Source organism: Notamacropus eugenii, chromosome 1 (assembly GCF_028372415.1).
Source record: "Notamacropus eugenii isolate mMacEug1 chromosome 1, mMacEug1.pri_v2, whole genome shotgun sequence".
Lineage (NCBI taxonomy): Eukaryota > Metazoa > Chordata > Mammalia > Diprotodontia > Macropodidae > Notamacropus > Notamacropus eugenii.
This window is the reverse complement of record NC_092872.1, coordinates 569,694,989-569,839,167: the sequence shown is the minus strand read 5'-3', so window position 1 is coordinate 569,839,167 and position 144,179 is coordinate 569,694,989.

The window sequence follows — 144,179 nt, the reverse complement described above, 5'->3', positions numbered from 1 at the left end:
GAAAAAAAAGAAAAGAAAAAAGAAGATATGTATTGGGAGTTATTTGGAAAGTGCAGAACTGAGGTGAAATGTAGAATGCCTAATTAGCAGTCCTACAAATAGTTTTCTGTTCTGAGAAAGTATCAGTCTCCTAGAAAAATTTAGAATAATTATATGTTATTACAGAATCCTGTGTAAGTCATTTGATATATGCTAGTTATGGGTCATTTATGTTTAATATTTCTTGTGTGCCTGGTACAGCACCCCTTTGAGGATATGTGTTGAGAGCCATCTCCTCTCCATTACACCCATCCCCCACAAAATACACTTCAGAACAAGCACAGATATCCTTATAACACATTTTGATTGGCTGTTGAACTGTAATTCTGTGGATATCTACTAAATGGGTAATTCTTAATCCTCTCCTTCCTACCCTTCCCCTCACTGAATTGAAAGCAATAAGAACATAGCCTTCTAGGCAAGCTTGGACCAGGGACGAAGTTGACTCTTCTCTATGTCTTCTTTACTTTTGCTTAGTTCCTTATGAGAACTCAAAAAGCAACTACTGTCTTCCATACTTACTGGGTAGTATCCCTGGTTAAGGAATATGCAAATTAGCCAAGAGAAAAAGTCACTTAAGGAGAGAGAAATGATCAAGGAGAATCTTTTGGTATTAATTGGGTTGTACTCAGTGGAAGGAAAATGTAAAACAGCTAATGAAAGCCCTGTTGTGACTATCCCAGTGAGAATGGAATATTAGCCTTTCAACTAATCGCAATCATTCTAGGCAGCTAGGTAGCACAGTGGAGATCGGAACTTGGAGATCGGAAGACCTGAGTTTGCATCCTGCCTTAGACAGTTTCTGCAACATTAGGCAATACACAATCTCTGTCTGCTTTGGTTTCCTCATGTGTAGGCTAGAGATAATAGTAGCCTTTACTTCTAGAATTTTTGTAGGGATAAAATAAGATAATGTATGTAAAGCATGTTGCAAACCTTAGATGTGAGTCATAATGTAAGATATAAGTAAAATCATCTCTGGGAAGCCAGACGAGTGTTTTAATGAGACAGAAGTTGATGAAAGGGAGATTTACTCCTATTAGTGGATAGGCTCCCTAGGACCAAATGTGGTTAAAATTGCATATTGGCCCAGTAGTAGTTCTTTGATGTTAGACTCTTGACCAATTCATCAAGAAGCTTATTTATCAAGTGAACTGAGTGAAGCAACTTCCAAAAGGTAGAGCACACTTTTCAGAATATTGGGAATGACATCATCATACTCCCTTTCCTGAAGACAATTCCTCCAACTTTTGGTCATTCCTTCCAAGGAAATTTGATAAATCCCAGCATGAATGATAAATGGTTAAGAAGCTAGACTTTTCATTTGCAATAGGAAAGTCATGACTCCATGGACTCACCATGTGGAATGAAATATAAATTATGTCTATTCTATGCATTTAGTAATTTCTTTGGAGTCCATTTCCTTATCTGGAAGAATGCAGCCTGGCACAGTGGCTGGAGTGTGGGACTTGGGAGTCAGTGACACCTAGGTTCAAATACTTAATAGCTGTGACATCCTGAGAGGCTACTCAGTCTCTATGTGCTTCAGATTATCTCCCTAGGTGTTATTTACAAAATCATAGCCATGTGGAGGGAATTACTATTGAGGTTAGATAGAGTGAAAAGTGCAGGGAACTTTCTGTCAGGGTTTAATTGTTCAAATCTCATCTCCATTATGTGACTGTGGACAGGTCACTTAGCCTCTCTGGGACTCATTTTCCTCATCTGTAAAATGGAAGGTTTGGAATAAATGGTCTCTAAGGTCCTATCTAGCACTGAAGTGGTGATCTTGTGAAATAGTAAACAAGTTACCAGACTGTGAAGCAAGGTCTTCGAAATCAATGAATATATGATTAGAGAAACAAAGTGGTAGCTTTGGCCCCATTAATGCCGCAGAAAAAGTGGGTAGGCATCATTTAGAGCAGAAGCTGCATTTTAAGCAGCTGATCATAGCGACTAATTTGGTTTAATATCTTCTATTAAATTCTAGCTCAAACTTAGAGGGCTTTGGAAATCTCTGTTTCTAGAGAAACCTTGTTTTCTCTCTAGTGATTACACTGGGTCCCTCTTACCCCCAAGGGGCCAGGTAGACAGAACCAGCAAGAAAGACTGATAGCCACAGACATCAAAGAAATTCTACCAACTTTTGTCTGAAATTTAATAATTGATATATTCAAAGGTGTCTACTGTCTGCTCTCCCTAGATCATCTTTTTTGTAAATGATTCCCTTTACTTAACTCATTATAAAATTTCATATGCTGTATCTGCTTGGGTCTAGAGTCTGGATAGAGTCAGTTCCTTTGGTTGTCATTTTTCATGTGGCTTCATTTCACAGTACTGAGCCTTTGATCTCTTTTGTGTGGGAAGGAGTGTTATAACTTGTGCTTTGTAAACCAGTAACATTTCCTACCACCAAGTCAAGTCAAAAAGCATTTATTAAGTACTTCCTATGTACTAGGTACTATGGCAATGTACTATGAAAAAATTCACCCTTGCAACATCTTTTGAATACACCCCCTTCTCTCCTCTGACAAACTCTGATACCAGCCCTTATCACCTCACATTTGGACTACTGCAACAACCTGCTGGTGGATCTGCCTGACTCAAGTCTCTCCTCATTTCAATTATCCTCCATTCAGCTGCCAGAATGATTTTCCTAAAGTAAAGGTCTGACCATGTCACTTTCTACTAAATAAATTGCAGTGGCTTCCTAATACCTCCAGGATCAAATATAAAATCCTCTATTTGGTGTTCAAAGCCCTTCGTAAATCAGCCTCCTCCTTTCTATTCTTCTTACACCTTATTCCAGGACATGTACTCTTTGATACAGTGACATTAGCCTTCTGCTTGTTCCACAAATAAGACGCTCCATCACTAGGCTCCTGGAATTTATCTGGTGTCCTCAATTCTTAGAATGTCTCTTTCCTTATCTCGGCCTACTGACTTCTCTGTCTTTCTTAAGACCCAGCTAAAATCCCACTTTCTACAGGAAGTCTTTCCCAAATGCTCTTAGTTCTTATGAATTCTCTGTTTTTATTACTTCTTATTTTTCTACTATATAGTTTTTTTGTACATTTTTGTTTTTTTAGTAGATTGTGAGCTCCTTAAGGTCAAGGACAGTCTTTTGCCCCTTTATACTGAACACTTAGCACATTGCCTGATACATAAATGCATCTTAATCAATGTTTATGGCTTGACTGACAAATACAAGCAAAAAGATCTATAGTCCCTGCTCTCAAAGAGTTTACATTCTGATGGGGGAAGATAATGCATGAAAGGAAGCAAGAGGAAGGATTGGGATGTATGTGAAAGTACCCAGTATAGGGATATGGTAGAGGCAGAGAAAGGTGGAGGAAAAAGTTGGAGGAATCAGGAGTGTAGCCTGAAGAAGAATGAAGATATGACTGGGCTGGGTAAGATTCTTAAAATGGAGATTCCAGGAGGAATCAATGAGATGGAGAAGTAAGGGGAGGTGGTGAGGGGAGGTGGTAAGGGAGGTGTTAGGGTACTTTCAGTGTAAGAAATCAGTGGGTGAAATTAACTTCCAAGGTATAAATATTCCTGTAGTATTATAGAGAAAGTAGAGAGAACCATGACAACAGCCTGGAGAGAAATGAAAATGTTAGGATAAGTTTGAATTTGTTGTGACCGTATTTCTATTCATTAAAATCAAGAATCAGATCAATTCATTATATTTCTTAATTAGTGAATTGAAATATACCTCAGAGCCCTTAAAAAGTGATTGATCATTCATCTGGACTGCTTTAACACAAGTTAGATGTTGCCTTAGAAGTACCCACTACATATATGGTTGCGAAGAAAGAAATCAATGATTAATGACATCTTCCAAAAAAGCCATCACTAGGATATTTTATGAAAAAGAGGTGGCATGATATAGTGAAAGAATTCTTGTCTAGAACTCGAGACATGCATGCAAATTCTGTGTCTGACACTACAAAGAAAAATGATCTAGACCAAGTTATAAATTCTCTAAGCTTCAATTTTTTATTTATAAAATAAAGGAGTTAGACTGGAAATTTGAGCTAACAAGTGGAATCCCTTTCACAGGAAGTCTGACTGGAATTTCACTTGCCAGATGTGTTGTGCAGTAAAGTTTTGACAGGATGTGGGTGTGCACACACACACACACAAAATAAACAACTTCACAAATATAAAATAGACACAGGCAGCAGGTGTCCTGGAAAGGATATAGAGGTGAGAAAATTAAAATTGTATTTTATCATTTAACAATTGATTCTGCTCTGTATTTCACCTAATTCCCCATTTAGTCTAACTCCATTTCTTAGGAAAGCTTAAAAATGTGGTCTTTCCAAGTAGTTGTTGAATATCCTTGTCATTGGCTTTCAGCTAGCCCCTGGGACATCTATTCTGTTTATATGTAAGCAGAAACCAATTTAGGCTAAGCTCCTCCCCGAAGGATAGTTCTTTTGCCCTTGTCTCTCCTTGTAAAAAAGGGGTGGTTTGATCTCCCAAAAGGGACAACTAACCAGGTGGTCCTGATTAGCCTGCTTTTGATTTTCTAGCCAAGATGACTACAGGCAGGTGGACCCTGTAAAGCAATTAACATCCTTACTTGTCAGAAGGGCTGATGATCCACATCCACCTTCCTTCCCCAGCTGTAGCCAACTGTGCCATTCCCTAAATACCTCCATCTTAATAAAGAAAGTTTTACCTGTCCTTTCCTGGTCACTGACCTGAGGAGGCCAGTCTGATGTATCACTGTTAATAAACTGCTATCTTAATCAGAGAAAATATGCTTCAGTTTGCCTCAGTTTCATTTTAATAGCCACAGAGGATTAATGTCCGTAAATTCAATATGAATGGTCAATGGATTCCATGGCAGTAACAGTCTTGGGCTACATAAACAGGAGCTTAATTTTGAAAAATATGGAGGTGATAATCTCATTATATTTTTCAGATTGCCTTTTCTAGATTTCAACAGGAATACTTTTGAGTTCTGATTATAATGGGTTTAAGAGGGACACTGATAAGCTGGGCAGTGTCCAGAATAGGGCAACCAGGATGGTGAAGAACTCAAGTTTATAATGTATTATCTGAAGGAAGGTGGCATCTTTAGCTGGGAGAATAGAAAACTGAGAGTGGACCTGATAGTTGTCTTTAAATATTCGAAAAGTCACGTGGAGGAAAGATTCCGATAGTCTGTTTGGAACCAGTAGGCAGAACCAAGAGGAAAGGGGGAAATTTGCAAAGAGGTCAACATAGGTATGTCAGTAAATCTGCCTATTAGAACTTTCCAGAAGTGCAGTAGCTTAACTCAAGAGGTAGTAGATTCCCCCTCCTTGGAGGCAGGGCCTCACTTACTGGGAATTTTACAGTGGAGATTTCTTCTGTATAGATTAATCTCCTTCCAGTGTTCAAAGTCTGTGATTCTGTGACTTTGTCTCTGTGGTATTTTCTAATTGTCAAATGATATGATTTTGTGTTCTCAACGGTCCAGAGCAACAATTTATAAATTGCCATAATTTAAAGGATTCCTTTCCTATTGAATTTTTCTCAGATAATTTTTTATGTGCTAAAATTTAATATGTTTCCCCTTTATCCAATGCCTAATACTATTATTGTGAACTTCAGGGTAGAAGTGAGAGTGATAGATTTGGATTTATTATCTATGTGACTCTGGATAAGTCACTTCTGTGATTCTCAGTTTCTGCACCTATAAACCTCAATTATTGTGAGTATTGAATGAAAGAAAATCCCTACAAAGTACTTTGCAAACCTCAAAGGGCTCTATAAATGTTAGCTATTATTATTTATTTTGAGAAGATTAGCACTGCCAAGTGGGTAAAAGGACAGGCAAAGTGTGGTTTTGATCAGGAGCCTACTGTTGATTTCCATCTCCTGCCAACTGTCTGAGATCAGGCAGAAAACACAAATAAAGATGACTGATGCCCTCTTTACTAAACATAATTGAAATATGCCTCGTTAAACATGGGACACTCTTTCTGGGGACAGCTAGCTCATTTTTTCTTTAACTTGCCATAAAGGACCTAGAGGCAGAACATCTAAATTGTTACGTTCATTATGAAATACTACCATCCTTAGTGAAAGATAAGACAACAGTTAGGTCAATAAGACCTTCTACATGGAGATTATAGTTGCCTCTCTGTTTTTTCTTCTTGAAATCGTGTAAATGATTTTGGGGAAAACTAGAAAGAGAGAAAGAGTGGCTGGAAGAGGGAAAGACATTTAAATGGCCCAATTCTTGGAGATGCTATAAAGCATCAGCATAAGGAGAAGCAGTAGGAGGAATTGGACAAGGACAATAGATAATCATCCAGACTAACTGCCTTCCCATTCCTACCACCTTTTCAAAAGGATATTACAACTTAAGGTTTTAAAAAAAGAAAACAAAGCCAAAATCCTTGAATGTGAACACTCTAGAATCACTCACAAACCTTGAGGGTAGATCATTGCTTTATTATCCCTGGACCTCACAGGCATGGATTCAAATTTTAGGAACATTTAGAATTAGTGGAAATTTATCCCTTTTGACTTACATTTTCATATCTTGACTGTAAACTGGGAATTTGTGGTGATAGTTGAATTGAATATGCCCCAGCTACACTGTTAAAACTTTTCTCAGTATTCAATAGCTCTTCATATTAATCAATCCAAGCAAAGAATAGCCTAGAGGCAGTAAATCTTTAATTGGAACAGAAACAAATCGCAAGGCAATGAAAATGCCAGATATACTCTAAGAGTACAGTGTTCTTCAACTTTTCCCAGCACAGTACAGGATACAAGTTTCTCCAAAAGGATAGGTTAAGGCAAGGTCTCTAACACCAAGGTGGGTGTAGGGAACTTCCACGTGGAGAACCTTTACATTGCTGCATGAAAATTCTGACTGCCTGTAGCGGCTGTCTGATGATGGTAGTGTCTAATGCAAGTCCTGCCTTGACTTAATTCAGGTCACACTTTTCCCTCATAGTGCAGTCATCTCTATACCTTTGATCCAGCTACTATATAGTCCCCAAATCCATCAGAGAACTCCATTAACACTCTATCTTCTTCATGGGGGTTAGGCAAGGGGAGTTACAAAAACAATCAAAAAAATTTTCCCCAGTGGTTTTAATGAATAATTAGAGAGGCTCTTTCTAGTTCTTGACATAGGAAAACACTCCACACACCAGCCCCTATAACCCTGATTCTCTTTGGAAAAGAGTATGGGAGGGAAGCTGCATATAAACCAATCCAGCTCCTTGAATCCAGATTAATATGCTCTTTTTTCAACTACTGTATCACCATGGATTTTAGCATGTATTTGTTCTTTTAACATTTTACATTACTCTTTTCTTGTCAATTACTTTATAGACACCTGGGGATCATGGACTATGTGGTAGATTTCTTTTGTTTTTCTTACATTGTCTAGCCCAAATTCTAGTACATAATAGACATTCCACTGAGACTTGTTGATTGATTGCAAATTTAAATTCAGTTTGTTGGACCCAGTATGACTACAACTGACCAAAGAAAATCAGATTGAGTGCACCACAAAAAACTCAAAAGTTTAGAAGGCAGAATTAATGGATCAAAAATTCAATTAACTGATAAAGGATATCTTGTCCATTCAGTATAATGCAGTTCCTTAATTAATATTTCAGGTAATTTTTTTTCTTACAAGTTATTCATCCAATTGCAATAATGTCCAGGCAGGAATACAATTTGCTGTTGAAATCAACCATTTTTCTTCTTAAAGATGATAGATCATAAATTTGAACAGTGAAGAAAACTTTTGCAAATAGATTTTAATCATTTACACCTTATATGTTGACTTTTACTAATCGACCTGTGGATACATTAGGTTCATGACAAGGATGTTTAATTAAATAGAAATATAATGAAAAGAAATCATTTCCCCCTAAACTTTGTGTTCACTCTCCCATGGATACTGGCATGCCTTTTGAGAAGAGACTACTTGTAAAGATAAAATGCATTAGGCATACACTCTTGGGGAGCATGTGTACCCAGGACACACATATAGAGGCTCATTCCTACATGAAAAACTGCATAGCTGTCAATGTGTTCTACTGATGTCATCATACTTCTCTATCCTAGACCTTCTCTCCAATAAGAATTTCTCTCCTCTCATGCCTACCAGGAATTGCCTTACATCTCCATAGCTCCCTGATAAGCATCATATTTCTATTACAGTTGGCCTACTTTCCCTACCCAGTTGTATTTAGGGTCATTAAATATCCTATAATGATAGCAGGAATATCGTAACCCCTCTTCCTTTCCCATGTATGTTAGGATACTTTCCCTTTAAAGATAATGAGACCAATTAGATGCTTGGTTGGCTCAAAGGACAAAAGTTTCAGGCTGTTGACATTACTTCCTTATTTCATAATACATGATACCATAAGAAATTTCAATACCATAAGATACTTGGTTAATAGATTGTGATGATCAAATCAGGCAAAGGGTCTTTCCATAGCTGAATCAACTCAAGGTGTTTTCAGTATCAATATTATTGAATACTCTTCTCCTCCTTTGGCTAAGTAAATTGTTCATTAATTATTGATTGACTGATGAGAGTCTGATTTTGTTCTGAAATCAAACCTAAACTACCATAGAAATGGCCTCAAAAAGGCCCAACACAGAAGAATTGCTATTATTTAGCAGGATGGCACATAATGTACTCATGAAAATGATAGATGGTGGGTAATACAGGGGAAAGAGATTCAAAGACTGGTCTTCAGGCTTCTGCTGGTGCTCATGGACTCTAGAGATGGTGGTTGCTTAAGGGTGACCAGCTTCTGAAAATTAGAGTAAACTATTTCGGGTCATTCAACAATTTGCTGTAAACTACCTTTTAGGCCCTCTGTTGCCCTTGGGCCTATCAGGGAGTCCAGTAAGAGTAATACCTCTTAGTTTCTGATTTTAGACTATGACAAAACGGAACTGCTATAAATATTATTGTAATATAGGTCCTTTTCCTCTTTGATTTCTTTGACTAGAAGTCTAGCAGTAGTATAAGTAGTCCAACATATTAATAATTTTTGGAGTGTAGTTTCAAAAGGCTTCTAGAATAGCTGGACCACTTCACAGATCCACCAGCAATATAATAGCAAAGCATGCTATGCTATGGGTATGCTGCATATATAATATGCAATTTCCCTACTTAGCTATTTTTATCTTGTCTTGACTGAATGGAGGATGGGTTGGAGAGGGAAAAGACTCATGGCAGGCAGACTCACCAGCAGGCTATTGAAGTAATCCAGGAATGAGATGACAAGGATCTACAGTCATGGTGCAATGTCAGAAGAGAGAAGGGAGCATATATGAGAGATATGGCAAAGGTGAAATCGACCGACCTTGGCAACAAATTGTATATGGGGAATGAAAGATGGTGAGTGATCTAGGAGGACTCTTAGGTTATATGCCTATATCTTGAAGGATGCAGTTGCTTTTTTTGGTAAAAGGGAAAGGAGGAGAAGAGAGAAGGATTTAATGGGAAAGATAATGAATTCAGTTTTGGATGTGCTGAATTTTAAGATATCTACAATACATCCTGCCCAAGATATCTGAAAGTCAGTTAGAGCTATGAGATTGGAGGTCAGCAGAAAATTTGTGGGAGAATAGGTAGATATGATAATTATCATCATAGGGAGGATAATTAAAATCTTAGGAGAGCACCCAATGAAGTAGTATAGAGGGAAAAGAGAAGAGAGCCCACAACAAAACCCTGAGGGATGCCTAAGGATAGGTATATGTTGGCTACAGAAGGCTGAAAAGGCTAATGACTTTTGTTCCATTTCATCCCAAAAATTCATCATAGCCTCACCTTTCATGACACTATAGTTCCTTGACACTGCCACTACATGGATCAAATAATTTCAGAGCTAAAAGGGATCCTAATAGGCATATAGAATGACATGTACCTAAACGGGAATTTCTTCTGCAAAATCTCTGACAAGTTTCCCATTTGACGAATTTAATTGATAGGGAAATTTCCATCTCCTAAAGCAGCCCATTTTATTTTGAGGCAATGCTTTTATCAAGCTAAAATTTGTCTCTCTGCAATTAAACTTTATCAAAATGCTTTTTATTATATTCCTCCCTCTGCTTTGTGTATTTCCTTACACCAGTATGGCATCATCATTTTCTTCTTCCTTCTTCTTACTTCCTCTTCTCCTATCTTTTCTCTGTTTTATAGACACCTTTTCTCTTTACTGAATAACAATTCAATTTAAAAAAATTGGAAAAAACCCTGAAAAACAAATAAACAAACCTTTCTTCTCATGGAGTAGTATAAGTCACTGCTCATGCTAATCAGAGAAACAAGCAATAAACCATCATAAAAATAACTGAGCTTTATTTTGGATGAGTGAAGGACATAAAAAGGGGTGGTGGTGGCTAAAGAATCTCTTCTTGTAGCCAGACTTTAAAATTAATCTTTACATCATTAGCTTTGTAGATAACTTGATTTTAACTGATGTAAATTTCACATCTTTTAAACTATCATATTCAGTAACCAGGGAGAATGCATCATCAGTTACTGTGTGCCATGCTAAATATCAAACAGCCAAAGTGAGCCACCTTAGGAGGAGACACTGTAAAGTCCTCTGCGGAGAGAAGATGATAGAGAATAAGGGGGGGAGGTAGGGAGGGAATGGTAAAATGCCTTTATAGACTACTGAGGTCAGCCCTAGAATGAAGGAATCTTTGAAACCTAAACATAACTCCTTGTAAACAATATGTGAAAGTGAGTTTTGTTCAGGGCAATATTCAAATCATTATCAAAACATCATGTAATAAATGATGACTGTGTCCTCTCAGTATGAAATTCGCTGTAGCTCAAAATCTCATCTTTGGAAAAAGATATTGGAGGAAAACCAGACCTATTTGGTACAAGTTAGTCTCATTTAGTAAATCACTCTCCCCAAGTTACCACAAATAACCCCAAACAGATAAAGCTAATAAATTCAAACCCCATCATTCCAGTTCCAACTGCTTGATGCCTAGAAATATATTCATTGACATGCCTTGATATGATACTGGCTTCTTCTGGCATTTACTACTTCAAACTCTATCTTGGTTTTATAGCAAAATAATCACAGCCCCAACTGTAACAGCAACAGCAACACAATTCTGAATTACTACAGAAGTTATTTGGGAAATTATATACAGCTGTGTTGTAGTGGAAGGAACAGTGGATTCAAATTCTAGATCTATTATTACCTGTGAGACATCAGATAGTAACTTCCCTTTTCTATCTCTCAGTTTTCTCCAGTAAAATAAGCACATACTCTAAACTTCCTTCCAATTCTAAAATCACATGCTCAGAAGGTCTTTATTTCCTCCTCTTGAATTCAAGATGTGGCTAAATTGCCACTTCCAGCAAGATACTATTTCTTACTATCATTGCCTTCCTCCATACCCCAGGATAACTTTATATTCCTTTCACAAATATTTTGCATTTATCTATGTAAGGGTGGAAGTTAATAGAGTCAGTTAATCATTTACTTCAACCCTATCAAAATTAAAAACTCTGATACTTTTGCCAGGTGAAAATGATCAGATACTTGGTTTGAACAAGTGATAACGATCAATAAATTATAGGTTTTAGACTAGCTGTGAAATGTCCTTTGTTAATTTAAAAAATCTCAAAAAAGTCAGAGATGTAGTTAAATGACCACTAAGGAAGTATTTTTGATTCGGTTGAGGGACTTGGTCATGTTGGACATGTGAAAAAACAAGTGAGCTAGTTTGAAATCCAGAATCTGAGCCTCTGGTAGTTTAGGTAGTAAAAGGTTTTTTTTTTTCTTTTTTCAAGGGGGAAGGCAATACAGTTGGAGTTAAGTGACTTGCCCAAGGTCACACAGCTAGTAAATTTCAAGTCTCTGAGGTCATATTTGAACTCAGGTCCTCCTGACCCAGGGTCAGTGCTCTATTCACTGCGCCACCTAGTCACCCCCATTGTTTTGTTTCGTTTTGAAGGGCTATGTGTCCTTTATTTGCATCCTCTGGAAAATGGTTGCAACCTTGTGGAGACAGGATGCCTCCAGAAAACTGGGGTCCTGAGCCATGTGCTGAGAATTCTTCTCTCTCTCTCTCTCTCTCTCTCTCTCTCTCTCTCTCTCTCTCTCTCTCTCTCTCTCTCCTCCCCATAGGCTGACCTGCTTCCTTCTTGGTGGCTACACACCAGGCATGGGACAATAGCCACTGATCCCTCTCCTCGTGGGACCTGGCCACCCAACTCAGTATGGGCAGAACTTGCCCTGGGGCCACATCAAAGTGATTCTCTGTTTATCCTGCAAGTTTCTTGTGAAATAATAGCTTGGGATGTGCAGAGACAAGGGTGGTAAGGAGAAGATCTCTAGTCTCATACTAGGTCTTTGTCTCCTCTCCTCTCACTTTGGCTGGAGTGGAGGAACACCTTTTGAGCTTTGAAGAGCCCAAAGGATTTTGGTTTTCCATAAACTTCCTAGCAGCTGATACAAGTGTCTGCATCAGATTTGAGGACAGACTGGACATGATGAGGAAAAGTAGATTCAAGACTCTACAAAGGGCCTGGCATTTTGAAGACGATCAATGACATCATGGAGTGATGTATTGATTTGTGTGTGAATTGAATTGAAGTGAGACAGATTTGCACAAAATGATCAGCCTTGCTCTTTTAGAGCCATTGAAGTCTAGTGGCAAGAAAAAAGCCAGAATGATTGGTGATGGCCTGGGGCACAATGTATGACCTTAGCATCTTTGATGTCTGACCAAACTCTAAGTGCCCCACAGTGCTTCATTTTCTTTCCAAATGGCCATTGATACATTTTTTTCTCATCTGTCCATTCCACTAGGGAAATCTTCATATGCTTGGGGTACACATTCCCCTTAACTCATTCATGGGTTTGAGACCCATCAGCTAACCTCAACCTGTTTTTATCCTGTCTGCTGAGATGGTTTTACTACATGTTCTAACTTCTTGGAGACACAGGTGCCATTTGGGTGGCAGGTAGATACCAAAGGTGATTGAGTAGCCCTGAATTGTCAAGAAAGATATACTATACTTATAGGGAATATGTTGGAGACTTCAGACAAAGGACTTCTAGAAGCTGTTTCACTCTTTTCATCATATACACTTTAACCTTAAGCCTACTTTCTACCGAACTCTGTATGTAGTTGTGGAACAATATGTCACATCCTCTTGTTGGGTTATTTTGTACCAACTATGCCACTGTGGTAAACTTTCATTTCTAAAAACTATGTCTGACTAAAGATTTGATATCAACTGATAATCACTGGGGAAAATAAGGCAGCAGAATTTATAAAGTGCAGTGTTCATCCTAGAGCCCTAAGGGGACATAGTTCCTGCTCACTGTAAAATCAGCCTGCCCATGCAAGTAGGGGTTGGGAGAACAGCTCCAGACTATGCTGTATATACTTATCTTGTACATACTTATTTTTGTAAAACATTTTTTTTTCTCTTTTCAATATGATATAAATTCTCTGAGGGAACTATGTTGCTTCCATCTCTGTATACCCAGTATACAATAGAGTTCTGGGTAGAGAGTGGGGACTGAATAAATGATATTTAATTAAAATGAATTAATCTTAAAACTTTTTTTCAAGATAGAGAGCAATAATAGCCCAATGTCACATCCTGCTTTCTCATGTGGCAAGTGAACTGAGATCAGTCTTGTTTGTTTCAAACCAACTTACCATGCCATTTTTTTGAATGTCTTTATAACCCAGATCAATGGTGCACCAGGAATAAACGAAAACTATCCATAGACAATAAAGTAGTTATATGATATAATAGAGAGATAGCTAGATTTGAACTTAGGTGACTCAGAGTTGAAATATAGAACTGACACTTACTATCTATATGATTTTTATTAAGCTACTACACTGCATATATTTTGTGCATACATAATTATTTTCATACTGTCTCCCCCAACAGAATGTGAGATATTGAGGTCAGGGAATAGCGTTTTTGCCTTGTTTAGCACAGTGGCTGGCACCTATTAAGTTCTTCTCTGAAGCAACTCTCTAAGACAATAAATTGAAAAATAATTACATATTTACATTGGTATAAGGAGTTAACTCATGGAGATTCCTATATACATTTGTAAAAGCAAGGTCCCTGACACATCCAGGAGGGCCTGCTATCACAGGTTCTTAGATCTGCATTTCTAAAAGGAAAGGTAACTTTTGAGGGGTCAGCAATCTCTTTAATCATATATATCATTCACTTAGTTTAGGAGAAAAAGTCAGCATGCTGAACTTCAGAGAAAACACAGAGAAATCAAGATCAACAGACAGATCCAACTGTCAGATATAAGCAATACATATGTAGTTACCTGAGAGATAGCACCAACATCTGGGTTTTCAAACCCTGCGACTCCTTAGCAGCTGTCCAGTCTCCTCTGGCCAAACAAATACTTGCAAAGAATAAGCCTCGAAATAAGACCTCAGCCGCCAGGCCTAGAGGCCTGTATTGGGCTACCCGAGTCTTTCTTACCTGTCCCAGGTCTTCAGTTGGCCAAACCGGATAAACGTATGAGAGAAAGGTCGTTCCAGAGTCGAACAAGGGTTGAGCTTTATTACAGGGTCTAGTTACAAGTGCAGGAGGGTCTTCCTTAGGAGGAAGAGGGGGAGATTTCCTAAGGAGGCTAAGCTTAAGGGATTGGAAGTAGAAGTACAAGCGGGGAGAGAGGGGGAGGGGAGAGAGGAAAGAAGAGGAGCGGAGCCTACTGTCCTCTTGGCTCCACACGTGCTAAGAGAGAGCTTTCAGGCTTCCTCAATCCTACTTAACCTTCAGCCGCACAGTTTGCATCTCAATACCGTGCTGTTAGGTAACTAGGTGTGCTCCAATCCGGGACAATCTCCAGGGCAGGGAGACTCCACCCATCACGTATCTCCAGGGGAGAGGCGGAAATACCCGAGCTAGCCGAGCTAGCTCAGTCTGACCTTCTCGAACCCCCGCTGTTCATGGAGGGCCTCGTAAGACTCTAAGATTTAGAAGTCCCACTTTTACCTGCCTGAGACCGTCCACACGGAATTGAGCTTCCAATCCCAACACTCAGCTCAGAGTAAATATACATTTTTCAGAGCCAGAGGGCATCATAACCCTTGAGAACCAGTGCCTCATTAACAAAAGGTGTGGGCCTTCTTACAAATCTTCCCAGGTCCATTTATGGGTGGGGAAGATCTTTAATCACGTTATTCAATAGACGTACTTGACTATATACTAAAACAAAATCATTATCAATAAAATAGCTCATGTCATACGTCCAGAAAAAAAAATTGTAGTAGCTACTGTGACGAAGAAGACAAAAACAAACTAATAAAAGTATGGTTTCCTTCAATGATCTTTCATTTTGAGGTGTTATGGACGACTTTAAATACCAATGAAGGCCTTTATATTTTATCATGGAAGTAAGAGAGAATGATTGTAATTTATTAAGTAGAGTAGAATGATATGCTCACACTTGAGTTTCAGGAACATGTGCAAATGCAAAGAAGAGCATTTTATTTTGAAGAGAGGGAAAACATGGAGAATTAGGGGAATCAGAAAAGACTTCTGATAGCAGGAAACTCTTGAACACAGTCCTAAAGGAAATAAACAAGAAACAGTGAGGAAGGAGTACATGGTTGATACAGGGGACTGGTGTGCCAGTTTCTGTCAGTTTGGCTGGAATGTAAAATGAAGAAAGGTAAATAATGTGAAATTAGTCTTGAAAGGTAGACTGAAGCCAACTTGTGAAGTATTTTACATGACAAGCTGAAAAGCTTGCATTTTATTCAATGGGCAGCAGGGAGCCACTGAAGATTTGTGAGAACGGCAGTGACAAGATCTAACCAGCACTTAGGAAGTTTATTTTGTCAGTTGTGTGGAAGACAAACTGAAGAAGGCAGAAGCTAGAAGCACAGTGAGCTATTAAAGGGCTATTGTAATAATGCAGTGAGAGAAGATGAAGGTCTCTAAAGAGAGGCAGTGGAGTGGAGTCGACAGAGAGTTGGCCTTAAAGCCAGGAAGACATGAATCTAATTCCCACTTCTTGTGCATATTTGATGTATGACCTAGACGAAGTCACTTAACCTTTTGGTGTTCTAGATCAGTGGTGTTAAAGTTACATAAAACAGAAGACACTATTCTGTACATAAGGATCCTTATAGAAGTTTCTTGACTTAGTTTTAAAATGTAACATTATCTATGTATTTAAAAAAATATTTGGCATTTACATTTTGGCTCACTCCAGAGGGCTGTGTATTTGACACGTCTGCTCTAGGAATTTTGCAAAATGACAATTTGAAAATAAGGTGTCAACTGGCATTGGTAGAAGTTGCATCACCTGGGAGTTCCCTATATCAACGAAATCACAGATTCATCTCTCCACCATATTCTGAAAGTAGATCTTTGCACTATACCACCTGCCACTTCAAGTAAGCAGTTTTGGCCTCTTCAACTGATTTCATCAAATTTTTAAAATAAAAAAACGATTCTATTGGGCAATCAAAGTGGTAAATTTGGAAAGGGAGACAGGGTTAGGCACAAAACACAAGAATGTGAGGAAGATTAATATCTAGAGAAGAAAACAATTTTGCTATTCAAATTAGAAGAGATGAATCATTGAGTGCATGAATATGAAAAAAATATATGTATGTATGTATATCCATACATCTATATATACACACATACATATATATACATACGAAAATACACTCTGATTTGGAGTATCTCCTCCCTTTTATACATAGATGCAGTTTCTGAAATAGAAAAATTTATTTGGGGTCTTTTTGCTTTGTTTATATTTCCTCTTTAAAATCATATTTAAATAAATATAGATAAATTGCTAATAAAATTATAAAAGCCATAATGACTGAAATGTTATTGTGATAGAATACTACTGTGCTGTGAGAAAAGATGAGCAGGTTGATTTTAGAAAAACATAGGAAGACTTTCATGAAATAACGCTGAGTGAAATGAGCAGTACCAAGAGAATGTTGTATGTCAGACCTGCACAACCTGTGGCCCACCAAAGAATTTCAGGCAGCCCACAAAAAGTGCAGAGTGTGTGTCTCAGAATTCTTTGACAGGTTGCAGGTTGTTCAAGTCTTCTGTAAACAGGAACAGCAATATTATTAGAGGAGTAACTGTGAATTATTGGGCTATTTTAAGTAATTTGAATATTCAAATCAACTACAAAGGATTTAAGAAAAATGCTATTCACTTCCACGGAAAGAACTGATATAGTAAAGTATGCATCGTATGATTCCATATACTAGTTACATCAAATGTTGGCCTTCTTTCAAATGAGGTTTGGAAGGGAGAGAGGAAGACAATTCTAAACTCAAAATGTAACAAAAACAATTTAAAAAATGAACAAAATTATAATTCTTATGCTTATAGTCCTCTGTAATATTTACATCTAAAGATGGTACAAATTCATTACATTGAATGGTATGATCTTTACTTTTATGATAATTATTATTTTTTTCTTTGTTCCAAATTGATTCATCATAAGATATACTCTTTTCCTTTAGGATTTTTTTTTTTTACAGGGGTGGAACATGTCAAAAAAGGAAGGTATTGACTTCATTTTATTTAATCTACCACTGAAAGTAATCATTTTTTTCTAACTGCAAATAAATACCTAAGAAATAGGTATTCCTATCCCCACCCTGCATGTTTAATGCAATTAGATACCTAGGAAAATTTGGCACTATTATCATGCAACTGATTAGATGCATCAAATAAATGAAAAGTACTATACTTTCTAAGAGGAAAAATATTCTCTTTATGGTAACCAAAATAATTACATTGAATCTTCAGACTTCTCTGATTGACTTTTCCACCATGCTCCAGGAAACTTATTATTGGGATGATCTCACCATCCTACAAAATCAGCCTACCCTCCGACTTTTTGGTTGGAAGGTGGTACCATGAAATCCAAACTTCCAGTTAAGGAGAGAGCTCAGTTATGACATTCCATTTCTCTCCTAGCTTTTCTACTTTGAGACTTCTTTAACTGACTTTCCCACCATGTGTCTGTAGATACATTATTTTGCCCCCTTCTTTCAGTTGCCCTGGGCCTCCTTTCACTTTTCTTTTCTGTTAGATCATAAGCTCTTTGCGGTCTAGAACGTTCCTTTTTCATATTTGTAACCTCAGAACTTAGCACAATATCTGGCACATAGTAGACACTTAATAGATGTTTACTGGCTATAGGAAACAAAAATCACAATCTGCTAAACTTTCAGACATGCGTAATGATTATTTCCACATCAACTGTAATGCAATGTGAGTTCACTTTGCCTTATAAAGGTTGGGGGAAAATATCCAAAAGGTTACTCATTTTTCAGGAATGTTTTGTTATTTAGTTCTTTCCCAGTTAATTAGCTGCATTATTTTCACAGAAAGAATACAAAAATACCTTACAAATATGTAGCTACTTCAATATTTAAAAGCTCTATGACTTCATTCCTGTAGATTCTCCCTCCCATCAGAGCAAATTAAAGTCAGTAACTACCTGAGGCAACGGTCTCCTAAAACTGTAGCAGATGAAAAAGCCATCACTGTGTGGCCAATCTAGTAAAAGGTTCACCCCAATAACTATGCTGACTCTGGGGTGGCTAGTACAGAATCTATCACTGAGTGTGCATTGGAGGCCTTCCCCGCTTCATGCAAGAGTTTATGATAACCTTTGGGTTATCCATACCATAATGAGGCACGAGAGGATGAATTTACTGGAGGCATCAAAACAAATAACAAGAACACACCCAAATTAAAGCACATTAGCCACTAAGCATATCATCATTTTCAAAGGCCTTTAGGACCTGCTTTGTTCTACACTGGTTCATTCCTCTTCCCCCCTCATTGGGTGCCAATAAGTGAATGTCCTATTTGTTAGAAGAGGAGGTTGAAGCTCCTCTAGAAGTGGGACTTAGATCCAGGATTTGTGATGTCTTTATGTAATTTATCTCTCTTTCTATGAGAATGATGGTTTCCACCCCCACCCCAATTAATGTAATCACAGAAAGGCCAGGCATAATCATAGTGACAATAACGAATATTTATATGGTACTTTAAGGACTGCAAAGCACTTTACATGTATTATCTCACTTATCTTCACAACCACCCTGGGAAGCAGGTATTAGCATCATCTCCATTTTGAGATGAGGAAGCAGGTTAAGAAAGTTTACATGATTTGCCCAAGGTCACACAGCTAGTAAATTTTTGCAGTAATATTTGAACTCAGGTCTTGCTTACTTAAAGTCCATTGCTCGATCCCATTCTAGCACCAGTTGCCTCAGTTAAGATATGACTGAGTGTTTAATCATTTTAAAACAGAGGAGCTTGAGTCATTGGATGAAAGCACATTGTGAAGCATAGGAAATACCGTGTTATTGGTTTAAGAGAATCAGTCTGACCCTAGTGATGGATAAAACAGCAAAATAATCAGAGAGCTTAATATTCCAGCAATAGATAGGTGGCAGAGTGCACCTAAAAGTGACTCCATAAAGTCATTTTCTCTACAAAGAGAAATGGGACTTCTTGGGAGAAGCCCTCTGAAGAAAGTCAGATAACTGTGGTTCAAATGCAGGAAGCCATAGCAAAGAAATGTATCAGCATGCTAGGGAAACTGCTGCTAGCAGCTTAACCTTCCTTGGGTACAGATTTAGTTTTTAAATATTTCATTATTAATTTAATAATTAAGAATTAATTTAATTAATTAATATTTCATTATTATTTAATGTTTCTCTTAGAGTACACAATCAGCAGCATTTGAGGGCAACTTTGGATAGATAATTATAACATTTCATAGGAGAGAGAGTTGAGAAATGGGAGATCAGCAAAAGAAAAAAGGTATTTTTGGGGTAATGCTTCCATGCAGCTGAGTAGGGTTTGTTATCAAAATGAGAAGACATTTCCTGTTCAAGGACAGGAGACCGGAGGAAGTAACCAAACACTTTTATAACTGTCCAATTAGGCAAAACTGCAGATGTCTTTTACCCAAAGACAACCAATAGTTGTTATAACAGAGAATAACATCATTTATTTTACCATGTCCTTGCATAGTTTGTTATACTTTATTTCTCTTCAATAGTACTGGGGGAATTTCTGCATTTAGGATACCAGGTGGTAGAGGGATTATTTCATTAAAATATCAGAAAATGATTGTACTTTTTATTCTCCCCTCCCAATTTATTCCCCTCCTACATTCTCTACCCTGGTCCAGATATTTGTCACCTCTTATCTAGATTATTGAAATAACCTTTATTTTTATTCTCTGTTTCCTAACTCTTCCCTCTCCTATTCATCTTCCATATGAATGACAATTTTTTTTAAATTTTAAACTTATATACAACATAAGAAGAGAAAAATAAACAAACTTACGTACTAAAACTTAAATATAAAATAAGAAAAGAGTGTATATATATATATATATATAGCTATGTGCACAGCAGAACATGAGAGGATTCAAAATATAAAATAATAACTGTCCATTTCAAGAAAGCTGATATAATAAATACTGCACATTAATTTCAGAGCTGTCCATCTTTTCTTTACTTCCTTGTGGATTTCATTTTGTTCTCTGCTGTGTGCTTTTTATTTTATTCTTTTTTCCCCTTTTCCTCCCCTACCCCCTCAAGAAGGCTCCAATTAAGCACAGATACACACACACATTCATATTGTATACAAATATACATAATCATGTATACACACATATAAATATACATATACTTACAAATATATAGACATCTATAATCATACACATATATACACACATACATACAATATACATTTATGTAAAACCATACTGTGTTTATGCTCTGCTTCTCTGAAGGTGGTTAACATCTTCTTTCATAAGTCCAAATTTTTACATATTTTCTAAATCCACCAACTCAACATTTCCTACACAATAGCAATGTTCCAACCTTATACCATCTAGTTATTTTAAATAGTCTGAAACAATATTGATTGATATGGCTGACATATGGCATAATTTCTCTATTTTTCTCTTTTGATTAAATCTGTATTAGCTTTAACTTTGCCTGAGATTATGTTTACTTCTCCTTCTTCTTTTCTCCTAATAAATTCTACTCTTAATCTTTATTTTATTTGTGTATATCTCTTATTTCCTATCTCTCCTGACTTCTCTATTTTACTTCTACCCACTATCTTGTCCTCTTACCACTTAACTACCCCCCCACCCCAGGATTCTTTCTTTATCTTCTCCCCCCATTTCCTCTTCACCTCTTGTTTCTGTCTGAATACAGATGACTTTTATAGCTTTCCACACACACATACACACGCACACACACACACACACACACACACACTCCCATTAATCTAGATACCCTTCTATACCACCCACTTATCTTATTCCCTCACTCTTATTTCTTTATAAATTTAGAAGACTTTTATTCCCTTCTAAATGTATATATTCTCTTTTTAACTGAGATCTGATGTGAGTAGCATTCCCTTTAAAAATTGCTTGTCCCTCCCTATCACCTTAGCCTTTTATTTCTTTCTGAATTTAAAAGACTTTTACCCTTCTAGATATATATGTATTGTTCCCTCTTAAACCTGTTCCTGATGAAAGTAAATTTTCAGAACTACCAGCCCTTCTCCTCCATTTAATTTCTTTGTGTCAGTTCTTCCTCCCATACCTCATTTGTATAAAATAATTACTCTTTTTTACCTTTTCCTAGATGGTATTACTTTTTAGAATCATTTCATACTCAGCTCTACATGAATCTTTCTTTAGAACTACCCAATTACTAATTACAATCTTAGACATATGCTTTACATTTCCTTGTATAAAAAATAAGCAGTCTGTCCTTTTTTGAGTCCCTTATAATTTGTCTTTGATGTTTACCTTATATTTCTCTTGAATCTTGTATGTCAAATTTTCTATTAAGTTCAGATCTTTTTGCAATAAAATCCTGAAAGTCTAGCAATTCCTTGAACGTCTTTTGTTGTTATTCTTGTTCAGGATTATGTATAACTTTGCTGGCATGATAATTTTGGCTGCAACCCAAAGTTCTTTTGCTCTTCAATATATAGTGTTCTAAGACCTGTGGTCTTTTAGTGTCACCACTGTTAAGTCTTGTGTGATTCTAATTGTGGTTTTTACATTTTTTAAATTGTTTTTCATGATATGTTCTCCTTGACTTTGGAGTTTCAGGATTTAGCTGCGATAGTCCTGTAGACTTTCCTCATAGGATCTCTTTCAAGTGGTGATTGGTGTATTTTTTTCTCTTTGTACTTTGCCCTCTTGTTCGAACACTTCAGGAGAATTTTCTTTAGTTCTTGTACTAGTGTATCAAGATTCTTTTTTATTTATTGTAGCTTTCAGGTAATTTGATTATTCTTATGTTTTCTCTTCTTGATATGTTCTCTGGAATTACTTTTCTTATGAGATATTTAACATTCTCTTCTATTTTTTTCATTCTTTATATTTTGTTTTATTATTGCTTAGTGTCTTATAATTTCTCTGGCTTCTCCTTGAACAATTCTAATTTTCAAGGAGTCATTTTCTTCCTTAAGATTCTGGGTCAGGAAAAGCCAGAAAAAGAATCAGACTACAGAATCTTACTTTGTTGACAAGGAAGACCAAAACATGCAAACAGAAGACAGCAAAGTCAAAGGTCCTACATCCAAGCACTCCAAGAAAAGTTAATTGGTCTCAGGCAATGGAAGAGCTCAAAAAGGATTTGAAAATCAAGTAAGAGAAGTAGAGCAAAGATTGGGAAGAAAAAGGAGACTGATGCAAGAAAATTATGAAAAGCGAGTCAATTGCTTGCTAAGGGAGACCCAGAAAGATGCTAAAGAAAATAACACTTTAAAAAATAAAATAAAAAAACCCAAATGACAAAAGAGATCCAAAAAGTCAACGAGAAGAAGAATACCCTAAAAAGCCAGTTAGAAAAGAAGGTCTAAAAGCTCACTGAAGAAAATGATTCCTTAAAAATTAGAATGGAGCAGACAGAAGCTAACAACTTTATGAAAAATCAAGAAATTATAAAACAAAGCCAAAGGAATGAAAAAAATAGCAGACAATGTGAACTATCTAATTGGAAAAACAACTGACCTGGAAAATAGATCCAGGAGAGACAATTAAAAAAAAATATTGGACTATTTGAAAGCCATGATCATAAAAAGAGCCTAGACATCATCTTTCAAGAAATTATCAAGGAAAACTGTCCTGATATTGTCAAACCAGAGGGTAAAATAGATATTGAAAGAATCCACTGATCTCCCCCTGAAAGAGATCACAAAAGGTTCACATGCCTAGGAATATTGTAGCCAAATTCCAGAACTCTCAGGTCAAGGAGAAAATATTGCAGGTAGCTAGAAAGAAACAATTTGAGTATTGTAGAAATACAATCAGGATAACACAAGATCTAGCAGCTTCTGCATTAAGAGATTGCAGAGCTTGGAATATGATATTCTAGATGTCAAAGGAGCTAGGATTAAAACCAAGAATCACCTACCCAGCAAAACTGAGTATAATACTTCAGGGGAAAAAATTGCCATTTAGTGAAATAGAGGACTTTCAAGTATTCTTGATGAAAAGACCAGAGCTGAATAGAAAACTTGATTTTCAAACACAAGAATCAAGAGAAGCATGGAAAAGAAAACAGGAAAGAGAAATCATAAGGGACTTACTAAAGTTGAACTGCTTACATTCCTACATGGAAATACCATATTTGTAGCTCTTGAGACTTTTCTCAGTATTAGGGTAGTTGGAGAGATTATATACAACTAGCCTGAGGGCACAGGGTGGGTCGAATACGTAGGGATGATATAAATAAATAATGATAAAAATAAAATTAAGGGGTAAGAGAAGAATATATTTGGAGGAGAAAGGGAAAAATAGATGAATCACATTATCTCAAATATAAGAAGCAAGAAAAAGCTTTTTCAATGAGAGGGAAAGAGTGGAACTTACTATCATAATAATATGCACACTCAATTAGGTATGAAAATCTGTCTTATACTAGATGAAAGATGGGGGAGGATGATAGAAAGGAGGGTAAATGGGAGGAGGGGGTAATTAGAAGTAAACACTTTTGAGGAGGGATAGGGTCAAAAGACAGAATAGAATAAATGGGGGGGCAGAATAGGATGGAGGGAAAGATAGTTATCTTTCACAATATGACTGTTATGCAAGTGTTTTGCATGACTACACATATATAACTTATACTGAATTGCTTGCCTTCTCAATGGAGATGGATAGGGAGGGAGGAAGGGAGAGCAGTTGGAACTCAAAGTTTTAAAAATGAATGCTAAAATTTGTTTTTTACAAGCAATTGGGAAATATGACATACATGCAATGGGGCATAGACATCTATCGTGCCCAACAAGAAAATAGAGGGAGTGGGGAGAAGAGAAGGCAGGGATGTGATAGAAGGGAAGGCAGATTGGGGAAAGTGGTAATCAGAATGCATGTTGTCTCAGAATGGGCAGAGGGGAGACATGGGGAGAAAATTTGGAACTCAAAATCTTGGGGAAGTATCTGTTGAAAAGTAAAAATTAATAAATAAATTTTAGAAAATAAAATAAAATACTTAAGATTACAAACAAAAAAAAATTCTGGTTCTTTTCTAGTTGGTTAACTTTCTTTTCAAAATCTTATTTTTCTTGGGTTGTTCTTATTTTAAAAAATATTCCCTCAATCTCTCTCATTTGATTTTTAAAGTCTTTTTTTAAGTTTTAACAATTCCTTTGGGGCAGACTCTTTGCAGTCAGAAAGTCTTTTTGTTTTTTGCTTCAGTATTCTCCTCTGAAGATGAACCCTATTTCTTAGTAACTTTCTATGTAACTTTCTTTCTCCTTTATGTGCTTATTTTTAAAAAATTTATAGAAACTTATTGCTTATCTATTCAAGGACATTTGTTGCTTGGTTGTTTCAAATATGTTTGACTCTTCATGACCCCATTTAGGGTTTTCTTGGCAAAGATACTAGAGTGGTTTGCCATTTTTTTCTTCAACTCAAATAAGTGAGGAACTGAGGGAAAAAAGGTTAAGTGACTTGCCCAGTGTCACACAGATTTGAATTCAGGAAGAGGAGTCTTCCTAGCTTGAGGCCCAGGGCTCTACCCACTCAGGAAAGTGAATCTTCCTACCCACTTTGCCACCTAGCCACTCCCACCTTAAACATTGCCTCTGCCTTTAAGACAAAATATACAATCCTCAGCCTGAAATTTAAATCTTTCTACAATCTGGTTTGCACAAACTTTTCCAGATTTATTTCAGGTTACTCTCCCTCACACTCTCTTCCTTCAAGCCAAATTGTACAACAATATAGGGATGTTTGCCCACAAAATTATTAGCATCAACCATCCCCCTCCCCCAAACAACTTCAAATGTTTGTTGATTGTTTGAGATCCTTCAGTTCACTTTGGAGTACTTGACTAAAATAGGTTAAATGACCTTCTTCTCTGAGAGTGGCTAAACTTAAGTTCAACAGATCCTCAGCAATGGAAGATATAATAACATTTCCAAACTGAAGAACAAAACAAGTTTACCTGTTAGGGGGAAGGAAAAAAACAAACAAACAAACCAGACTTCTGTCGGTCATTGGGCTTTGAAAACTTTTCTTTCACTATGCAGGGTAAGGTCAATACAGTGACCTTCAGTACCTTTCTTTCCAAGTTGAAAAGGAAGATTTGTCTCAGAAAAGTAGTATAAAATACTTTTGAGGAAAAATAAATCAAATTTTCATTTTAAGAGTTTGGCTTGAAAGATTGCAATAAGCTTCTGGTGGATTCAGTAGAATTTAATTGTCCATGAAACTGATGTCAAAGTCACTTAAATTAGAATAACAAGTCTTCTCAAGTTCCTAAGTAACGTACCACTTGGAATTGGAAATGTTTGTAAGTCAAAAAGGTAGAAATTACTTATAAACCTGTAAATTTCAGTTCTGATCATGAAAAACAAAGGTATAGATTTTATCTGAGAAGAATAAGAATAATTGAGCTAATTTCCAAAGGAGAGATTCAAGGGAAATAAAAAGAAACTAGATTTGAAAACAAAACTAAACGATTTGAAAATTATTTGACTTGAAAGCAAAGCTATCAGGTTAGGAAGCTAACAGTTTTGTAAAGAAAATGAAATACTAAATCATTCTAAAGAGAACTACAACACAGTGATTAGTAAGGATCAGTTTGAGTTTGTCAGAGTCAGTAACTTAAAAAAGAATTAAAGGAAATTAAATATAGCTTATACTTATAGTGCAGAAATGGAGTACAATTAAAAGACAATGAAGAATTATAAACAAACTCTTGAAAGTAGAAAATGTGTAAAATGAATCTCTACATAGAGTGAAATTAATTCATCTTGAGAGAGCACAGATAAGTGGCTTCAATTTTTATTTCCTCACAGTAAAAAATAAATAAATAAATAAATAAAAAGAGAGAGAAAACCCTAAATTTCCAGAAAAAAATTATTCATTTTCCTCTTAGAGAGTTTGGGTTAGATTTGAGATTTCTCATGATTCCTAAGCTTAAGTTTAAGGTATTAAGAGATAAATATTCCTCTGGATTTGGAAAGCTAACCTTTCAAATTAAGCAATTCAAAAATTTGAATTTATATTAGGTTAAAGAAATTTAAAATTTTGGGTTTGATAAATTAATTGGAAAAAAAAATCATCCATGACATTTTTTATCTGTTCTCTGAATGGTAACTGCTCATTTTACATCTTTGAAACTTGGGGAAAAAAAGTTATAACTACTATATTTTATACATTTCATATGTCAATATTGGTAGGTGAATGGGTTAATTTTCCCAGGTAGCTGATTTAGAGATAAATCCAACTAGATTGTTATTATACTGGCAATATTTCTTTTAATTTAAATTTTAAATCCACAAGATTGTTTTATGTTAGAATTAAGTTTATATATTTTCTCTTTTTCTTTTTTGGAGACAATCGGGATTGTGACTTGCCTAGAGTCACACAGCTAAAAAGTGTCTGATGTCCAATTTGAATGCAGATCCTCCTGACTCTTGGACACATAGTCTATGCACTGCACCACTTAGCTGCCTCCATGTTCATAAATTTCTTGCTTGCAGCATTAGAAAATATTTTGTGAAAGTGCAATTGATTTTGGAATGATATCTAGTGGAACTAATTTGGAACACTGGGAGGTAAGATCCTCTTTTCTTGGAATGTTATGATTGATTTATGAATTAGGACTATTATGTAGTAAAGACTTTTGTCCTAAGGATAGAATCCCTGGTTAATGACTGTCTTTAGGATTTCAATATGTCTATTTTTTATCAAAGGATTAATTGGCATTTGGTAAACAAAATTCAAAAGGACATATATTTGCAAATAAACTAATCAGAAATAGGTTGCTTATATTGTATTGAAAGGATAAAATTTATAACTATTTCTTAGAAATCTAAACCCCACTGCTGTATGTAGCCTATTCAAATGACCTGGTCTTTAGAATTGTTAAATTTATTGAATATATCTTGGTGACTGGGCCTCATTAAGCTCGGGAAATTGACTACAGAACCCATCCTTGGTACTTACATCTCAGAGTGGAAGTGAACTTAGATGATGAGAAGACCATTTGGGAAAATGAAAAAAGTTGAATATAACATTCAGATTATGACAAACTTTGACATTTTGGAGTTTTTTTGTAAGCTGTATTGTGAGAAATGATTAATTTGACCACTATTCTATTCCAATCAGTATTAATTAGTTTGATATGATTCCTTAAGTATATTGAGCCCCAGAACTGTGAATTGCAGTTTATAAATTCACTTGCTTGATCACAGGAGGCCTTGTTTTTCCTTGTTATGGCCTAGCATAGCAGAGGTGACTCAATTACATGGAAAGTCTCCACAACTTATTTTTATACCTTTGGACCATTATGTCTTGTCCAACAAGAGCAGGTGACCATCCTATAGCTATCTTATGACCACTTAGTGGAGATGCCCCATGCTTTGCCCAACCTGAGGCCCCCCCTGCTGACATATATTTAGCTGATGTATCATGTTTTTGACTCTCAAAGCAAAGTCTACTAACAAATGGTATTCTGTATTTGGTGTAGCCCCTCTTTATCAAATACGGTATCAAGCCTTATAAAAATAAAGTCCTAGAAGTAGGGGGCATCTCAAATCATGAAGATCTGAGGTCCACTTCATTAGAAGGGATCATGGACCCTTTAATAAAGTGCTATTGACTCAGAACTCTGCCTCAGTACTTTTCTTGAAGATGATAATTGCAATTTTCTTGAAATTATAATCACTACAATATGATGATTAGGAAGAGAGGTTCTTCAAACTTATAATTTAAGGTCAACCTAGGAATGACCAAGCAAATTAGCAAAAAAGATCAAGATTTAGACTGACTCCACAGACAAGATATGTAGCCTTTTTTCACCTCTTGGAATAATTGCTATTTTATATTGTTCCTTTTTCAACTTCAGACAAGTTCAATTGTGCCTAAGGTAATTCTCCCTTATTCTGCTTCAGTTCTTGGCATAATGCACTTGAACAAAGGGGCAATTTGGTGTCAATTCATTTTGCTTCAGTACAGAAAAGTTTGGTTGAAATTTTTTCTTTAATAACCCAACAATATATTGTACCAGTCTAACCTGTCAGGCATATATACTTTGGGAAAATAAATTAAGACAGATGCAGTAAGAAGGTATAGTGTATAGAGTAATGGACTTGATGTCTGATAGAACTGCGTTCAAAAGTCTTTGAAGAAAGTTACTAGTCTTGTGACACTAGTTAGGTACTTGACCTCTCTCAAATTCGATGTCCTTGTTTGTGAAAATTTTGTATTAATACTGTGGAAGAGGAGATTAAACTTATGTACTTGTGATTCCTTGTGTGTTTGTTAACTTGTGAGTTGGGGAGAACATCCGCCCAGATAAATTTTTCTAGCCAAAACTGATATATGGTATTATGTCAATAGAGACCTTGAACCTTTACTTTATTCGCATCCTCGTTAGTTATTACTGGAGGAATAAAACTCATTCTATCTTTAAGGAGACCTCCTCTGTTTTAGAGATTACTAATCACAAAATCATTTGTCCCTTGGGTCAAGCTCTTTAGCAACTTCTATTATTCAAAGACTTTCATGTTCCTTCCTACCCCACCCCACCCCACCCCCACTTTCTTTTCTGCCTAGAAATGATACCAATTGGTTGTTTACTCTAAGACAACTTGTTGTTTTTCCTTCATTTTGAAGAATACCAATGACATCACAGGGTGATACCTTGACTTGCTCATGAATTAGATTTAGGTGATGCAGAGTTACACAAAGTTATTAGCCTCACTCCTCTACCAGAGTCAACAAAATCCAGTGTCAAGGCAAAGGTCAAGATGGCCAGTGAAGTCTGGGGACGCTGTGAATGATCTTGGCATCTTGGAGTTCTAAGTACTCCACAATGCCTGCTTCAGCTGCCTTCATGGCTATTGGAACAAATTGTTCTCATCTGGCTAAAATCCAGATAAGTTTTCCTTGGGGCACTAATATATTCTTTTTTCTTACACTTTGGTTACTTTATTTGACCCTTATTCTTGAAACCTGCTCTAACCTCTCCCCTAATTTTAATTTTACATCTTCAACTACCTTTCAGACACCTTGAACTGGCTGGCCACTAGGCATCTTAAATTCAACATGGCTTGATTAGCAAATGTTCAAAGGATATGAACAGGCAGTTTCCAGTCTAAGAAACTAAAACTATCTATACTCATATGAAGAAAAAAATGCTCTAAATCACTATTGATTAAAGATATGTGAATTAAAAGACTTTTGAAGAAAGTCCTTTCTATCAGATTGGCTAACATGGTATAAAAGAAAAATGACAAATGCTAGAGAAGATGTGGGAAAAATCGGGATACTAATGTACCCTTGGTAGAGTTATGAACTAATCCATCATTCTGGAAAGCACTTTGGAACTATACCCAAAAGGCTATAAAACTGCATATTCTTTGACCTAGCAATAGCACTACTAGGTCTGTATCCCAAAGAGATCCAAAAGAAAAAAAAAGGAAAAGGATCTATATGTACTAAAATATTTATAGTAGTTCTTTTTGTAATGACAAAGAATTGGAAATTGAGGAAAGGGGAATAGCTGAGAAGTTGTGGTATATGATTATGATGGAATACTATTGTGTTATAAGAAATGACAAGCAGAATGCTTTAAAAAAAAAACCTGGATATACATTAAATGATGCAAAGTGAAGTGGGCAGAACCAAGAGAATATTGTACATACTAACAGCAATGTCGCATGATGATCAACTATGAAAGACTTAGCTATTCCCAGTAATACTATTGATCTAAGATAATTCAAAAAGACTCATAATGAAAAAAATGATATCATTTTCAGAAAAAGAATTGATGGATTCTGAATGAAGATCAAAGCATCTTTTTTTAACATTGTTTTTCTTGTTTTTATTTTTAGGTTTTAGTCTGTTTTCTTTCACATGACAAATGTGGATGTGACTAGGCATTTAAAACCTATGTCATAATTGCTTGCCTTCTCAATGAGAAAGTAAGCCAGGGAGAGAATTTGGAACTCATTTTTTTTTTAAATTAATGTTAAAAATGTTGACATGTAATTGAAAAAAAATTTTTAAATAGTATAAACGTGTCAAATGGAGTCCATTTCTCCCCTAAAATATCTCCTTCCCTCCAACATTCTTTCACAATAGCCTTGGAATAATCTTGGATTTCTCACTTTATATCATGATCCCACATCCAATTCATCACCAAGGCCTCTCAATTTCACTTTTGTAGCATCTCTCAAATAAGCTCCCCCCTCTTCTCTGATACTACCCCTACTTTGATGCCAATTAAAATCCCATCCTTTACAGGAAGCCTTTCCCAGCCTCATTAAATTCTAGTGCTTTCCATCTTTAATTATTTCTTTTTTTGTTGTTGCTGTCATGTATATAACTTAAAGCAAGTATCAGAGCTGGATTTTAACCCAAGTCTTTACTTCAAATCCTATGTTTTTTCCATTTCACAAAATGGCATGATGATCTCAAGGTTTTTAGCCTGGGAAAGAGAAGAATTAAAGGGAACATTAAATGTCTTTAAATATTTGAATGGCTTTTGTACAGTAGAGGGTATAATCTCATTTCTACTTTGTTCCAGAGGGCAAAATTTGGGTGAAGTTGAAAGGAGGAAAATTGAAGCTTTGTATAAGGAAAAACAACAAACAATAAATCCTTTTCTATCCAAGAGTGTAACATCCTTCCTAGGGGCTAATGGGTCATCTCTCAGTAATTATCAAGGAAAGACTGAATCAGCATTCAAGGATATTTCAAAGGAATTTTTATTTTTAGGTATAGGTTGGATAGGTTGACTTACTGAAATGGCCAAATCTGCAGTTTCATGATTCTGTCATTTCTGAAATCTTTTAAGAGAAAATACCACTATTTTTTATTTGGATAAAAATTGTAATCCTTTCTGACACAACGATATGGAAACTCTTCAAAAGCAAAGGGAAAGGTGAATTTATCAAGTGAAAAACAAACATCATACTTATCATGGTAAGTATATTATATATTGTATGTGTGTGTGTATGTCCTTCATTTCAGAAGAAGACCATGCCATCAGATAAATGATGACATGACTTGCACTTGACTTTGTTTTTTGAGTGAGGGAGGGCTGTGCAGGTCACCAACCTCACTTCTCCTCCAGAGCCATCTGAATCCAGTGACCAAATATTCCTCAGAATGACTGGAGATGACCCAGGATGAGGCAATTGGGGTTAAGTGACTTGCCCAAGTTCACACAGCTAGTGAGTGTCAAGAGTCTGAGGTGGGATTTGAACTCAGGTCCTCTTGACTTCTGCACTGGTACTCTACCCACTGCACCACCTAGTTGCCCCAATATATTGTATATTATATATGTATGTATATATATACATGTATATATATACACATATATATGTACATATACACACATATATATAAGTATTTTAAAAAGCCAAGGTAGAAAAATAATTCAAATGTCATCAAGCTATTGAATTGATGTTAGAAAGAAGTACTCACTTAAAAACAAGGGTCTTCCTTGTTCTACATTAAAGAACACTTGGAAAATTTAAAAATTAAAACAAAGACTGCTGCCTTGTATTATGACTAGGATTTTTAAAAAATAATATTTAGTATTTTATTTTTCCCCAATTGAATGGAAAAACAATTTTTAACATTCATTTTAAAAACTTTGAGTTAAAAATCCACTCTCTTCTTCCCCTCTCCTTCCCTGAAAAGGCAAGCAATTTGATATAGGCTATGCCTGTTTGTTTACACAAAACATTTTCTTATTAGTCAGTTAAAGAAAATAGAACAACCACAAAAAAGAAGGCAAGAAAAATAAAGGAAGTAAAAAAAAGTATGCTTCCATCTTCAATACTTCAAAAAGTATTCAGATACCATAAGTACTTACTCTGGAGATGTATAGCATTTTTCATCATGTCTTTCAGCATTTTTGTGGATCATTGTACTGTTGAGAATAGCTAGGTCATTCACGGTTGGTCATCTTACAATATTGTTTTTACTTTACGCACAGTACATTTCATTTTGCATCAACTCTTGTAGGTCTTTCCAGGTTTTTTTTTTTGAGAGCATCCTGCTCATCATTTCTTATAGCACAATCATAATCACATACCACAATTTGTTCAGTCATTCCCCAATTGATGGGCATTCCCTCAGTTTCTAATTCTTTGCCCACAGAAAAGAGCTGCTATAAATATTTTTGTACATATAGGTCCTTTTTCTTTTTTGCTTTTTATCTTTTTTTTGGATGTAGTCCTGGTAGTGCTGTTGCTAAGTCAAAGAGTATGCATAGCTTTATAGACTTTTGGGTGTAGTTCCAAATTGCTGTATAGGATGGTTTTATCAGTTCACAACTCTACTAACTGCGTGTTAATGTCTCCTTTTTTCCCACCTCAACATCTCATTTAACTTTTCTGTCCTATTAGCCAATCTAATAGGTATGAAGTAGTTCCTCAGAATTGTTTTAATTTGCATTTCTCCAATCAATAATGAACATTCCTGGCAGTTTTCATTTTAGAATCTCAGGAGATGATTGGTGGATACTTTCAATTTCTATTTTACCCTCTTCTAGAGGTTCTAGAATATCAAAGCAACTGTCTTTGATAATTTCTTAAAAAATGATGTTGAGATTTTTTTTTGACCATGTCTTTCAGGAAGTCCAGTAATCTTTAAATCATCTCTCCTAAATCTATTTTCTAGATCAGTTGCTTCTCCAATGAGACATTTCACATTGTCTTCTATTTGTCATTCTTTTGGTTCTATTTTACTGTTTCTTGATTTCTCTTAAAGTCATTGACTTCTATTTGCTCAATTCTAGACATTATAGTATTCAGTGGGCTTTTCCATTTGGTCAATTCTACTTTTTAAGATTTTTTTCTTCAGTGAATTTTTGTGCCTCTTTTTCCATTTGGTCAATTATGCTTTTTAAGGCATTCTTCTCTTCATTAGCTTTTTGTACCTCTTTTACCATTTGGTCTAGTCTAGAAGTTGGGGAATCTGTGGCCCCTAGGCTACATGTGGTCTTCTAAGTCCTCAGGTGTTGTACTTTGACTAAATCCAGACTTCATGGAACAAATGCCCTTAATAAAAGAATTAGTTCTGTAAAACTTGGACTCAGTCCCCAAGGACCCAGAGGGTCACATGTGACCTCAAGGTCACAGGTTCCCCACCCCTGGCATCTGTTTTTTAAGCTGTTATTTTCTTCACTATTTTTTTGTCTCCTTTAGCAAACTGTTGAAATAATTTTTAAAATGATTTTCTTGTATCACTCTCATTTTTCTTCTCAATTTTCCCTCTACTTCTCTTATTTGATTTTCAAAATCCTTTTTGAGCTCTTCCAAGGCCTGAGACCAATTCATATTTTTCTTGGAGACTTTGGATGTAAGAGTTTTGACTTTGTTATCTTCTTCTGAGTATGTGTTTTGATTTTCCATGTAACCATAGTAACATTCTATGGTTATAATTTTTTTTTCCTGTTGTTTTCTCATTTTTCTAGCCCATTACTTGACTTTTAATTCTTTGTTAAAGTAGGTCTCTGCTTCCAAGATGGAGGACACACTGTTTCAAGTTTCAGGGGTTTTGTGCAGCTCTTTTCAGAGATACTTCTAGGAACCTACAAGTTTTGATTTTTTCCACAGTGGCATGATATAAGAAGAGATGTGTTTACTACTCTCCTGACCTGTTTTCTGGTCTGTGAGGGACCACAAACACTTCCTTCTGCCCTGGATTATGATGAGGGTCCCTGCTCCACTGTGACTGCAAACTCTGGTGTGCTCATATTCCTCTTCACCCTGGGACTGCCACTCATGACTGTGACCCAGATCTAAGTATGGGCAAGACACCAGATTCCTGTGTCAGTGCTAGCAAAGAGACCTCTGTAATCCACTTCTGACTAGTTGTTTGAGCCCCTTATGGTCTGTGGATTGAGAGCTCAGGAAGCAGCTGCTAGTTGCTGCTGCTGATTCAATGACTCCCAAGACTTCCTCCCAGTTTCCTGGGTCCGAGTCTGCCCTGGTGCAGCCTGTGCTGGACTGTGCTCCAGACCTTTTCCTTCAACCTTCTAAGTTATCCTTAGCTGGAAAATTATTTCACCTGTCCTTTTTTGGGTTTTGCTGCTCCAGGAATTGTTTTATGGCATTACTTAAAGATGTTCAAAAGGGTTTTAGCCTGCGTTCTGAATTTTCTCCATCATCTAGGCTCCACTCCACCAGGATTCTTTTTTATAGCACACTGTTTCCTTGGCAATGTCACCTGTTGGCCTGAAAATAAGATTGCAAAATAAAAATAGTACAGTCATGAGAACATTTGCAAGTTCAATAACCTGCAGAATAACTAGCATATCAGCCTGAACAAGAGTTTTATGATAGCCAGTAAGACTAGAAAAGTGAATATCTCTTTTCCTATAGAACAACCATATTAGAATTGGTTTCATTTTGGAAGCTTTATGAGATATAAAAAAATAAAAACCTCTTCCAAGAAAGAGTATGAGAAATGTAATCTTAGGGTAGCATTATCACAATGAAGAACTGATTGATTGCTGTAGTACTGAACATGATTTCTGGTCTAATGAGGAGTTGTGGTCTACTTATCAATACCTAACAAATATAAAGTATCTCTACATCAGCACTACTTTCTTGATAATGTCCTTCCTGATCGACCCATGTAGACCACTGATTTATTCAACAACCTCCTTCCAAAATAAATGTCAGTATCCTTGACTGTCCAAGCTATGAAAGCAAAAGCTCAAGTTGGCATTGGATTTACTATTCTATGTTAGGAGCTGTAGAAGCCATAGAAATAAAGAAGGAATAGGTTGCATCATTGCATCATTACATCATAGCAAAATTCCATTAAATAAGCCCGTTAAATGTAGACAGAATGGTACCAATATCTTACAAACAAATGGATTAGAAAAAAGAAATACCTGCCTTAGAGAATCTTATCGGGAGAATTGGATAAGGCTCATGGAAGAGAATATTTTAACAATTCATTTTTAATCTTATATCATCTCCTTTGTTCATAAATATCATGACTGATAACTCACATGTATATAAAATTTCTAATATTTAATAGCATACTTTCCTTACAAGAGTCCTTTAAGGTAGTAAGAGAAATTCATCTTATTTGTAAAGATAGATTATTATAAAAAAGAACATTTAAATTCTTTATAATATGTATCCCAAGATTATAGAATTAAAGAATATCTGATTTGGAAGTTGCCTTAGTAGTAAACTACTTCAATCTCTCTCTCCCCCACAACATTACTCCCAATACTTGATGATCTAATCTTTGTTTTAACAAGTTGGAGAACTCACTAGCTCATACAATTATCCATTTGATTTAAAAAAAAAAAAACAACTTACTAACAAAAAATTCTTCATTTTGAGCCAAGATCATCTTCCTTATAATTTATGCCAACTAATCCTAGTTTTCTCTTTGGAAAATCAACAGAATAGTCATTTCCTATTCCATATAGAAATACTTTAAGTATTCAAAGACAGCTATCATGTCCTTTATGCCTTTTCAAGAGTAAACATCCCAGGCAGATTCCTAAAGAGTCTGGCAAATGTAGTGGATCTTTGATAAACTTTGTTTTTTTTTTGTTTTTGTTTTTGACTAAAAGAAAGCTTGAGTTGAATTTCTTGTTGAATTCCTTCAGGTGGGATCTGGTGTGTGGGTATTTTGGGGTTCTGAGCACCCCTAACCTCAACACTACCACTCTCCATTGCACAGGCAGTTTAGGTTCTATGGCTGAAAAGTTCTCCCTCTTTACCTCTGCCTTTCTTCAAGGCTCTACTGAGGTATTGATGGGGGTGGGATCTGACAAACAAAAAGAAAAAATACCCTGGACTTTCCAAGGTGGTCCAGTTCTCCGAAGTTTACCTGGGGCAATCAGTCCTCCCCAGTTAATTAACTGCCCTTTTGTTGTCTGCACTTGGCCCCACCCTAGTCAGTCATTCCCACAATTCCATCTAGATCCATTCTCTGTTCCTACAATGTTTCTGTATATAAGATTCATTTTCCCTTCATTAAGTTGTTTGCATTCATTTGAATTGTCCATATTAGCATCACAAAAGCTCCGATTCCTTAAGAGTTTAGCTAAGGCTCAGATTGCTTAAGTCTGGACCATATGGTGAAGTTTTAGAATTGAGCCAACCCTTTATCTGTGTTTTAATAAACATTATTTTTGTCTGAAAGAAAGCTTGGATCAAATTCATTTGGGCAGGACCTACATGTCCCTATTTTGAGGTTCCAGGACCCTTAAATCTCAACAGTATCACCTCCTTCATGAAGCCTTCCCTGATCTCCTTGCTCATTCATGCTCTTTCTTGCTTCAGTGTTACTTGTTGTTCTTGCTGCTGCATTAAGGATTATTGATACTTTAAAAACAAACAAATATAGCTGTCATTCCTCAATACCACACCCAGAGCACTTTGTTGTTGTTGTCCGGCTCTATTCTATTTGGGGTTTTCTTAACCAAGATGATAGGAATGTTTGTCATTTCCTTCTCTAGCTCATTCTACAGACAAGGACACTGAGGCAAAAAGCATTAAGTGACCTTCTCAGCTAGTGTGTATCTGAGGCCAGATTTGAATTTATGAAGATGAGCCTTCCTGATTTCAGCCCAGTGCTCTATACACGTCACCACCTACAAGACAAAATAGGGCAAGGCACTCATTGACTGAGTCTGACCATACATGGCTCCTGCACTTGTAGTCCACCCCCAATCCAATCACTCAATGCCTATTATGTGCCAGGCACTGTGAAAGAAACTCCCTGACCTCAAAGAGTTTATAATCCAGTGGGAAAAGACAAAACACAAAAGGAGAAAAAAAAGAATAAATATCCCTCATTTCTTTTTCAGTTATCCTTCATGTGATATATGTCAGTAGGAGTTTATGGCAGCCAAAGAAACTATTCAATCATCTATTGCATTGGGAGAGGTGTACCTTCCAGGAAAGAGAGGTGATAGATAACATGCATGTCCTCTGATCTTGTCAGAACTCTTCTGGAATATTGTGTTCAGTTCTAGGCATCACAGTTTAAGAAGGACATTGATAAAATGAAGATTGTTCAGAAGGTAGTAATTAAGATGTCCAAGGGCCTTAATTTTAGGTCATATAAGGATTGTTTGGAGGGACTGAGAAAAGAGAATAATCCAAGGCATATGATAGCTATTTTCAATTATTTGAAGGGTTGTTAAATGGAGAGGGTGTGGTGGCACAGGAAATAGATTTCTAGACTTAGATTCATGAAGAGGTGAGTGTGAATCCTATCTCATATACTAGATGTGTAAACTAAGACAAAATTCTTTAATCTCTGCCAGCCTCAATTTTTATCAACTCTAAAATGCGACAGTAATAGCACCTACCTCACTTTGTCTGACACTGTTGTAAAGCTCTTTGCAAACTTCAAAGCGCTGTATAAATGCCAACAATTACTACACTTGTTCTGTTTGGTCCAGTGGGCAGAACCAAGAGCAATGGGTGGAAGCCACAAAAAACAAATTTAGGATTGATATCAGTTAAAACGTCTTAACTAGTAAGGATTATTCAAACTTCAAAGTTGATAGATTTCTCTTCCTTGCAGGGCTTCACGAAAAGACTGGATGACTACTCATTGAGTATGTGAAGGTGGTAATTCCTTTCGGGTATGCATAAAACTAGCTGGCCCCTGAGAGCCCTTGTCACTCTCAAATTCTATAATAATAATATTGATATCCACCCATCCTATTTTTATAGATCAGGAAATCAAGGCTGGGAGAAGTTAAATGACTTGACCATTCATGGAAATTATAAGAGGCAGAGCTTCAATTTGAATCCAGGTTCTTTGGGTCAAAATAGAATGCTTTCTATTATACAACACAGAGAATTAAGTATCCCATTATAAATCCTATATCTTTTTACTTCAAAACGTTTCAGGTTTGTTTTTGGTTTTTTTTTTTTTTTTTGAGAGGGAGGTTATACTTATTCTATCCAGTAGTGCAAGATATTATTCCCAAGACCCTGGGAATAAGGGTGACTCCAGATTGCCTAAGGAGGAATGAACTAGGGCAAGTTGGAAATGGAGAAGAACAAAGGTCTTACGCCAATCAGTAATGGCACAGAGCCTGTGAGTAGTTCATGCATTTCCATCCCAGATGAAGTATGGAGATGCAATCTTTTTTAAAAAAACAAACAAGTATGTGTATGCACACATAAATATACATCTTATGATATATTTCATATCAATATGTGTGTGTTGGGCACCTAGGCGGTACAGTGGGCAGAGTGCTGGCCCTAGAGTCAAAAAGACTCATTTTCTCGAGTTCAGATCTGGCCTCTGACACTTTCTAGCTGTGTGACCCTGGGCAAGTCATTTAACTCTATTTGTCTCAATTTTCTCATCATTAAAATGAGCTAGAGAAGGAAAAAGGCAAAGTATTACAGTATCTTTACCAAGAAAATTCCAAATGGTGTCACAAAGACTCTGAACTCAATTGAAAATGACTGAATAACAACAAATAGCTAGTTAGCTAAGAATATACATACCTATGTGAGTGTATAAACATGTATACATGTGTATGTGAACCCTAAATATACATATACACACATATATCTACATCTGTACATTTCAAACAGCTGCCTGGAGGATAGTTATCTGGCAGAGAGATGTTTTGTACCAGCTATTCTGACTTTATAATTTTAGTAAATTTCTTCACTTGAACCTAATACATTCTATTGGCTAACTGTTGATGCAAAATTCAGCAACAGGGCAACAGCATTAGAAATTCAGCCCCTCAGAACCCTGAGATTAAGAATAATCAGCCACTCTTTAGGGAGCCCAACCTCTGAGTCAGAATGCAAATTGAAGGATTAACCCAGATAGGTGTGATGTATGTCTCTATGTCCAGTTTCCCTCTACTCCATTATAAGCTCCTTGAAGACAGGAATCATCCCATAATTATTTCAAGCTCTTCTAGTTCCAAGCACATTTCTTTACATAGAATAAATGTTTGAGAAATGTTTATTGAATGAAATAACAAACCTTCTCTAAGGTTTAATGTATGAGAGTTTGTAGCAGTGAAAGCAGATAAATATTGTATATTCCTCTTTTCCTAATATGATTTTATGTCACGTAGGAAGTTGTTTACTTTGAGACTGTAATATGCTTCTTATTAATCTTTTTTTCTGGATTGGCACACTTTGGCAATTAGATTGCACACTTCTTGAGATCAGGATAGTGCTAGATCTCCTCTGTGTCTCCAGTGATTAGCACTGTGCCCTATAAATAAATAACAGGCATTCAATAGACATGTACTGAGTACTGGATAGCCACATATTTGTTGTGGTCCTTTAGTATATTCAGTCATTAGATTTTTAGCATTTTCTTGATCAAAATTTGTCTATAGTCATCTTTCCTTTTGTTCACAGCACAGTTCATAATTAAAATCCTCCAAAAAGAATCATTCTTAGGAGAACCTATGTGTATCAGCTATTTGGTAATTCTCATATGCTAATTTTAATTTTAAAAAAAAAAAATATACATATTATATACATATATAATATTATCACACACATTTATATATATATGTATTCTATTTTTGTCTACTTAATTATATAATTTTGGAGGGCACACTTTTTACATTTCTCTACATTATATAGGATCTAGTACACAGCCCTGTATAAACCTGATGTAGGTCTCTATTGATTGTGCTACTAATATCTACCAACTTCTTTTTCAAGTATATCTTTTATAACATGGATTGTAGGGAAATGAATTTGGATTCAAGGAGACCAAGGCTAAAATTCTTCCCTGAACTAGTCGTGTGATCCTGCCAAATAATTCAGATTTTCTATTTTCTCTTCTGTAAAATGGGGATGACGTCACCCTGCTTCATAGTGTTGCTGTGAGAACTAAATGAGATAATATATGTGAAGGGATTTGCAAATTTTACAAGGTTCCGCAAATGTCATCTATTACCCTTATTGCTTCTTTCCTCCACACATACCAGTGTAAGTAGGAGACAATTCATCTTGAATTCTTAGTGGCGGAAAAAAAGAATTTAACAAATACTGAAAAGAATTCTTCATACCTTATGTCAGATTTTTTTTTCAATAGACCCTGAATTTGTGATGACACCAGCATAAGTCATGCCCTCAAAATAAGCTAGGATTTAGTGGAATAAGTCAACTGCTCTTGACACAAAAGGATATATGTATCTTTTGGAAATAAGACCAAGAAACTACTGTAATGACCCCTATTTATTTTTGTCAGAGAGGAAACCTGAGTGGATGGTCAATGAGAGTTCATACTTCAATACTGTGAAAAGTAATGTGTACAGGAAGAATGATTCCTTGCCTTTCTCATCTAACACAACCTAAATATGAGACACTGCTCATGAAGGCAAATGAATTAACCTCCTTTTTCCAGATCATAAATCTCTACCAGTGTCACAGAGTGGCCACAAAAGCCTTTATAATACCATGGTGGAATCCGTCTGTCTGCACTGTGCCTTATCATGAAATGAAAAGCTAGATGACTGTAATGGCCATCCCTAGCAAAACATGACAAAGTGACTTCATTATCTGGGTTGCTTAGCAAATGGTCCGTATCAAGTTGCGCAAATATGTCTCTTACTACAAAAAAAGTCCTTACTACACAAGCAAGGGGAAAAAATAATATCCCTATACATCACTGTTGTTGGCCTTTAAAACTGCCACCACTGATGGTATTATTTTATTTGCTCTAAAAGGTGTCTGGAAAGACTGCAATGTGGCTTGGAAGATTTTTCTGCATGGGCTATCTTAGTCAATGGCATCGAAAGGGATACTTTGTTTTTTCTGACAGCAATTCACAGACCAATGAATACCAAGATTACTGGAGAAGAAACCTATGATCTTTCTGTCATCTGATTTTGAAGGGTATTTGAAATCAGAACTTAGACAAGGCACAAGTATCCCTATTTAGGTATGAAAATAGGGGATACAGAAGACATCAATCCCCAATATCCAAAAAATGACTCAAGAATGTCTTCTTGAAGTTTTGTTTATGTCATTAGTTTATATAGGAATATCAATACCAGTGAACTAATTTCTATAAAATCAGAAACATTTGCATTGATTCTTTACAAAATTTTCATTCAATTGTTTTCAATTGTGTCTGACTCTTCATGACTCTATTTGAGGTTTTCTTGGTAAAGATACTGGAATGGCGTCCATGTCCTATTCCAGCTCATTTTACACATGAGAAAATTGAGGCGAACAGAGTTAAGTGACTTTCCACACAGCCAGTACGTGTCTGAAGTCAGATTTAAACTAAAGAAAATGAGTCTTCTTGACTCCAGGAAAAACACTCAATCCACTGTGCCACTTAACTGTCCTTAAAATTAGTGTATTAACCACTTACACATCACATTCATATCAGCAAAATTCTTGTATAGTAAACTGTGTTATCTAAAAATAAGCATTCTAGTTCACTAAGGTGTATTAGACTATAAGTTCTTAGAGGACAGGGTTTAAGTCGTGTTTCACAGGGCAAGTAGGTGGTGAAACATGGGTGCTACACCTCAGGTAAAGAAGTTTTGAGTTCAAATTGAATTCCAGACACTTATTAGCTTTGTGATCCTGAGCAAGTAATTCTACTATTATTTGCTTCCTTTTCCTTATCAGCAAAATGGGAATAGGACCTACCTTCCTTCTTCCCAGGTTGTTGTAAGGGTAAAATGAGATATTTGCAAAGTGCTTCACAAACCTTGAAGTGCTACAGAAATATTATTATTGTTGTTACCTTTGTATTCTCTGCGTTTAGCAGAGGGGTAATAGATAGTTAATAGATATTTAGTAAATGTGTATCAAATAGACATGTGCTATTGGGTTGAAGAAAACCATTTATAAATGCAACCACTTTCTCAAAGCCTTTGGTATGAGACCCTCTTCATTGGTGGAGATGAATGCCCTGCCTTGTGTAAGGGGGATGGCTGAGTTGGTGAAAAAAGTGGAGTTCCAGCTTTCTACCATGTTTTCAGAGCTCCTCAAGCTTCAGGTCTTCTCTGATCTTTGAGTTACTTCCAGCTTCAAGAGAGAAAGTGGAAGATGCCAACACCACTTCGAGTTGCTGAAGGAAAATACTCTGGGAAGAAATGAGAGGAGCTGGAAGTCTCTGTCATGGCCCTATCTCTAGTTTGCTATTCGAGAAACTCTGAGGAGTTTCCCCTTGGTTGAGCTTAGGACTTTCTCTTGATTGAGCTGAGTTATCTTGCTCCCAATGGAAGATCTCCTTCACTATTGTCTGGTAGCTATTCTATCTTCTCTGATTACTCTTTTACCATAATTTGGATAAATGAGTCCCTTTGATATTTGCAATGTGTGTTTGTTTTGGAACCAGAATTTGATGAGAAGGGTAGTTAAGCCTTGGATATAGAGTTTGGAGTCCTTCTTTTCTCCAATAATAATGGCACAGTGGTAAAAAAAATTAGATTGAACCTAATCATATCCCCTAGACTAACAATTTTCAAGGGAGTAGACAGATATAATTCTAGTCTAGTATCTCCTCTCTTTGAGGTGACCAGAGTAGCCTCCAGCCCAACTTCTTGCTTCTTCTGGCAAGAATAAAAGTCTCCCTTGTTAGAAAATGATAGGGAAGAAGAGTCTAGAAAAGTCTATTCTGCCTCTCTTCCAGCCATACAACAACAACCCTTGCCACTTGGAATCTTCCCCACGTAGACATGACATTTAGAACTAGAAGGGTCATTAAAAACCATCTACTCTAGCACTCTCATTTTATAGTTAATAATAACCCTTCCTGACACCCCCAACCCAAAATATATAGTGCATTGAGCCTTACAAAGTTCTTTGCCTACATTTATTTTCCCATTTATTTACTACAATAAACTAGTGTGGTCAAACACTGCAGGTACTGTTATCCTCATTTAGAAATAACAGCAATAAGAAAGCATAGAGTAGTTAAATGACTTGCCCAAGGTCTCTTAGGTAGTAAGTAGTAGACCAAGATTCAAACCCTGATAATGGGACCCCAAATCCAGTGTTTATTGTAATATGTCATGTTGTCTACTATCCATAGTTTACCATTTTTCAATAATAAAATTGCTTGAAAGAACAAAACCTCTTATAGCAAAGTTAAAAAAACAAAACAAAAATCAGTACTTAGCACAACAAAACTTTTCCTTGATACTTTATTATTAGGAATACACATGTTAATCACTACAGGTCAGTTTGAGAATTAGAGTATTTTGGTTGATTATGCAGCTAAGCACCACAGTGGTTAGAGAATAGCCCTTGGAATTAGGAAGACTTGAGTTCAAATCCTGCCTTAGACACTGACTAGCTCTGTGACCTAGGACAAGCCCTTAAAATTTCTGTGCCTTAGTTTCATCATATGTAAAAGGAGGAGAGCACCTATCTCACAAGGTTATTGTAACTTGTAAAAAGTACTTTGAAAATCTTAAAGTGCTATATAAGTACTAGCTATTACTCAATGCTAAATTAGCTAGGTGAGAAGTGTTATGGCATAATGGATAGTCCTGGGTATTATTTAGATAGTCTGGAAGACCTGGATTCAAATCTCAGTGTAGACAGTTATTAGAAATATTACATTAGGCAAATCATATAATCTTCATGAGCTTCAACTTCCTTATATGTAAAGTGGGGATAATAATAAATGCTTCATTTACTTTGTAGGTTATTATAAGATCCAAATGAGATAATGTGTATTATGTCTGGCAAAATATAAAATGATATATAAATGTTGTCTGTTATTATTATTACTATGAGTATCCATAAAACGAGAAATTCTTACACAACATTTGGCACATAGTAGGCATTTTAAAATGTCTATTGACTAACCTAAGTAGCAGACTAACTCCTGTTACCCTCAGACATCCTGGCCCCTGTTTTTTTTTTTTTTAAATGGCCATAGCAAGGAAACCTGACCAACACTTGGACTAGTTTAAGGGGAAAAAAAAGCTAATGGAACCACAATAAAAGCACTTTAAAATAATTTAAAGATATTTTAATTAAAATGTTGTTTTATAATTCAACCAACATTTATTAAGCACCTTTTTCAGTCAGTATATCAGGCACTGGATGAGTTTCAAAATACATATTGCATCAGCTCAAATTTTGATGGGACTCTTCCTCCCTCTAAATCTGGATTGATAAAACCTGAGGACAGCTTCTATCAGTACCATGTACCCTACACAAAAGCTTCACTCTCCTAAGTAGCAGGACCAAGAACAGCAGCCTCCCTAGGACTCAACCTACATATCTGACACCCTTGTTTCTGTGAGGGTGAAGAAGGCAGATCCCTCCCACCAACTGTATCCTTGTCATAGGCCTTAGAGGCAGGAATCTATCATGTCAGGGAAGCCAATTTAACTTGTGAGGTTCAAATGGTGGACAGAGAGTACTAGGATTCATTTCTTCAAAGTGTTTTCACTGTCTTCTAGGCCTGAAGTTGACATCCACCTTGTTAAATGACCCTATAGCTTTTGCTAAAGGCTTGAGAGAGACTCTCAAACTTGAGGTTACGGAACAGAAAATCTAAGGTGGTACCAAATGAAGTGATGCAGATGTATAGATAAGTTGATATCTATTTCTCATGTATCCATAGATATGTATTATTGATGATGATGATGATGACGACAGTTGTCATTTATGTAGTGTTTGTGATGTGCCAGACAATGTACCAAGTGCTTTACAAATACGATTTCATTTGATCCTTACAACATCCCTGTGAGTTATTTCTGTTCTCATTTTACAGTGGAAGAAACTGAAGCAAATAGCAGTTCAATAGATCTCTTCAAGGATATATAGGAAGTAAATGTCTGAGGACCAATATGAACTTGAGCTAAACCTTCAAGTCCAGTCAAGTCCCTTGAATCTGAACTCAGTGCTCTATCCACTCTATCACCTTGTTCCCTAATACATATATGTGTATATATACATCTATATGCATCTACAAATATATACATATATATACAAAAATACATGTATGTTATGCATATACACAAACGTATATATACATATATGTGAGTATTCATGTATACATGTAGATATAGGTTATTTAGGCATATCATGTTGAATAAAAACATCCCATATTCAGGAAAATCTTTGTTCAAGAGGTAATAGCTATTTGTCTTTGAACAAATCACTTACACTCTCAGTACCTCATGGCAATTCTCCAACACTATAAATTGAATGCCAAGGAAATCAAAAATCTCGTCCAAAAAACAAAACAAAAAAGTCTGAATATAGTCTACAATGGATCTGAATACAGGTAATTAATAGCATGTGTGACTTGTGGCAAATCATTAACCTCTTTTGGACTACATCTTTTTCAGCTATAAAACTTAGGCAATTTGGAACCGTTAATGTCTAAGATCCCTTCCAGCTCTGGCATTTTCTGAATTTCTGAAATCATAAAAGCATGGAATATGAGAGCTTGAAAGGAACTTAGAGGAGATTTAAGAGTTGGAGTTCCTACTTTGGAAAATCTATCTTGGGAACATGTTTTGGAACCAGTTATGTAACCATGAATTCCATGTACAATATAGTCAGTACATATTTTTTTGAATTCTCTCTCCCTCTCTCTGTCCCCACCTTTCAGAAGCTACTATTACCTTTCATGAAGACCCAGCTAATTAACAAGAAACTGAGTTGTTTAGATCCCAAACAGAAATCTAACCCATCACCTTACTTGCTCTTCTAAGATGATGCTCAAGCAGAAGATTTTAAAGAGACTTTTTAGTATTCATAGAGTGTTTTCAGATAATTTACCACTTGACCTTTTTATATCGTGTCTTAATTGGGTATATAATTTAATTATGCATTACATTCTAATTAATGGCATGAAGGCGATTCAAACTACTTTGAATGGAGCTACCATTTGTGATCATTATGTGGCTTGCGGTATATCCCAGAAATATATCCCACAGACACAACATGAACACTTTGTTCGTAAAGATAATTAGACACTCAGTAGTAATATGACAGTTGCTGGCTTGGATAACATATTTTCCATTGTGCTTGAATTTGGGTGGATTCCTCAACCTTTAATATCCCAATCAATTAACAAAACATATGATTTCAAGAAGATGCACCTTAACATAGACTAGATTTCAGATAGTCAGATAACCACAGTAAAGGAAAGCAAAAAATCCTTCTTTATTCTTGAATTGATACATTATTCTATATCAATATGGCCCTGTTCTTTTTACCATACATTTGCTCTTTTCATTCATTCATCATCATCAACATCATTATCAATTATCTCCAGCATTCATATAACACTTTAAGGTTTGCAAAATGCTTTACAAATATCTCTTTTTATCCTTACAACAACTGTGGGAGGCAGATAGTTGCTACTACCTCTAGTTTACAGATAAGAAAATAGAGACACAGAGAGGTGAAGTGACTTACCTAGGGTCACATAGCAGTAAGTGTCTGAGACTAGAATTGAACTTAAGTCTTCTTGAATCCAAGACCAAAGCTTTAACAAAGATGCTACTTAATTGTATGTTTTGTTCATTTATTTACTTAATAAAGACCATCCCCTACCAAATGTTAGTATCTACTCTTCAATTTATCTTGGCATATATTTTATATATAATTATATGTGTTTTTGGTAGTGTGGTCTGGTAAAAAAGAACACTGGTTATAGATTTAGAGAACCTGGTTCAAATTCTGCCTGTTCTGCTTACTACATGTATGACCTTAGGCAAATGTTTTACCTTCCCTGGGACTTTGTTTTCCTTATCTATAATATGAGGTGCTTGAAATAGTTGATCTCTTAGGTCCTCACCCCAAACAGAATGCAAGCTCCTTGAAGGCAGAGACTTTCCTGTTTTATATTTATATCTTTAGCACTTAACACTGTGCCTGACACATAGTGGGTGTTTAATAGATATTGATTGATAGTGTTGAGATCACTAAACTGGAAACAAGACTTAGTCCTTCTATAATGATGAGCATGTATGTGGGGTGAAGTGGGGGGGTTGTGTGAGCCCCGAAACAAATAGCTATAATGTGTCATATTACTATAAATATGCCCATTGAGAGGCTTAAAAAACACAATATTATATGGAGTTTGAGGAAGAGGTCATAGTCAAAAAGAGAACTGGACAAGATTTTCTGGGGAAACATTAAGTGAGAGCCTGTGTTCATCCTTCATTTTCAAAGAAGACCATGACATCAGAGAAATGATGACATGACTTGAACTTGACTTTGTTTTGAGTGAGGGAGAGTTGTGCAAGATCACCAGCTTCACTTTCCCCTCCTGAACCATCTGGATCCAGTGACCAGATATTCATTAGGGTGATTGGAGAAGGCCCAGGATGCAATGGGAGACCTTGACATTTTTTGGCTAAACCCTATTCAGATACTCAGTTAGGACGAGGTAACAGTCATTCAGTGAATAGGCCTGTTTAAGAAGTAATCAGGGAATGCCCTCTTTAGTGAGAAAAAGAAAAAAAAAAAAGAAGTAAAACAAGGTGGGAGCAAAGAGCAACAGGTACTATTGATAATCACTGTGAAGCCAGGAGGGTCCTGAAAAGAGCCATTAATTGGAGTTTGGACAGGGGCCTTTTATTGTGCAATGAATGGGCTTCAGAGTGCACTGGGTGTAAGGTTTTGAGAAAGAAGGAAAGAAAGAAAGAAAGAAAGAAAGAAAGAAAGAAAGAAAGAAAGAAAGAAAGAAAGAAAGAAAGAAAGAAAGAAAGAAAGAAAGAAAGAAAGAAAGAAAGAAAGAAAGAAAGAAAGAAAGAAAGAAAGAAAGAAAGAAAGAAAGAAAGAAAGAAAGAAGGAAAGAAGGAAAGAAGGAAAGAAAGAAGGAAAGAAGGAAAGAAAGAAGGAAGGAAAGAAGGAAGGAAAGAAGGAAGGAAAGAAAGAAGGAAAGAAAGAAGGAAAAAAGAGAAAGAAAGAAAGAAAGAAAGAAAGAAAGAAAGAAAGAAAGAAAAAGAAAGAAGAGAAAGGAAGGAAGGAAGGAAGGAAGGAAGGAAGGAAGGAAGGAAGGAAGGAAGGAAGGAAGGAAGGAAGGAAAGAAGGAAGGAAGGAAGGAAGGAAGGAAGAAAAGAAATCTTATCTGTAAACCCCCAAGTTACTGAATGTCCTCTGGTCATCCAAATTTACCTTCCTTGGGAGAGATGAAGGAAGTGGGGGCCAGGGGTTGGGGGAGGAAGACAGAAGGGAATGGATGAGCTGAGTTACTCAGCTATTCAGGCAGCTCAGTCTAGGTACACTTTAAAGTGAGAATAGATATTCCACTAGCAATAATGGGAAGGAGGTCATTGAAAACAGAGCACAGCATGTGTAATAATATGGATGAGTGCTGTATGTGAATGTCCTAAAAAAGCAGGGTGTTGGAGAAAAAAATGACCATGTCACCTAATGTTGCAATCCTTTAAAAATATACTTAAATATTTTTTGAAAGAATAGATAAGGAATCAAGTATTAGGGTAATAATAAATTTTCTTATGAGGAACTTTGAGTTGCATTTTGCTTTAGTGCTCCTATTAAGAACACTGGGTCCATGAGTTGAATTCCTAAGTGATCAAGGGCATACTCCTCCATTACCTTGAGAAATTAGGAGTTCCGATTTGGTCAGCAGAAAAGAAAAGCCCAATTTTGGAGCATGAGTCACTTCTTTGGATGGCAGGCCTACGTGTAGCTCTTAGAATTGCAGAGGAATTTGTTTTAAACTTAAAAATTTTTTTAATGCTTTTTCTCCTCCCTTACCATTGCATTTAGCATTATGCCTCAAGTAAACTGCAACACCCTTATCTGACATAACACCATTGTCCAGCCCATGCATCAAGACTTCTAAATCAGAAGGAAGGCGCAAAAATTTGAGGTTTATAAAGCTCTTCACAGACGTTATCTCATTTTAGCCTCACAAAAATCCTATGAGTTAGATTACTATTATCCCTGTTTTACAGATGTATCAAATGAGGTTTAGAGAGGTTATAACCATTACATGTCTGAGGTGAATTTTGAACTCAGGTCTTCTTGATTCCAAATCAATTACTTTATCCATTATTAAAAAGAAATCCCATACTCTGTATATATTTATTTCTGTGTGTGGTTAGGTAAACATAGTCCACAGCAGTACTCTTTAGAACATCCATTTTGCTTGTCCCTAAAAGTATCCCCTTGACTCTCATAGGTGTCCCTTCGGAGTTGAAAAGAAAGCTTCTGTTTTCATGTTCTAAATATTAATAATAATTTCTTTTTACATGAGGAAGAGGAGAAAAAAAGTAGTGATGCACAATGCATGTATCACACAGCTGTAGGGGAAAGTAATATAAAATAGGAGAAACCAAAACCCCAAAGACATTCTTGACCTGTCTGCAGTTTTTACGCTGTGGATATTCTTAGATATCAGGTACTCTTAGATATTAGATATTCCCTTCTCTTTGGCTTCTGGCACTACTCTCTCAGTTCTCTTACTGATTACTTAGCCTTCTGAGTTTACTTTTTATCCAGATTGTACCCACTAATTGTGGATATCCTCCAAGGTTCTATCCTGGCCCTTTTTTCCCCTCCTTTTATACTATTTCAGTTTATGATTACATCACTTCCCACAGGTTCACCTACCATCTCTGTGCAAATGATTCTCAGATCTATTTATCTAGCCTAACCTCTTCCCTGACCTCCAGACTTAAACCTCCAATTTCCTTTTGAACATTTAAACTGGATGTCCCATACACATTAAACCCATCTCTCTAATGGTGAGCTATTTTTTTTCTCTCTCCCAAATCCTCCCTTCTTTCTAACTTCCTTACTAATATTGAGGTTGCCACTATCCCCTCAATAACCTAGCTGTCATCTTTTATTCATCACTCTCCTTCCCCATGTCCAGTTTATTGCCAGGTCCTGTCAAATGTACCTTCACAACATTTCTGGTGTACTTGTCCATCTTTACTTTGACTACCCTCTTGCAAGTCCTCATCAACTCATGCCTGAACTACTGTAATAGTTTTCTGTTTGGTTTCCCTAATTCAAGTTTCTCATCACTCAGACCCCCTTTCCCTCAGCTGTCAAAGAGATCTTCCAAAAGTACAGAGGTGATCATGTCATTTCCCTGTTCAGTAAACTCCAGGCTTGCTATTACCTACAAGATAAAAGCAAACAAACAAACAAAATACACTGGTGAGAGGCTCTTAAATGTACTGGTTTCCTCCTATCTTTTCAGTCTTCTTCCATATTACTCCACTCCACATACTAAGATACCATGATAGTTGTCTTCTAACCATTACTTGCACAAAACACTTCTGACTTCATGTATTTTCACTAGCTATTCTCACCCCTGAAATTTTCTTCTTCCTTATCTCTGTCTCCTATTTTCTCTGCATTCCCTCAAGTTCTGGCTAGAATCCAAAAGCCTTTTCCAGTCCTCCTTAATTTTAATTCTTTCCCTCTGAGATTATCTCCAATTAATACTGTATATATTTTGTTGGCACATAGCTGTATACATGTCTTTTCCATTAAATTGTGAGTTCCTTGAGAGAACGTCCTTTCCTTTCCTTGTATCCCCTATTGTTAGTAGAGAATCTGACACACAGCAGACAATTAATGCTTGTTAACTTGAGGGCCATTTTACCATGTTGCTCTGACTCTGATTCTTAAACTGGTAAAAATGAATGCAGATATTAAAATGGGCACAAGAATGCTATAGATAAAGATATTCAGGCTTTGGATTTTGTCACAGAAAATTATATCATAGCTCACTCCGTAAAAGTTATTTAGGATAAATATCTAGAAGAAAAGCATTTCTGCCTTAGTAATTTCTCTAGCTTTGCTCTTCATTCATTTTTATTCTTTGATCACTTACTCTTCTCCATTTCCAAGCTGGCATTTGGATATACATTTTGATTTCACTTGGCTTGTCTCTTGGCTCTACTTTTAAATGCATGTGTGAATAGTTTTTACATGTTCATATATCATTTCTCCCTTACTGGAAGGATTCCTGCTAATGCATGGATATATCTTGTTAAGAAAGCAAAAATGAAATACTTTTACGGAACCTGAATCTAATGTTTCAGAACTCCTAAAAAGACAAATATACTTTTTTTCTCAGCATAAATCCTTAAGAGTTGAACACATCTAGGAGTCAATTGGGAAAACAGTGACAAACTCAGTTCTCTTGAAGGAAACTGGAATCAAGTGTAACTTAGCAGGATAAAATTATATTTCCATGAATCCAAGAGAGGGGGACAATTTGCTAGAAATAAAGACTGGTGAACCACTTACAAAAATGGAACATACTTGAAATGATTGAGATCCTGGATAAGACCCATTTGATAGATGTCGATCCATTTATTGATTGCCTGCTGCTTCAAAGTGTCTTTAAAACTCCCGTAATCTGTTTGTTTTCAAACTAATGGTAGCTCTGCGTGCTGGGGTGAAACTAGAGACATTGTCAGCAATTCTGTAGGTGAATATAATGTAAAATCGTTAGAAAGGTCTCTATGTTCTACCTTTATTTATGTGTAGCTCATTTATTTATTAACAGAGAACTCTGTACTACAGTACGCTGACTAGATAGATCACTGTACAAATTTTGTAGTCATTCTTTCATTGTATATAAATGCTTGTTCCTCATAGTGAGAGTGACATTTATTAGACATTAAAGACCTTTTGTCCCTCAAGTATTTGAGGTTTTGAGAGATCCATAAATTCCAAGGGCTTTAGTTATTATTATTTTATAAATTTCTTCACTATTTTGTGGCAAATATAGATAGGAAAGCATGCTAGAGGAATACAACTAAAAATGCTCTGGAGTAGAATTTTGAGGCATTTTTTTGGCCTTGAAATACCAAAGTCTATCTGCGAAAAATCCATTTCATTTATTGGTATATGTGTGTGTGTGTGTGTGTGTGTGTGTGTGTGTGTGTGTGTGTGTGTGTAAATATGTTTAAACACTAAAAGTCTGCAAGACTTCCTGGTCCTCTCAGAAATTCTGATCAATAATAAAATGTTTGAACCTGGGCATTTCATTTTTATTTGACCACAGGAAACATGGTTAAGAAAGAGCATAGAATCCTTTGACATTCTAAGCTGGTTGGATACCTCGTTGACTTAGAAATTACAGATAACAGCTACAATGTTCCACTTGTCTTAGCCATCTAAGAAATAAGTATGTCTACCTCCACCCTCTGAAAGAGGGTGAGGAAAGTAGGATTTTTCTTTTTTTTATAAGTTTACTGATGCTTTTGGTTTTATGTTGCATTAATTTCCTGATGTATCCCCCTCACCACATATTAAGCATACTTTTGCAGTAATGAAAAACTGTTAGGAAAAGTATGTGATACAACGACTATATCTGATGATTTATGAAACCTCCTATTCCCATGCTCCCTTGCTTTTTAATGAAGATAAGGGATATACATACATACATACATACATACATACATACATACATACATACATATATATATTTCATTATCTGGTCTCTAAATGAGTCAGTGATAAAGCATTTTCCAATAACTTATAATTAAACATGGACAGGTAGATAGCGCAGCAGATAGCCAGGTCTGAAGTCAGGAAGGCACATGTTCCTGAGTTCAAATTTGGCCTCAGATACTCACTAGATATGTGACATTGGACAAGTCATTTAACCCTGTTTGCCTCAGTTTTCTCATTTGTAAAATTACCTGGGGAAGGAAATGGCAAACCACTCCAATATCTTTACCAAGAAAATTTCAGATGGGATCACTAAGAGTCAGACCTGATGGAAACAAATGAACTGCTACTACAACAACAAAAAAATAACCAGGCAACATGTTAAGTGCTTAGGAGAGGGAGAAAGGCAAAACTAGTTCCTATATTCAAGGAATTCACACTACAATTAGGGAAACATCTTTTAAATATCTGGAGAGATAGATGGATGGATGGATGAATGGATGGATGGATGGATGGATGGATGGATGGATAGATAAATAGGTAGATAGATAGATAGATAGATAGATGATAGATAGAGAGAGAGAGAGATTGTTACATTCTAGATATATCTATCTGTCTGTCTTTCTGTCTATCATGTATAAGTAATCTCAGAAGGGAAACTAGGAGAAGGTTAAAAGTCCTACAGGAAAAGGTGAGATTTGAACTGAAAACTGAAGAAATAGAGAGGGAAAGTATGAGGTGGGAATCATTGTAAAGAGTGGAGGACAGCCAGTGAAAAGTCATGATAAGAAGGGCTTTGGTTTTGAAGATCTTTAAGCACCAAATAGGATCATGTAGTTAATCCTGGTGGTAATAAGGACATACTGGAGTTTGTTGGTCTGAGATTGGTGAAGATATGAGAAGTTTATATACTTTAAGGAAATCACATTGTTATCTGGGTGGGAGATGGTTAGGAACTGGGAGATACTTAAGCCAGGGAGAACAGTAAAAAATTACTCACTCATCCAGATGTGGGGTTATAGGGGTCTAAAAGGAGAGGAGAGGAAGTGGCTATATGAGTACAGGAAAGGATCTGTACATCTGATATCATGAAGGTAGAAATGATAAGATTTGGCAAAAGACTGGATATGTGGGGTGAATGAGAGTGAGGCATTAAAGATGATGCTGACATTATGAGTTTAGGTGCATTTGAGTTTGGTATTCGCTTTGAGATATCAAGAGGGAAGTTTGGAATAGAGTAGCCTTTGGGAGAGAGAAGATAATGAGTTCTCTTTTGACATATAGAGGTGGGGGTGCCTCTATCATATCCAGTTTGGAATAACTGAAAGGTTGTTGGTAATGCTGTACTGGAGCTCAGAAAATATTACATATGTACACACATGTACACACACATATGCACATATCGTATATATCTCTCTATATCTCATTTATTTCTGACACTACTCTTTCATCTTTCTTGATCCTTCTACTGGCTACTCAATCTTCTGTGCTGAATTTTTGTGCACACACACTAATTGCGGTGTATATGCATGTGTGTGTGTGTGTGTGTGTACATAAGCATATGTGTTTGAGAATCATCTGTGTTGAGTCATAATTGACCTTTGGGAGTGCAACGACTAAGATCACATAGATAGAAAATAAAAGAATGTCCAAGATAAAGTCTTTGGGGAAACCTGTAGTTAGTAAAACCATTATAGGAGAAAAGCAAGAAAATGAGACTAAGGAGTGTATGAACAAGTGAAAGAACCACCAGAAGAGAATAGTTTCATGGAATCTTAGAGGAGAGAATATAGTGTCAAATTCTAGATTGAAGTCAAGACAGATAAGAACCGAGAAAATGTCATTATATTTGACAAGAAATATAAGGACATTTCATTTGATGAGCACAGAAGTCGGATGGCCTAGGGTTCAGAAGGGAGAGGAAAGGAACTGAAAGTACCTATTGGATACATCTTCCTCAAGTTTATCTAGGTAGTTGAGCAAAGGGATAGGACAATAGCTGGAGGAGATGGTAGGATCAGTGAAAGCTTCTAAAGGTAGAGAGAGACAGAGGAGTATTTGTAGTCAGCATGGAAGCAGCCAGTACATAGAAGGAGATTAAAATGAGAGATAGTGAGGATGGTAGTGCAGGAAATTCACTTGAGAAGATGGGAGGGAAGGGGAAGGGATCAAGGGTACATGAAGAGATGTTTGCACTGCCAAGCACAAGGATCACCTTTTCATAGGAGGCAGGGCTGAAGAAGATCATGGAGAAACTGACTGAATGAAGTAAATGATAGAAGAGAGGATAAAGGGGAAGTTTTGTTGAATGTCTCCATTTCTTGGGAGAAGTGTAACTAGAAATCCTTAGGGGTGTGCATGTGTGTGTATGTGTGTGTGTGCGTGCGTGTGTGTGTGTGTGTGTATGTGTGTGTGTGTGTAGTGGTGTGTGTGACATAGGTATCTTAGGATAGATGAAAAGGAGAGAGTATGGAGAGTGAGACAGCATATTGATTAGGAAGGAGTAGAATGTTTGTCTTACTGCTGTTATGACCTAGTAGGGAATAGACAAGATAAATTTGTAATGTACCAGTCAGCATGTTTTTGTGATTTCCTCAGAGCATGCTCAGCAGCATGTATACAGGATTGAAGTAGATAGGTGGTTGGAATAAAACAAGGCTGCACTTTGGAAAGGCAAGATTGGTGATTGGATTAAGGGGTGAGGGATTCTAACAGGTTGGAACTGAAAGACGAATTGTTTCACCAAGGGGTCAAGATGTGAGAGTTGGCCTGGTCACAGCCAGAATTAAGAATGAAGCCCTAAATGGGAAAGGGATTTTGTATATATTTTTAATGTGATGAGGATAAATTGATCTTTGGAATTAATTAGAGCAAAGGTTCCTTCCTCCTAACTCAGTCCCACTGTGGTTATTTCTCCTCTCCATGAAAAATGAAATTAATTAAAAATCCATTGGTGGGATGGGATATAGCAGCGTTAACTACTATAGTACATGCTTACATATTCATAAGAGCACAATAACTATGATCTTTGATCAATCAATGATCCCGCTTAATCAAGGATTCATTTCTACATATCAAGGAATAATTTGTGGGAGAGAATAGTGCTATTAATTGCTCTCCCTCTTAAACTTTTTTTTAATTAGCTTTTTTGAATTTACTTGTACTTATTCTCTTTTCACACATTTACTTTATATGTATCATAAATGTCCTTGAAGTCTTCCTCAAAATATAGGCACCTCAATAAAAAGGATTGATTCCATTTGTCATATTTGTATCCTCACTGCCTAGCAAAGCGCCTGCCTGGCACATAATGTGTTATTCAATCATTTCAGGCACATTTAACTCTTTGTGACTTCATTTGGGGTTTTCTTGTCAAAAACACTGGAATGGCTTCCCATTTCCTTCTCCAGCTCAGTTTAAAGATGAGAAAACTGAATCACACACACACACATACATGTATATGTGTATGTGTGTATATGTGTGTGCATATTTACGCATAGATGTGTGTATGTATATGTATATAGTACTAATCAAAAAAATGAGCTTATCAGGTTTATCATGTGCCCCCATCAATGAACAGGTACATATGCTAAATACTTCCATTACTTCTTTAACTAAGCAGCAGCAGCAACATCAATAAAAAACATTTAGAATAATAGCTAGCATTTGTGTAATTCTTTTATGTTTATAAAGCATTTTACAGAGGTTAACTCATTTGATAATTTATGTGATCACTTTAATACATGTCAGGCACTGTGCTAAGTGCTGAGGATACAAAAACAAAGCAGAATAATGAAGAGAAGTGTGCTCCTTGTCATGACCCATATTGTTATTATCAGGGGGCTTCACTGGGTTAAATCCTAAACAACATAGCATTTCAACATCATAACTATACACACACATACACACACACACACACACATATATATGCATACATATACACAGGTGTTTATACACACACACATACATGCACATGCATATGCCTATGTGTACATACATACATACCACATAATGTTTTAGGACAGATTGCCTTAGGTTTTGGCAGCATATGTAGCTTGGTGCTCAGTTACTAATGGTAATGGAGAAACTTTGGTAAGGGAAAAATTAAAATCTGCAGATAATTAGGACACCAAACACCATATTTTAGCTAATAGTACTTCCTGCCTCTGCTGTTCATCATTTTTCAAATTAAAAAATAATTTAATTTTAAAATCTGGTTTAAAAATATATTTTAATTTTTCAATCAGCAAAAATTTGCCTTCCCTCCCTCCCACTTCTTTCCTTCCCCCAATTGAGACCAAAAGAAAATTAAACTTCTGCTACAAATACGTATAATCAGACTACACAAATTTCTACATTGGCCTTATGCAAAAGGGAATAGGAAAATAAGAAGTACTTATCAAGTGTCCACAATGTGCCAGGCACTGTGCTAAGTGCTTTATAAATATTATCTCATTATACACACACAATACATACATACACACACACATATATATTCATATTTGTGTGCATATATGTACATACATATACATATATGCATGCACATATATATGTATATAAATACATATAATCTCATTGTACTCAAGAACTGTGGTTGGTTGAGGAGAATTCCAAATCCTCCCCCACTCAAGTTGTTTGTCTGCATAATAATAATCATTGCATAATTTGTTCTCTTGGTTGTGTTCACTTCCTTCTGCATCAATTCACGTAAGTCTTTGTGGGTTTCTCTAAAACTATTCCTCAATAACATTTATATACCATAACTTGTTCATTCTCCAGTTCATTCTCTAGTTCATAGGCATTATCTCAGATTCCTTTTCTTTGCAACCTCCCTTCCCACAACAAAACTATAAAGATTTTTATACATCTCTAGTTGTTTTGCTGAAGGAAAGATAATTGCCTCCCTTAATCTTCTCTTCCGCTAATTCTCATTTCCCCTTTCCCTCAAGTATTCTCATTGAATGAAATATATTTCTGTAGCCAACTCTGTGTGTATATGTGTATTCTTCTCAGACTTTGAGCTGCTCACATAATAAGTATGAGGTTCCTGTGTCATTTGACCCCCTTCATCTTTGTTTGGATCTGGGATATGGGATGGGGTAGTAATTAAGAAAGTTGTCAATTGACACCTATTTCTGCATCCTGTCAGAGGTTATGATGCCCCAGTATGACTTTGGTACCTGTTCTTGCCCTGGTGGCAAACCTCTACCTGGATGATGGAGTGAGACCACTTTTTCTGGGCAGAATCTGTCCAAAGTCCTCAAGCTTCTCTATCTTCATGCTGATTGGGGCTAGAAAATTATCTCATTAGTTTTCCCCACCTTGGATTTCCCTTGCAGTATTTGTTTGGATACATATTCTAGGTCTTTTGGGAAGAATTTGTGGGGATAAACTTATTGTAGTGCTTCCTTCTAATTCCACCATCTTGGTTCTGTCTTTGCTGCTCAGCTTTTAATAGAATTTGCTAACAAGTCATAGAACTGATAGTGATGGATTTTGTCAAGCAACCAATTCATGTCCCTCATCAATTAGATGCCGAAAAGAATCTCTTTGCAACCAAAACTGTCCACAATTGAATTGGGATGCTTTGAGAAGTAGTGGACTTCCCCTCACTGATAGTCTTAAAATAAAGACTGAATGGCTGCTGAACCAGCATGATTTTGAAGGGATTCTTATTCAAATATGCATTAGATGTGAAAAGTAGTGAGAACTTTAGCTATTTGTGTTAGGGTAGAGAAGGGGATATATTCCAGAAATATTATGGAAGTAGAAATGACAAGATTAATTAGTCCCTAAAGTCTCTTCCACCTATAAGATTGTGTTTTTTGTGAAGGGTTCATTAATTTTTTATGTAGATTATAAACATATTTGAAATCAGGATTCCTAACATTTGCTTAGAATCAAGGAGCTAGTTTGATAGAAAAGCCACATTAAAAAGTGCTTAAATTTAAAAAAAAAAAGAATTTCTTTTTTTGCACAAAAAAGAGTTTGTATGAAGTCCAACCTTAAAGAACACTGAGCATTTTCACCTCAAAGGGGAAGATTTCCTTTCCTCCAAACACCTACACAAAGGAGATTGAAAGAAAAGTGGGGACTTGTCCAAATGCCTTTTCTGAGTAAACAGATTGGGAAGGATTTGGGAAAAGAGGAACAGGATCTCTCGTCCAATCTGTCACTTTATTTTATATTTTGTTTGTTCATGTAACCCCTAGCTATGACAAGCTGCATGTGTTCCCTGCCACTTTTGTTAAGTTGCCACAGGAACAGAAGTGGGGAGTAAAATGGCTCATCTGTCATAAAGGGCCATGTTGGACTATAGCTACAAGTCATTCATTTATGAGTTAAGCAGGTCAGTTGAGAACAAGTTACTCACTGCTTTTGGAGACAGGCCAGGAAACCACACTGGAATAAACAGATGAGGGTACCACACTAGGCATTTGGGATATAAGATTATACAAGAGGCTAAGGCTACCAAGAAACACAAAATCCTGCCTAGGAAGGAGTGTGGATGAAGAATTACCTGCATGAGTTTTGTGAGATCACAAGATATTGGGGAAGCACAGAGTAATGTTCAAGACATATTGAGGGACCTCTAGTGATATTCTGGCTCCAGAATTAATTTGGTGATTAGCCAAGAAGCAGCTGCTGTATCAATGGGAATCAAAGTGAAGTCAGGCAGTAAGAATATATTATTTCCCCTCTTCATGACTCTGATATCAGAGGGAAATTCCCAGTACTTCGTCTGTGGAGTGCTTCCAAGTGTGTTTCTTCCTTTGATGAAGGTAAAGTTGTGGAATGAATTGAGAGTTAAGACTCTTATGGAAATGATGAGTCACTAGACACAGAGAAGTCTTAATACAGCAACTTTTAAATTCTGATTTCACTCAGTAAATTTGTTCTAGATTAGAGAAATAGATTGATATATTACATAGACCACTAGATGGAGTCAGGGGGACATGAATTCAAATCACACCTCATGACCCTGTGCATGTCACATGACCTTACTTGACCTCAATTTCCTCAGCTATAAAATGGAAATAAATAACATCTCCCTCACTGAATTATTGTTAGAATAAAATGAGATGATGCATGTAAAACTTTTCATAAAATTTAAGCTTTAAGAATAATGTGTTGGCTATTATTATTATTATTATACTAAAATGGTACTATATTTTCCTTCAGATTATTTTCAGATCTAATTGAAACTTTTCACTGCAAAGTTAGCAATGATCTAATTGTTAATAACAGTCAATACACGTTAAGTACCTTTTATATATCAGGCACCATGGTAAGCATAGTTTATATAAACATATGAAAAAAGAAGCGACAGTCTCTGTCCTCATGAAATTTATAATTTAATGGTTTAAGACAAAACAAAAAAAGAAGCTAGAAATGGTGGGGGTGGAGAAGAGGAGAGGTACTTGATGTGAGGTTATGGTAAAACAGTCAGTTGGAGAAAAACAAGGTGGTCTAGTCAGGTGAGAAATTACAATTCATATCCTTCCAACGCATTTGACCTTATGTACCATTCTTTCATCCTTGATATTATCTTCTCTCTAGGTTTCCATTATACTTCTCTATCCTGGTACTCTTACTTATCTGACCCCTCATTATCAAGTTCCCTTGTGGGAGCATTTGCCTGCGTCTCCTCTGTTAAGGGTAGATGGCCCACAGGTATCTGTCCAGGGCTCTTTTCTGTTCTTTCTCCATATTTCACTTGGTGATTTCATCAGCACCCATGGACTCGTAACGCCTCTTGCTAATGGTTCTCAAATCTAGTTATATAGCCCTAAACCATCTGATGACCTCAAGTTTCACATCTCCAGCTGACTACTGGACATCTCAGACTGGATGTTTTGCAGACGTGTTAAACTCAACACATATAGCGCTGAGCTCATTATGTTTTCCCCAAACCTCTCTTATTCCTACTTCACCATTACTGTGAAGGGCACTACTATCTCACTAGTAACCCAGTTTCACCACCTTTGTGTTATTTTTAATTCCTCACTCTTTTTCACTTTCCTTTGTCTCATCTGCTGACAACTCTTGTCAATTTTACCCCCACAACCTCTCTGGTATATTCCTCCTTCCCTCCTTCAAAACTATCATCAGCCTGGTACAGATCCTCATCATGTCACACCTGGGCTACTGCAATGGCCTTCTTGATGGTTTTCCTCCTTCAAGTATCTCCTCTTTCCAGGACATTCTCCACTCAGATGTCAAAGTGATATTCCTAAAGTGCCAGTCTTCTATTCCATAAACTCCAGTGGTTCCTTATTACCTCTAGGACTGAATATAAAATCCTGTTAGGCATTCAAAACTTTTCATAATCTATCTCCATCCTCCTTTACACTTTTCTTATGTTCACTATGCAAAATATATCCTGCAGTCCAGTGACACTGGTTTCCTTGCTTTTCTTTACTTGGAACACTAATCTCCTGACACCATGCATTTTCATTGACTGGCCCCTGTCCCTGAAATTCTCTCTCTTCTCATCTCTCGTAGCATCCCCCACAGCAATGACATCTCAGCTAAAATCCCACCTTTTACATAAAGTCTTTCCTAATCCCTTTTAATAATTTTATCTTCACTCTGTTGACTCCAATTTATCCTGTGTACAATCTTTTTGTATGAAATTGTTTGTATATTTTTCTGCCTCATTAGATTATGAGCTCCTTGTGATCAAAGACTTTTTGTGTTTTGGGGGGAATCCTCAATACTTAGCAGGGTGCCTGTGACACAGTTGACACTTAATAAATGCTTATTGACTATTAGATCAATTGAAATTAGAAATGACATAAGAAACTACAGTGCCGATGCAATATTCACAGTACCCATGGTGGCCATGAATAAATATCCTGGTGCAAAATACAACAGACTCTTCACATGGAAGACAGACCCAAAACATTTATTCAGAAAACAGAAAGTCAAATCCATCATAGTAGCAAATATCTATACACAATAACAAAGCTGAGGACAATACCATTCCCAAGCCTTCCCCATGCTAGGGTCTTCCCATAAACAAATACCCATGAGTCTAGCTGTCTGCCTCCTTTCTCTCTCTCTCAGTTTTGTATGTGTGTATGTATGTATATGTATATGTATGTGTGTGTGTATATGTATATACACACACACATATATATACTTTTATGAATTTTAAAATAATACTGTGAGAAGGACCTCATAGGCTTCACTAGGCTGCTAAAGGGGTCCATCTCTCTCTCTCTCTCACTCTCATGCACACAGATATACAAAAACACATACACACACAGAGAGACAGGCATACAGAGAAAGACAGAAAGAGAAAGAGAGAGAGAGAGAGATTAACAGTCCTTGATGTTGAAGAAAATTTCTAGTAATCTGACAGCACCACCTCTACCCCCAAACGTTACACATTGGGTACCTTGTCATCTAGAAGCTAGGTGGTGTAGTGGGTAGAGTGCTAGACTTGGAGTCAGGAAGAACCTTTTCCTGACATCAAATCTAGCCTCAGACACTTGTTAGCTGTGTTACCCTTGGCAATTCATTTAAGCCTGTTTGCCTCTGTTTCTTCATCTATAAAGAAGCTGGAGAAAGAAATGGCAAACCACTACAATATCTTTACCAAGAAAACCCCAAATAAGATCTCAAATATTTGAATGTGACTAAAACTACAGAATAACAACACCTATGTTTGTTTGGTGACCTGGATCAAACCTTAACTAGAACTGTCAGTTCTAACCTAAAACAATTTGTTAACTACCCAGAAATCAAAGTTGCAATACTGGTACTGATGGCTCCAGCTTCTGGTATTTTTTGACTAAGATTTTGGTGACGTGCTTCTTTTAATTTAATTGGGTTGCTCTGATAATAACAGATACATAGTCTACCATCAGATTCTTAAAGCTAAGACAGATCTTTCAGAGCTTATTCTCCACTGATACTACCTTCAAGAGTACAGAATCCCATGTGAAATCATTGGAGAAAGACTACCCTGGAGAATAAAGAAAAGAAATTAATTTGCATTTTTTAATATGCAAAATACAAAATTGCAATTCACTTTAATACACTCATTTATTACACTAAAATTTTTATTTAATCCAAATAGCATAGGGATTAAATCTCTCCCTCCATATTCTCATTCAATAGATATCAAATTTCTCTTTTTTCATACCAGCTGGAATTGTTCTGACAGAATTCTGATGGTCTCCATAATATTAGCTTATCGTGTTAATATTTTTTTAATAAGGTTAACGCACCTACATTAGAACCAATCTCCTTCTGAGAAAAGTCGATGCATTCATGAAAATAATCTTTCTCTACTCAGTAACTGAAATGACATCTCAGTTTATCATAAAGTGATAGTTCTCCCATTCTTTTAAGTAATACTCTGTCTCACATAACCATTAAGATTAAAAGGCTATGTACATGTTTTGTCACATGTGTATCACACACATTCATAAGTTTGTATCCATAATATGATTTTTCATTTTAATTTAATTTTAATGTACAACAGAATCCAATAAGTTCTGCTTAATCACATTGTCATGCTGTACTTTAATCATATCTGTGAAGAAAATGACTTCTTGGAAATCAAGAAGTTTAATACATGAAATCAATGTTTTATTCTACCTTTTGTCAAAACAAATGCAAGTTTCATGGCTAAGCTTTTATAACTTCCATATATAACCATTCACTTCATGAACTAGGGGAATAAATCTAAGTTTAAAATATCATTTTCCTCTCAAGACAGCAGTAAAAGTAAAAGAAAAGTCACCTGTAGACACCAAGGATCTACTGGGAATATGACTACAGATAGCTTTTATGCAAAGAAAATTTTTTTTAGCATCCTATCAAAGCCATCTGAGTTTGAAGACCACTGATACCACACAGGAGAGAAAAAGAAATTTAAAAAAGATGATAAGTTTTAAATCTTAGTCTTTTTGCAACAGGTTGACTAAAGTAATAATCTCAGATTTCAAGAGAAACTCTACAAAAGAAGACCATGAATATACAAAGGAAATGTGGGTTGCTTTTATGATTCAGTTATTGAATCATCTTTTTCCTTATTCAATTAATAGACAAGGAAAAAAAATCAATGTCATGATTATATGTTTAATGTTATGGATCATGTGTTTTCTGTTCCATGTCCTTCAGAAAATAACAAGAGAATAAATAGGAGAACAGTTCAAAAATCAAAGAAGAGTATTGCAGACAAATTAACCAAATGCAAATGAATAGTTTAGGAAATGTCTAATTAGGCAAACATCTAAAATATGAACCAGTTAATAGTCCAGAACATGTTTAATTGTCTATTTCAGATCAAGGCCAATTAGCTATGGACAATTTAACAGTCGCTATTACCATATGTAAAATTGGAAATTAGAGAAAGAAGTTATACTTCTATTGCATTTTTCTCAATGTCTCCCCTCCTATTAGATGCTCCGCTCCCTACCCAACCCCCTCCTTCAAACTCCCCTCCCCTTTTCCTTCTCCTTCTCCTCCTCCTTCTTAACTGGCTAAGAACATGATAGCTTAGTTTTCCAGTTTTCTTAGTACTCCTTACAAATTCTCAGTTTAATCAAATGCTTCCTATTCTACTTGCTATACAGGTCAAATCCCCTTACAGTGAAAATCCTTATGGAGTAAATGATATGTTCTCTAGTGCTTCACCAGCTAGAAATATTTACAAACATAGGAGATGTATTCCTGCTATATCTCCCCTTTTAAATCTTCAGTATATCAACCTGAAACTCATGCATCAAAATAATCGCATAGTTGTTAGAAATTGCATGTATACAACTTCATGTATATATACAAACATATACAACAATGAACATGCACAGAAACAACATATATATGTTTGTGTATATTTCACATACATATTTATAGTTTTCTTTGTGTGCATATACACCTAAGTGTATATATGTGCATGCATTATATATGTCTAAATTATATACATCTATATACATATTATAGTTTTCTCTCTGCATCTCTCTCTATACATATATAAAGACGCAGTGTATATAGATACATATTTATTTTACATATATCTTGTTTATATGTGTACACACACATATTTTTTTTTGTTTTGCTTTCTCTCTTCAATGTATTTATATTGTTTCTCCCCAAAAGAACACAAGCTCCTCGGGAAGAGTGATTATTTCATTTTTATTTCATTGTATTACTTCATTTTTGTATTAGTTCCAAAGGAAAGACCTTGGACACCAGATTTTAAAACTTTAGGATAGAGTCTGGCTCATGAAATGCACTTAAATGTTTGCTGAATCAACATATAGACACATTTATATTGATGTATCCAGACAAACCACTCTTTGAGCTCCTTCTAGTGACTTGTACATCTCAAAGTATTATATAAAATATATTTCTATACCGTACATTTGTTGTTTTTTCTTTGAGTTCAAATTTCCTCAGCTATAAAATAAGAAAATAAGACTTGTGGTATCTGTCTTACAATATTACTATAAGACTCCAATCACATTGGTGGATAACTTGGCAAAGTGTAAAAAGCTATATTTGCCAATTATTATAATTAATGATAATTATCATCATTTATCTCATTCTTCTTGTCTTTTTTTTGATAGAGTACAGAGAGAAACAATCTGAAAAAGAACTAGCTTGCTGTAATATTAATAATAGTAAAGCAACATTTTTCTCACATTCAGTCCTATGATAATAACAATGAAAGTAATAGCTAGTATTAATATTACAATTGTCCACAGCGCAGACCTGAGTGCAAGGAAAGCAAAACAGATATTTCCCTAGCTTCCTTCAAGTTTCCATTAAGATCTTATCTGCTACAGGAAGATTTTCCAATTTCTTTTCATTTTAATACATTCCCTCTTTTAATTATTTCCTATTTATCCTATGCAAAGCTTATTTTATATATTGGCTTATCGTATCTTGAAGGCAGGGACTTGTCTTTTCCATCTTTTTGTATCTCTCCAGTGTTTAGCACAGTGCCTGATCTAGCACATACTAGGTGTTTAACAAATGTTTGTTGACTGACTTACTATGCCACACTACTTTTAAAGAGATGAAAATTAACTGTAATAAAATTAATTTATTCAGGCAACTGAAATGATAAACTAATTGATATCCCACAGTGTTCCCAGTCTGTGATAACACAAAGCTTTTATTCTGCAGGAAAAGATTTCCATATGCCAATTAATATAAATTCACTTTGCACAGTATTTGTTGCAAAATTATCATGTACCACATATACTACTTCCATATTTCTCCCTCCCACACACTTTTGAAACTTTTTTAATCCCATTAGATTTTAGGCTTCTTGAGGGGAGAAACTCTCTTCCCGTTTCTTATTTCCATTTTATAGTGACTGACACATAGTAGTCACTTAATAAACATTTATTCTATTGAATACCATATAGGTATCAATATAATCAGGTATGGTTCTTTAGAAATACACAGCCCCTTCTAATTCTAAATTATGGAAGGAAATCTCTCTTCACTGATTGGTTAATTGAGATGGAACAATTCCATACAAACCAGTGTAAAGAAGGAGATAAAGCCTTTTAAACTGATGACTTCCTCTAGTGGAAGATGCTGTTACTACAAACCTGGATATGTCCCATTGGGGAATTAAAGAACCTAAAAAGCCTCACTCAGTGATTACATACATGCACATACACACATGTGGATATATGCATATTATATATATATAAATTATATCCTTATTATATTCTTACATGTGTCTTTTGTTGTGACTAATAAGCAAATTAAGTAGCTTTTTATTCCTACATTTCTTTGTTTCTTCAGTCTCATCTGCTTTATTGAATCAGTCTCATCAAATCCTGACCCTGAATTTTGGGTTACTATATACTTCCTCTAGGATATCCCACCCCTTGCACATATACACACATATAATACATACTTTCAACCACCTCAAAGTTATCAAATTATCAGGGGAAAGATCATTCCAAAGTGAATACAGCACTAGACCTGGAGTAAAGAAAACCTGAGTTCACATCCAGCCTTAGATACGTACTCATTGTATGACTCTGCATGAGTCATATCTTTTTCTGCCTCAGTTTTCTCATCTGTAAAATTAGAAGAAGAAGAAGAAGAAGAAGAATATCACCTACTTCATATGTAGTTGATGGCATAAATTTTGCTTTGTGAAAGTTTTTGTAAATTTTAAAGCACTATATAAGATTTTGTTACATTTATATCCCAACCTACCACTAAGAAAGAATAAAAACAAAAACATATCAGTCCTGTGAAGATTCCAGATGGCTTGAGAACTAATAGAATATATTGAAATGTTTACCAGCACCAATGAATCTGCATCACAAATCCTAGCACTGATACAAAGAAGGAAAACCCTCAGCCTGTTATATGATGTTACACGTTCATTCTCACCATCTTGAATACTAGAGTAATGTTGGAGCATGTTTCTTCCTTAATTACTAAACTATGTCTCATTAATTAATTGAGGTTAGAACTCCACCCATCTCTTTAAATATATCAGATTAACACTTTAATAATTAATTTATAATTAACTGTACAATGAATGGTATTTAAGAGACTAAAGAAATTTTCTTTCCCTTAAGCAGTTGCTCATATCTTCTTATCAATATTCTTAATCTATTAGGATCAAATAAATATTAAATTAAATATAAGACAAGTAAAACCATAAATATACAAATCTGTTGTTCAGTTATTTCAGTTATGTCTGACTCTTCAGGACTCCTTGTGGGAGTTTTCTTCGCAAAGATATTGGAGTGCTTTGACATTTTCTTCCCCAACTCTGAGGAAACTTAGGCAAACAGGATTAAGAGTTGCACAGCTAGTCAGTGTCTGAGGCCAGATTTGAACTCAGGAAGATGAGCTTTCTTGACTCCCAGTTCAACACTCTATCTGCTGTGGCATCTAGCATCCCTTAATGGCCCCTAGCATCCCAAAAAGGAAGACTCACTTTTTTAAAAATACTGACACTCTCTAGCAATTGCTATATGGCAGCAAGACATTTTATGAAACTGATTCTGAAGAAATAAGAATTAGCAATACACAAAGCAAAATAAAGAGACACATAGTAGGTGTGAATAGAGTGAAGCATACAACCAATGAAGATCTCCAGGAAAGAAAAGTAGGAAAGGGAATAATCACATAATTGTGTTATGAGAAGAGAAGATGGACTGGTCCTATGGCAAGAGTGAGGTATGACAGGTGGACAATCAGAGTGACCTACTGGAATAATCTCAATGCCAAGAGAATAAGGAACATTTCCAGGAGATTGAGTGGATCTCCTGGGATGAACATTTGGGAAGATATCAGCAAGAAGATCACATGAGCAGGCATGGGAAGGATTATAATCTGCAACAATTGAACCTCCTGAACCTATGAAGTATGCTATCCATTTGAGTATCTCAAGCACCTAGGGCAGGTCTTTGTATGTATGGAAACCTTAATAAATGTTTGCTGAATCAAATTGGAATAAAAGACATTTTTCCCTCTTCCCACCCTTTCTTGAACTTTTGATTTTACATTGGTGACATTCCTAGGTTGTGTCATTAAAAAATGCATTAGGGAAAATAACACAAGCCAAACATTTTAGTAATAGTATGTGCTTTTATAACCTAGTGATGATAAGTATTGCACAGCTGAACACCTATTTTATGTGAATCACAATACAAGGAAGCATCTAAATGCCCTCTGTGAAAATCTTGTTTAATTAGTTACAAGGAGACTCTCAAGTATTTTATAGCCTTTGGCCATTGTAATTGAATTTTTGAGAGAATCGGTTACATCTTATTAGTAAAATCTGACCTGTCCAAAAACCAGGGTAACATACCAATAAAGCAGATACATGGACATTTTTTATATCTATCAAAGAGGATCAAAGTATTATACCTCTGCCTTGTCTGGAGCAACATACGGTAGTTTTCATTCATTTCTGTTTTTCTGTAAGCACCTTTTATGACTAAGCAATCAAAATTGGTGAACAGCATGGGTTCTTTTATTGCTGATGTACAATTTATTTGGACATCAGTGATTCCAAATCAGGCTTCCTAAAGGGATAGGAAGTGGAAAAACTTACATTACAGTTAAGGTCATTTTTCAGAAAGTTCAAATATAAACTTTTTTACTGACAAAATTTCGCCATAGGGCACATTTCTGGATTTAGGATACTGGAGTGGTTTGCCATTTTTTTCTCCAGACCATTTTAAAGATTAGGAACTGAAACAAACAGTGTTAAGTGATTTGCCCAGGGTTATACAACTAATGAGTTCCTGAGGCTGAATTTGAACTCATGATATCTTGCTGATTCCAAGCCCCAGGCTCTATCCACTTCATCATTATCTAAGTTAAAAAATTTTGTTTCCAATCTCACAAATTTGCATCTTATCTTCAGTTATATAATCAATAGTTACCACCCCCAAAAAGGTATATTACCAAATATTTCATTGTGTCTTTAAGTCAGTGATATGACATAGACATCCCCAACTCAATATAGTCTTAAACATTATTAAGAGAGACAGTATTCCTAATGAAGAAGCAATATCCCAACTCCTCCCTGAACAGAATGAATTAGGATTATATGTTTAATTTCAGATGCCATATTTTAGGAAGGATACTGATGATGTGGAGGATGTTCCTAACCAAAACTCCTCTCTCTGGCTTACTACTCCCTTATATTTTGTTCCTATATTTAAATGTAGCCTCCTTGTTGCCTGGAATTGTCTTTCTTTTGAATTTGTTTTTCTAGCACTTGGCACAGTGACTATATAAGTAATTAATAAACTTTTATTTCCTTGCCTTGCCTTTCCTTGCCTAACTTTCCTTAACTTTCTTTTCCTTTCCCGTCCCTTCACTTCCTTCCTCCCTTTCTCCCTATTCAGGGGAGAGTGATCAAGATATAATAGAACTGAAAATCATATCATATAAGAATAAATCAAAGTAAGTGGGGATATTTAGCCTGATGAGGCCTGAGTAAGAGATGGGGATTGTAGGAAAAGAGAAAAAAAAGGTTGAATCAATAATTTATAGGAACGATTCAAATTATTGTGAATTTTATCAGTGTTGTAAAACCCAAGTGCACTAACTAGGCACTTAAATATTTTTTAGTTGATAAGTTGATAGCTAAAGAAAATAAGCATTGCTTGCATTTTTATATGATATTCATTCATAGTATATTTTTTAAAAATAAAATATGAAAATTTAATTTCATGAAGAAAAATTTGATCAAAATTGGTATAAAGTATCAGAAAATGTACTTTTGCAACTAATTAATCAGGAGACATTCTTTATCTCATTTTATTTTTGAGTGGAAACAAAAATTTCACACAGCATGATTAAAATCAATACTTTTGTCTCCCAGAGATTTAAAGAATTATCACAGCATTTCTTTTTGACTTTCCACACTTTAGTTTGGAAGTTAAAGTGATAAGTACAATTTGTAAAGAAGAAGGACTTTGTCTACCCTAAGATAAGGAAATGATATTGGTGAAAGGAAAACTGTCTTTCATCAGATTAAATAGAAATATTAATTTTAGAGGGAAAAGAAGTTCTCAAAGAAAGATTTGTAAATAAGAAGCAGAAATTTTGCATTTTCCAGTAGTATAAGGATATAACTTCTTTTGCTAAAAAGAAACAAAATGGTATAGGTTCAATGTCTGCCATTATACCAAAATATCTATTTAATAAAGTCAACCTTCAACTACATGTGTCAATTTCACATTATATAATAATAAAAACATAGACATAGAAACTATAATAATCAGACCATTAATTAAAATATCTTAGGGGGGTCTATTCTTCATGGTTACTTTAATGGTTGTTCTCCTCAGCTGTGAGGAGAGTGTTTTGGGGTAATAGCTTGCCTTTGAGGGATTGGAAGTTATAATGCTGAAAGTCTATTCACACCTAGAGCAGGTGTGTCATTATTCAGTAGCATCACCTGCAGTGCATCAGTGAGATTATAAAATGTGATTTTCACCATACAGAAAATATAAAACTACCACATTTCATTTAACCCTGTGAGATTCAGGTATAGGTCTTCTAGAAAATGGGATTCTTCTTGGCTAATTACAAAGGAAATTTGAACTTGGAAATATGACATTTCAAGTACATTTGCATAGTAACATAATAACAACACAAAATGTCAAATTCAATTCCATTCATAAAATAAATATTTTTCTTCTGTTTTATACTTTGCAACACACACACACACACACACACACACACACACACACACACCAATTTATACCAATACATCATAAATCTCTGATCTCATCGATGTGGACACCCAAAGAAATTTTCCGTTGAAAGTGAAGGAACAACTGTCAAAGTGATTGGCAGGATTCATTGTACAACATATGAAAGACCTTGAGAAGTCAGCACACTTATTGGTACTTTAGTGGTTTGATGGATATGATGGTTTATCAATTTAGGCTCTTACTTCATGAGGGCAAATCATAGCACTTATTACTTTTGTGTGTGTGTCCCTTGTTCATATTTTCTGCTAAGCCAAGGGTTCTTAACTTGGTTTCCAAAAACTTGTTTACTTTTTACACATTTTGATATCTGCATTTCAATCTGTTTATTTACAATCTGATGTATTTTATGAATTATAAAACATTACTCTGAAAATAATAAGCAGGGATGCAAAGGCATTACTGAATTGCCAAAGTGTTTCATGATAACAAACACATTTCAGAATCCCTGCCCTAATTACCCTATGACTGTCACCCAATGTGTTATGGGCGTTCTTATCCTTTTCATTTCTAAAATAGCAGTCTAGCACTTGGACTGTCCATCTGTTTTCTCTTTTTCTTGCTGCATTCCTGCTAATTTTTCTTTCAATAAAGCATTTTATTGAAAATATCTTCTGAACATTTTTTTCTTCTATAGAAAAAGTATAGTGAAGGAATCCTGGGAAAGTTCATATTTTAGTGACTGGGGTGTTTCTGAAACATTCTTTTGGTCATAATTTACAAAGATCAGATATGACGTTTTCCAAATTAGGAACAAGGTATGAGTCCTAATCTCTGACTCAGAGGCTGGATTTGGAAAATCTGATCTAGTGTTGTGACAAAATATCTTTGCAAAGTGAAGTTCTTTTCTTCTATAACCTCACTTATAGAGAGGGTAATCAACACAGTCTGGAGGTTGTGGCAGTATCTAACACGATGTTCTTAATACAAATTTATCCACAAACATTATTTTGTAAATTGACTTAGCAAGGGGTTCCAGGGAAGTAAAGAAGAAGGAAAATGTTATCTTTTGTAGTCTTAGTTTTCATGCTATTTTCCCTTTCTCTTATCCTTTGCTTTGTCTTGACTGTGAAAATTTCCAAGTCCAAAGCATAGCTGATTGGACATCTAATTTGAATTATTATAAAACTTCTGGCATGTTAAGATGTTGGCTCCTTACAATAAGGCATTCTTCATTCATTATATTTGTATTCTCCAACCTAGTAGGTACTTACGAAAATAGTAGTTTCTTAATCCTTAATTATTGATTGACTGATGATGAGGTACTCATGGTTCTGAAGCTCTGCTTAATTAATTTGTTGCTGCTTAGTCATTTAGTCATGTCTAACTCTTCATGACCCATAGACTATACCATAGCATGTCTTCTATTCTCCACTATCTCCTGAAGTCTGTCCAAGCTCATGTTTGTTCACGACACCATCTATCCATCTCATCCTCTGCTGTTCCTTTTCCTTTAGTCTTCAATCTTTCCTAACATCAGGTTTTTTTTTCTTCCAATGAGATCTGTCTTCTTATTATGTATCCAAAGTATTTAAGCTTCATCTTTAGTATTGGACCTTCCAATAAAGAGTCTGAGTTAATTTTTAAAAAATATTGACTGATTTTATTTTCTTGCTGTTCAAGGGCCTCTCATTTGGAGTTTTCTTGGCAAAAATCCTGGAGTTTGCCATTTCTTTCTTCAACTCATATTATGGATGATGAAACCAAGGCAAACAAGGTAAAGGGACTTGCTCAGGTTCACAGTAAGTGTCTGAGGCTAGAGTTGAGCTTAGGGCTTTCTGACGTCAGGCCTGGTGCTCTTTCCACTGTGCCACCTTCCTGCCTTTGCTTAATGAGTAGAAAATGTAGAATATTTCCAAATAATGCATTTTCCAAAAATGGAATACAGTGAGACAGCCTTCCAAAACTTAGCTGATGTGCTTTCTCAATACTGAGTACAAATTTAAGTGTGCAAGGAGAGAAAATTAATATATTAGATTCATAGATCTTTGAGAGCAGATTCATTTCCCTTCTGCTTTTGTATCTCCAAAACTTAGCACTTAGAGAACACCATAAGTGTAAAATAAATGTTATTTAATTCACATGGTTTAATTTGTCTTTGATGCTTCTGAAAGCACTGCAGGATTTTTGCCAGGGTCATTATTAGGAACACCAATTAGTACCATTCTTTAGGTGTATAGAAAAGTCAGTCAGAAAGGTATGGCTAATAGCACATCACAGAATACGGTGCTGTTTCCAGTCACAGCAGACGCAGGTTGTATCTATGTGGTATAAGGAAAGGGACATTGTAGTGGAACACGTGGTGTCACTCCTGAACTCCATCCCAAGGTTACCATATTTAGCTTGGGTGAGTCATTTTTGATGTCTGGGCCTCTCTTTCTCATTTGAACCAAGAACTTTGTGAGTAAAACTTTATTAAGCTCACATTATTCATAGGAGAAAGTAACTATAAAACAAGAAGATTAAGTGAATTGCTCATGGTGATAGAATAACAGTAAAAAAGTCATAATTAGACCTTAGGTCTCCTAACTCCAGACGCTTTCCTTTAGGCATATTAAGACTTCTTTTTATTTTGATTCATTTGTTCATATAAATTGTATTTCAAGAATTTAATCTGCCCTAAGCGAAAGCAAGAGTTAAGAATACTTATAGGAGGCATTGACATGTTTACACATTATAAATGCATATCTAAGAAAAAAAAGGGAAAGAAAACCAAACTTCAACATTACATTGACTGAATTTTTTAATACTTCTTCCACTAAAAATCTCTTCTGATGCCTACTCATGGTACAACTACAACTCTAGATTTTATCAAATCAGAAGCTACTAGATAACTACTAGAGAAGAGTTAACATAAAGGAAGCAGAAGGGTAATAGGATCCCATCCCCATCCCTTAGAAATTTATAGGTGGCAAAATCACACAAAGAAGTATAGATAAAATCCAGAGCCCCAGATATTTATGTAAAAATACATAAAACATGTATAACAAACAATGTGAATTAGAGATCCTAAAGCAGGAGGTCACATTTGACCTTGCAGAGATGATTGAGAGTTGGTAGAATGAAGTTTATAGCCGTATAGATAGAAACATATCAATGTTAACTAATAGCATCAAGCTTAGCACAGTGCCTGGCACACAGTAGACACTTAGTAAGTGTTTATTGATTGAAAATAAGAGACAAAAAGCAGTCACTACCCTCAAGGAGCTTACAATCTGTGGGAGACAACATGAAAAAAAATATATATGTTATATGTATATATAAAGAAAGCTGTATACATGATAAATTGGAGATAAGTAACAGGGGGAAGGCACTGAAATTAAGAGGGGTTGGCGAAGGCTTTAGGTAAAAGGTAGGATTTTAACTGGGAGCTAAAGAAAGCTAGAGAATTCAGTAGTCAGAGTGGGGAAGAACACTTCAAATATGAGAGACAGTCAGAATAAGTGCCTGGAGGCAATAGAGAGAGAAGTCTAATGGTAATAATGTCACTTAAAGTGGCATTGAGGAAAAGAAGAATAAGATCATTCACAAATCAGAGTCAATGGAATATTAACCAATGCTTAAAAGATAAAGAGACTCTCTGCTCTGGTTTTTGTTTCTATTTCCTTTGCTGAGATGAATACTCAACTATTACTAGCATAAAATTAAATTAGAATTAAAGAGTTGATATACAAAATAAGAGTCTTATACAAGAGATACTTTTATATGTAAAATAACCAAGAGGCCAGTGTCACTTGATCTCAACAAGCTTCTTAGGAAGCAAAGTGGAAGAAGACTGGAATGGTATGAGGGGACTGATTTATAAAGGGCTTTGAATGTCAAACAGAGCATTTTGTATTTGATCCTGGAGGAAATAGGAAGTCATTGGAGTGTGTGTGTGTGTGTGTGTATGTGTGTGTGTGTGTGTGTGAGACATGATCAGATTTTAGCTTTATTTAAATAGTATATTCACTTAAGGTAACTATAAAACAACCTGGAAAGAAAGAAGAAACAATGAGGAGATAAAAAAAAACAGATTTGTAAGAATATTATCACAGTAATGGGGGTGTCACCTATCCATCTATCTACTAGAACTCTATGCCCAAGAAGATCAGGTAATAATTCTTGATATATCCTAATTATAATTTAATTCAGACTTGAGAACTTACTAGTTGTATGACCCTGGGTAAGTAAGTTAACATCTGTTTGCCTCAGTTTCCTCAACCATAAAATGAGGATAATAACAGCACCTACCTTGCAGGGAAAGTTGTTACATTCTAATTTTTAAAGAACTATTTTCTTCAGTGAGCTTTTGAACCTCCTTTTCCATTTGGCTAATTCTGCTTTTTTAAGCATTCTTCTCCTCATTGGCTTTTTGAACCTCTTTTGACAATTGAGTTAGCCTATTTTTCAAGGTGTTATTTTCTTCAGTAGTTTTTTGGGTCTCCTTTAGCAAGCTGTTGACTTGCTTTTCATGATTTTCTTGCATCTCTCTCATTTCTCTTCCCAGTTTTTCCTCCACCTCTCTAACTTGATTTTCAAAATGCTTTTTGAGCTCTTCCATGGCCTGAGCCCATTGAATATTTATTTTGGATGTTTGGGATACAGAAGCCTTGACTTTTATGTCTTTCCCTGATGGTAAGCACTGTTGTTCCTCATCAGAAACAATGGGAGAAGATATCTGTTAATCAAGAAAGTAACATTCTATAGTCTTATTTTTTTCCCTTTTTTGGGCATTTTCCCAGCTAGTTACTTGACTTTTGGGTCCTTTGTCAAGAGTAGGGTATACTCTGGGGATTTGTAAGATCTCAGTTTCTCCAAGGTCACACAATCAAGCATGTACACTGGTCTGGGAGCAGAAAGAGATTAGCAGAGTTTCTTCTTCACAACCACCTCACCTCCAGTTCAGCCAAGCCAGCACTGGGGGCTGAGATTCAGATAAGCTTCAGGGACAGGGCCACCATTCAGTGTGAGATAAAGATCAGCTGCTCAAAGCCCTCAGGAATTAGGTGGGGGCAGGGCCTCTACACAGGGCTGAGGTAAGAGTCAGCTGCTCAGTACCCCCAGGGGTTTTACAATCCAACAATGCATGTGGGCTGCTGTAGGGGCTGCTGTGGGAACTGCTTCGCCTGACTGATGTGGCCTCTGTGGCTGCTGCCTAAGGCCTGGAGCTATGGGAAGGCCCTTCTCCCTTCTCAGCCAGCTGAAAAAACCCTGTCACTGACCTTTGGCGCCTGTGGTTGAGGGATCTGTGAAACATTGCTACTGCAGCTGGGGATTCTGAGACTGGAGATTCTGCCCCCAGGTCTGCTTGGTCCTCCTCCCAGAGCCTGCACCTATATGGTCAAGGCTGCACTGGGCTCTGCTCTGAGTCCAGTGCAACAGATGTTTCCCATTGCCCTTTCAGGTCACCCTAGGCCGGAAATCTCCTCCATTCCATTGTTCTCCACTTCTGCTGCTCCAGAATTTGTTGAGAGTCTTTCTTTACAGGTATTTTATGGGCTGAGGGGGGAGAGCTAGCATATGTGTGTCTTTCTACTCTGCCACTTTGGCTCCACCTCTCTACATACTAATATTTTAAAAGAAATAGATGCAATTGTTGAGTTATTTTCTTGCCAACCATTTTGCTATTAGGACTAGATACCATGCCTTAGAGCACTTAAAATTTCAGGTCCAGTCCTCCCACTTTGGGGCCTTGAATATTCAGTCACTAAATAGTTTTAAGTACCTGCTATGTGACAGATGCTATGTTAAGCACAAGGGGTAGAAAGGAAAGCAAAGCCAATCCCTGCTGTAATGAAGTTCATAGTATAATGGGTGATACAATATATAAACAACCAAGTACATTCAAATATATACAGTATAAACTGGAAATAATTCACAGAGGCAATATTCTAGAATTATTCATTCAACTTTAACAAGACAAAATAAGATAACTGTAGGTCATTTAATAGCTAAGAAAAAGAGATATATTTGTCCACAACATAAAAAAATGATATTCAACAAGGATTCTCTAGCTCCAGTAGACTTAATTATTTTTATCTCCAAAAGGAAACTCACTTGGTTATCAGAACAGTGTATTAGTGATCACCCCAACATACACAAGGGAGCCAGCTATTACAGGTTCTTTGGTCTGCTTTTCTAAAAAGAAAGGCAGCTTTTTAGGGGTTAATTATTTTCTTCAGCATTTTTTGGGTCTACTTTAGCAAGTTGTTGACTTGTTTTCATGATTTCTTGCATTGCTCTGATTTCTCTTCCCAATTTTTCCTCCACCTCTCTTGCTTGATTTTCAAAATTCTTTTTGAGCTCCTCCATGGCCTGAGACCATTGAATATTTATTTTGGAGGTTTTGGATGCAGAAGCACTGACTTTTATGTCTTCCTCTGATGGTATGCATTGTTCTTCCTCATCTGAAAGGATGGAAGAAAATATCTGTTCACCAAGAAAGTAACCTTCTATAGTCGTATATTTCTTTTTCTATTTTGAGGGCATTTTCCCAGCCACTTTTGAGTTCTTTGCCAAGAGAAGTGTATACTCTGGGGACCTATAAGTTCTCAGTTCCTCCAAGGTGGCATAATCAAGGGAGAGGAGTTTACTCCTCCTCTGACCTGCACTCTGGCTGGGCTGTGCTCCATCCTGAGCCTGGTGTGATAGACCTTTCCTGTCAGCCTTCCAGGGTGCCTTGGACAATATTTGGCATGTAAAAAGTGCTTACTAAATATTTTTGCTTCTTTTTTCTTTCATAATCAGTGATCTTTAAAAATTGTGAAAAATGAGACAAGTGCCACGGTGTGGGTGTGGGCCCACCATGCTGGGCAATTCTATGCCAGTGTCTCTCATGTTGTGCAAACAATTCCAACTGGAATTGGAAAAAAAAAATCTAGAATTAAAAGGAAGGTTAGTGAATGAATGGAGTAGGAGATAGTAATCCAAAGGCTCATCATGGCTTAATTAAATATAAATCATGAAGGATTTACCACATTTCCTCTTTTCAACAGATTACTATAATAGTAGTAATTATATGTAAGAAAGGTCCAGGGACAGTATTTAAAGATCTATGCTGGGCCCCTATGCTATTTGCCATGTTCATCAGTTATTTGTATGAAGGCATAGATAGCATGCTTAACATGTTCACGGATGACAAAACTGGAAGGAATAACTAATATATTTAATAACAGAAACCAAAAATATCTTCACAGGCTAAAAAAAAATGTGCTGCACCTAAAAAAGAATTTTTAAAAACCGAAAAGTAAAATTGTTTACTAAGGTTAAAAAAATCAACTTTCTCAATATAAGATGAGAGAAGTGTAGGTAGACTGTTTGCCCGAGGGTATTTAGCATGTTTAAGCCCATTATGAGCCAACATGGAAGACAAAAAGATTAATGTAGTTTGGGGCTGTATTAAGAGGCATGGATTCCAAGAATAATATGACTGTCCTCATGGGGGACTCTACCCTTGGGGAGCTAATTCACTCACTTTTGGAACTCTTCCTTGGAGCTGACCTATATTGATGGATAAGTGAATAGCCAGCTCCAGACAATCGTTGCTGTCAGAAATGAATGGGTGATAGATTTGTTCTACTTTCTAGTCCATCCTTATTATAATTTGAAAAAGGTACAAAATATAACAAATATAGATATTGATAACAAAATACAGAATGCATATGTCAGTTGTAAAAATTGTGTTGTGTCTCTGCTATCGTATACTGAAGCATGTGTATTATTTCACAGAATGATTAAAGAAATTAAGTTATAATGCATTTATTCATAATATAAAATCAATTATCTTGTGTAGATGGTTCTTAACAATGTATTTTCCATTCATTAGAAAAGTGATTAGCTTTTGAGTGCAGTAGATTTCATTAACCAATGTTCTGATTTTATAAATAAAAAAACTTAATTATATATTTTGCCCTTCAAATATACTTTAGATAGTTTCTAATTCATTTTAATTTCATTCTTTGGATCAAGTTTACATTGTTTGCCAAAATATGTGTGACACATAAATCAAATAAATAATATTTGAAATAAATGTTTACACAAACATATGTATGCATATATATGTATGTATACACGTGTGTGTATCTTTTTCTATAGGTTTGTGTATACACATACATACAAACATATACATATAACTTTTGGCTCCGACCTCATTATTCCCTAAAGGGACCTGAAATAATACTGTCAGTTCTACATTATCCAAAGCCAGATTCTTTCTTGCAGGTCTTGTTTTTGAAACTTTGTTGCTAATATCTTCTATTGCTTTTAATCAATACCTGTTATAATTGGTACCACATGTTTATTCTTCCTTTAGTCTGTGAGCTGCATAGGGCAGAAGCTGTGCATTTTGTAAACTTTGTATTTTCTTTAGCACCTAAAAGTAGGAGTTTAATAAATATTTGTTGAACAAATGTGAGAATGAATGCATTCTTTTACTCGGTAGATTAAGGAAAGAAAAGAGGCACATTGACTTGACAATGACCATAAATAAACTTCATCACAAAAGTATGAATTCAAATCTGATTCCAAGCGAGTACTCTTTCCACGACTCTACACTGCTTCTCAGAAAGACAAAATTTGAAAAGAAAAGACTCTCTTTGGATTATAGCTCTCCAGGTGCAAGATGATTTTGTTCCCAAGTAGCAGAATATAGAGATTTAATAATATTTGAAAAAGATAAAAAGAAGTAGGATAGCTTTCTAGTGTCTCCTTGTCAGATTGTTATCAACACTATATATGAGGACCTATGATTCTAATCTTCAAATTGCAATTGCTTCTGGGCCCAAGGGGCTAGGGTATTGTGCCTGCTTCCTTTTCCACTAAGCCCGTCTGCTCTAGACTAACTTAAGTGGTTTGAATAGACTTCAGTTTTGAGGAAGCTTGATAATCTAAAAGAAGGATTAAACTACTTCTTAATCACACTTATCAACTCATTATGCATTTACTCTAATGCCCTGGGAGCAATTCCTTAAAGGTGTTGTCTTCTGGCTAGGTCCCCTGAAGACCAATAAAATGATACTCAGTAAATACTCTAGATAGGACAAATGTGTATTTCACATATAAGAAAGGAATATGACACAACAGGATATTAAATGATCAAATTACCAGACACACTTAAAATTGGATTCACTAACATAATATATAACAAATTAAATTTAGCTCACATTGACAGAAACTATCTTACCATGAAGCTGATTTCAGAACTGCTGCTTCATCACTTTACATTTACTTTGGTTCTGTCCTGAATCCCACAAATTCCATGTCTTTGGATAATCCAGGTCAGGGATAGGATTTGTGTTCGGCTTTGTGGGACTCTTCTCCAAGGGTTCAGTAGTAGTTGCCAGGGTCCCCTTGCATAGGATAGCCCAGAATGGATTTAAGAACCAGGATCCCTGAATCCCTCAAACTCACAAAATGTCCTCTAAGTTTGAACTTGTCCACCCTGGGATTAAGGATCAGGAGTGCCCAAACATAGAAAATCCTAAAATCAGGAATTCACAAACACAAAAAAGATAGTCCCAAATCTTCTTATCAGACTTGCTTAGGGAGAGCATAGGTTTTAGTTGTCATAACTTTATGACCACATGAGAGCCAGGTTGGGCATTAAGTGAACTGCTCTATCCTAAACCCTTTATAGGAAAAAGCTTGAAAAAATTCAGAACTTCATTTAAAGTGTATACAGATAAGAGGGTCATTCCCTTTGATGGATCTACTAATTTGTCATCTCTTTTTACTCTATGGTCAATGAAGAGATCACCTCATTATCTCAAACTGAAAGTCTTGGAATGCTGAATCCTTCATTCCAGAAGGATGTTCTTATATGTCTATCACTGAACTAACACACAGAACTGGCTAAAAAAGGAAAAAGGAGCATTACAAATGTCCTTTGTAACTCTCAGTTATTCTAATTTTTTATAATTTAGGTTCAGTAGTTTTTTTTAAGGCTTAAGAATTCACAGGTTGGTCTCACTAATAATTAAATGTAAATACACAAAGATATGTATCTCTTTGTGGCTGTTGTTCATTATTCATTCATATATGTCTGAGCCTGTGGACCATACTGTCCATAAGGTTATCTTGGAAAAGATACTGGAGAGGTTTTCATTTCCTTCTCCAGTGGATTAAGGCTAACAGATGTTGTGACTTGAGCAAGTTCACATAGCTAGTGAGTGTCTGAGGCTGGATTTGAACTCAGGTCTTCTGGACTTCAGGCCTAGTTCTTTATCTACAGAGTCACTTCTAACTTAACATAAATTTCCTTAGCAGAATCCCAAATGAATAAATGAATGAATTTAAAAAATCATTTTAGAGGGGAGCATTTTCTAACTTAGAATTTACAAAGAGATGTTACCAGATGGAAGCTCCAGTCACAATAAAAAAAGTCTATTTTAAGTACTACGAGACTCTAATGAAGAAAGCTAGCATGGTATAATGATACTAGAACAAGATGACCTGTTTTAAATCATGTCTCTTGGGTGACTTTGGTTAAATAACCTTACCTGCCTGGTCCTTAGATTCTTCATCTTGAAAATAAAGGTGTTGCTTTCTTTAATTTCACATTTTCTTTCTTTGTTTTAAAGATTTATTTAAATTTTTTTTATGAGTTCCAAATGGTCTTCTTCCTTCTTGTCCCTTCTCTATTAATTGAGAATATAAGAAGCATGATATCAATTATACATGTGAAGGCATGTAAAACATATCACCATATTAACCATGTTGTAAAACAAAACAAAGCAATAAAGTGCAAGGAACACAAAGAAAGTGAAAAGAAGTGTACTTCAATTTGCACTCAGTTCATCAGTTCTCTCTCTGGATGTGGATAGCGTTTTTCATCACAGGTCTTCTGGAATTATCTTAGATCCCTGTCTTGATCAGAGTAGGTAAGTCTTTCACAGCTATTGTTTCACTGTGTGTAACTGTTACTGTTACCGCGTACGACGTTCTCTGCCTTCTTTCATTTCGCTTTGTAGCAGTTTGTATAAATCTTCCCAGGGATTTCTTTATTTTGTTTTTTACCTTTTTTTTTTTTTTTTTTGCAACATGGTAATAAGAAAATATATTTTAAAAAATAATTTCACATGTATAATACAATAGTATTACTCTCCGTCTCAATGGATAGGGAAATGACTGGAGGAAGGGAGAGAATCTGGAAGTCAAAAATTTCTTAAAAATTAATGTTAAAAATAAGCAGATTACCCCCTCCCCCCCAAAAGGAAATAAAAGTGTTGGACTATATTATTTCCAAGGTACCTTCTAAAATTATAATCCTAAAATATCGTGATTTAAATAAATAGACTATCACCTTTAAGATAGAATCAAATAAACTTAACAATGCTCTATCACTTCTTGTGGTTTGGAACAAATCTGGAGAAGCCTTTTTAGTGGCCTAGTGGTCAGTGAACAGCGCATCAAAAGACCTGTGTTCTCATCTTGGCTATGACAGTTATTAGGTTTGTGATATGATGCAAGCAATTCTCCTTCTCCCAGTGACATTTTACTCATCTGTGTTGATATAGTCCTCCGTTGAACTTGAAGCGTTTAGAGTATGGTAAGCCTTTGCTTGGGACATCAATTATGTCTTATTCATTAAAGAAGAATTGGTTGGCTCAGACTAATACAAGCAAAGAAATCCATTTCTTTGTACTGAATACATTAAAGTGAAGGGGAGTAGTGGTAAATTTAACCTTTTCACCTTTTTCTGGAGAGATTCTGAAAGAACAGTTCATGCTTGTAAGCATTTGGTCCTGGGACAGGGATCTGAGGGAGAAAGCTCATACTATCACCTTACCCTCTTCTTGAGAGCAATAATGGATTAGAGGCACTTTGTAGTTGTCCAAACAAATGAAAATCACCAGGCCTAAGAGTTCCTAAACTCTAACCTTTTAGAAGAAGAAGATTTTCTAGACAACATTGAATTCCTAAGGAGTTCCAAAATTCTTTCTTCTAGAGAAAATTAAGAATGGATGGGCTATAGATCACATTTCTAGAGGGAGTACTCATATCAATAGAATTTCAAATCCATTTGAATATTGAGCTTAGGAGCTACTAAACTTTTTCTTTTCTTTTTATTTTTTTGGTGGAATGAAATAAAGACTATCACCTACCTGATGTGCTTTGTTGCCTTGAGTGTTTACGTTAGTTTTGGAAATCGTCATGTAAATATTTGTAGAAATCTTGACATAAACTGTGGACTGATATCTTAGCATTAATTCTGATTAGAGCCAAAAAGAAGTAAGAGTGACTTTGGGATGAAGTTACCCATATTTGATCCAGTGTGCGTAAATACAGAGCTTGGGGTGCTAGACCTTAGGCTAGTCCTGTAAAATGGACCTATCCTCAAACTCTATCCCACAGAATTATCATGAAGAACATGATTTATAGTCCCAAAATGACATATAAATGGGAGCTAATATTAAGGTTGGTGCTGTTGCATGTTCTTTATAGGTCTTGATAATAGTTTCTATTCCCTAGTTCAGTGACATCAGCAATAAGTCATTGTTGCTTACTCGGGGGGGTCAAACGTCCAAATAGCATTATTTAGATTTTAGGCTTGGGTCATGGAACTAGAAACCAAGAAATCCCTGATTAACCATCACTAATTTTTGTACATCTGTTGTTTCCTTAATAACAGGAAAATTAATTATTTTCTTAAAAGTTAATTGATGTATTCAAGTAAATTCATAAAAAAATAAGAAATATAGCCTCTTTGCCCTATTCCCTAAAGCCTATTTCTCAAAGAGTTGGTACTTTTGTTTGTTTCAGTCAAAATCCTTTTTTAATCTCTGTTTTTAAAATACTTATTTGGTGGTTCCTCTGTTGAGATATGAGTTTCAAATACTCCCTTGCCAGCTGTCCCTCTGGGTTTTCAGACTCTCCCATCTGATTCATTCCTCATTCTGAATTAAACCTTACATTTTGGAGCAAAGTTTCTTTTTTTGTAATTTTCTTCTCTATAGTAGCTCTCTCTGTTTGAGCTTCTCTCTGTTTGACTCTGAAGTGTTTCTCCTCTTCCTAAATTCTCAGCTTTTCCACATGTCTGTCTTGTTTCAGAGGCTACTATGAATGTTCCAGACTTAACTCTTTTTAAACAGTTTCCCAAGTAGAAGTTTATAAATGACTTTGAAAGTTTTTGCATCATTTTATTTTAAGGCCAGATAAACCCTGACAGGAGAACATGTGTACATGTAGGCTTAATCATGATTGAAATATAATGGATTCTTTCACATGAAGAAAATTAACTATAGCTGTAATTAGGAATTCTACTCCTAGGATGTCAAATGAAGCATCATTCTTTGGGTAACAAGAAAGGTTCCTTCAGATGAGGAGGGAGAGAAGAATGCTAGGACGCTGGCACGAGTCCACTGCTTGGAAGTAGAATGGGGGCAAGAAGAGGAGCTCGTTTCAGCTTGTCATCTGGTAGTTTCCTAATTTAACAATTATTCTTGCTAAGGAGGTGCTAGGCACTGTCACATCTATGATGCTGAGGGACTGTAAGGGCTATCAATGGCCTCTAAATTTGGCACCCTGGATTAAAGCCACAATCACTCCAACCTAGTTATGACTCTAAAATCTACTAATTTACAAATCATTGAGGAACATTAGCAGGCTGATAGATAATGGATATGGCATACACATATTTGATTCTTATTTCTTCTTTAATCTCTCTCTTGCTCACAACTCAGCTAAAATAATCCTGCATTTCTTACTTTACCATTCATTACCAGTTTTAACTCCTTATTTGCTTTTGTGCTTTTAGTACCATTTTTACAGGACCGTGGGTCTTTTTTTTTTGGAATCTATTTTCAGTTCCCCACTCTTGCTTCCATCTCCTTTTCAAATCCATATTCTTTAAAAAAAAAATTGAACTGGTCAATGAGTTCCCAGTGGAGCCACATCAATTTAGGCATGTCTACATTTTCCTTCTTTTCAGAATAATTTCTTCTGGTGTCTTAAGAATTTCATTCTTGAGAATTTTTCATTTTTCTTGGGCAGACTTCCTCTGCAGACCATTAGGAATTAGATCCTATCTATCATTTCTCTAAATCCCTTGAAATGTCCTCTCCCAAGAATTAGAATACATTTAAAATTATGACTGGCATTTTTCTTTCTTCCTTTTTTCTTTTTTTGGACTTTATGATAGAAAAGCCATTTGCTCATATGATCGCTGTCACTTATATTCTGGCAACCATTTCTACCTTGTAAGTCAATATCAGGTACACAATAGCATTTCCAACTCCTCCACCTTTTGAAGAGTAAAACAACATTAGTTCAAGCCACAAATTATTCAGCTATTTTGCCTGTGGCAGGGAAAGATCTTGTGCAGATTTAAGAGAGTTAACAGAGAGCTGTTACTGTTATGTCCTACTTTTATGTCAGGTTTATGTTTGTTTCCTGAATTCTTTATTAAAATCTTCCTTCTCTTCAGGTGGTTTATAATGTATTTCCAGAACAATGACTCTACTGTTTCTTTCTGTGTGAATGTTTATCTATATACTTTCTCCTACAATTCCTGCATGGAAATTTTCTTAAAATATAAGAATAAATTGTTCCCTTTTAACTGTTCTTTTCTCTTGTTTTTTGGATAAGGTATTGTCTTTCACTGTAATATTGTTATCAAGAATCTCATCTAACCAATTACCTTTTGATGCCTGTGAGTTAAATTTACCTTCTTTACTTAGAATGCTTAATTACTCTCTCTTTATTACTCATACTTTGGGTATTTGCTCATAAGCATCTGAGGCTTTTCACTGACAAATTCTTACAGCTAACTACACTTGCTGTCTCCACTTACCATATCCAGTCACTTCTCAGTCTTTTGAAATTTAGCTTCCAGATCTACAGAAACTGGTCAAAGATTACTCAAGTATCATTTCCAATATACATATTTCAAAAAGGCTTTGCTATTGTTTAGGTCCAGTCAACAGCCTCCTTGGTAATCCTTATTAGAATCATGACTACTTATCTCTTCTTTGTCATCTTTGCTAAGATGATAAGTTGAAAGAAATTTCTATTTCAAGGACATTTTATCTCCCATTTTTAAGGATTTGGACTATATTTTCATATAGTTGTTCATATAATTTGTTTTTCTTCTTTTGAAAACTGACAGTTCATAACTTTTGATCATTTCTCTATTGTGAAATGGTTCTTCTTATATATCAATCATCTGTATAGCTTAGCTACCAACACTTTAGCAGATAAATTTATTGAATATAGTTTCCCCCAGTTAACTATCTCTCTTTTAATTCTAATGGCATTGATTTTGTTTGTGCAAAACCTTTTCAATTTTAAATAACCAGTATTGTCTTTTTATTTCCTGTTTTATTTTAATTTCTTACTAGATCAATAACTGTTCTTTCAAGTTGTCAAAGATATGTCTTCCCTTTCTCCTTTAATTTGTTCATGATATGACATTTTATGTTTGGGTCATGTATACATTTGCAGCTTACTATATTATGTGGTGAGATCTATCAGTCTAAATTAAAACCAAGTTCTGTTAAACTGATTTCTAGTTTTCCAGAAATTATTTTTGAATAGTTGGTTCTTACCTGAACAGTTGGAGTCCTTGGTGTTAGTGAAGGTAAACAGCGATTGTTTCTGTTTTGGTCAGAAACTCTGAGGGTCTTACCCTCCCAGATTGGTTTTTTTTTTGACTAAGTCAAAGGGGGACTCATTTCTTACCTACCCTTAATCACATTGCCTCAAAAAAACTGATACCTGAGAAAGACCTTATCTTAAAAAGATGGTCTCCCTGCATCTTAGTCCATCTTCAGTCATCTTGATCTATATCTTGCCACTGGAGGATAGAGTGAGGCTAGTGACTTTCTTAATCCAATATGACTTAAATGAAAAAATGACAAATCCAATTCACTTGCAAGGTATGACATTACCTTCCTGATGTCATGGTCCTCTTGGAGAATGAACATATAACAATAACTCTATGATCAACACTGGATAAAACTTTTTATTTTTTCTGATGGCATCTGTGAGTCTCCATCACCGCTGTTTGAAGCTTAAGATACTCCTTCCTCCAACTTACCCTCAATAGGAATAGTTTTCTACTTCTTTGTTACTGCTAAGTTCTTTGTTACTTCATTTATCCTTTCCCCCACATTGTTTTTATTTTCTAACCTCTTGAAAGAGCTTAGAATTCCCCTCTATTTCTTTTCATTGTTTTATTTTTATTTCTTCCTTGAAACACAGTTTCCATTTCTTCAGAAAGCAGGTATTTCACCTTGATAGAGCAATTATTATATCACATTGCTCTACTATTTCACACTCTCCTTAGTTCATAGAGCAATATTTATTTTGTATATACATAAGTGATATGTAATATTGGAAGAAACATAAAGGGAATACTTTGTAGGTTAGTAGAAAATCCCCTTTGGTCTCATATTTGGTAGAAGCAAAATTCATAGTTTCTCTCTCTCTCTCTCTCTCTCTCTCTCTCTCTCTCTCTCTCTCTGTCTCACTCTCCCTCTCTTAAACCAATGGGGGTGTGGAAGTAATAGTAGGAGGACAGTTTGCTTGGCTAATACTTCTGACTAACTGCCTATTTTGCCACATCTATTGAATACAGAAAGGACTTGATTACTGCAAGTTACTTATAAAGTCTTTATCTTAGGTGAACATTTTTGGGGGGGAGGGGTAAATGTTTGACATTTAATAAATAAGCAATCACAATCTGCTTAGCTTCACTTAATTAGTAGTTAGCATATTCCTATCTTGACCACATGCATACTAAAAAAGCAGAAAATTCATTTCCCTTACTAACCATAGCAAATAATAATCTTTGCTAATGATCTCCATATCCATTCCCATACTTTTCTGGCAACTTGGCTCCCTCCTTATCTCATATTTTTCCACTTTACTTGCTTTATGTCCATGATAGCCTAGACATTCTGCCTGTCCCAAGCTTTCTTAGCTGTGTTTTCATGTTTATTATTTCCTATGCCTTCATACATGTTCCAGTCCTCTCTAACACTCCTCCCCAGAGTGACTCCAGCTTCTTAACTTCTTATTCATTTTGTAAAGTCAAATTTAAATGCTACTTCATCTAAAAATGTTCTGTGATCCTTCTGGTTGCTAATGACATTTTTGTCTTTATGTCTATTCTCTTAAGTACTTATAAAGTGCATTGTGCATTACGGATACTTGTCTAGGTGTCACATTCTCCTCATTGATGGCACCACGAAAGAAGGGATGATATCGTATCTATTCTTTATATTTTTTCAATATCTCGCACAAATCTCTACATATATTAAGTGCTTAATAAATGTTTCTTGAATTGGAACAGATTCCTATCTATTCTCCCTTTTCCCACCTACTTTAAGTTCTCTGTGTTAACAGAATTGAAAGGAAATATTACTATATAAACAGATGAAAATTGCATTGTATCTGTCACTTAAATATTTTTGTTACATTTAAATAATCTGGCCAAATTAATCTTTTTGCATACGACTTTTTAAGTTGGGAATACTGCAGCTGTACATAGGACAAATAGCTAAATGGCCCCTTTTCTCCATAGCTTATAAAAACTTTGAGAATTGTTATCCTGGCTTTTATTCTTACAAATGAGTTTAGAACAAACAACATCTTCCTCTCAGGATTCTAGTAGTACTACTGGGGAGAGGAGGGTGGTTTTCTAATGATAATCACATCAACCTCTCTTTGGTCTGCTTCCCCTTAAGATTAACAGCTGAGAATCACATTAGGCACCTAACCTTGAAAGCTCTCAGAAAGGGACATTCACTAAGGTACACAATAAGAACCACGGGTAAAAAACATCCATCCTAAAGCCCGTGACATACCTCCCCACAAATTACATAGAGTCTAGCAAAAGTGGGTTCAAACTTATTGAAACCATAGAGCAAAGGAATAGCTTACAGCTTATGGTTGTTTCAAGTAATTTTCTCCAATATGTGGGTGATCAAGAATCTATTCTATCCTCATCTCACAATATAGACACTGTGTCAGTTGATCAAAAGATGCCACCAAAACACTATTTAAAAGGACGGGGCATTTCTGCACATTTTGCAACTTACAAAATCACACTTTGGCCAAAGGGGGAGGAAAGGTGAAAAAGGTGAAGGCAAAGTGTTTTCCCTCCCACGATAATAAACTATTTCTCACAAATTTTTAGCTGGAATTACTGTTCATTTACTTATTGTAGTCTTTGCTATTTCTAGCTACTAGATGCTTTTGCACAGGAACATATGGTATGACAAAATCTTTCAGCCAAATTTAACAGATCTCTTGTCTGATGTCTTTTAAATTCATTAAATGGTTTTTAAAGACTTTTCACAATTATTCTGATTGATTAAAATATGTTTTCACACAGTTATTAGTGCTAAATGGAAAGGAGGTATTCTTACGTGATAAGTAGATCAAGGGTAAAATGAGTTGGGATAATTATGTCTCCCATTTTCCACAACCTTAAGTTCTCTTCTCTGGTCACCCAGATAGGAACCTAGATGTTTTGCTATTGCAGTCTCTTATTTTATTTGAGTTACGGTCATTTAAAATTACTTTTTGAAATGCACATTTCTTGATCTTCTCCTGCCACTCAATACTTTGAGTGAACACACAGGAAGTATATTGACATACATATTCATATCCCCAGTTGAAATCATAAGAGACTTCATATGATCCATAACTCATTGATGTGAGCATCTCCCCTCCCCGACCCAGAAAAGATCACAACCTCTCTGCACCCTTTTATCCCATGCTATTCTTGTCCGAGTCTTTCACTAACTCCACCAGTGACAATCCATCCACTGTACTAGAGACTTTTCTTTGGTTCTTTTGATATTTCATATTCAGTATAGTGCTCAGATTGTCTCTTATCCCTCACTTTGCTGTATGATTAGCTGATTCCTTTTTCCCATTATATATGCCTTTGATGATGTCCTTTATGAAGCTTCTCATGTGAAACTCATCATTGTTAATATATGCAGCCTATTTATATCCATTATGCATTTTGTCTCTTCTGTATTTGGGTCACCTAAAATGTTGGTTCATCTGAGTTCATAATGCTCCATGACTTATAAAAAATATGAGCTTTTGCAGAGGTGAATATCTTAAGATCATTGAATGTATTGCACTAGTTCCCAAACTCTCCACCTATTCAATTCTAGACCAGTTTCACTGTCCATCTGAAGTGCCATTCTGAGCTATAGGTGCTGATGGATTAATTCAATGAACTATGCAGCCGCATGTCATAATCTGAGTAATATGCTTTTTTCATCAATTTCAATTTGGATGGTTAGGCCAGTTTTCTTGCTATTTCACTGAGGAGACTTTCTGACTTTGTAAGATTCAATGTAATTCATAAGAGCAAGACCACATGAATGGCATTCAATTTTGAATATAGTAAATATTTAATAATTTTGGTTGAATTGCTACTTGATTTTAATGTCAGCTCTTTTGCTTTTCCACATATTTTTCATTCCTCCCCTGACTGCCCTTCTGACTCTCCTCCCAGGATTTGTTTATATTTCCACCCCAAACTTAAACCCTTGAGCACCTTCACCTCTGTTGTTCACTTGTCCCCACCCCTTCCTCCAGTTTCCTTTCATGTGCTGTTTTTTTTTTAGATAGCATGCATATTTAGAAGGCGAGATACTTTAAAAAAAGATTTATTTATTTTTAGTTCTCAACATTCACTTTTGTAAGATTTTGAGTTCTAAATTTTTCCCTTCCATTCCCTCCCCCCTTCACAACATGGCATGCAATCTGATACAGGCTACACATGTACACTCATATTAAACATATTTCCACATTTGTCAAAGTCGTAAAGAAGAATCAGAAACTAAGGGAGGAACCACAAGAAAAGAAAAAACAACAGAAGAGAAAATAATATGCTTTGATTTGCATTAAGAGTCTGTAGTTCTTTCTTTGGATGTGGATAGCATTTCCCATTTTTAGTCTTTTGGAATTGTCTTAGATCATTGCATTCCTGAGAAGAGCTGAGTCTATCAAAGTTGATCATCACACAATGATAATGCTGCTTATTACTGTGTGCAATGTTCTCAGTTATGATCATTTTACTCAGCATCAGTTCATTCAAATCTTTCCAGGTTTTACTGAAGTCCACTGTCTCATCATTTCTTGTAGAACAACAGTTTTCCTTTACATTCATACACCACTACTTGTTCAGCCATTACCCAATTTATAGGCATCCCTTCAATTTCCAATTCTTTGCCATAAAAAGAGCTGCTGTAAATATTTTTGTACATGCATGTCCCTTTCCCTTTTTTTAATGATCTCTTTGGAATACAAACCTGATTGTGTGTGTGTGTGTGTGTGTGTGTGTGTTCATCCTTTGTTGTCGAAGATCATGCCATCAGAGAAATGATGACATGATTTGCACTTGACTTTGTTTTGAGTGAGGGAGGGCTGTGCAGGTCACCAGCCTCACTGCTCCTCCAGAGCCATCTGAATCCAGTGACCAGATATTCATCAGGATGACTGGAGATGACCCAGGGTGAGGCAATTGAGGTTAAGTGACTTGCCCAAGGCCACACAGCTAGTGAGTGTCAAGTGTCTGAGGTGAGATTGGAACTCAGGTCCTCCTGACTCCTGCACTGTTGCTGTATCCACTGCACCACCTAGCTGCCCTGATATAGACCTAGGAGAGGTATAGTTGAATCAAAGATTATTTTCTGTGAACTAGGGGAAGTTCTTTGAATATGTGAAATTATGCTCACTTTTAGACATTTAAGACATAAACACCTTGAGATTATATCTTAAGTTGTATAAAATTTTATAGTTACCACAAAACTCCCCCCAAAACAATAACTTAAATAGTATGTTGTGTTTCCACTCCACCTTGGTTTTTCCAATTAAACATTGAGTTGTTTCCCTTACAGTAAAATTATCAAGTCATTTAGGATTCTGTTGGAAATACAGGCAGGAAGTTCCACATTTGTGGACCCTCACTCAGGATTACTATTCTGTTTTCTTTGAAAACACTAAAAACAGAACCTTAATTAAAAAAGTAATAAAGGAAATAAAATTATAGGCTAAAAACAAATTCATAACAGTCATTAGCCTTTTGGTATATAACCAACAGAATCTAGTTAAAAAGAGATAGATAAAGAAGTTGTTTTTAAAAAGCTACAGAAATTTTATCTATTAAGCATCTATATCTATCTATAAATAGATAAAGACAGGCAGACATAGATAGATAGTATAGATATAGATATAAATTTAAAAGGCTATACCCTTTTACACAGAGGAATTAAATGAATATAATCAGGTACCTAGTTGGTGTAATGGATAGAGTATTGGTCCTGGAGTCAGGAAAACTCATCTTCCTGAGTTCAAATCTGGCCATAGACACTTACTATCTGAGTGACCCTGGCCAAGTTACTTAGCCCTGTTTGTCTCAGTTCCTTATCTTAAAATGAGCTGGAGAAGGAAATACTCCATTATCTTTGACAATAAAACCCAAATGGGGTCATGAAGACTGAAATAACTGAACAGTTACAAAAAAAAAATCACAAAACACTGTGTAGAAAAAAAAGGAAGACTAGTTAGCACTAATGGGTTGACCATTACACTATCATAAAAGTGGTAACACTATTTAAATCCATTTACAGATTCAGTGTCATATAAATAATAAGATGATTCATCTGTAGAAACAAAAATTCAAGAATTTCAAGGAAAATAGTAATTAAAAGTGAGAAGGAAGGCAACCCAGCAGAGGTGGATATCAAATTATACTATGAAGCAATGATTACTATATAAATTTAGTCCTATTTAAAAATAGAGAAAAATTGATTAATATAGCACATTAGGATCATAAGATGTACAATGCAGTTGAACATAGGAGCATAGTAAAGATAGCAAACACAAGTGTTCTGTCTATTGGGGTAAGGACTATTTCACAAAAACTCATAGGAAAACTAAGAAGTCTGGCAGAAATTAGGTTTATATCATCTTCCCTACCATATCGCACCACATAAACTCCAAGTTGATACATAACCTAAATATGAAAAGATTATATCCTAAACAAATTATAAGACGAGTGAGGGGATATCTTTCATAACTGGATATAAGATGAGTTCTTAAATAAATGAGAAACTGAGAGAATCATAGAAGATAAATTGGCCAATATTTATTATTTGAAATCATTAATAATAATGATACAAATAGAAAGGATGTTTTTACTCAGACTCATCAGATTAGCTAAGATGATAGAAAAAGAAAATGGTAATAGCTTTGAGACTATGGGAAAGGCATTCAAATGTAATGTTGGTTGAACTATGAATTAATCCAACTATTCTGGAGAATAAATTTATTCTGGCAAGTAACAAGGTACCCTCAAAGTAATTAAACCATGTATGCTTTTTGACCCTGCAATACCACTGGGTATATATGTTCAGTGAGACAAACCATTGTACACTACAGATCCTGGTGGAGATAGTTCAGAATTCTGTGCCCCCAAGTCAGAGATCCTTAGGCCACCAACTCTGCTTATAAGTCAAGTACCATAGCCATCCTCAAGAGAGCAACCTGAAAGGAGGAGACCCTTCAACCTTTTCAGCATCAACACTATCTACCAAGAGCCAAGAGAAAATAACCTCAAGAGCTTCACAAACAATAGGAACTCCTATAGAGATTTGACCCTACAGCTACCTCTCTAGGAGTTGTACATCCTACCTCCTTAATAACCATATCTTTGGAAGAGGGTAAAAGAGAGAGAGTTCTCATTAATAAAATGGCTGGCATGATCAAACAGTTCAGCATGAGAAATGACTATGATTTTACTAACAGAAATGACAGTGAAGAAGACTCATTACTTAACCATTGCTTTGGAAGAAGATGTATTGCTTTGTTAATATACCATAAGATCTGCTTTTTTTCCTTCTGATCTGCAGCTGAAATTAGCTATCGAATGCGAGCTCCTTGGGAGTAGGGACTGTATTGCTTTTCTACCTGTGACCCCAGCATTTTACATAGTTCTTTGCATATAAAAATCAATTAATTTTTTTCATTAATTTATTCATTCCTTATTAGGATATATACCTCAAGGAAAGTGAAGAAAGAAGAAAAGGACAGAAGTACAAAAATATTTGTAGAAGGACTTTTTGTTGTAGCCGATAAGTACCATACTGCGGGTGCTCATCACTTTCGAAATGACTGAATCAATTGTGACAAAGTAATGCAGTTTATTATTGTGACTTAAAAATGATGAAAAGGATGGACAGATTTAGAGAAACCTGGAAGGATTTGTATAAACTGATGAAGAATGGAATGAATTGAAAAGGGAGAGCAATTTTATGACTATAACTCTATAAAGGAAAACAATGATGAAAGACTTTAAAAAAAAAAAGAATGCTCTTCAATGCAATTACCAATCAGAACTTCAGAAAAAAGATGATAAATCATTTTTCCCACTTAGCAGAAAGGTGAAGGTCTAGATATGTAAAATGAGGCACATATTCTCAGACCTAAGAAATGTATTGTTTTGCTTTGCTTAGCTATACTTATTTGTTACAAAGAAGGAATTTTATTTGGGTGGGGAAGGATCATGAACACAGGGTAGGGTAGAGATGGTGATAATAAAAAAAGGAAAAGAAAGAAAAGGTCACTAAAGAATCAATTAAAAATACATAGAGAAAGCAGAAGGGGACTCAGAAGGGGTTATACATGGACAGAATAGTGTTGAAACTACCATATAAAATTTGAAATATACTTCAAAGGAACAAACTATGCATAGCATAAATGCATAGTTTTACACACACAATTCTATTTTACTATTCTTTTAATGGAGAATTGTTTATTTTTACTGATCTCTGTCAAGTTTATAACAATAAAATACTTTTAAAAAATTTAAAAAAATCTGTTTGGCGTTTAAAACCTTCACAAACTTTGTCTAATAGATCATCATTTGTCCACTATTGGAATGACTAGAACCTAAGGAATAAGACCTAGATTGTTCACAAGGTTTAAAAATGGACGAGGTGTGGAGAAATTTGGAGAGAAAGAAACTTCTGTAATGGCCAGACCATAAGAGTTAGGTCCTTTTCTTCAAGAGTAAGGTAAGAATTAAAAATTTTCCCTCTCTTGCTGACTGGGTCTACTATAAATTTACATTACATAACTCCAGCCAAACCTACACTGATGCTAGGCAAACCTATTATCCCTTCCTTATCAACCCAATGTCTCACTTTCCACAGCTGTTCTTTCCAACATTTTCATCCCTCTTTTTCATGATTCTTTTTCCCCCTACTCTTGAAGCTGACAACCATGCTTCATATTTTGTAGGAAAACAAAAGAAGCCATTCACCATCAACTCCCTCTCTTTCTTCTTTCTTGTATCCTGTCAATCAGGTGTTTTCTGCCATGTATTCCTCTTTCACCCCTGTCTTACATAATGAAATAACCTTTCTTCTTACCAAGGCTAACTCCTATACATGTTAAAATGATTCCAACCCAAGCCTGTTTCCTCCAACAGATTGACCTCTCTGTCATTTCACTCTTTCAATTATTTAAGTATCCATCTACATTGGCTCATTCCTACTGCCAAAAAATATACCCATATCTCCTCTATTCTGAAACAAACTCCACCCCCTTAGTTGATGCTTCTATCCCTGCTATTATCCTATATCTCCTTTGCCCTTTTTAACTAAACTACTAGAAAAATTCATTTATAAGTATCTCCAATTTTTCTCCTTTTACTCTCTTCTTAACCCCTTATAATACATCTTCTGACCTCATTTCATTAAAATTCCTCTGTCCCAAATTACTAATGCTTTGCCAAATCTAATTGCTTTTCAATCCTTCTTCTCCTTGACCTCTCTGCATTTGACATCATAGTTCACACTCTTTTCTTTGATATACTCTTCTCTTTAAGATTTGAAATACCACTCTTTCCTCATTCTCCTCCTACCAATCTTATTATTTCTTTTCTGTCTCCTTTGCTGGATTCTCTTCCAGAACATGCCCTTTAGCCACAGTCATTACTTAGGGTTTTGCCATGAGCTCTATTTTCTTTTCCCTCTATACTACTTTATGGTGATCTCATCAGCTCCCATGGATATAAGTACAATCTCTTTGATGATTCTCAAATCTACCTATCCTGCCCCATACTCTCTGTTTACTTCAAATCACACATCTCCAATTTTCTTTCAGACATCTCAAATCGGATGTTCAGTAGCCATTCTACATCCTTCACCGTTCACTATCTTTCACCTTCCATATCCAGTCTATTGCCAATGCCTGTTTGCAACATCTCTAGTATGTGACCTCTTCTCTCCTCTGACACTGACACCATTCTAGTGAAGACCCATATCACCTCACACCTGGATTATTGCATTAGCCTACTGGTGGTTCTGCTTGCCTCAGATCTCTCCCCACTGCAATCTATCTTTCATTCATCTACTGAAACGATTTTCCTAAAGGACAGATCCAATCATGTCACTCCCTATTCAGTAAACTCAAGTGTCTTTTTCTTGCCTCCAGAATTATATACAAAAATGTTCTGTTTGACATTCAATCCTTTCACAGCCTAGCCCCTCCCTTACCTTTCTAGTGTTCTTTTTGCCAGGGTATCCGAGGCTTCTAGGCCACATGTGGCCCTCTAGGTCCTCAAGTGTGGCCCTTTGACTGAATACAAACTACACAGAACAAATCCTCTTAATAAAAAGATATGTTCTGTAAAAGTTGGACTCAATCAAAAGGTTGCCTCCAAGAACCTAGAAGGCCACATGTGGCCTTGCTGCCGTAGGTTTTCCAACTCTGTGTACCTTACTCCCTAACATATAGTCTTTAATACAGTGACACTGGTCTCCTGACTGTTCTGTAAACAAAACACTCTATTTCTGGACTCCAGATATTTTCTCTGGATATTCCCCAAATCTGGAGTTTTCTCCCTCTTCTCCAATTACTGACTTTCCTAGTTTCTGTTGTCACAACTAAAAACCATCTTTTATAGGAAGTCTTCCTCAACTTCTCTTAATTCTAGCATTGTTCCTGTTAATTATTTCTCATTTAACCTGTATTTGATTTGCTTGTATATTTCTGTTTGTGTTTTGTTTTCCCGATTAGATTATATGTTCCTTGAAGGCAAGGATGGTTTTGGCTGCTTTTGTATTCTTGGCACTGCAGTGTCTGACATATAGTAAGTTTTAAATAAATATTTATTGATGGGTACCCCCTGGAATATTTGTTTCACTGTACTAGGAGAGTTCCTACTAGGAACACAGAGACAGTGACATAAGTTTCAAGGACTGGTAAGTGAAAGGATGATAAACATCCAAGGTTGAGAACTCCCTCACCACTACTCGACAAAATTAACCTTGATGAACAATGGAAATCACAGTCTTGTCAAAAAATGAGTCTGTCTTCATGTTTTATTAAGGATGGATATAAGACTATATCTATCTGAAGCAGCAGAAGCAAGTGATTCTTCCCATCTCAGCCATCGATGACAGGAGTAGAAATGGTGACTTGAGATTAAGATACAGCACTTGAGGGGCCAGTCACTTCACACTGTCTATATCTTTTCCCTAGGTGACACTCTATTTCATTTTCCTCCAACTTTCTTTATCCAGACATATTTTAAATCATCTTGCCAAAAAGAAGTGTGTGTGTGTGTGTGTGTGTGTGTGTGTGTGTGTGTTTGTGTGTGTGGGTGCGCTGTTATAGTAGTTTATTTCCATCATCCTTACCTTTGACCCCTAGTCCCCAGTAGGGGGAGGGGGTCTCTTTATTTACTGACTTCTGCCATCTCCCTAAAACTTTTACCTCTTTAAAGATGCTGGGTATAATATCATTTCAGATAATTTATGTAGCACAGACAATGCTTTGTCTCCCTCCTTGTATATCTAAGTCAGTATCTGACATCTCCCAAAATTGTTCATAGCATTGTAAAGCTGCTTTAGATATTTTTCTTATCACAGTTAACAGCACCCCCAAAGAGGCAGCCCTAAATGAGAATTTATCGTCACTGTTGCCCAAATATTTTTCAGAGGCAGAATAGTCACAATGTTATTTTGGCATCTGAATATAATGACAGTATACAACAACAGAATAATCTAAATACTTAATAGTAAGTACCCCTGCAATTCAAAAATATTAATAAACATCTCTATAATGTCGCCAAGATACACTAGCATAAGAGGTATGTTTTTTTTTTAAAGAAAAGGTAAAAATATCCAACTGTTTTGTTGTAAAAGGTACAAGTAGAAAATAAAACAAAACTATTCCTTATAGTCTAGAGAAGATAATATGCATGTAGCAAAGAGAAAGTGGGTACCACATATGCAGAGAGGTCTATGTGTAGTGGCCTGTCATAGCATGGCTTGAAGACAAGTATTTTCCATATTAGTCATGTTGTGAAAGAAGCCAAATGAAAAGAACCACAAAAAATAAAGAAAATGAAAATAGTATGCTTCAATCTACATTCAGATTGTACAAGTTCTATTTTTCTGTCTGCAGAGATCATTTTTCATCATGAGTCCTTTGGAATTGTCTTGGATCATTGAATTGCTAAGAAAAGTTAAGTTGTTCATAGTTGATCAATGTTGCTAATACTGTGTACAAGGTTCTGGTTCTACTCACTTCCTTATTTATTCTCTCAAGTTCTTTAATTCATCATCATGGCCTCATCACCTCACAATGGATGGATGTCACCTTAGGATGATAATTTGGGTCCTTTCTCTTATTCTTGGATATTTCACTTATTTCTATGAGTTTAATGATCATCTTTAAGTAGTTGACTACCATTTTTACTTACTCAGGCCTAATTTTTTCCTTCAGTCTTGAATCAATAGCTACCTATTGGACACTTGCACTGGATGTTTCATGAGTATGTCCAAAATAAAATCTTCAGCTCTCCCCTAAACTTGCTTCTCCTTTTAAATTCCCTGTTTTGTTGAGGAGATCAGCATTCTTTAAATCACCCTAGTTTACAATCTCCTAATAATCCCAAGCTTTCTACTCTCCCTTCACCATAATATCCAGTTTATTGTGATGTTTTGTCAATTCTCCATAGCATCTCTCAGAAAAATGCCCCTTCTTTCCAGTGACATGACCACCACAATAATTCAGTCACTCATCAATTCTTGTCTGGGCTATTAAAACAGCCTTCAAATTAGGCTATCTCTTTCCAGTATTCCCTTTTGCCAATTTTTTTCTGAATAGAATTGCTAAAATAATCATTCTGCATCCCAGGTCTAACTAAACATCCCTTTAATTAAAAAAATTTTTAGCAACTCATTTTTGTCTCCAGGAATAAATATAAATTTTACATCAGGGAACCCATCACAACTTGCCCAAAGTATAACTTTACAACCTTATTTTACATTACACTTTTTCATACACTCTATGTCCTAGTCTACCTGAATCATTTATTATCCCTCCAAACATAACTTTCCTTCTATCTTGTTGCATTTCCACAGACAATATCTTTGGATGGAATGGAACTATTTTATAATTCACGGGCCATCTCAGTGGCACAGTGGATAGAGGGCTAGCCCAAAAGTCAGGAAAACCTGAGTTCAAATCAGTGTCAGACACTTATTAACTATGTGAGCCTGAGTAAGTCACAAATTCTGTTTGTCTCAATTTTGTTTCCTGTAAAATGGGGATGATAGTAACACTTACCTTCCAGAATTGTTGTGAGGAGCAAAAGAGACAATAATTGTAAAGCACTCAGGACAGTGCTTGGCATAGAGTAACTGCTATATAAATGTTAGCTATTATTAACTATCTTTCTTATTTCTGCCTCTTAGAATCCTTTACTTACTTGAAGACTCATTGAATATGACATCTCAAATAGGAAGGCTTTCCTAATCTCCTCAGTTAGCGTTCTTTCCTTTGTCAAACTATCCTGTATTAACTTCTTTGTTTACATAATATATAACGCAACAGAGTTTAAGCTACTTGAGAGAAAAAGTTATTTTTTTAAAATAGCCACTGCACTCCCAGTGTCTAGAATAATACATTAGTTATGGCATATACTTAATAAATCCTCTATGCATGGTTTGAATTGAGTTGGTTACCAGTTCTCTCATATGATAGATTAGGAACCAGAGAGACTTACAATATTCTTCTAATATCCTTCAGATAGAAACTGGTTGATGACGGTTTCCTCACTCTCACATCTAGAATCTTACCAGGTAGTTCAAAGGTTATAAATGTTGAAGTTATTTTATACAGTACTTAAGAAAAATCACAAAAAGTAGCTTGGCTTTTAAAGATGCTATGGAAATGACTTGATTCTCTTCTAAGTGATCTACCCAGGAAAGGGATGTAAAACACTAAGTAATATAGCAGAAGTTTCAGAAGATGAAAACAAAGTTTTATAGTGACAGTGAAGGGTAGTGACTTCAGTATATTTCAAACATATAGTCAGGGGATAGGTAGAAAATTGGCCCAGAAAATTGAAAATTGAGCAAAAGGCCAGGGAAAATTGCCCCAGATGGAAGCTTCAAACTGCAGGAAATAATAAAAATGAAGTACCAGAGGGACCAAGGATGTGAAGTTCACAGTGTAATATTGGCTAACGATATCAAAAGCAAGATTTCCAAGTTCTGACTCTTCTTGAATTAAAGGTCCTGATATGTAATGAGGAACAAAAACCCCAAGAGGATCTGGTAAAGCAACCAAATGCATCCCAGTGCACCTAAAGGTAGAATGATGCATGCCAGCTCATAAACATGGCACAATAGCTGGGCTGGATGAAATCCACTGTTTTTAGTCCCCAAAGCTTCTGGTTCAGTTAGGTCACCAAGTAGGTGACTGTGTATTATTAGAAAATGTCAATAAAACAAAAATCCTGGGGAGAGTGTTATGGAACTCATTCAATAACATTTATTCAAGAGACATTATTATGAATATACTATGTGTTACGCATCATGAACAGTGCTGAGGTAGATGAAAAACTTAACAATGACAGTCTCTGGTCTTATGGAACTTACTATCTAAGAAGAAAAAACAATAATGAAGTGGACAAAATATTGTATCAGAAGGCAGGAGAAAAGTTCAAGACTGAGCTCTGACACTTAGCAGTGTGACCTTACATAGGTTATTTCATAATTCTGGGCCTGGGGTTTCCTTATTTTTATATAGAATAATGAAACTTGCTATTCTTATTTCACAAAGTTGTTGTGGAAGATCAAATGAGATAGAAAAAGGTATGTAGAAAGGGTTTCTGAACAGAAGGACTATGAAAGACATAACTTTTCATAACAACTTTCTATTTTTTTGTTGCATCATTATGACATGAAGAAGACTGTGTTTATACCCCTCAAGTAAATTTATGGTTCCTGAGGGCAGGGATTACTTCATTTTTGTCTTTGTAACCTTAGAAGCTCGTACTGTAGCTAGCATATAATTGGTGCTTAATAAATGCTTGCTAACTGCTTTGTCACTGGAATGCTAAACCAATATACCTTAAGAGCAAATTGAAAGGACTTCAAATATAAATGCAGTGACAGATTGTCTCTTGTCCCGAATCAAGCCTAATTCCATTTGGAGAAGCCAAGTTGGCCACAAGGTGATGGTATTGTTAGCAACATGCATTCGTGAAGATTACCTTCAAAAAAGGTATCAGATCTGCATGAGTGGAGACCATTACTATACTAATGAAATAATGAATATTTAAGGTATTTTGATATTTCATCCTAATTCAGTTCTTATTTTGTAATCTGACACATAAAGAATGTTAGTGTATTTTCAGGAAATTATTGTAAGAATATAAAATAATAATGGAAGAACATTATAAGAAATTAAAGATGATTGCAAGTGATGAGAAATTTGCTTTATAAGATAACAAGACCAAATTAAGAATGAATGTTCCTTTGTAAAAAATTCATTTTAAAACAACATTAAACATAAGTAGCAATTTTAGCAATAATCATCAGCTGATCATTAAAAATTATATCTCCTTAACATGCTACAAATTTTACTGACTTTCCTTGAATAATACCTTCCATTTTTATAGCATTTTTATCTTGGTGAGTGCTTTGTACACGTTGTTTCTTTTGAAGGTAGGATATTGATAATAATGATTATGATGATAATTTTTCAGATGAGTAAGCTGAGGAAATGTGGTCTTCAGTAAATCACTTCAACTCCATGGGCCTTAGTTTCTCACTTGCAAAATTAGGAAGCTCTCAGTCAATAAAATCAGTCAACCATTAAATATTCATTGTGTCTATTATTTTTCAGGTACTGTGCTAAGCTAGACAGGGCCTAGCACATAGTACATGCTTAATAAATATTCACTGATTGATTACATATCCTCTAAGATCCATTTTAGTCCTAGAATTATGTTTTAGAAAATAGAAAAAATTGTGATATCAAGAGAAAACATTATTATCTACTACTCTTAACAACCAGAATGTCAAGCAAACCATTTCATTTCTTACCAGTCCTCTAGGGGTAGAATATTTTGAGATCAGTGGCATTCCAAGTCTGGATATTACAGGGAAACTGGAAATGTAACAAAATTTATATCAGCTGAAATAACTTATGTGAATCATTTTGCAAGCCTTGATGTACTATATAAAATTTACTTATCATTATTAATTATTACCTCCAAAATAGCATTGTGTATTGAGATCTGGAAGCCACTGTTGCTAGATGTAGTAATGTTGTAACCACACAGGAAATGGAGTCAGATCAGGGTCTGGAAAGCATAAGTGTAATTGAGTTTTGAAACTAGGAGTCAGCAGAAATGATCATTTCCCAACATGATGCCACATCAAAACAACTATGTCAGGACCCAGCATCTGACCTTGGCAAGAGAAGACAACATTTCAATGTCATCAAAACCCCAAGTCATTTTGATAGACAGCTCTCCTCAGCAATTTAAGGATCTAAGAAAAATCCAAAAGACTTATGATGGAAAATGCTATGCACATTCAGTGAAAGAACTTTGGAGTCTGAATGCAGATGGAAGCATATTTGCTCCCCTTTGTTTATGTTGTTTTGTTTTATTTCTTCTTTCTTGTGGTTCTTCCCATCAATTTTAATTCTCCTTTACATTATGACTAATGTGAATATAGGTTTAGTATGTATGTATAAATAAAGCCTATATTACATTGCATGCAGTTTTTGGGAGGGGGGAGGAGTGGGAGAGGAGAAAGTTAAAAACTCACTATCTTATGGAAGTGAATGCTGATAACTAAAAATAAATACACTATATATATACATATATATATATGTGTGTGTGTATATATGTATATACATACATACGTATAAGAAGTCAAATACAGCATAGCATTCTATTGTCATCCCCTATGCTTTTGCTTTCCTCCTTTGTCTTCTTCCTAATGTCCTTTTTGAAACTTGTGTTGCTTCATTCTTATCCCTTCAGAAACTATATCACCTGGGCATTAAGCATTCTATGAAGTCTATAAGTTAACAAGCATATTTTAAATCCTTAGTATATGCCAGACACTATGCTAAGTTATAGAGATATAAAAAAGGCACTTGATCTCCTTTTCCACTTGAAACAAAATGCCCTGTCTTCAAGGATCATCCCTTCTAACGCAGATGACAGATACACAACTAGGTTTATACAGTGCATATACAGAGGAGATCAAGGTAATTTGAAAAAAAAAAACCAACAAACAACAAAAAACATTACCAACTTGAGAGAGGCAGAAAAGTCTTCTTGAAGAAGATGAGTTGAGTCTTGAAGGAGACCAGAGAAGAGTTGAGGCAAGGATTTTTTTAAAAGTCCGTGTTAAATAACTAAGAATTATTCATTGTGTCTACTTTGTAACAGATATTGTATTAGGTACTATGGGCACAAAAATAAAAGTGGACCAGTCTCTGTCTTCAAGGAGCTTATTCTCTTTAGAAGGGAGACTTGTGGATAAAAAAGTAAATGCAAAATACAACATAATAATAAGGGAAAGCACTAAGAGCTTTGGGGTCAGAGAAGTGTTATTCAAAAAGAGGGCACTTTGGTGAGGAAAGAGTGCACTCCAAGTGCAGGGGACAGCCAACGAAAAGGCAGGGAACAGGGAAAAGGTTAATTTTATTTCTTTTCAGAATATATGAAGGTCAGTATTGTTTAACAAGAATGGAAGGATAGGTCAGGACCAAGTTACCAAGTGTTTTATTGAAGAGTTTATATTTGATTTTAGAAGTAATGGGAACCACTAGTGTTTAATCGGTAGGGGTTAGTTACAGGGTCAGATTTCTGCTTTAGGAAAACTAGTTTGTCAGAAAGGGTGGGCTAGAATGGGAAGAGACTTGAAGCAGGGAGAACAATCAGCCTTCTATTAATTCTGGTCCTGATGAGTGCCTGAGTTAGGGTGGAGAATATGTGAATGCAGAAGAGACAGATGAAAGAGATGTTGTAGAGGTAAAACTGATGAAATTTGGCAACTGATTAAATATATGGGGTGAGTGAGATCCAGGAGTCAGGCAGGGCATGAGTTATTTATTCAGAGTAGGTAATCTGAAAAGTGATTATACTTTTATATATTTTAGAAATAGGGATATTGAGAAGAGTGATGGCTTTAGAGCAAAAAAATAGTTTTTGACATGTTGATGGAATGGTTGTAGAACATCATATTTGAAATACCTAGTAGGCAGCTGTTGATGAAGTACCAGTGTTCAATTAATGATGGTGGGATGTCCATAGGACATTTTGTTTGAAATATCTGCTACTGCTGAGTCAGTGGTGCTGAGTTCAGAAACTGCAGTATATAGAAACAGTAGGCTACATAAATCTGAAAGCTGTCTTCATAGATGTTATCATTTCTCATTTTCATTGAGACGATTTTTAAATTCATAGGATTTGCTGAGATTTGGGGATTAAATTGAGAGAGAGAAAAGAAAAGTGCCATGGAATCTTAGAATATATTTGTAGTTATAGATAATGATATAGAAAAGGAACTAGCAAATGGAACTGAGAAGGAGCAGTTGAATAGATAGTAGGAGAACAAGAAAGAACAGTGTCATGAAAGGCCAGAGAAGAAAGAGTATCCAGAACAAGACAGTGATCAACAGTATGACATACTGCTAAGAGGTCTATTCAGATAAGGACAAAAGAAAAGATCCTCAGATTAGGCGATTAAGTTAACATTGGTAATCTCTGTAATAATAGTTTGAATAAAAAATCTGGGACTAGATTGAAAGGATTGAGAAGTGAGTAAGGAGAGGAAGTGGAAATAATTAGTGAAGATTGCTTGGATTTAAGACGAGTTGAGAAAGGAGAAGAAATATAGGATAAAATCTCATAGAGACTGTGGGGACTAATGAGGGCTTCTTAAAGATGAGTTAGATTTGAATGTGTTTATCAGTGGTAGGGAAGTAAATAATAAAAACTGAAGGAGAAAGGAATGAAAGACAGGAAGACAGAGACATAGAGAGAATAAAAAACAACTTATTATTAAAAAGAGGCCTGAAGTCAAGAAGACACATTGTATGAGGGCTTACTCTTTGGAAGTGTTTGTTTGGCCAGATGAGGCTATGGGAAGCCACCAAGCAGCCCTCCAGCTTTGAAAACCCAGATGTTGGTGCTTCCCTCTGTGGTAACTGTGTATGTATCTGTCAATCTGTGATGCATGTCAGACAGTTGGAAGCCTGTCTGTTGATTAGATTCCTCTGTATTTTCTCTGAAGTTCAGAATGCTGATTTTTTCCCCTGAACTAAGTGACTGATACATGTGCTTGATTAAAGTGATTGTAAACCCCTCAAAAAAAAAAAAAAGGAAGAAAACACATCTTCCTTATTTTAAATTTGGCCTCAGACACTTACTAGCACATGTGACCCTGGGCAAGTCATTTTACTCTGGTTGCCTCAGCTCTTCATCTGTAAAATAAGCTGGAGAAGAAAATTGCAAAACACTCTAGCACTTCTGCTAAGAAAACCCTAAATGGGGTGACAAAAAGTCAGACATGATTGAAATGACTGCATAGCAACAACAGCGACAGCAACAACTACTGACATATATTCCCTCCTCTTCTACACCTCTCAGAACGCCTGTTGCCCTTCTATGCTTAAGTCACAAGTCACTTCCTCTGGGAAGTCTTCTCAGAACACCACATTTGCTCTTCAATGGATCTTTTACTATACTCACTTGAACACATACTATATATTCCTATCCCCAATAGAATATAAGCTCCTTAAGAACAGATCTATCTCATTTTCATCTTTGTATCTCTAATACCTGAGAAACTCCATAATATATAGGGATTCTAATGATACAAAGAGTTGGGTGACCTGGGAGTCAAAAAAGTTGGTTCTAGTTTAATTCTGACATACCAGCTGAGTGACCAACAAGAAGTCACATGACATCTCGGTCTCTCAAACAACTCATTAAGACTGTGTTATAGATGAATCAAGAGATTTTCATTTGAAATCATTGGAAAGAATTTCCATAACAAGAGTTCCCCACACTGATAAAATCTCAGGACAGGTCTGGACCAAAAAAAAAAAACCATAATTTCAAATATGCATTGCAGGATTCTTTGTACATAATTAGATGTCAAATATATGGTTAATGAATTGAATTGAATAGAGTAGAAATCTGAGAAATCACATGGAAAGAGGTAGATTTATGATTAATATAAACTTGCCAATCATAACAGTTATCCAAAAGTGAAATGTGCTGACTTGGGAAGTAGTGAGTTTCCCCTCACTGGAGATATTCAAGTAGAGAATGAAGGAATGATAACTCTTCAACTATATTTTAGTGGAATTATTTTTCAGTTAATTCTTAGGCTGGTTGCTGGCTGAGGTCCCTTCCAGCTTGGAAATTCCACTATTCCGTGATTCTCTAAATGTTCTCTAAGACCAGAATTGTCATTTATCTGTATCAGGGTATGAGGTAAAGAATATGGCATACCGTTGCTTCAGTGGCTTTCCTCTTAATCTAACTCAAGGTGTTGTCTTTAACTTACATAGTTTGATGTGCCTTAAGTGCTAATTACACAGGTCATACTATCCCAGAAGGCAATTAGGCACTTCCTAAGTGAGCCATGGCACTTTCTGTTCTTTTCTAGAGGAAGGGGTCAGAGGAGCAATGACGGTGAATCTTGCATAAGTTATGCCACTGAACAGGATAATTAGCCCTAGAAAATCCAAGAACTGGCAGCATTTGGAAGAAATATTCTCATCACCATGAAACTTCAAGTTAAAATGAATGAACTTTAAAATATTTTTAAATGAACAGGTTCCTCTAAGTGGCTAAGAACAAAGTGTTCACAGTGAAATCCTATCAATAAAGCAGGACATAAACTTCTCAAATTGGTCTCTACAGACAAGATTCTAGGATCTACTTAAATGCATCACATTATGGAGATAAAGCTAAAATGCAGAGCAGAAAAACATGACCACATCAAATTCTACAAAAAGGGACCAGTTACTTCAACACTGCAGTGTAACTCAAAAATCCCAGTTGAAGATTCCGAGTCCCACAGGAGCATAGGAGCCAGAAGCATGGACAAAAACCGATAAGAGACACCATAGAATCTAAAGCCTCTAAACTAGCAAAATACATCAAGATTATTTAATAGCCTCTTAACAGAGCTGAAAGGAAACTTACAGAAAAACAAAAAACAGAACCCCCAATGTAGTACAAGAATATAGGCCTTCTCCCTTCCAGTCTAGTGCAATTTTATCCACATTATTGAAACAGGCTTAATTATGGGCAGTGAAAATTTACTTACCACTTGACTTTCCTCTCCTGCATCTCAAGAAAATAAACTTTCAGAGTTGAAATGGCATTCAATGATGCTGCCCTCTTTCACCTCAGGTGGACCAGAGTATAACTACAGTCCTGCTGATCATGCTCTCTGCCCTCTCTTTCCATTCTGGTTCTGATCCAGGGAATTAATCTATCAACAAGAACTTATTAAAGACCTATTTTGTGCCAGGTAGTATGCAAGGCAGTGGTGATGCAAAAACAAAAATGAAGTATCACTCTTGCTTCAAAAAAACTTATATTTCAGTGGAAGAAACAAATTGCACATTTATAGGCATATACAAAATACATACAAAGTAGACGCAAAGAATTTGAGGGGTGACTAGAAGAAAGCATTATTAAATGGGGGGAATAGGAAAGATCTCATGTACAAGGTAGCACTTGAACTGAGTCTTAAAAGAAACAAAGAAGTGCAAGAGTTGAAAATGAAGAAGGAATACATTCCAGGAATAGTGGACATCCAGTACAAAAGCACTGAGGTACAGATGGAGTGTTGTGTGTCAAGGAGTGGCAAGAAAGTCTGTGTAACTGGAATAGAGTGAGTGGAGGGAAATAACAATAAGAAGGGTAGTGTGGGTTCCAGTTGCATGGAGTATTACATATCAAAATCCTAGAGGTAATAAAGAGTTTATTGAATAGTGAGGTGGCATAGATTGATCTGTACGTTAGGAAAATCATTTTACCATCATTGTAGAGGATGGATTACAGAAGTGATTCTTAATAATTTTGGTTCCTTGAATCCTTTCCAATAACAACAAAAATATGTTGAGGACCTCCACGGTATTTAATATACTATGCATAATATTCTTTTAGATTTGTTATTAAATGTTTAAAGTAACTATGATGTTGACTTTTGTCCCCAAAATCTTCCAATTAAGATTTACGTTATATAATTATAATTATAAAATGGAAAATTTTATTGTACCTATAATTATGAAAATTATAAATATATAATTATAAAACTAACTATAAAATAAGTGTACATTTTACATACATTCTAAAAGAATTAAAAGTAATCCAGAAAGATCTCACATGCTTGCTACTCTTTATAAGATTTCACATTAAATTTATTTTACAAATTTTGCTGAATGTAACATTTTAATGAAATTATTAAAACTTGAGAGATCTTTAACCGAATATAATAATCATATAGAAACTTAACTCTGATTAAAAAAAGATTTGTAATTGTATCAGCAAGGTCCCCAGCATGCACAAGAGTGCCTGCTGTACAGGTTATTAGATCTTCTTTTCTAAAAAGAATGCAACTTTTGAGGGGTCAACAATCTACTTAATCAAGCACATATGTCATTCACTTAGTGCAGGGAAAAAGTCAGCATCCTGAACTTCAGAGAATATACAAGCAGAAATTACAAACAGAAAGACCAACAGGCAGGGCTTCCAGCTGTCTGACCACAAGCAATATATATAATATTACCAGAGAGAGAATCGCCAACATCTGGGTTTTCAAAGCTGGGGACTGACAGGGCTCGGCTCCTTAGAAGTTTCCCAGAGTCTCATGTGGCCCACCAACCTTCCTCCAAAAAGTAAGCCCCAAAGCAAAACCTCACCTCAAAGTATATATTTTTTTCAGAACCAGAGAACATGACCCTTCATGACCCAGTGCCTCACCAGTAATCGCCAAAAGGTGTGGGACCTCATACAAAACAAACCTCCCTCAATCAAGCCTCCCTCCATAGCCCCATCTGAGGCCTATCAATGGGTGGGAAAAATTTTTAACTCCCATTATTGCAATCAGCACTAATCAGTCATAAATGTGGTCCTTTACCATTTATTTCTGCATTTTGATTTAAAACACAATTAAAAGAAAAATGCTTACCCCCACAAATATGTGGTGGAGAGTTATAGAAGAATTTTATAAGTCCCTTGCTTAGATGGAAATTCATTTTAAAATGATATTTAGCTACTTAACAAATCACTGAAAGTAAATAGCTAGTTGTGATATATTTATTTACTTTTCTATTTTTCATTGATAAGCACTGCATTAAATTATAAATGTACTTAAAGTTCATACATTTATTTTAATAACATTTACATACAAAATAACCTTTATAAAGGAAAAAAAACCCTTCAGTTTTGACTTTCTATTTTTTTAATATTAGCACACCAGCTATACTCACACAAAATTGCACTGAAAGACTGACTAGAGTTTCCAACCAATTTATTTGATCATGCCCCAGAGAGAATAGTAACACAGGCAGATGATAAGTTTAAATTGGTAAATTGTCTTAATCCTGCAATGAGAGGAAATATGAGGTTCATTTCTATAGAAAGTTTATATGGTGCATGATGGGTTCAAAATGACTTGTAATGTGTATGCTTAGCAATTATGATTTTCAAGTAGCCTGAAATTTTTGCTTCAAGAATGGAAAGATTTGGAACATCTTGATCAGCAATTGCATAGCTGATAAAATCTGATTATAGGGTAACAGATGGGAATGAGTGAATTACCTAGGTGCAGTGTACAGAATTCAAAGAAGAGTATCCACGTGATTCTGACCACTCTTTATTAATCTGTCTGGAATATCAAGCCTTTGTGGTAGTTTGGGAAACAAATTGATGACAAGTTGAAAAACTGCAAGAATATATTTCACTTAAAATTGTTCAAAGATAGTTTTAATCACTTCATGAACACAAAAACCATTGTGCACATGTTCATGACAGTTTCTAACTGCTACAATAACAAAACCATAATTTTTAAAACATGCACGAACTTATCACAGAGGAAAAAGATGTTTGCAACATAATTAGACAACAATTTACTAGAGAATTTTTAGTACAAACTCCTTGGGACACAAGCAGAACGTTGGTTCACATCACCAGACTTGGTGCCAATGAGGCAAGCATTATCCTTTCAATTTCTTCATCTGGTTCTTTGCATGAACAAATATTGAGCAATCCACGTCCTCTACTTTCTAAATATCCTCTCCTCTTCCCCCAAGAAAAAGTCTTTAGGGAAGATCTAGAACCATCATTGTAGATCACAATACTTCCCCCATATATATGTAAATGTGTGAATTGTAAGTTGAGTAGTTTCTTACGAAAGCTTATAGAAAGTGTATCATTGTGCTTGATTGATACAATTCCTCATGTGAAAGCTGATGGGTATCATGTACCTCAGAGAGCTGTGAAAATATGTAATACAAGTGCGTTGGAGAGACCTTGGAACATGTGTTGATATTCTGTAAATGGTTCCATTCTATTAACTATTTATTAATACTATATTATTATTAATATTATAATATTAACTATTATACAATATCTCTTGGATTGTAAGTGCATAAGTAACTAGAACTTGGGGTAGGGGCAGTGAAGTACCCTTCCAAACTCTATAGTGAGCCTCAGTTTTTCTCTTTTCGTTGGACCTTTGTTCTTGGTTTGATTTCTTTGGTAATTACATTCTGGGAAGACAATGTTCTAAGTGGGGAGAAGCATTGGGCCCTCTGCCTCCAAGGTCAGTATGTGGTCCAGTGAATATTGACCTCAGTTATTTTCCTGTTTCAGCATTTATTCTTTCATTTTAGGGGAGGTTCAGGCTTATGATCTTGTGAGTTTCAAATGTTCAGGAAAGTAAGCTATCTAGAATTCTGGTAGTTGAGAAATTGAGGTAATTTAGGGTCAGTCTCTAAATGAATATCTTGAGGAGTGATCAGCAGCAGCCAGGCGTAGCTGAGAGGAAGATTTGCATCTGGCACATTTTGACATTATATACTACGTAGACATTGTGCTAAACTGGAGCTTACTCTCCTTAGAAGCTGAGGCACCAATTGCCAGCTACAAGATTCAGTGGATAGAGCACTTGACTTGAAGTCAGGAAAAACTGAATCTAAATTCAGCCTCAAAATCTTACTAACTCCATGACCTTGTGTCTCTGTTTCCTTATCTGTAAAACAAGGAAAATAATAGCACCTTCCTTGAAAGGTTGTTTTGAGGATCAGATGAGATAATATTTTTAAAGTGCTTCAGAAACCTTAAAGATTCATAAATGAATAAATAAAAATTCATAAATATTTTTATTATTTAAGAAGTATAATAATGGGAAAGTATAAAAAAATGGAAACCTATAATAAGAAAGAAGTCTGGGCCTCCTTTCATTACCAGCTATGTTTCCTCAGGACTGAGTGCATTCAGGAACATGTGAGTGAATCTGGAACAGAGGAGGACAGTAAGGTTAACGAGTAGGTACTTCATCTTAGCTCCTAAAGGCTCAGTTCTGTTTCTTAGGTTGTACATGTGGAGATGATTTGAATTATTCCATCTTGCTTAACCTCTTTTGGGAGCCCCCACACATCTTCAGGACTGCTTTGATTTTTTTGTTGTCTTAATCTTTTAAGTATGCAAGTTGCCAAAGGGATAGACATAGGAGTTCCCCTTTTGTGGAAAGAACACTAGAGATAATTTTGTCCAGACTTCCATTTGAATTATTCTATGTGAGTTGTGAAAAAATTTCAACCAAAATGGTTTGGTTTCTCACCTGAGGTTGAGGGAGTAAGTTATTTTCCCTAGTTTCCCTAATTCCTACAGGAAGAATCCTGGGTATTCTGGGAGTTTATCTGGGACTAGAGTTTCCTTTTGAGAAGGAAAGTTTGATTTTTTTCTTTTTCCTTTCTTCCTATTTTTCCCTTTTGTCACAAGTTTGTCTTATACTCGTGTTCATTTTCTGTAATTTCTCTATTTCCTTTAGTTGGATGGGCTTTAAAAAAAAAAAAAAGCGGTAGTCAGTTATAAGCATTGTAAAATGTAGAAGTTCTTCTCTGAGATCTCTATTCCAGAGTCAGGCTACTATATCAACCCCTCAAGGCTCTAGGGGAACCACTCAGAGGTTTGGGGTATCTTCTCTCACTCTATCTGCTTAAGTCCTTTTTCTGGTTGTTCGCTGAATCTGATTTATGGCATATCCAGAAATTTCCAGGAGAGCTCTAGGAAGGAAGAAAATAGATATATATTAAGCTTATTATTAAATAATTATTAAAAGTTGCTTACTATGTAAGAGACAACATGCTAAGCACTTTACAAATATGATTTTATTTAATCTTCTTAACCACCCTGGAGGTAGGTGTTATTATTCTCCTAACTTCACAATTGAGGTAGATAGGACCTATGTGACTTTCCCAGAGTCACACAGCTTCTACATATATGAGGTTAGATATGAATTCAGATCTTATTTCCAGGCCTGTGTCTACTGTGCTACTTCACTGATTCTAAGTCTTAACTGTTCTTACATATCTGATCTAATATAGAGTCTGAAGGTTTAAACAAATAGTTCCTTTAATATAAATCTATCTAAATACCCCTGGTAATAGTAGTTCCCAAGGAAGTTAAATAGAAGTTCAGGAAGATAAAAGTTGATAAAAGCCATAGGCAAGGAGGATAAATGCAGGCAAAAGGTAGTTTCCCTGGGATCCCAGAAATTCCCTGCCCTAAATCTAAAAACTGCTTTTATATTTTTCTTGTCCAAAGAAACCAATTCTTGGTCCCAGATCAATCCCCCTTGGGGACAAGTTAACCCTAACTTACCCAGGTTTGCCCCTCTGCTGTTTTATTCACAAAAGTCCTGGCTGGTAGTGTGTGTGTGTGTGTGTGTGTGTGTGTGTGTGTGTGTGTGTGTGTGTGTGTGTGTGTATTTCTACATGAGTGTTTGGTGTGGGTAACCCTTGGCTCCCCAACTGTACCAGATTTCTTAACCACAAAAATCCCTATAGTCCAATTCTACTTCTAAAGAAGGGGTCCAAGGACAGGGCCATGATATATACTCATATTTAGAGAAAACACTTTTATGAAGATTCATCAGAGACTGAAAATAAATGCCCAGACTTAAAGGATGAGAGAAAACAGTTTCACAAAAATCTAGAATCAGATTTTTTAGCCTGAAATTTGCATACCCCTGCAGAGTCTGGATAGATTCCAGGGGGTCTGTGTACTTGGATGAGAAAAATAAACACACATTTCTTTTTCCTAGCTTCTAGTTGGAATTTGAATTTTTCTTCAATTATAACATAAAAATAAAATATTCTGAGAATGGGTCCAGAGACTTCACTGTATTCCCAAAGGCCTCCATGATACACAGACAAAAGTTGAGAACCCTGAACTAGAGAAAAGAGAGTATTCAGGAGAGGGTTATTAGTAGGATAAAATGCTGCAAAAAGGCTGAGAAGGATGAGGGTTCACAGAAGGTCATTATATTTGGAAATTAAGAGATCCATCATTCGTAAATGATGTAGAGAGAACTATTCCAGTTCAGTAAAGAAGTCAGATTGTAGAAGGAAGGGAAAAAAATTAGTATTCTTTTAGTGCCTATTATGTGCTAGGCACTGTGCTAAGCAATCTGTGTGTATGTGTGTGTGTGTGTGTGTGTGTGTGTGTGCATACACACATATATATTTGTGTGGGGGGTATACATATATGTATATATGTATGTATACACACACACACACACACATATATATATATATATATATATACATATATAAATATACATAATGTTTTCTTCTCCTTCAATCTTTACAATCTTCCAATTAGGTATTGTTATCCCCAATTTTCCATTGAGTAAACTGAGGCAAACATAGGTTAAGTGACTTGTCCAGGGTCATAAACTGGTAAGTAGCTAAGGCTGCAGTTCACTGGCCACCTGACTTATTTGATCCAACCCACAATTCTCTGCTACATTCCTGTTTCTCCACCTTATTGCTATAGACATAAAATGCTTAGCACTCTCTGATTCGTATCCTAACTATACTCAAGGATTCTCTCTTGAACTCTCTTCTCTCTATACATACTCTTCTACTTGGTAAATTTCTTAGCTCTTATGAGTTCAATTATTTTTACCTTAATTTGACCAATTAAAGAGAATGATGTTAATTACTTTTTATAACTATGGTGATGGGGAAGAATTCTTAACCAAGTAAGGCATAGAGGAAAACAAAAAAAAATCAATTATGATCTCAATCAATTAACTTTTTTGTATAAGAAATCAAGAAAGAATTAGAAGAGAAATAATAAAGTGGTAAAAATTTCTGTAACAATTGACATTGATAAAGATCTTATACCCTAAATATTCAAGGACTGACACAAAATTATTAAAAGTTACATTCCTCAATAGATGAGTGACCAAAAAAATTTGAACTCTATAAAACAAATATTATCAACTATAAATGAATACATTAAAGCAGATTCAAAATCATTAATAGTAAATAAAAATGAAACTGTCTTCAATTTTACCTCATGATATCCAAAATGGTGACATAACATCCAAACTGATAAAGAGAAAAAAATGGGAAAAATCCATATCAGACATGTTGCAGTAGTTGTAGGAAGACAAGAACTCTGGTACTGTTGGTAAAGATATAAAGGGGTTCAAATATTCTTTTTTTTTTTATTAAATTGAAAATATATAATAAAAATGACTAAATTTTCCATATTCTTTGATCTAGTACTGGGCATAAGTAAAACAAAATACATTATAAAATAAAATATTTATAGATATAGAACTGGAAATGAATAGGTACTCATAAGTAGGGGATGTATAATAAAGAAAAAAGAGAGAAAGTAACTGTAAGTAAGTAGCATTGTTCAATAAGAAACTAGAAATAGCAATATAAAAAATGGAAAAATATATATGAATGAAACAGAAGGAAATAAGCAGAACAAAAAGAAAAACATACACACACACATATATGTATACATGTATAATATTACTATAACAGTGTAAATGAACAGATTACTAAAAAATAATTGAACTTTTGTATAACTGGGAAGACTGAAGTTTTTATACATGAACAAATGTTCACACACATATAAATGATACCTCCTTCCACACAACATAAAGGAGGGGGACTATTCAGAACATCTATGTATTGTTAGAGAATTGCTTCTATTTTGAATATTTTTACATAATCACATTTCTTTGTCACAAAGAAGGACTCATAGGGGGTGTAGTAAACTGTTATATAAAGAGAAAAGTTATTGATTGATAAAAAATGTATTTTAAGAACTCATAAGATGTTACAATGAGAAGATTCCTATGCATCAAACAATAATTCTCAGAGAAGCAAAAAAATTAGATGATTTTTCTGATGCCAGTTTGTAATGAGATTTCTCATTCTGATCCTGGAACCCTTTAAACATCTGTTTCCAGCTGCTCCTCTGGCAGTTGGTTCCATTTTATGTCTGGTTACCCTTTCAGCAATCAAGGTCTTTATGTTTATTGCCCATCTGTTTTCTCTCTGCTGGGATAAAACTGGTCCTTAGGTCTCATGTTTATCGAGCATGTGTCCTATGCATTAAAACTCCTTCATATAGGTACTCAATGAATTCTTTTTGAATGGAATAAAAACAAATAACTCTGTAGTAGGGATGATGTAATCAGGAGCAAGAGTCAACATGATTTGAATCCATTTGAGTGCTTGTAAAGAGTGTTTCTGAATCATTTCCTCCTACCCCTTTTTCCGCATTTCTTCACAGTACTAAGACCTAACATATGGCAACCATTTTAACGCTACTTAATGCTTTACTAGTATGCCTTGTCTGCTCTGTCCTTTACCTTAATGGTCTTTCTGTTAGTCTTTCCTTAAATCAGAGTGATATTGCTTCATGACTTATTTAAATTCAGACAATATTTTTCTTTGTCAGGCATGGACAGCAGCTGATGTTCCCAGAATTGAAGTACACAGAACCCAAATCATTTATTAATTCTGAGAACCACATTTCAAAGTAATACAATCAGTGTCCTAGTAGGTTAATTTTAATGATGAGACTTTGTGGTTAAGGCAGTCAACTCAGCTAAAGGAAATTCAACTGTTAGAGGACTGTACATCAAAGATAATAGTCACTGCTATTTTTGACTGGTTGTGACAAGTGAAATATGAAATGCTCACCCCTAAAACAACACCTATTCAGAAGTCACCTTATATCTGATGAAATTGTGAATACAAATTGAGAACCTGAAAGTCTGTTTCTCTGATTAGTGATGAGGTGACTGAGTTCATTTAAACCTATAAAGAAAATCCCTGGGATTACAGAGGAAATGAATGAGGAGAATGGATTTCAGTATCTATTCTGATTTCCAAATGAGATTTAACCAATTCAAAGTAATAATAAATATAATGGTGCCTCATGTTTGTATGATTTAAGGTTTATAAAACAGTTCATGAATATACATAATTTCCACAGAAACTCCATGGGATGAATATCATAGGCATTACTGTCTTCATTCTATAGAAGATGAAACAAATTCATAAGAGCTAGGAAATTTACCAAGATGTTCAGAGCTTTGAACATGGCCATACAGCTAGCAATTTTTAGAATCAGTATTCAGTGGAGACTTTTCTTGATTCCAGGCTCAACAATCTTTTCCACTATATCTTATAACATGATAGCGAGACTCTTACTTCCTTTGAGAAGTAACAGACATTAAAAAGAAAGTTGAATTATTGAATAATGGAAAGTGAAGTGTTCACAAATGCCATGATACCGTACCATGACAACATAACAATACAAAATCAACATGTATGAAAGCACTTATTAATCACCTGATATGTGCCAGGTACTATGTTAGTTTCTGGAATGATGAAGACTAAAATGAAACAGTTCATGACTCTAAGAAATATTTACTCCATGTAACATTGTATAGGATTACAATGTGTAATAAAGGATATTGTTATATTATAATATTCATTTACTCCCTTTAAAGAAGTCAGCTGTTGATTTAAACATTGTTCTTTTAAAATAGGTTAGAAGAAGTCTCTGTTTAGTTTCTTGTCTTCCATAGGAAGGGGAGAAATTTCATTCCATCACAATAGGTCTCCTGACTTCCTCAGGAAGACTAGAGATTCCATTTCTGTTTAAGAGGCAGTTTCCTGCCTTTGGGATAAAAGGTGAAATATTATTCTGTAGTGTGCTGTCTCCTGCTAGTCTCCTGCCTTTGGAGGGACAGGAAAACACCATTCCTTTAGCCCTCTTCTCACTGCTCCCCTAACCTGAGCTATCTATTATGGTGAGGGATCTCTATCCTTAGACTAAACTCCTAGGAATGTTCATACCTACCCGAACTCATTACTAAATTATTAACAATCCTCCTTACCCCAGTAATTTCAAACCAGTGAATACCATTATTCAAACTCTCTTCTCCACCCATCCCTCACTTCCTGAAACCTAATTACCATTCCCTTAACCTAATCTCTGATTCCCAATGTCCCACTGTGCTACTACCCATCCCTTTCTTTGTGCTCTCTGCAATGCCTGCTCCATAGGTAACAAATTTGTTTTCATCTTAAATCTTTTCATCTTCTGGTTCTCAGTGAAACCCAATTCCCTCCTGATGATACAATATTCTTGGTATCCTTTTGTAATATTGGCTGTACTTTCACTCATTCCTCCCCCTCACTGATTAAGGTGGTGAACTTGAATACTCTTTGCTCCTTAGCAATAAGGAGCATTTCCAGGCTCTCTCTCTCTCTCCCTGAACATTACTTGGTAATCTTCTTCTTCTTCTTCTTCTTCTTCTTCTTCTTCTTCTTTGAAGTTTACTCAGTCTATATCTCCATTCAATCAAAATTCTGGTAGTTTGCCAACTGTAGCACCAATGCAATATTTACAGAGCCTATGGTGGTTATGAATACATGGGTACAATTCTCAATTGCAAAATACAACAGCCTCTCCATATGGAAGACAGAACCAAAACATTTATTCAAATGCCAAAATATCAGATTTCAACACCAGAAAGCCAAATCCATCATAGTAACAAAGAAATCTATACACAATAACAGTGCAGAGGACAACATCATCCCCAAGTCTTCCCTCCATTACACTTCAAGAAAAACCAACTCCTTTAAACAAAATCACAAAGAAGCTCTCCCACTCTCGCTAGTCAGCTGTCTGCTTGCTCTCTCCCTCAGTTTTGACTCCTCTGACCCAATTTCCTCTCAGCTCAGCTCTAGCTCTCCGGCTTCCTGTTTCACCTTTCTGCTCTACTCATTCCTGTTCCTTGTGAATTAACTCATGTGACTCAGGCTTCCATGTGACTTAAGCAGGTCACATGGACCTATTAGTGAATAGGAAAGATCTTTCCATTAAGAAGCAAAATTGCATTAACAATAAGCAAAATTGTGCTATCAATAAGCCAACTTCTGAGACACTCTCCTTTCCTCGATGAAGGCATTACCTAGCTCACACTCTTTGTTTTCTCCCCAAATCCTGGACTCATAACTAGGGGACTTCAATACATATGGTTTTTTTAAAAAATTATTTATTTATTTAACTTTTAACATTCATTTTCACAGAATTTGGGGTTCCAAATTTTTTCCCCATTTCTCCCCCCCACCCCCAAATGCCGATCATTCTAATTGCCCTTTGTATGATTAAGGAAATTTATGGTTCAGATTCACACCTACAATAAGACACATTTGAGAAGAAGAAGCTGGATATTTTATTGATTTACAGAAAAGGCAAATGCATGAACAGTTTAGAGATACAGCAGAAATAATTAATATAGCCTAATACTAATATAATTATAGCAATATTAATATAGATATAAGAGGAAATAGAAAAACATCACCAATTCAGGGAAGCACCAACACCTGAATTTTCTCAGCTGGGGAATCCCAGGATACAGCTTTCAGGGTCTGAATTGGGGGCAAGTAGTCCCAGGCAGAGAGTCCTCTCCATGGGTGAGATTCCAAGGACTTACACTAGGCGGGGGGACTTTATAGGGATCTAGACAAAGAAGGCTTTTTGCCAATGGCCCCGTGTACCATTCCAAGCTGGTCAGGCACACGGCCATGGGAGTACGGATGTTGGTTCGTCAAGGACATATCATACGGGGGCCACAAGATATAAGTTAATTAATCACATACTGGGAGGACTAGCCAGATCCTCCAAGTATTATCTATGTGTTCCAGGAGTGGCTAGTTCCCAAAACATTAATGCATGGCCAACTCGCGCATGTTATGTTCCTTGAGAGGTCACCAAAAGGACAGAGTGAACTTACTTTATTCAAGGGATATGAAATATTCCTTCACCCCTATAACCAATGTGTCCTCTCTTCTATCATCCCTCCCTTCCCTTGTCCCCATCTTCTTTTTTGTCCTGTAGGGCCAGATAACTTTCTATACCCCATTACCTGTATTTCTATTTCTTAGTAGCAAGAACAGTACTAGACAGTCTTTCCTAAAACTTTGACTTCCAACTTCTCTTCATCCCTCCCTCCCCACCCATTCCCTTTGGGAAGGCAAGCAATTCAATTTAGGCCATATATGTGTAGTTTTGCAAATAACTTCCATAATAGTCTTGTTGTGTATGACTAACTATAATTCCCTCCATCCTATCCTGCCCCCCATTGCTTCTATTCTCTCTTTTGATCCTGTCCCTCCCCAAGAGTGCTGACTTCAAATTGCTCCCTCCTCGCATTGCCCTCCCTTCCATCATCCCCCTCACCCTGCTTATCCCCTTCTCCCCCACTTTCCTGTATTGTAAGATAGGTTTTCATACCAAAATGAGTGTGCATTTTATTCCTTCCTTTAGTTGAATGTGATGAGAGTAAACTTCATGTTTTTCTCTCACCTACCCTCTTTTGCCCTCCACTGAAAAGTCTTTTACTTGCCTCTTTTATGAGATAATTTGCCCCATTCCATTTCTCCCTTTCTCCTCCCAATATATTTCTCTCACCCCTTAATTTCATTTTTTTAAAGATATGATCCTATCCTATTCAATTTGCTCTGTGTGCATGTGTGTGTGTGTGTGTGTGTGTGTGTGTGTGTGTGTGTGTGTGTGTGTGTGTAATCCTACCAATTACTCAGATACTGAAAAGTTTCAAGAGTTACAAATATTGCCTTTCCCTGTAGGAATGTAAACAGTTCAACTTTAGTAAGTCCCTTATGACTTCTCTTTGCTGTTTACCTTTTCATGCTTCTCTTTATTATTGTGTTTGAAAGTCAAATTTTCTTTTCAGCTCTGGTCTTTTCATCAAGAATGCTTGAAAGTCCTCTATTTCTTTGAAAGACCATTTTTTGCCCTGAAGTATTATACTCAGTTTTGCTGGGTAGGTGATTCTTGGTTTTAGTCCTAGTTCCTTTGACTTCTGGAATATCCTATTCCATGCCCTTTGATCCCTTAATGTAGAAGCTGCTAGATCTTGTGTTATCCTGATTGTATTTCTACAGTACTTGAATTGTTTCTTTCTAGCTGCTTGCAATATTTTCTCCTTGACCTGGGAACTCTGGAATTTGGCCACAATGTTCCTAGGAGTTTCTCTTTTTGGATCTCTTTCAGGTGGTGATCTGTGGATTCCTTGAATACTTATTTTGCCCTCTGGTTCTAGAATCTCAGGGCAGTTTTCCTTGACAATTTCATGAAAGATGATGTCTAGGCTCTTTTTTTGATCAAGGCTTTCAGGTAGTCCCATAATTTTTAAATTGTCTCTCCTGGATCTGTTTTCCAGGTCAGTTGTTTTTCCAATGAGATATTTCACATGATCTTCCATTTTTTCATTCTTTTGGTTTTGTTTTGTGATTTCTTGGTTTCTCATAAAGTCATTAGCCTCCATCTGTTCCATTCTAACTTTTAAAGAACTATTTTCTTCAGAAAGTTTTTGGACCTCCTTTTGCATTTGGCCAATTCTGCTTTTGAAAGCATTCTTCTCCTCATTGGCTTTTTGAACCTCTTTTGCCAATTGAGTTAGCCTATTTTTCAAGGTGTTATTTTCTTCAGCATTTTTTTGGGTCTCCTTTAGCAGGATGTTGACCTGCTTTTCATGCTTTTCTTGCATCTCTCTCATTTCTCTTCCCAGTTTTTCCTCCACCTCTCTAACTTGATTTTCAGAATCCTTTTTGAGCTCTTCCATGGCCTGAGCCCATTGAATATTTATTTTGGGTGTTTGGGATACAGAAGCCTTGACTTCTATGTCTTTCCCTGATGGTAAGCATTGTTCTTCCTCATCTGAAAGGATGGGAGGAGATATCTGTCCACCAAGAAAGTAGCTTTCTATGGTCTTACTTTTTTTCCCTTTTTTGGGCATTTTCCCAACCAATTACTTGACTTTTGGGTCCTTTGTCAAGAGTAGGGTATACTCTGGGAATCTGTGAGATCTCAGTTCCTCCAAGGTGGCACGATCAAGCTTATACTGGCCTGGACGCAGAGAGGTATTCTTGTGCCCAGAATCTTAGCATTTGCCTCTCAACAGCCACCTGGCCTCCAGTTCTGCCAAGCCAGCACTGGGGGCTGATATTCAGATAAGCTGGATGGGCAGGGCGGCCATTCAGTGTGAGACAAAGACCGGTTTGCCCAGGGCTTCCACACGGGGCTGAGGTAAGACTCAGCTCTCCAGTGCCCCCAAAGGTTTTTCACTCCAACAATGCAGCATCAGTATGGGCTGGTGTGCAGCCTCTGTGGCTACTGCCTGCTATCAGAGCTATGGGAAGTCCCCTCTCCCTTTCTGGCCAGCTAATAACACCCCATCACTGACCTTTGGTGCCTGTGGGTTGAGGGATCTGAGGACCCACTTCTGCAACTGGAGATTCTGCCCCCGAGGTGTCCTACTCCCAGATTCTCATCATGCCGTGCCACACTGCCTAAGGCTGGGCTCCATGCTCTACTCCGTGTCCAGCACAACTGGTGTTTCCCATGGGCCTTTCAGGTCACTGTGGGCTGGAAATCTCCTCCACTCTGTTGTTCTCTACTTCTGCTGCTCCAGAGTTTGTTGAGAATCCCTCTCTACAGGTATTTTGTGGGCTGTGTGGGAAGACCCTATGTAAGTGTGTCTTTCTAGTCCACCATCTCGTTCATTATATATGTTGATACTTCCTGAAACACCCTAATCTAACAGTTCCTCAATTTAATCATTTCACATGACTTATTCCTCTAACCTACCTGAGTCACATGCAAAAATTGGTGATCCCCTTAATCTTGCCATCATTAACAAATTCACCATTTCCTCATTAATGAACTCTGAAATTCCTCTATCTGGTCACAAATTGTTATCTCTCCCTCTGTCTTGAAACCTCAATCTCTATACTTCTTCTTCACTGTGAATTCCAGTCCCTCAAACCATTATCTTACCTAGGCCATCACCTCTGTACCAGCTACACTATCCTCTCCTCCCAAACATGACCCCTTCATTAATTAGTTGAACTCTGCACCATCCTCTTTTCTCAAGTCCCTTGACTCTTACCACACTTCCAATCTTGCCCTGTCAAACCTTAGGTTTAGATTACTCCCATCATCCATGTCTTCACTCCTACTCACATACTGTGCAATGAAGCTGGAGAAAATATTGAATCTATTCTAACTGAGTCCATGACAATTTTATGTTACAAATTTCAAATGGATCCTCAGTGTGGCAGTCTTTTTACATTTCCCTAATTAACTCACTCCCTCTCAGCTCAGCAGTTTTTCCAAACCTTTTTATCCCTCCTCAATCTAAGGCTACACCTCCACCACCCTCAGCTTAGTACTTTGCCTTAAATCACTGAAAAAATGGAGACTATTCAATAAGATATCCCTTTCCCCCTTCTCCTCTTCTCATATCACCCATGTGTCTTCTGATACTATCTCTTCCTTTATGCCTTTCTCACATGAAGAGGTGGCTCTTCTCCTTCCCAAGGTTAACTACTTATCAGCATGTCATCTCATTCCATCTCATATTCAATAGGTTGCCCTCTCTGTCATTGCCATGATCACTTACCTTCAGTCTTTCCTATCTACTGACTGCTTCCCTACTGTCTACATGCCCATGTCCCTCTCATCCTAAAAAATATCCCGACTTAATCCATCTATCTCTACTAGATGGTATTCCATGTCTCTCATCCCTTGTGCAACTAAACAGCTTGAGAAGACCATCTACAAATGATACCACTACTATCTTTTTTTATCTCTATCTAATTCTTTGTAGTCTGTTTTCTGACCTCATCAATTAAATGAAGTTACTCTCTCTACAATTACCACTTTTCTCTTAACTGCTAAATCTAATGACCACTTCTCAATACCCATCCTTTTAAATCACACACACACACACACACACACACACCAAAACTAATCTTTTGTCAAGTCTTATAGACCATTCCTTTGTTACATCTCTCATGTATAAACTCTTCTCCTCTGGTACTGCCATCCTTAAAGTATAGCTCCTTATTATCTCATGTTTGGATTATTGCAAGAGTCTTATAATTTGTCCCTCTGCCAAAGATTTCTTTTCACAGTAATCTATCCTCCATTCATCTGGTAAATGAATCTTTCATTCTAAAGCTAATATCTAGGGTAGCCATGCTGCACTCTTATTCAATAAACTCCAGGGGCTACTTATCACATCTAGGATTAAACATAAATTCTTGTCTGACATTCAAAAACTTTTGCAAACTGGCTCCTTCCTCCCTTGACCTTGTACCTTACTCTGTGCACAGGTCAATCCAATGACATTTTTTGTTCCTTACACAGAACATTCCATTTTCCAACCCTAGGCATTTCATTGGCTTTCTCTCATTCCTGGAATTTTCTCCCTTCTCATCTCTTATTCCTAATTTCTGTACTAATGAAGCTTATCTCCATTTTAATGTTGTTTTCATGTTATCTTCCTCATTAGACTTCTTGAGAGCAAGGACTGTCTTTTGCCTTTCTGTATAACTACTTTGCTTCAAATTGTGCCAGGGAAAAAATGATAAGTGATTATTGTGATAAATGCTTTTTGATTGAGCGATTTGAATTAATTACTGGATTTGCCATAGATATTATGAACCAAAACTTGACTAAATGAGCCAATTTTATTTTAACTATTTCTTTGCATATGTATGATGATACTATATTTTCTCAATGGAATAAAGAACTGCTGACAGGAGAACTGGAATCTAGCTACTAATTGAATAATCATTAAGTACAAGAGGAGATATAATCTACTTTCTAAAATCAAACATATTGTTAATTCAGTTTGACCTCTTTTAAGAAATTAGCGTAAACATCTGTTCAGTCTACCTGTCATCTTCTATAGCAGGAGTTCTTAAATTTTTTGCCTTTAAATCTTTTATTTTTCAATTTTCAATTTCAAATTCTCTCTTTCCTTCAGTCCCTCACTCACCTATTGAGAAGACAAGCAGTATAATACCCCTTATACAAGTCAAGTCACAAAAAACATTTCCATATTAGCCATATTAGCAAAAAAGCAATAAAAAAATAAAAAAAATATATTTCAATCTGCACTCAGTTTATTAGCTCTCTGTCTGGAAGTAGACAGTATTTTTCATTAAAAGTCCTTTGGAATGGTTGTGGATCACTGTATTGATTAGAGTAGTATAGCAGAAGTTCTTAATGTTTATTTGTGTGTGTATTGATGTGGTATGTGTCTGTGTGTGTTAGGCTTACTGAACAAAACCTTTGGCTTCATTTTCTAAGCATTTTTATTATTTTTAATTTTTATTTATTTATTCAACATTTGTTTAAAACTTTTTCAGTTCCAAATTCTCTCTCTCCCTTAAGTCCCTCTCCCATCTATTGAGAAGGCAAGCAATATGGTATCTATTATACATGTGATGTTATACAAAGCATACTTCCATATTAGCCATATTCCAAAAAAGCAAGAAAAACAAAGTTTAAAATGGTTCAATTTTCACTTACAGTTCATCAGTTTCTGTTCCAGTGATAGTATTTTTTTATCATGAGCCTTTTGGAATTGTCATGGATGACCATATTGGTCAAAGTAACTAAGTCTTTCACATTTGATAACTATTATCATACTGTTGTTATTATGTACAGCATTCTCCTGGTTCTGTTCTTTTCACTATGCATCAGTTTATGTAAGTTTTCCCAGGTTTTTCTGAAACCATCCTGTTCATGATCTCTTACAGCCAATAGCACTCCATTCCAATCATATACAACAACTTGTTCTGTATTCCCCAACTCATGGACATCTCTTCAATTTCTAATTCTTTGCCTCCACAAAATAGAAATATTTTTTTGCATATGGGTCCTTTCCCTTTTTGTTTGATCTCTTTGCCATACAAACCTAGCAAGGAGGAATATTGCTAAGTCAAACGATATGCACAATTGTATAGAACTTTGGATATAATTCAAAATTATTGTCCAGAATGTTTTACCAATTCACAATCCTTCCAACAGCATAATAGTGTCTCTATTTTACCATGTTCCTTTCAACCTTTCTCATTTTCTGTTTTTTGTCAGGTCAAACTAATAAGTGTGAGGTAGTACCTCAGAATTATTTTAACTTGCATTTTTCTAATTATTAGTCATTTGATAGTGTTCACATAACTATGGATTGTTTTGATTTCTTTTTCTGAAAGCTTCCTACTCATATTCTTTGACCATTTATCAATTAGGAAATGGCTTTTATTTTTTTAATTGGCTTAGTTCCCTCTATTTTTGAGAAATATGACCTTTATCAGAGAAATTTCTTGTGAAAATGGTTTCCATTTTTCTTTCTAATTTTGGCTGTTTTATTTTTATGCAAAACCACTTTAATTTCATGCCATCAAAATTTTCCATTTTCCCTATCATCATCCTCTCTACTTCTTGTCTGGTGATAAATTCATCTTTTATCTATAGATCTGACAGGTGATTTTTCCCATTCTCTCCAATTTTGCTTATATCACCCTTTATGTCTAATCATCTAACCATTTTAACTTTTCATTGGTATGCAGTAGGAGATGTTGGTCTATGGCTAGTTTCTACCAGACAGCTCTTCAGTTTTCAGAAAACTTTTGTTTAATAGTGAGATCTTGTGCCCAAAACTTGGATCTTTGGATTTATCAAACAAATACTAGATTGCATGGTAATTTACTTCAGTATAGTGTGTACTTAATCTATTCTACTAATCAACCATTCTGTTTTTTATACAGTACCAGATGGCTTTGATGATTACCACTTTGTAATACAGTTTGAGGTCTGATATAGCTAGACTACCTTCTTCACTTCCCCTCCTCCCCAATCCCCTGCTATTGATATCTTGACCTCTTGCTCTTTCAGAAAATTTTTTTTTATTTCCTCTAGTTCTATAAAATAATTCTTTAGTAGATTGATTGGTATGGGTCTGGACAAGTAAATTACTTTAAGTAGTATTATCATTAGAATATTTTAAAATGCAAATATATTATAAAGGAAACACATTTTATTAAAATATACATGATCAAAATATATTTATACATATATATTATATATGTATATAAACATGTGTGCTGACCTCATTGTTGCATGCTTGTGAAACTTGGACAGTATACCAGCACCATGCCAGGAAACTAAATCACTTCCTTTTTAATTATCTTAGGAAGACTGAAGATTACCTGGCATGAGAAGGTATCAGACATTGAGGTCCTCACTTGAACTAAACTGGCAAGCATTCAAACTCTGCTTCAGAAAGTGCAACTCCAGTGGGCTGGCCATGTTGTTTGAAGGCAAAAAGCACTCTTGCCAAAAAGACTATTTTATGGATAACTCAAACAGGGTAAGCATTCACATGATGTTCAGAAGAAGTGATACAAGACACTCTCAAGGTCTCTCTAAGAACTTTGTGTGACATGGGAGACACTGGCACAGGACTACTCAGCATGGCTTACCCACATTAGAGAAGGTGCTTTGCCCTATAAGCAAAGCACATTTGAAATAGCTCAAAGTAAATGTAGGATATGCAACTTTAGAGTATTCACCCCGAATGTTCACATAGACTATTTGTGTTCAACCTAGTGGTAGAGCATTCCAATCTCCTACTGATCTGATCAGCCACAGTTGGACACATTGAAACTTGACTCTAGAATAGTGATATCATTTTGGTCTTCTTCAAGAACAAAGGACAACCACACACATTCATACATGCATATATGTGTGTATACATATATGTATATGTGTACCTATATATGTGCATATATACACACATATATTTCACACATTACAGATTTTATTACCTATAAGCCCCCTCCACTCTACTTCCACTATTGATTAATTATTTAACAAGCTTTTAGCAATGGGTATTTATGAAGAACAAGCAATAAGCCACAGCAACAAGTCATAAAATAGTTGATACAATACAGCTCTGCAAAAATCTCTGTCACAATCTCCCCCAAGTGCATGCAGAGTTCAGAGAAAAATAGCCTCAAACTTATAGTATGTGGAGCAAAACTAATAAATCACAGATTCATTTTGGAGTCCTCAAGATATTCCCCAAGAGTATAGCATTTCAATAATTGTAAAGCATTGAAATAACCTTTTTAGTCAAGTTTGTGCATGACTCCCAATTGAGACAGTGCAATTTTCTATTTAGGAGTGTTAAACTGGTAAGATGAGGAGGAGGTCCAAAATCTTCCAGATCCTTTGAAGTGAACTTAATCTTGTTGGGGGTAGGGAGGAGATGAATACTGATGCTGAGGCCAAGAGCCAGGCCCATGGCCCTTTTCTGCCAGGCCTAGAGGCCTGAGGGCTACCCGAGTCTTCTTACCTCTATCCCGAGGTCTTCGGTTGGTCAAACCGGATGCTCGTATGAGAGAAAGGACGTTCCAGAGTTGAACAAGGGTTGAGCTTTATTTCAGCGTCTAGTTACAAGTGCAGGGGAATTCTTCCTTAGGAGGGAGCGAAGAATCTCCCAAGGAGGCAAAGATCTTACAATAAGAGATTGGAAGTAGAAGTATAACCGGGGAGAGAGGGGGAGGGGAAAGAAGAGAGAGGAAAAGCAGAGCCTTGTTGTCCTGTCCGCTCCGGGCCCCTCCGCCCAAGAGAACTTTCAGGCTTTCCTGATCCTACTTAAACCCTCCAGCAGCATAGTTTGCATCTGAATACCGTGCTGTTAGATAACAATAGTGTGCCCAGATCTGGGACAATCTCGAGGGCGGGGAGAGCTCTCTCCCATCACGTTTCTCACGGGAAGAGGCGGAAATACACAAGATAGCTCGGTTCACCTCGATTCCCAGTCGTTTCCTGGGGGGTCTCGTGAGAACTCTAAGATTTAGAAGTTCCCACCTTTACCCGCCCGAGACTGTCCACCTGGAATTGAGCTTCCACCCCCAACACTTTTCCTTAGACACCACTCAAATGATGCTAGCCTACTGGCTTAGGCAGAGGAACTAAACTGACAAGTGCTCAGATGTCTCAATTCTGAACTAGTTTCAGGTTTTTATAGAAGCCTCAGAAGGTATGTACAAGTTTTCTCAGATAAGACAAAATGTTTCCTACGTAATGCTCTCTCCCTTACATCCAATGACTTTCAAGGACTTGATTTCAAAAACCTGATCATGACTTTTAAAAATTAGTTTAAACTCTATGATAGATTTTATCAATTAAGATGTCTAGGACTTGGTGAAATCTAGTTCACTTTTCTGACTGAATTGTTCTTCTGAATGTATGCAGTTATGGGATCTTATCATTTGTTTTAAATGGGGCAGACTGACTCAGTTGTCCCTAACATAATTTTGATTTGTAACTATTCTTTAACATATTTTGTACGTCTTAAGAAAATTCCATAACAAAAAAATCAGCTTAAGTTGGTGTAGTAAGGTTTGAGGTTGAAGATGAGAATGAAATTCTTGATGACCAGTCTCAAAACACTGGATATACTGCAAACAATATGCTCCAAGTTCTTTCAATCACCAAATCTATGTGGTTTAGGTTTTCACAGTTTGGACAGAGTGGGAGACTGAGCAGGGGAACATTTGATGCCTTGTTTGACAAAAGACATGAACTCTTTGGAATATTTTTGATCTTCTGACCTTTCTTTATGTCCCAAGCATTTTCCCTAATGCTTGACAAATAGCAAACATTTAATAGATTAATTTCCATTGATTGATATATATCAGAAAAGAACACTTTCTTCAGGGATAGTGCGTAGTCTTCTGTGATTGTTTTTTTTTTTAGCAAAGTCTACAAGCATATGAAAACTCAAAATACTTCATATCCCAATGCTTTGTAGACATTTTAGATTTCCACTAAAACATAATTTCCAAGCTCAGTTGGTAGAGAAGCATTCCAAACAGAGGCTACCTATAGCAATCTCTCAGGGAAAATTTTACATGAGAAATCATTTGGGAGTAATCTTCACAGACAAATAAAAACTCAAAATCCTATATCTTACCCTTTGCTCTCAGAAATGGAGGGTACTTTGCCTGATTGCAATTAGACTAGAATTCTATGTACCATGTTTGTGTACCATTAATGGTACATAAATGTACCATCAGCTTGACTATCACGCTAAGCACAGAATCTCCACCTATGTCTAGATGAGTGGATAGAAAGCATTAGCCTTTTCCCTGGATGTTTTGTTAGATCATGTCTAGAATCTATCTTCTAAAGATTCCCCCATTTTTTATACATCATGTATACTGATTTTGAGTTCTTAGATGAAGAAATCAGTGTATATTACTATGTGAATTTTAAAAAATGTTTGTTTTTCTTCTCAATATCAGAAGTGTACAATAAGCTGGGAAAATGAACTGCTATCAAAGGGCATTTTCTCCAGGTAGAAAACATCATAAGTATTCTTTTACAAGAGCAAGTGAAAGAATGATTTCTGTAGAATATTTGATAGAACCTAGTTTTTCAACTCTGTGGTACCTTCTATATCTAATGGAAATTAGATTAATGCAAAAGTTTTTTTTCTTTTCCATCTTGTTCTTCCTTCTTGCTATCTCTTTCTTCCTTCATCTCCTCTCTCTCTCTCTCTCTCTCTCTCTCTCTCTCTCTCTCTCTCTCTCTCTCTCTCTCTCTCTCTCTCTGCTATTTTTATTTCTAAGACCCAGAGCAAAGTCTTTCATCTGTAATTCATAGACCAACCTGCTTAAAATGCATGGCAGAGGATCTGAATATCCATTTTGGCAGACATTCCTAAAATTCCCTGTGTTCAGCTCTATTTGAATTCTTCTTGAATAACTTCAAAGAAGTTTTACAATATACAGTATGCTTATAATTCAATAAAACTACCAAGCCACAAAGATGAACTATCTTATTCATTGAACAAGCCACATACATGGCATGAAACAGAATGGAAAATTTGGCCAGGTAAAAGAATCTGTTTAAGCCTTTAAATTTAAGTCAAGGAATCCAGGTTCATATTTTGAATAAGTTTGGTAAAGTTGTACATCTGTTTGTCTGTCTGTCAGCTTTCACATATGTCTGTTTATCATAGACAGTATGGCACAGTGGATTGAAGTCCTGCTTTTTGTACATATTGGATATTTGAATATTACAGTCATTTAGCTGTTTTGTGCCCCAAGCAACTCTTTAAGATTATAAATTTATTTGATCATCTCCATTGATGAAGGCTACAGGTTCCCTTCAGTAATGATATGTCTGGATTGGAAGAAAAGATGCATATTTCAGAAGATGTATTCTTTCTTCATATCTGAAACTTATTAACTGTGTAACTATAGACAAATGGCCTCTCTAAAATTCAGGTAATTCTCTAAGACTCTAAGATATGGATAGATTATCATTCAAATTGGTGGAGGTAGCTCTTATGTGTACTGCTGTGTATTGAAACTATAAATGCTTTGTTTTTACCCCCAAAGGGACTACCCAGAGAAAAAAGGAGAAACACAGCAATTGCTGAGAGGTGATAACCCTGTGACATCTTTACATCCCATAAACTTCATTCTCTCTACTCCAAACTATGCATAATTCCTCTTTATAGGGGAAATTAACCATTCTTACTCATCTGTCCATTCTACACCTGTCCAACACAATACTTTGTGTCTGACATAATGACACTGATTTGATGTTCTGTAACGATGTAGGTTCTGAAATCTCTGATGGTTTTAGTAGAAAGTTGCTTCAAAATAAGTTGATGGAAATCATTACAGAGAAGCATTGACTTCTGTCAAAAATGTGAAACTGAAATGAATCAGAAAGTCATCTATTTGAAAAGTGTCTATAACTTACTAGTACAATTCTACAAAAATCCTCTTGTGTATTTGCAGCTATTGAACCATATGTTTCTTGGAATCCCTGAAGTCCCCCTTCCTACACAAAGAAAAGGGGCTGTCAACATTTCAGCAGTTTTGCATTTGGTGTAAGAACTTTAGCAAACCCTTAAAAGCTTCTTTCCTTCCTCTGGGATGCTTTTTAAGAAAAGATTTGTAAGACCTAAATGAAAATGCACCCATGTGCTGCATTGTACTACAGGCTACAAACATAACATTTTTCTTTCAAATTCTACTTTTGTCTTCAAGCATAGGGGTGAGAAAAAGAATAATGGAACTCAGTTGGATGGCCCAGTTGGTCTTCTATGTGTCTTTTCAATCTTTTTTTTTTCTTTCCGAGACTCCTTTCTTCCCTGTTGTACTACCTGGGGCTTATTGGACAATGTGCAGATGGTTCACGTGTTACTGTGTGACTCAGTCCTCAGGGAAGTATCATTTTTAAAATGATTCTTTTATTTACTGGAATGTTTATTTATTTATCTTGTTCTCCCAACTGGACAAAATTTTGTACCTTTGCAAAAAAGGTGTTTTCCCTTTTCTTGATAAATACAGTTCAATTCAAATCACCAAACACTGATTAAGCACCTATTAAGTGCAAGGCACCTGCCTAGTGCCTTAGAAACATTAAAAACAAACAAACAAACATGGAACCAGATTCTACCCTCAAGGAGTTTGCAGTTGAGAAGAGGGAGGAAAAATTTATGCACAATAAACAAATGCAGATCATTCTAAAATCTTAATATATCTTTAAGCTGTTAAAGTTTGTATTAATTTTACTGTATTTTACACCATGTTCCAAAAGTCTTAGTGCAGTTTTAAGCTTTAAGAGCTTAAGCTTTAATAACTTTAAACTACACTAAGACTTTTGGGTCACTCAGTACAAAGTATAATCAGATTAATACAAGGTATATTCAGGAGGAAAAGAATGGTAATAAACAGATCAGGAAAGTTTTTTTGTAGGAGATGGCCACTGAGGTGTGTTTTGAGGGAAACTAAAGATTCTATAAAGGAGTAATAAAGGGGTTGTACATTACAGTTATGGAGAGCATATTGTGTAAAATCAAGTAAACAGAACATGGAATGCTTTGTCTTGGGGAGAGCTAACAAATCAGTTTGACTGGAATAGTGAGTATCTGGATGGGGTGGCAGGAATAAAATTACAGGAATGGCACTTGGCAGTCTAACTGTGGAGGAATTTAAAAGTCTAACTGAGGATTTTATATTTTATCCAAAAGACAATGTGGATCGATTGCACATTTTTGAGTGTGTGTGTGTGTGTATGTATATGGGTGTGTGTGTATGTGAATGCGTGTGTGCGTGTGTGCATGTGTAACTGATCTTTGCTCTTAAGATTCCTCTGAATTGAGGGAAAAACAAAGTTCCTCCCAAAACTTCCATTTAAAAAGGGCCTTCAAACCAACCATTGCTTAATTATGCACCAGATTGCACTCTGTTGGACTTCTTTGTCTTTCCCCCAGGAACTTCATTATGCTGCAAGATCACATCAGCTTTAATACTCACAACTCATCAATACCCTCTGTTCCTGAGACCCCTCTAAATGGAAGTTGTAATAAAGAGCTTCTCTCAAAATCTCTATTTAAGAAAGGTATTCAGGACAGCCATCTCTTCATTTCCCACCAGCTATACATCCTTACACTTTGTCATGTTCTAATACCTTTTCTCCTGGCCCTTTTTCATCTTTATTTTGTTTATTGCCTTCCCTCATAAGATTGTAAGCATCTTGAAAGCTGGAACAGTCTTCCTTTCTTTTATTTGCATCTGTGTGCCCAACATAGTGCCCAACATAGTGGCACTCACTAAATGCTTATTAACAGGCTGACTCTCTCTCCATTTCTCCCTCCTTCTCTCTCTCTCTGTCTCTCTCTGTGTCTCTGTCTGTGTGTGTGTGTGTGTGTGTGTGTGTGTGTGTGTGTGTGTGTGTGTGTGTGTGAGAGAGAGAGAGAGAGAGAGAGAGAGAGAGAGAGAGAGAGAGAGAGAGAGAGAGAGAGAGAGAGAGAGAGAGAAGTATGTGTTTATGTGTGTCTGGGATGACAAGGCCAGATGTACATTTTAGAAATATCAATTTTGCAAACATTTCTAAAATTCCCTGTGTTAGACTCATTGAATGCTTCTTGAATAAGTTTAAGGAGTAGTATTTGGAAAATGGATTGGTATAGCAAGAGACTGGAAACAAAGAGATCTTTGAATAATGAAGCTATCATAATAGGCCTAGCAAGGAGTTACTGAGCTAGTGTAGACACAGCTTGAGTCAGATTAGAGAGATATTGTAACTACAGAGTTAACAAGTCTAAGCAACTAAATGGATATGTGAGTTAGTTAGAGGGAAGAGTCCAGAATGATATGTAGATTGCAATCCAGTGTGAAAGGATGGTGATGCCATCAGTACATATAGGGATGCAGAGACTGGATATGTTGGTAAAAGTACAGAGCGTTCTGTTTTCAACATGCTGAAACTGGGATGGCTATGAGATATCTAGGTTGAGAAATCCAGTAGAAAATGGGTAATTTTGTACTGAAATTCAGGAAATATATAGATTTTAGAATATCAACATAGAGATATAATGAGAGCTGATGAAATCACCAGGGGAGAACACAAAAACAAAGGGAAAAGAACCTCCCCGGCGGAAGAAGGTGATTGACAGTGTGAAAAGTTACAGTTTTAAAGTATAAGAACCAAGAAAAGGCCATGGGATTTAGTAGTACCACTGGTAATCTCGTAAAGAACAGTTTCATTTGGAGAGATAGGTCAGAAATTTGTTTGCAAGAGATAAAAAAGTGAGTAGAAGTTAAGAAAATGGGAACAACAAGAAGAGACAATCCATTCTAATAATGCATTATAGATGATAACTGCATTTCTTTCTCTTCTATTAGCATAGATCCTACAAAACCTGTCCTCTGCTTTAAACTATCTCTAAGTAAAACATCCTAGTTACATGGGATTGTGCTAGGTTTTGTGGTAGATGCATGACAGTATAACAATGGCAAGTATTTTAAAGATTCTAGGCCAATTAGAAGCCTGAGAGAGAAGTCAGGTAACTCTTTGTGCCTTGATTTTCTTGTGTTTGGGTCACCTGGAAAGTAAATCAACGATCTGAGTCAATTAGGTCTGAAAGAATTTTGATAGTGATTAAGGAAAAGCTAACTTAAACTCTGTGGGATAGGAAGTTAGGGTATCATGCCCATCACAGATGACCTCTAATGTAATTTCTAACTAACTCTAATATAATTTTCTAAACCTGTGTTCCTGTATTGGTATGAGCCAAGGAACCTGCTTGAAGTGGTATAGCATGCAAATTCTTAGAGGAGAAGTTAAGGGAGTTACTGGAAGAAATAGAGAGCAGACCTATACTAGTGAGGGACCTCAACATTCCCCTCTATGAACTTGACCAATCTAACTTTAAAATAAATAAGAAAGAAGTTAAGGTGGTCAATAGAGCTCTGAATAAGGTATATATGATAGATTTCTGGAGAAAATTGAATGAGGATATCAAGGAATACACCTTTTCTCTCAGTGGTACATGGAACACACACAAGAAGCAGAGATAGTCAATGCATTCTTTTCAGATCATAATGCAATAAAAATTATATGTATTAAAGGACCATGGAAAGATAGACCAAAAATTAGTTGGAAACTAAACAATCTAATCCTAAAGAATGAGTTAAACAACAAATCAGAGTCCAATCATCAGAGTTCAAAACCAGCAATTTCATTCAAGAGAATGACAATAATGAGCCAACCTACCAAAGCTTATGGGATGCAGAGAAAACAGTTCTTATGGAAAGTTTTATATCATTGAATGCCTACATGATTAAAATTTCAGAAAAAGGAGATCAATGAATTGGACATGCAACTGAAGAAGCTGGAAAAAAGAACAAATTGAAAATCCTTTAGTAAATACCAAGTTAGAAATACTGAAAACCAAAAGAGAGAATAATAAATTTGAAATTAAGAAAACTATTGAACTAATAAATAAAACCGTGTTGGTTTTATGAATAAAAAACAATAAAACTGATAAACCTGTGGTCAATTTGATTAAAAAAGAAAGAAGAAAATCAAATTATTGATATCAAAAATGAAAAAGATGAATTCACCTCCGACCAGGAGGAGATTAAAACAATAATTAGAAATTAGAAATTACTTTGACCAACAGAATTTGATAATCTAAGTGAAATGGAGGAATATTTTTTAAAAATATAAATTGCCCAGATAAACAGAAGAAGAAGTAAAATACTTACCTAACCCCATTTCAGAAAAGGAAATTGAACAAGCCATCAATGAGTTCCATAGGAAAAAATCTCCAGAGCCAGATGGATTTTCAAGTGAATTCTATCAAATATTTAAAGAACAGCTAATTCCAGCACCTTATGGAGTATTGGGGAAAATTGGCAAAGAAAGAGCCCTACAAAATTCTTTTTAAGATACAAATATTGTTCTGATACCTATACCTGGAAGAGCCAAAGTAGAGAAAGAAAATTATAGAGCAATTTCCCGATTGAATATAGATGCAATATTTGTAAATAAGATTAGCAAAATTATTTTAGCAGCTTATCATGAGAATAACACATTATGATCAGGTAGAATTTATAACAGGAATGCAGGGCTGGTTCAATATTAGGAAAACCATCAGCATTACTGATCATACCAACAACAAAACTAACAAAAACTATATGATTATCTTAATAGATGCAGAAAAAAAGCTTTTGACAAAATATAACATCCATTCTTATTGAAAACATTGAAGAGCATAGGAATAAGTGGAGTCTTCCTTAAAATAATAAGTAGAATCTACCTAAAACCATCAGCATACATTACATGCAATGGGGACAAGTTAGATGCATTTCCAATAAGATCAGGGGTGAAACAAAGATGTCCATTATCACCACTGTTGTTCAATATGGTAGTAAAAATGTCAGTTTTAGCGATCAGAATAAAAAGAAATTGAAGGAATTAGAATTGGCAATGAAGAAACTAAGTAATCACTCTTTGCTGATGATATGATGATATAGAATCCTAGAGAATCAAGTAAAAAACTATTTGAAATAATAAACAACTTTGGCAAAGCTGTAGGTTACAATATAAACCCACATAAATCATCTGCATTTCTATATATTACTAACAAAGCCCAATAGCAAGAGATAGAAAGAGAAATCCCATTTAAAGTTACAGTAAACACTATAAAATATTTGGGAGTTGACCTGCCAAAACAAACCCAGGGACTCTATGAACACAATTACAAAACACTTTTCACACAAATAAATCCACATCTAAGTATTTGGAAAAACATCAGTTCCTAGTGGGTAGGCCAAGCTAATATAATAAAAATGGCAGTTCTACCTAAATTAATCTACTCATTCAGGGCTATACCAATCAAACTACCAGAAAACTATTTTCTAGAGCTAGAAAAAATAATATTAAAATTCATCTGGAAGAACAAATGGTCCAGAATATCAAAGGAATTAGATTGCAAATTGTGTTACAAAGCAGCAATTATCAAAATCACTTGGTATTGACTAATAAATAGAGGGATAGATCAATGGAATAGGTTAGGTACTCAAAACACAGTAGTCAATTAATACAATGGTCTACTATTTGACAAACTCAAAGACCCCAGTTTCTGGGACAAGAACTCACTGTTTGATAAACTTGATAACAGTGTGGTGGATATTGGGCACAGATGAATGCCTGACACTATACACAAGAATAAAGTCTAAATGAGTCCATGATCTAGGTATAAAAGCTGATACTATAAAGAAATTAGGGGAGGAAGAGATAATGTATTTGTTAGGTATATGGAGAATGGAGAATTTTATGAACAAACAAGAGATAAAAAACATTATAAAGTACAAAATGGATAATTTTGATTACATTAAATTAAAAACTTTTTGCACAAACAAACCCAATGCAACCTAGATTAGGAGAGAAGCAGAAAACTGGGAAAGAATTTTTACAACTAGTGTCTGTGATAAAGACCTCTTTTCTAAAATGAGTCAAATTTACAAGAATACAAGTCATTCCCCAATTGATAAATGGTCAAAGGCTATGAACAGGGAGTTTTCAGAGGAAGAAATTTAAGCTATCTACAGCCATATGAAAAAATGTCCTAAATCACTATTGATTATAGAGATGCAAATCAAAACAACTCTGAGATATCACATCACACCTATCAGGTTGGCTGGGATGACAAAACAGGAAGATGATAATTGTTGGAGAAGATGTGGGAGAATTGGGACACTAATTTATTGTTGGTGAACCTGTGAGCTGATCCAACCATTCTGCAGAGCAATTTGGAACTATGCCCAAATGGCTACAGAAAGGTGCATATCCTTCGACCCAGCAATATTGCTTCTATGTCTGTATCTCAAAGAGATCATAAAAATGAGAAAAGGTCCCACATGTACAAGAATATTTACAGCAGCTGTTTTTTTGGTGATCAAGAACTGAAAATTAAGGGAATGTCTATCAATTGGGGAATGGCTGAATATGTTGTGGTATATGAATGTAATGGAATACTATTCTGGTATAAGAAATGATGAAAAATCAGACTTCAGAAAAACCTGGAAAGATATTTATATGAATTGATGCTGAGTGAAATGAGCAGAATCAGGAGAACATTATACAGCCATTATACAGTATACATTATACATTATACAGTAACAGCCACAGTGCAGGAGGAGTGTTTGTGATAGTCTTACCTCTTCACAGCAATGCAAGAAACTAAAACATTCCCAAAGGACTTTTGAGGCAAAATGTCATCCATATTCAGAGAAAAAGCTATATAATTCAAGCACAGAACGAAGCAGACTATTTTCTCTTGTGTTATGTTTTGTTTTAGTTTGTTTTTTCTCATGATTTCTCCCATTCATTTTAATTTTTCTGTGCAACATGACTAGTGTGGAAATGTGTTTAATAAGTATTTATGTGCAGAACCCATATAAGGTTTCATCCTGTCTCAGGTAGGGAGGGGAGAAGGAGGGGAAGAAAATTTAAAACTTATGGAAATAATTGTTGAAAACTGAAAATAAATAAATTAAATTCTTAAAAGGAAAAGAGCTGCTATAAATATTTTTACATGTACTTCCTTTTCCTTTTTTCTTTGAGCTCTTTGATGTACAGACATAGTAGTATTACTGGATCAAAGGGTATATACAATTTTACATCCCTTTTTATCTAATTCGAGGTTGCATTCCAGAATGGTTAGACCAATTTGTTACTTAATCAGCAGGTTTTATAGGTATACTTATTTTCCTTTCATACCTTCCAGCAACTATCATTTCTGCTAGGTGTGAGGTCATTTATCAGAATTGTTTTAATTTTCCTTTCTCTAATCAATGGTGATTTAGAGCATTTTTATATGACTATAGACAGCTTAGTCTGACAGTTGTCTATTTCATTAAATGTCAATTCCTCCTCCCCTAAAGGATTATACTCAGTTTTGTTGGGTAGGGTATTCTTGGTGGTAATCCTTTGCCTCCCAGAATATTATATTCCTAGCCCTCTACTCTTTTATTGTACAAGTCATGAAATCTTGTGTGATCCTGACTATGGTTCAATAGTATTTGAATTGTTTCTTTTTGATTGGTCAAAGCATTTCCTGTTTGAAATGAGAACTCTGAGATTTGGCTGCAATATTCCTGGGAATTTTTGTTTTGGAATCTCTTTCAGGAGGTGAATGGTGAATTTTTTTTTTCAATTTTTATTTTATCCTTTCAGTCTAAGATATTAGGAAAGTTTTCCTTGATAATTTCTTGAAATATGTCTAGGTTCTTTCTTTGGTCATGACTTTCAGGTTGTCCAATGATTCATAAATTATTTCCCCTAGATCTATTTTCAAGGTTATTTGCTTTTTTTATGTGATATTTCATATTTTCTTCTGTTTTTCCTTTTCTTTTAACTTTATTTTATTGTTTCTTGATGTCTCATGGAATCATTAGACTGTTCTTGTCCAATTCTAATTTTTAATGAATTATTTTCTTCAGTGACATTTTATATTTCTTTTTTTTCCAATTTGTATAATTTTTTTAAGGAGTTCTTTGCTTCAATGATTTTTTGTACCTCCTTTACCAAACAACTAATGCTTTTTTCATATTTTTTCTTGCATCACTCTCATTTATTTCCCAGTTTTTTTCTCTATTATTCTTATCACTTCTTTTAACACTTCTAAAAAATCTTGTTGGTCTTGGATTCAATTAGCATCTTTCTTTGAGGCTTTGTTTAAAATTATTTTCACATTCTTGTCTTCTTCTGAGATTATGTCTTGCTCTTCTCTGCCAGGATAGTTGCTGTTTATGCTTAAATTCTGTTTCTTTGTTGCTTTTCATTTTTTCCAGTGTATTTCATGACATTGAACTTCATAGTAAAGATGGGCTCTAGCCATCATGAAGTGAGGAGATTTTGTCCCAAGCTTTAGGCTTTTTCATGCTTTTGTTTTCAAAGGTAGTTCTGGGGATTTGGAATTTTTCAGTGCTTCCAAAGTGGTATAATCTTAGGAGAGTGTAGTGCCAATGTGATATTCATAATCCCTATGATGGCCATGAATATCCAAGCACAATTCTGAATCATGAAATTTAACAGACTCTCCACATGAAAGATAGAACCAAAACATCTATTCAGACACCAGAAAGGCAAATCCATCATAGCAACAAAAATTTATACACAGTAACAAAACAGAGAAAACACCATCCCTAATATCCTCCTTGCTAGGCTTCCCACAAACCAGCTCTGTCAAACAAATCATAAGCAGGCCCCATCACACAAAATTACAAACAAGCTCTTCACTCATGCTAGCTGGCTGCTTGCTTGCTTGAATCCTTCCTACTTCTGACTAGACCAATTTTCTCTCAGCTCTGTTCTAGCTCCACCTCTTCTTTTTGTACCTTTTCTGTTCCACCCATTCAGCAAACTCCTCCCACCACAGACTCCATGTGACTCAGTCTCATATGACTCAGACATCCATGTTACCCAGGAAGGTCACATGGGCCTGTTAATCAATGGGAAAGATCTTTTCATTTTAATTAAATTATGATTACAGAGAGGCATGATCACCACTCTTCTGGTCTGTGCTTTGGTCTTTATCCAAGAAGGGCCCTTGGTCTCCCGCAGCCACACGCACTAGTGCCCCCTTTACCTTTGAATGGTGACCAGGGCCCTGCTCCTTGCTACCCTGAAATTGCACATGGCCCATAGAATTGCCAATCAGTGCCAGCTCTACCCATGCCATAAAAGAGTTCTCTATAATCTCTTTTAGGATAACCATCCAACCCCCTTACTGTCTCTGAGCTGAGAGCTCCCAAAGTTGTTGCTGCTACAGCTGATGTAACTGTTGTTCTTGGCCCTGTATGCATAGGCTCCACACAGGCTTCCACCTCACTGTCACAAACTTCTTTTACTGACCTTCTCAGTTTTCTTAGGCTGGAAAAATCTCACCCTGACTTTTTTTTTTTTTTTTTGACTTTGCCACTCCCTAATTTTATTTGAGGCATTATTTTTACATTGCTATAGGGGAATGTTGAAAGAGTTTAGCTGGGTTGATTCTAATTTGTCACCTTAACTCTGTCCCCTACTGACCCTTATCATATTTATACCTTAGGAACAATTTTGTTGGTAGAAATTTTCTAGGCAAGACAAGGAGGCAAAGCCATAGAGTGAGAAGTAGTGAAATCTTAGCATTGCCAGGGAAACCTTGAATCACCTATATAGTGACTAGCATAAAATCAGTCTCCCATATTTTGCCCATGGGGAAAGGCAAGAATTTTAATATAGTTTGAGTGGACTAGTGGAAAAGAAGACCATTTAAAAACAATTTCTTCCTGGATTCAGCTTAATTTCCAGCAAATGGTACATCTAATTTCTACACTTGCATTTCTCAACCATTCAAGAGTGAGATTATATATTTAGGCACATTTAACTGAGCTCCAGCATTGGCACTATTTTACACATTGATCACAAAGTGGGTGAAAAGTAAAACAAAACAATATAACAGTAAAATACTGAGTCTTCTCAAGCATTATTTTTTCTATAGTACCATAGTTGGTTTGTTTCTTTCCCCACTGAAGTGACTATGTTTTGAGACATATAGATTTATTCTTTAGTGTTCTTTCTGACATCTTTCAGAATAGCTTTGCTGGTTCATAAACTGAAAGCCCAGTTTTCCAGAGCTGGCCTCATCTACATGTATAGCATTATTTCCTCCAAAACTTTTGGAACTAAGAGTTCTTAGATGTTCTTTGGAGGTGAACCACGTTTCTGCACTCATTGATTCTGAACACAGAATCTTTTCTTTTTAAACCACATACAGCATGCACAATGTTCAGCTCACTGTCTACTGTTAGGCAAAGGGAATGAAGTAATCTAACTTTTTGTATAGGCTGAAATATATTCCACTGACCCACTCATCCTCTAATGTATCAGTAGATAGCTCCACTTTTTCATGTGGGTTTTCATTGACCTTCCTTAAGTGATCTGAGGGGAAAAAAGGCATAAATGCACTTTTAGCAAATCTATCATATATGACAATATTTAAAGTTATTAATTTCCTATAGAAGGAAGCAGCAAAGTATATTAAGAGTGTAACCAAAAGAAATTAGCAATCAAGGATATGAATTAATCATTAGGATAATTTTGGGTGTCAACAGCAAAGTAGCATGATGGAAAAAAGTGATCTTTGAATTTAACAATGACATGACTTTTATTTGAGTCCTTACTCTCATATTTATCAGCTATATGACTCTGTGACTTAATGTCATTTCATTTCTCAGAGCCTCAGACTCCTCAGGAAAAACCTCACTTGTACTGCTTACTTCACCAAGTTGTTTTGAGGATAACACTTCATAAACCAATCATTGCTCTTCAGTGATTTAAGTTGTGTCCAACTATGTGACTCCATTTGTAGATACTGGAATGGTTTACCTTTTCTTTTTCAACTCATTTGACAGATGAAGGAATAAAGCAAATTGGGTTATTTTGTCTAGGTTATGTTGCCTAGGGTCACACAGCTAGTAAGTGTGTGGATTTGAATATGAGACTGGATTTGAACTTGGGTCCTCCTGACTCCAGGGCCAGCATTCTATCTATGATGCCATCTAGCTGTCTCTTATAAACCAATAGTCAATGATTAATAACAAAAAGATTAAATACTTTCTATACGTAAGGCACTATTCTAAGTGCTAGGGATACAATTGCCCTTATATACATCCAAGCTATATTGTCAAGTATTTGAATGTCATAGATAAATGGGTTTTCCAGGCTTATTTTGTCATTGCACACTCAATAAAACCTTGATATCATTTTACAAAAAAGAAAAAAAAGATTAGAAATCTTCAAATTAGCAACAATTTTTTCATCTTTAGCTTTCTTAATTTTCCTTTGGCTAGTAAAAAAAAAAATTATAGGAACATACTAAGCTTGAATATTCTTGAAGAAAGGTAAAACTAATTTTATCTACTTCCAAAGAAATAGAAAATAAATCATAGGATCTTATTGAGTAATGAAGAAACTGTCCAGTCATATAAGTGATGGCCTCTTGAAATTTGATCAAGTACCCTCTCAATAAGCAGGTTGAACTCAATCATGAATGGCTTGTTTCAAAGAGTCTGTAGGAAGATGATAAAACTAAGAGTGAAGATTTTTTTTAAAAGGAACATATTATAGTGGAAAGAACACTGGTACTGAAATCAATTGATCTGAGTTCAAATCCTTCCTTTGTCACTTACTAGCTTTGTGACCTTGGACAGGTCACTTAACCTCTCTAGACCTCAGTTTTCTTCACAGCAGCATGAAGAAGTTCTATTAGATGGATTCTGAGATCGCTTCTATTTCTGAATTTAGAATCCCATGAACTATTATCCTCAAGTCAGCACAATCAGGACAGAAGAAACACTGAAAGTCTATATCCATCTTTACAAAGGGCATGTAAAACCATCACTCAACAAAAATTTCTTAAGGCCTTACCATGTACTAGGGACTATGCTATACTGTGAGCATACAAAAGAAAAGTAAAATTTAAAAAGCCCTTGAATTCAAGATGCTCACATTTCTCATAGGAGAAACAACATGGAAATAAGTACACATACCCTCAAGATACACCTAGTATGGAAAATGTTCTTTAAAAAAATAAAGGAAGGTACTATCATTTGGGGGACTGGGTAAAGTCCCATAGAAACATCTATTTTAACTGAGTCTTGAATGGGTGCTAAGAGGTGGAGGTGAGAAGAAAGAATATTCTGGGAATGGGTGACAGCCAAAGTGAAGACATGAAAATGAGAGATGGATACACAAGAACAGAAAGGCCAGTAAACTAAACTTAAGAGAGCATGGAGGGAGCAAAATGTTAGAAGACTGCAAAGGTAGGAAAGAGCTAGTTTGTGAAGGACTTTAAATGCTAAATAGAGGACTTTATATTTGA